At 50.0% G+C, this 108,323-nt stretch overlaps 5 protein-coding genes, 1 long non-coding RNA gene and 1 other non-coding gene across 24 annotated transcripts in view; 4 read left to right on the top strand and 3 right to left on the bottom strand.

Annotated features, from left to right (window-relative positions):
- The first annotated feature begins 4,553 nt into the window (after positions 1-4,553).
- On the top strand, positions 4,554-43,319 carry Cep85 (centrosomal protein 85). 6 transcript variants are annotated; one of them, XM_006975643.4, is made up of 14 exons: positions 4,554-4,923; positions 15,660-15,730; positions 18,372-18,524; positions 23,738-24,432; positions 26,010-26,143; positions 26,569-26,686; positions 28,843-29,028; positions 33,498-33,650; positions 34,130-34,284; positions 35,650-35,743; positions 36,615-36,665; positions 38,891-38,998; positions 40,503-40,728; positions 41,728-43,319. In XM_006975643.4, exons 2-14 carry the CDS (start codon positions 15,676-15,678, stop codon positions 41,886-41,888), a joined length of 2,289 nt encoding a protein of 762 aa, XP_006975705.1. In that variant the 5' UTR covers positions 4,554-4,923; positions 15,660-15,675; the 3' UTR covers positions 41,889-43,319. The 6 variants fall into 6 exon arrangements, with proteins under 6 accessions (XP_006975705.1, XP_042127983.1, XP_076421483.1 ...); XM_042272049.2 differs by having other exon boundaries at positions 4,760-4,890; XM_042272048.2 differs by lacking the exon at positions 4,554-4,923 and adding an exon at positions 5,139-5,501.
- On the top strand, positions 17,833-17,949 carry LOC121827753 (small nucleolar RNA SNORA32). Its single transcript, XR_006070054.1, has one exon. It is a non-coding gene; the product is annotated as a small nucleolar RNA SNORA32 (small nucleolar RNA).
- On the bottom strand, positions 35,158-40,507 carry LOC143272012 (uncharacterized). The gene is made up of 2 exons (XR_013049382.1): positions 39,645-40,507; positions 35,158-37,007 (listed from the first exon to the last, which is right to left on the bottom strand). It is a non-coding gene; the product is annotated as an uncharacterized LOC143272012 (long non-coding RNA).
- A 1,084-nt stretch (positions 43,320-44,403) lies between the features above and the next one.
- Positions 44,404-45,795, top strand: Sh3bgrl3 (SH3 domain binding glutamate rich protein like 3). Its single transcript, XM_006975642.4, has 3 exons — positions 44,404-44,566; positions 45,117-45,284; positions 45,392-45,795. Exons 1-3 carry the CDS (start codon positions 44,519-44,521, stop codon positions 45,455-45,457), a joined length of 282 nt encoding a protein of 93 aa, XP_006975704.1. The 5' UTR covers positions 44,404-44,518; the 3' UTR covers positions 45,458-45,795.
- Positions 45,796-46,441: 646 nt separating this feature from the next.
- On the bottom strand, positions 46,442-69,338 carry Ubxn11 (UBX domain protein 11). 8 transcript variants are annotated; one of them, XM_076565370.1, is made up of 16 exons: positions 69,201-69,338; positions 66,117-66,190; positions 65,023-65,126; positions 64,416-64,444; positions 63,874-64,125; positions 60,783-60,883; positions 60,336-60,390; positions 59,883-59,962; positions 56,822-56,948; positions 49,676-49,890; positions 49,365-49,442; positions 48,317-48,437; positions 48,102-48,205; positions 46,990-47,063; positions 46,759-46,899; positions 46,442-46,675 (listed from the first exon to the last, which is right to left on the bottom strand). In XM_076565370.1, exons 3-16 carry the CDS (start codon positions 65,091-65,093, stop codon positions 46,462-46,464), a joined length of 1,662 nt encoding a protein of 553 aa, XP_076421485.1. In that variant the 5' UTR covers positions 65,094-65,126; positions 66,117-66,190; positions 69,201-69,338; the 3' UTR covers positions 46,442-46,461. The 8 variants fall into 8 exon arrangements, with proteins under 8 accessions (XP_076421485.1, XP_076421488.1, XP_042127985.1 ...); XM_076565373.1 differs by having other exon boundaries at positions 63,874-64,039; positions 64,416-64,530; positions 69,201-69,335; XM_042272051.2 differs by having other exon boundaries at positions 63,874-63,972; positions 64,416-64,530; positions 69,201-69,335.
- Positions 69,339-73,325: 3,987 nt separating this feature from the next.
- On the top strand, positions 73,326-82,184 carry Cd52 (CD52 molecule). 2 transcript variants are annotated; one of them, XM_076565366.1, is made up of 3 exons: positions 73,326-73,353; positions 80,592-80,728; positions 81,801-82,184. In XM_076565366.1, the coding sequence occupies exons 1-3, from the start codon at positions 73,341-73,343 to the stop codon at positions 81,975-81,977; spliced, it is 327 nt and encodes a 108-aa protein (XP_076421481.1). In that variant the 5' UTR covers positions 73,326-73,340; the 3' UTR covers positions 81,978-82,184. The 2 variants fall into 2 exon arrangements, with proteins under 2 accessions (XP_076421481.1, XP_076421482.1); XM_076565367.1 differs by lacking the exon at positions 73,326-73,353 and adding an exon at positions 75,306-75,327.
- A 1,196-nt stretch (positions 82,185-83,380) lies between these two features.
- Crybg2 (crystallin beta-gamma domain containing 2) overlaps positions 83,381-108,323 on the bottom strand; it is a 29,587-nt gene continuing 4,644 nt past the window's right edge. For 3 of the 5 annotated variants that reach the window (XM_015994521.3, XM_076565364.1, XM_076565365.1), the window contains 20 exons: positions 108,074-108,323; positions 99,337-101,848; positions 98,888-98,935; positions 98,693-98,805; positions 98,429-98,558; positions 95,414-95,553; positions 94,235-94,361; positions 93,901-93,936; positions 93,469-93,605; positions 93,201-93,327; positions 92,786-92,925; positions 92,572-92,698; positions 92,154-92,186; positions 91,907-92,019; positions 87,656-87,785; positions 86,246-86,385; positions 85,808-85,931; positions 84,438-84,596; positions 83,666-83,825; positions 83,381-83,570 (listed from right to left, as the gene is read on the bottom strand). The exon at positions 108,074-108,323 is cut by the window's right edge and continues 484 nt beyond it. In XM_015994521.3, coding sequence (XP_015850007.2) covers positions 83,482-83,570; positions 83,666-83,825; positions 84,438-84,596; positions 85,808-85,931; positions 86,246-86,385; positions 87,656-87,785; positions 91,907-92,019; positions 92,154-92,186; positions 92,572-92,698; positions 92,786-92,925; positions 93,201-93,327; positions 93,469-93,605; positions 93,901-93,936; positions 94,235-94,361; positions 95,414-95,553; positions 98,429-98,558; positions 98,693-98,805; positions 98,888-98,935; positions 99,337-101,848; positions 108,074-108,323 — 4,835 coding nt within the window. In that variant the 3' untranslated portion in view covers positions 83,381-83,481. Of the gene's footprint in view, positions 83,571-83,665; positions 83,826-84,437; positions 84,597-85,807; positions 85,932-86,245; positions 86,386-87,655; positions 87,953-91,906; positions 92,020-92,153; positions 92,187-92,571; positions 92,699-92,785; positions 92,926-93,200; positions 93,328-93,468; positions 93,606-93,900; positions 93,937-94,234; positions 94,362-95,413; positions 95,554-98,428; positions 98,559-98,692; positions 98,806-98,887; positions 98,936-99,336; positions 101,849-105,615; positions 106,770-108,073 lie in introns of those variants that run through there. The other 2 variants (XR_013049380.1, XM_006975639.4) reach the window with 2 other exon arrangements.

The following is a 108,323-nucleotide window of genomic DNA, read 5'->3' as shown; positions in this document are numbered from 1 at the left end:
TCCAAAAAACAACTGTTAATCTCAAAATACTTTACATTGATATGCATTTGGTTTATTGATACAAATTTAAGGTCAATTTTGTTATATTGTATGTATATTTCTACTCCTATTTAAGGTGTTATGTTTATGCAACTCATTTAAAATTGTAATATATCATTAAGAAATACAGATTAATAGTTTGTCATCTATGATAATAAAACTTTAGTCATGTTAGTTTTCTAGATATACAAAGATATATTGTAATTAGGTAGGTAATTTCCAAACATTTCAAAGACCTACAGAATATGGTATTTAAAATATTTTAAGAACTTAGACTTTTCTGGACAATGAGACATGCCTGCTTTTGACAGCACCAATTACTTCAAAGAAGATGATGGGCATTGAAGAAACTCATTATAGAGTTTGCTTACAATATGGAAAAGGCTAACCCTTTGGGCAAGAAATTGCTCTTGCCTGGACTGCTTGTGGTGATATTGTGTTCCCCCAAATATTGTGCACCCTAATAAACTTATCTGGGGTCAGAGAGCAGAACAGCCACTAGATACAGAGGCCAGAAAATGGTGGCACACATGCCTTTAATCCTAGTATTCCGAAGGCAGAGATCCATCCAGATTGCTGTGAGTTCAAAACCACACTGGTAACAGCCAGGCATGGTGACTCACACCTTTAATCCCAGGAAGTAGTGGCAGAATGCAGAAAGGTATATAAGATGTGAAAACCAGGAACTAGAGCTGGTTAAGCTTTTAGGCTTTTGAGCAGCGCAGTTCAGCTGAGAGGCATCCAGTCTGAGGAAACAGGATCAGCTGAGGAATTGGCAAGGTGAGGTAGCTGTGGCTTGTTCTGCTTCTCTGATCTTTCAACATTCACCCCAATACCTGGCTCCAGATTTGTTTTTATTAATAAGACTTTCTAAGATTTGTGCTACAATATGTTTTATAAACTGGACACGCAGGACCCATGGGAAAATGACCACTGAACTTTGCCAAAACAGGGTGAGATGGTCCTTCAGCCTCTTGCTTCAAAGAAGAAACTGCCAGACATTCTTCAGGACACAGAGAAAAGCGACTGATGAACTTTGTCAATAGGCAAGACAATCCTTCAAATTTCCTGCTTCACTGAAAAGTATGCCAGAGACTCTAGGCCTGTAGGGTGAAGATAGATGCCCCAATGTTACAGAGGAACTTTGGGTGACTGTCCAGGCAGCCAGATGTCTCTATCATTTCTAGAAATTTGGAAGTTGCTTACAATTCACTTCCTATTTACTTAGGTAATATTATATCCTTCTGGGGTCTTTGATGGAGTTGAAGACTAGATAGTTATAATTATAGTTTTCCTTGGTTATAATAAAAGGTAAATTAGATATGAAACTTTAGTCTCACAAATATAGGATAGATGATAGAATATTTTCTTTAATTTTGCTAAATACAAATAAACTAGATATTGTAACTATAATTCTTGCTTGATAACTTTTTTTTTTTTTTTTTTTTTTTTTTTTTTTTTTTTTGGTTTTTCGAGACAGGGTTTCTCTGTGTAGCTTTGCGCCTTTCCTGGAGCTCACTTGGTAGACCAGGCTGGCCTCGAACTCACAGAGATCCGCCTGGCTCTGCCTCCCAAGTGCTGGGATTAAAGGCGTGCGCCACCACCGCCCAGCCACTTTTTTTAATTATTATTTATTTATTTTTATTTTATGTACATTGATGTTTTGCCCGCATGTGGGTGTCAGGTCCCCTGGAACTGGAGTTACAGACAGTTGTGATCTGTCATATGGGTGCTGGGGATTGAACCCAGGTCCTCTGGAAGAGCAGTCAGTGCTCTAAACCAATGAGCCATCTCTCCAGCCCAATAACTCTTTTATTATATGTAATTTTCTATATTAAAATGAAAACTTTCCTTTTGATTAGACAGAAAAGGGGAAGCGATGTGGGATTGCCTTTCTGTATGCTCTGAATATGTGTTGCTTCTGTTAGTTAATAAATAAAGCTTGTTTGGCCAATGGTGAGGCAGAAAAAGGTTAGGTGGTACATTCAAACTGAAGATGGAAATGAAGAAGGGTAGAGTTAGGGCAGACACCAGCCCACTGCCCAAGGAGCAACATGCCAGCAGCCTGGTAATGCCACGGCCATGGGACAATACACAGATTAATAGAAGTGGGTTAATTTAAGATGAAAGAGCTGGCTATCAAGAAGCCTGAGCCATAGACCACACAGTTTGTAATTAATATTATGCCTCTGAATGATTATTTTATAAAAATGGCTGCTGTCCAGGTGAGACTGGGTCAGGTTAAGAAACTTCAATCTCCAGCGAGACAATCCCAGCAGAGAGTTGAACTTAATGGAGGGCTGACACCTTGAATATTAGTTGCCACCAGCGGTTAATCTGACGTATCTATAGGTTACCAGCAACCAAAACATAGCAAAGGCTTTGCTGAAACATTTCTCTCAAAGCCAGACACAAAGGCTTTACTATACATTTCACTTAAAGCCAGACATAAAAGCTTTACTTACATATCACTACAGGTGCCCACAGAGGCCAAAAGAGGGAGCTGGATCCCCTGGAACTGGAGTTATAATCAATAGTGAGCCATAGTGTGGGTGCTAGGAACCAAATCCCAATCCTCTGGAAGAACAGCAAGTGCTCTTTACCACTGAGCCCTCTCTCCAGCCCCAAACCTAGTCTTTTTACTTTTAATCATGCTAGTTGGCATACTTCCATTAATATATTTTATTAAATATGCAGCAAGTCTTTTAAAACTAATGAAGCAACCACAGCATTTGGAAGGTAGGACAGGACAACCAGGAGTTCAAGGTTTCCCTGAATTGAAAAGTGAGCATGAAGTTAGCTTGGTTTACATGAAACCCTGTGTCAACAAACAAACGAATAATAATAAATTAACTGAAGATTTATGCATGCTTAAAATGATGAAAATTCTTTGAAATGAGAGCCTAAAGACTGTTGAAATATAAGGACTAATTTTCACATGAACGTTATCACATGATGGAGTTATTTTTAAACTATAGAGGGAAACTGAGGCGTATTTGTTCACACCTGAAATCTTAGCACTTGGGAAATGGATGCAGAAGGATTAGTTCAAAGTTGACCTTGGCTGTAAAGCCAGCTCCAGGCTAACCTGGACTTTATGAAACACAGTCAAAAACAAAACAAGGGGAAGTCAGGAACAATTGAGTTCTGCCAGACGACTGTTCAGACCCCAGCACCCTTATCAGATGGCTCACACATGCCTGTGAGTCCAGCTTCAAGGGAGCCAGGGCCTTCTGACCTCTGAGGGTACAGGTGCATGCATGCAGCATACTCCCCCCACCCCCAATAATAAAAATAAACCTTAAAGTTAAAAAAAAAAAAAAGCACAAGAACCCATTCAGGAGGCCAAAGTCAGAAGCATCAGGAGTCTGAGGTCAGCCTGTGCCAAATAGCAAGACTGTAGCGGGAATTCTAATTGGTCAATAATAAAAACCCAGAGTCAGATATCGGGGTAAATACTGGAAGATCAGAGAAGTCAAGGAGCAGCCAAAGTCACCTCTGACCTCCACAAGTCCTCAGACCAAAAAAGGGGCCGAGCTCCTGTTTCTGCCCAACTTATATTCCTCTCTCTGCCTGGCCATGTCACTTTCTGTCTCCTGTCTATACAGACCTCCAGACCTCTATGGTTAACTAATGGCTAGCTCTACCCTCTGATCTTCAGGCAAACTTTACTTGTTAGAGCACAAACAAAATATCACCACACAAGACCTTGTTGAAGAGAAGGGCTGTACAAATACATTTTCTTTTTTTGAGACAGGGTCTTACTGTGTAGCCCAGGCTACCATCAAACTCCTGATCCTCCTGCATCAGCCTTCTGAATGGTGATTACAGGCACACTGCATCACCCCAGCTCATAAATGTAGGCTGTTGTAGATTTAAATGTCCACCGTTTCAAGTTTTTTCTTTTCAGGACCAGCTCTTCTCCTTGGTCCACCTCTTGTCCTTCTGTTTCCACAAAAGAAACAGAAGCCATCAACTGGGAAAACTCAACTTTCTGCTCATTAGTTCATGAAGTTTTATTTTTAGACATTCAGACTTAACATTCATAGAAATAAAGCCCCCTGTTCCTAATTTCAGAGAAATTTCTCTAAATTCATCTGTCACTCCCAGGGTCCACATCCATCAATTTGTTATTCTTATATGTTTTTAAATTTTATTTTTATTATTTATGTGTGTGTGTCTATGTGTGAATGCAGCAGCATGTGTGTGTCGGCCAGTGGAGGCCAGAAGAGAGAGTTGTGAGCTGGGAACCGAACTTGCGACCCCTGAAAGAGCGGCAATCACTCTTGGCCGCTGAGCCGGCTAATAGTTAATAGTCATTAACTATTAACAGGCAGTGACCCAGGTAGGTCACTGGCACCTTCTGACCTCCTCGTTCCGGAGGGAGTGGGGTGAGGGAGGCTGAGAGGGCTTCCCTAAGGCCTGGCCTCTAGCCTCCGCCCCTGCCAAAGCCCTGCAGCCCCGCTAAGCCTCGCTGACACAGCGCCACCTTGAGGCAGGGCCGGGTAAGGAGCGAGGAGTCAGGGCTAAGTAGCCGCTGGGTCATGCGCAGAGCGGTCCACCGGTCCAGCGCCGCCTACGCAGGGATCCACCCGCCCACAACCGCGGGCACCGTGCAGGGGGCGGGACACCAGAGCGGCCCGAGTCCCTATTGGTCGAAGGGAGGCAGAGGGAGGCGGGACAGCCGCGCGCCTCGACTTTCTATTGGTCAGGGGCCGGCAGGCGGGGGCGGCGCTGGGCAGCGCGCGCTCGGGAGGCGTGCGGTCTGACGGGCGTGTAACAGCCGTTGGGCGACCCGAGGAGCGGATTCGCTGCTCGTGCAGACGTGGTGGCCGCCGGCAGTACCTCAGGGTGAGGGGTCTCGCCGCCCGCTCTCGGGCCCGCGTAAGTTCTCCTTGGGGGGGCTCCCGCCGGCGCGGCAGTCCCCGTCCCCCACGCCGTAGCCCCGGGGAAACCGTGAAAACTCGAGACCTACCTTCGTGAGGCGGTGCGGGATGGGGGGGGGGGGTGTCCCGGGAGAGCGAGGCGCATGCGCAGGTGGGCCGAGCCGTAATTCCGGCCCTGGCTCTTCTCGCACCGGCCGGGTTTCCTGGATAACGATCCCCCCGGTCCCCACGCCCCATGGCGTCCCAGTCGCCTCCCCTCGGCGCCCCGCGGTCCCCGGGACATTAACTCCGCAGCAGTTGCCCTACTGTGCGCCGGGCGCCCCCCCGCCCTCGTAGAGCCCGGGGCCCGCGGGCAAGAGCCGGGCCAGGATGTAGACGGGAGGCAAGGGGTCCCTCGGCGAGTGCAGACCTTTCCCGCGGGGCCGGGGACGGAAGGCGCTGGGGTGGCGGCGTCCGGGAGCGGGACGCCGAGGGGCACGGGGCGCCGGGGCTCTGCTCCCGGCCTCCGTCCGGCACCAAGAAGCGGGAGAGGCTAGCGGCCCCCCACCCCACCCCCCGGAATTAGCTGAGGCCGAGGTCAGTGGTGGGGAAGTGGAGGAACCTGGTCTGAGGCTGGGGAGGAGTCGAAAATTAAGTGTCTTGGAGTTTGTCTCCCAGAGCATTCAAGCAGTTGACTTGAGTGAACCAGGAAGGTCGGACCGTGGCTGTTTGGGGTTCTTCGTTGTTGCTGTTGAAATACCGAGCGTTAAATAAGCCCTTTGCCCTCTGCCCTCTGCCCTCTGTCCTCTCTTTCTGGTTTTTGGTCCTGCTGTGTAGTCCAGGCTGGCCTGGAATTTCTGTATATCCCAGGCTGGGCTTTTGTTGTTGTTGTTGTTTTGGATTTTTCAGACAGGGTCTCACTATGTAGTCCTGGCTGACCTGAAACTCAACTATGTAGACCAGGTTGGCCTTGAACTCACAGAGATCCTCCTGCCTTTGCTTCTTGAGTGCTGGGATTAAAGGTGTGTACCACCATATCTTCCTGAGTGCTGGGATTAAAGGTGTGTACCACCATATCAGGCCCAGACTGTCTTGAGTTCATGTTACCTTTTGCCTTAGTCTCCATAGTGTTGAGATTGCAGGCTTGAACACAGCCAGTAGTTTTTCCCTGCACAGAGCCAAGGAAATAGTAGGTGCTCAGTAAATTTGGGTTGATGAATACAGTATCCAGCTAGGACTTTTTAAACTGCCGCTCTTGACCCCCCCCCCCTTTTTTTTTTTTTTTTGGCCTGGAAAAATTTTACGAGACTTTGAGTATATACACATTTGCCTGGAAAGTTTTTATGAGATTTTGATTGCATAAAAGTCAAACACTTGCTTATAAGTAATAAAGAAACTTACTTTAAAACATTTTGGAGCTTGGTATGGTAGCTCATGTTTGTAATCCGGGCACTCAGGAGGCTGAGGCAGAAGAATTCCCTAGGTGTTCAATGCTAGCCTGGTCCACATATTGAGTTCTATGTAGGGCTACATAACAAGACTTTAACTCAAAACACAATTCTTTGGTCTGTGTATAATTTTTACCATTTATTTAAGATAAAGGTAATATGCATATTAGTGAGGTAGATGTGCTTATAATTCAGTATTGCCAGGGACGGTGTTCCACGCCTGTATTCTCAGCACTTGGAAGATAGGCTTTTGAGGGTGGCCCTTGGCTACAGAACAAGTGCTAGGCCAGCTTGGATTACATGAGACTCTGTCTCAGACACCAAGAGAAACCATGGCCGAGTGTTTGATACTGCAGGATACAGATCGTCTTCAACATTCTTCAGAGTGGATGTTTGATTTATCACCATCAGTATTGAGAATACTGCTCCCATAAATACAGAGTACAAAATGGCAGGTGTGTTTAGGGCCATTTAATATTTTTGTGTGTGTGTGTGTGTGTGTGTGTGTGTGTGTGTGTGTGTGTGTGAGAGGGAGAGAGAGAGAGAGAGAGAGAGAGAGAGAGAGAACTTTGAGGAGTTGGTTCTCTCCTCCTTACACCATAGGACCCAAGGACTCAGGTCATCGGGCTGTGACAAGTCATTTTACCCACTGAGCCATCTCCCAGTCATCAGACAGCGGTTTTCACGTCAAACATTTGAACATCATGGATTACATGCACACACTATCGAAAGCTTCACGTGCCAAGGGTGACGTCTTCCTCTTGTCGCCTCCTCTGTAGTGCTGGGATTACAAGCACATATTACCCTGCTCAGTTTTTTGTGCACTTCAGACCCAACTCAGAACTTTGTGTACACTAGAGAAGTGCTCTACCAAGTGTGAGGGACATCCCTAGACTTTCTGGTTTTCTTTCTGTTTTGTTTTTGTTTTGGTTTTTTCTTTTTGAGATCTCACCTGGCCCTGGCTACAGGAACTTCCTGTGTAGACCAGGGTGTCCTCAAATTCATAGAGATCCTTTTGCCTCTGCCTCACAAGTACTCAAAGATGTATGCTGCCATGTTTAGATGTAACCAATCGTCTTATTAAAATAAGAAACACAGAGCCAATGTAAAAGAGAAAGCCGAGAGGTCAGAGCTCAGAGATAAAATCTTACCTCCTGCAGTGCTCCTAGCTTCCCCGAGAGCTACTTCCTGTTTGTCTGTGTTTAAATAGTCTTTCTGTTCTGCCTTCTCATTGGTTGTAAACCCAGCCACATGACTGCCTCATCACTGCCTGTAAGTACCGCCCTCCAGGTCTTAAAGGCGTATGTCTCCAATACTGGCTGTATCCCTGAACACACAGAAATCTACCTAGCTCTTCTAACCACCACGCTCTTGCTATGGCTCTAATAGCTCTGACCCCAGGGCAACTTTATTTATTAACATAAAATTAAAATCACATTTCAGTACAAATAAAATATCACCATAGCCATGCCTGCCTCCTTCTGTTTTTTTTTTGTTTTTGTTGTTATTTTGTTTTGTTTGTTTGGTTTGGTTTTTTTTGAGACAGGGTTTCTCTGTGTAGTTTTTGATGCCTGTCCTGGATCTTGCTTTGTAGACCAGGCTGGCCTCTAACTCATAGTCCTTATCTCCACTTCTCAGGTGTTAGGATTACAGGCATACATCACCCAAAACTATCTCCATTTCTCAGGTGCTGGGATCACAGGCATACATCACCCAAAACACAAACTATTTTGATAATAACAACAAAAAAGATAGTAGGAAAATATTAAAACTATTTTCTTTGTCAAACTATGCTTTCATAAGAGCAGAAAACTTTGAATGCACAGTAAAAGCAGTATAGTTGAGCTGGGCAGTGGTTGTGTAATCCTTTAATCCTTGCACTTGGGAGGCAGAGGTAGCCAGATCTCTGAGTTCGAGGTCAGTAAGAGCTATTACACAGAGAAATACTGTCACGAAAAACAAGACCAAAAAAAAAAGTGTAGTTAATGACCTACAATGGCCTCAAAGCTGAGCCAAGGTGGTTGAGGCGGTTGGTATTGTATAGCTTGGGAGCACCCATAGTGTAAAGTGTTCATTCATATCATATGTTCAGAACCACGGCTGGAGTGAAGTCAAGCAATACAGGACAGGTGAGCATTGCTAGAAACATTTTGGATTTGTTCATGTGTTTGATTTTGAATTGACAATTAGTTGGCTGTTGTATATTCAGAAACCTGTTTAGATTTTTCACAATGTCCACTTTGTATTGTATCACCTATCAACCCATAGTTGAAGAAGTTGTGTGCTGAAGCTGGCCAGTGGCAGCACCTCCCCACCCCCCCACAGCGTTTCTCTGTAGTTTTGGTGCCTGTCCTGGATCTCGCTCTGTAGACCAGGCTGGCCTCAAACTATTGCCTGGAGGTACACACCTTTAATCTCAGCACTCTGGGAGGCAGAGGCAGGCAGATCTCCAAGTTCAAAGCCAGCCTGGTCTACAAAGTGAATTCTAGGAAAGCCAAGGCTACATAGAGCAACCCTGTCTTGAAAAACAAAACAAACAAAAATGTATGTTGGGTCTTGAGGATGACTCAGTGGATAATAAAGGTGTTTGCTGCCAAGCCTAAGGACTTGAGTGTACATATGCACACTCAAACACACACACACACAGGCAGAAGGTTGATGGCAGTAATCATCAATTTCCACCTTGTTCATTGAGACAGGATTATAAACGCAGAGCTTTCCAGTGTAGTTGGTCTTGCCAGCCCGCTCACTCTGGGGCTCCTCTTGTCTGCCCTCTGAAGCTGGAATTATAGACAGGTTCCCACTCCCATTTGGCTTTACGGGGGCTCCTCTGTCTGCGCTTTGTCCTCCTGCTAATGTGTGAGCATGTTAACTACTCAGTCATCTCCCCAGCCTCTCAATCTAAACCTGTATTTTTATTTTCTGTAAAAGGAATACGATAATAGTAACTATCTTAGAATTGGATAGGAGCATTAAATGTGACACATGGTACTAAGTATTTATTTAGCACAGGGCTTAATAGACAGGAAGTGCTGTATACATGTTCAATTTGTTAGGTGAATGAGCATTTTTGTAGTGTGAGTGCTCAGTTATGTTGGGTGCCTTTACCTTCTTCCTACCTTCATTCAGTTGTATCTCTTTAGCTGCATAGTTGGTTATTTGTGTTGTTTCTTGTATACTTGTTTATTTTACTTTTAGAGAGTCTCTATCCTTCAGTGGGTACTAAAATCTTTTTTTTTTTTTTAATTAAAGATTTATTTATTATGTATACAGTGTTCTATCTGCACATATGCTTATAGGCCAAAAGAGGGCACCAGATCTCATTATAGATGGTTGTGAGCCACCATGTGGTTGCGGGAATTGAACTCAGGACCTCTGGAGTAGCAGTCAGTGCTCTTAACTGCTGAGCCATCTCTCCAGCCCTAAAAATATTTTTTTTTTTTTTTTTTTTTTTTTTTTTTGGTTTTTCGAGACAGGGTTTCTCTGTGTAGCTTTGCGCCTTTCCTGGAGCTCACTTGGTAGCCCAGGCTGCCTAAAAATATTTTTTAAGAAATGTCTTTGAAGTTTATTCTATTTTATGTGGTATGTGTGTTTATCTGTGTGAGTGTGGGCACACTTGCGGCATGGCATGTGTGTAGAAGTCAAAGGACAGCCTCAGGAGTCAGTCCTTGTTTTTCAGCTTGTTTGGGACAAGGTCTTTGTTTTTGCTGCTATATGCACCAAGCTAACTGGCCCATGAACCTTTAGGAATTGTTTTGTCTGTGCTTCCTATCTCAGTTATAGGAGCACAGATTACGGATGAGCTGTTGTACCTGGCTTTCCATGGGTTCTGGAGATTTCTACTCAGGGACTCACCAGTGGCTTGTAGGCTTTAACCACTCAGCTGTCTCCCCAGTGCAAAACACTTTTTCTTGTTTGGGTTTTTTAGATTGATTTGTATGTGTGTGCGCACATGTTAAATTCCTACCGAGATCAGAAGAGGGTCTTGGATTTTTGAAGCTGGAGTTACAGGCAGTTGGGAGCTGTCTGACATGGGTACTGAGAACTGAACTTCTGAGCAGTAAGCACTCTGAACTGCTGATCTATCTCTAGCCATGATTTGATGTTTTAATACAGGGTGACACTGTGTAGTCGAGGCTGAAGATCCCGTTTAGCTTCCGGAGTGCTGGATTTACAGAGTGCACCACTATGTTCAGGCTAAAAAAAATTTTTTCTAGTTGCTCATTGGATTCTGAGCTTATTAGGAAAAAGTCAAGAATAACTTATTTTATATGATTTATTTTGTATTCTTTATGGGGATACTTAAAAAAACAAACAAACAAACAAACTGAAATGCAACATGGCATGGTAACCCAAGCCTCTAATCCCAGACTTGGGATCTAGAGGTAGGCAGGCTTCAACTACATAATAAGTTCAAGGCCAGCTAGGGCTAACATGAGACTGTTCCTCAACACAAAACAACTTAGGGGTTGGGGGTGTGAAGCCAGGCATTGTTGTACATACCTGTAATAAGCCTCTTGTCTCTGCCTCTAACCCTCTGGAGCAGCAGTACTCAACCTATGGGTTTCACCCCTTTGTGGGGGTTGAATGTCCCTTTCACAGGGGTCACATACCAGATATCCTGCATATATGATATTTACAAGTCATAAGAGCAACAAAATTACAGTTCTGAAGTAGCAACAAAATAATTTCCTGGTTGGGGTCACCACAACATGAGACCTGTATTAAAGGGTCAAAGCATTAAGAAGGTTGAGAACTACACTCTGGAAGGCAGAGACAGGAGGATCACTGCAAGTTCAAGACCAGCCTGGTTTATGTAACAAGACCCCAAAGAAAAAACAAAAACAAAAGCCTGAAATACAATTGGCGTTTGTTTTGTGTAGCCATTGTAGTTTTTGAGAGGACTATGATTGCATACAGTAACAAATTCAGTGGTTTTTAGTATGTTCCAAGGATATTCAACTGTAGCATCTAACCCCTAAAATAGTTTGATCACCCTGAAAAGAAAGATTATGTGTTTTAGTAGTTATTCTCTATTCCCTGCCTGTTCAGCTCTTATTTCTATAGGGTTAGCTATTCTAGACATTTCATATGAATGAGACCATGTAACATGTAGCTATTGGTGTTTGGTTTCACTTAGCATGTTGTGATGGGTATTTGCATGTGTGTATGTCTGTGCACCGTATCTATTCAGTGCCTGGAGAGCCTAGAAGAGAATCTTGAATCCCCTGGAACTGGAGTTAAAGCTGGTTGTTTTGAGGCACTGTGTGGGTGCTGGGATCCAACCCGGGTCCCCTCAAAGAGCAACCAGTGAGTGCTCTTACCCACTGACCATCTCTCTAGCCTGTTTGTTTTGGAGACAGAGTCTCCTGTGTAGCTCAGGCTAACCTGGAACTTAGAGTCTTTCTGTTTCTGCTTCCTGGGTGTTAAGCTGACACTTTGATAAAGTGTGTTTGGAGTTTGGTTCCATTATGTTATTGCACACGGTGAGGTGATGACCATTTGGGTTGTTGCTAAGAAAAAACTGTAGAGGTCAGTAAAGTACATTAGTACCATATAATCACCTTTTTTGTCCTTTCAAAATTGAATTTCACCTCTAAGATTGTATCTTGTATATTTCCCAAATTATTTTGGGCACTCTTAAATTCAGAGTTTCTGGGCTGGAGAGATGGCTCAATGGTTAAGAGCACTGACTGTTCTTCCAGAGGTCCTAAGTTCAATTCCCAGCAACCACATGGTGGCTCACAACCATCTGTAATAAGATCTAATGCATTCTTCTGGCCTGCAGGCATACATGCTGTATACATAATAAATAAATAAATCTTTAAAAAAAAAGTTCAGAGTTTCTGAATTCCTGTTGTGCCCTCCCCCAAGATTTTTGTTTGTTTTCCCAATGACATGTTAAACAAAGGCATTAAAAACAACAGATAATTGTGTACTTAGGGCTGGTATGTTTGTAGTCTTGAGTCTAAACAGTACACCTCATGAAACCATCTTACAAAATTTTATTTACAAAAGGAAATTCTTTTACACAGAGAAATCCTGTCTTGAAAAAAAAAAAAGAAAAAGAAAAAGAAAAAAAATTATTTAGAAAACTAATTATGCTGGGCGGTGGTGGCCCACACCTTTGATCCCAGCACTCAGAGGCAGAGCCAGGAGGATATCTGTGAGTTCGAGGCCAGCCTGGTCTACAGAGAGAGTTCTAGGACAGGCTTCAAAACTACACAGAGAAGTTTTTTACAAAAGGAAATTCTTTTACACAGAGAAACCCTGTCTTAAAAAAGAAAGAAAAGAAGAAAGAAAAAAAAGAAAGAAAACTAATTATATTAGTTAACTTTTCTTTTGTTACTGAAATCTTAAATGTTGCTTAATCATAACTCTTGTTATAAATTACATACTTTGAGCATTGAGACTTAGCCACAGTGTTATAGTATAGCTGTTGTAAAGACACCTTAATGCAGCCCTGTTGAGAAGACCATACCCATAGCCTGCACGTATACAGTCTTTCCTGTGTACATCTGTCTAAATACTTAATAAGTTCACCAGCTTAGCTTCACTTTGAATGGTCTTGAAACTCTTTCCTGCAGCCTAGCCAAAGGTCTGGCTTGACTTGAGTGAAGGGCCTAACATTGACAGTTGGCTTCATCCTCCTCTCTCTCTTTCCTTCCCTCTTTCCTTCTTTATTTCGTTTGTTTTTCTGGCGGTCTCATGTAGCCAGAATAGTCTCTTGTTTCCCTGAGACAGGGTTTCTCTGTTTGACTCTAGCTGCCGCTGGGCGACAGTGACACACGCCTTTAATGCCAGTCCTGTAAACTAGGTTGGCCTTGAACTCACAGAGATCTGCCTGCTTCTGCCTCCCAAATGCTGGGATTAAAGCCATACTTGACCGACTGTCACCCAGAATAGTCATAACCTGTGTCTCCAAAATACAGGTGTCACAGGAATGTTCTACCTGGTACAGTTCAATTATTTATGTTTTTTGTTGTTGTTTTGCTTTGAATTTTTGTTGCATGTGGGGGAGCCAGAGGCAGGAAAATCACTGCAGGTTGAAGGCCAGCTTAGGCTATACAGATAGACCTTTTTTTTTTTTTTTTTTTTTTTAAGATTTATTTATTTATTATGTATACAGTGTTCTGTCTGCACATATCCCTGCAAGCCAGAAGAGGGCACCAGATCTCATTACAGATGGTTGTGAGCCACCATGTGGTTGCTGGGAATTGAACTCAGGACCTTTGGAAGAGCAAGCAAGTGCTCTTAACCTCTGAGCCATCTCTCCAGCCCCTTTTTTTTGTTTTTTTTGAGACAAGTTTTCTCTGTGTAGCCCTGGCTGTCCTGGAACCAATTCTATAGACCAGGCTGGCCTCGAACCCACAGAGATCCACCTGCCTCTGCCTCCTGAGTGCTGGGATTAAAGGCATGTGCCTCCACCTCCTAGCTAATATATATATAATTGTGGGGGAGGGGGTATGTGCGTGTGAGATGTGAATACAGGTGCCCATATCCCTGAAGCTGGAATTACAGGGGATTGTGATCTGCCTAACATGGGTGCTTAGACTTGAACCCAGGTCCTCTAGTGTAGTAGTGCACTGTCTTAACCACTGAGCCACCTTTCCAGCCCCTTTTGTTTGTTTTCTGAAATGTGATCTTGCTATGTATTTCCCAGGTTGGTCTTGAACTTCCTATAGTATCAGTTTTCGTATCTCAGACTCTTGAGTATCTGGGACTACATATGTGTGCCACCATGCCCCCATGATTGGCTTTTTTTTTTTTTTTTTTTTTTAATTTTTGTTTTTTTGAGACAAGGTCTCTCTGTATAGCCCTGGCTGTCCTAGAACTCCCTGTATAGACTGGGCTGGCCTTGAACCCAGCGATCTGCCTGCTTTGCTTCCTGAGTGCTGAGATTGAAGGCCTTTGCTGCTAACCCAAGCTCATGATTTGCTTTTTAAAATACTTACTCTTTTAAAAAATGAGTTTTTGTCATTCTCTTATATGTCTGGATGGTTTTGTATATGCGGGCCGCATGTGTGCTTAGTGCCATTAGAGACCAGAAGAGGGTGTTGGATTCCTAAAGTTATAGGTAATTGTGAGCCACCAAAGGGATGCTGGGAATCAAGCCTGTGTCCTCTGAAAGAATAGCCAGTATTCTTAACTGCTAAGCAGTCTCTCCAGTGCTAATATATTCTTCAAAGTGAAATAAGGGAGAATACCTGAATATATTGTATGCTATTGTAATATATGTATTTTTTTTCTTGCTTGTTATATACTAGTAAAATAGCCTTAGAACCTTCAAAATGATATTTGTGTTTTCATATGCTAATAAATTGACTTGTTGACTGACAGCCCTTGGGTAGTTTTTTTATTCTTTTGGGTGTTAACCAGGGTTATTCTGCCTGCCTGGCGGAATTCTTTTGACATGGCAATAGAGCAGCAGTCTTGGTGGGCAAACCTTTACAGAAATAATACTCTCAGTGCACCAGACTCCTAGAAGTACAGCTCTATTTTTCTTAGCTGGCCTTGAATTTATGGTAATTCTCCTGCCTCTTCCTCTTGAGTGCTGGAATTACAAACTGTTACCGTCTGCCTGATCTACACTAGTAAATGTAGCCAGGTGGCGGTGGTGCACGCCTTTAATCCCAGCACTCGGGAGGCAGAGCCAGGCGGATTTCTGTGAGTTCGAGGCCAACCTGGTCTACAGAGCAAGATCCAGGACAGGCACCAAAACTACACAGAGAAACCGTGTCTCAAAAAAAAAAAAAAAAAACCAAAAAATAAAAATAAATAAAATAAACTAGTAAATGTAAAGATTCCTTGGGTTCTGTAAACCAGTCTAGCAAATAAATCAAACTCTAGGAGGAAATCATGGGACCCTTGATTTATAGCTAGTTGATAAGCATGGGTGAAACAAGCTGGGAATTAGGGTGACATTGAAAGTGGGGCAGTTGGAATACCCCCCCACACACACACACACACACAGTCTGATGTCAGAAGCATGTTGTTAGGAAGAAACTGAATTTGGTTTTTTGGTTGTTGTTTTTTTTTCCGAGGCAGGGTTTCTCTGTGTAGCTTTGTGCCTTTCCTGGAACTGGCTTTATAGACCAGGCTGGCCTCGAACTCACAGAGATCCGCCTTCCTCTGCATCCCAGGTGCTGGGATTAAAGGTGTACGCCACCACCGCCTGAATTTGTTTATTTTTATATCAAGATTATGATTTTTTTGTTTTGTTTTAGTTTCATCCAGTGGGAACTGAGTTACAGATAATTTTTAAAGATACTAGAAAGTTCTGACTAGTTACTCTTTCATTCTGCAGTTGTCTCAGGTAACTGATGGCCATGCAAGAAAAATATCCAAATGACAGGTCTTCTCATGCTACTTCACCAGGTAAGAAGCCTTCTGTATTAAATTTTGGCTTCTGGGGTGTGTGTGTGTGTGTGTGTGTGTGTGTGTGTGTGTGTGTGTGTATGTGTATGTGTATGTGTGTGTTGCAAATGTGTTCGGATATGCTCCCTTGTGCCTGCGACAGTCAGCTGGGTAGCTGGGTAGAGGCATGCAGATTGAAAAGACAATGAAGAAACAGTTGAGAGGTCTGCCGGTCAATGCCGGACAGTCCCGAGTTTATTTCACAGTCACCTTATACAGTCTTGAAGGACAGAGGTAGAACAGTGCACAGCACAGGCATTCAACCACTATCTGTCCTGCCTTGCGTCAAGGAACAGGCAGTTCCATTTTCTATCTCAGTGTACCTCCGGCTGGCATCAGCAGCCTGTGTCTAGCTAGAGAGTGTGTTTCTTCCTGTGGGCTAATCAGGACTTTCTCACAGCCCTGGAGCAAGCAAGCTTGACTATTGAATCAGAATAGACTTCAGATTCAAACTGGGAAACTGAGTCAGTTGTGGGCTCTCACAGTGCTAGTCTGCAAAGATTGGAATTCTTGGATACCAGCTATGGGAATTTATTTCTAGATCATAGTAGTGCATCCCATACATACACAGCTCTTGGGAGACAGATCAAAGCTTCAAGGCCATCCTGGGCTGTGTGTGCATCCAGAACCTACCTCATAAGAGAAATAATATATATATTTTTTTCTTTTGGTGTTGCTAAGCTTTGAACCCTGAGCTTTGTAGATGCAAAACAAGAACTCTACCACTGAGCTACATCCACGACTCTTCTAAAGAAAGAAAACAATGATAAACAAATGAAAAACAAGCCAGTAGCACACATACTTGAGGCCAAGGCAGAGGATCAAGAATTTGAAGGCATAGGTGATAATTGTCTCAAAACCAAAATAATTTGGATTCAAGTCTTTCTAGGACTTGCTTTGTGTTTTGTTTGTTTCTTACTGGTTTTGTAGACAAGCGCTTGCTATGTAGTCCAGGCTGGCCTCAAAGTTGGGAACATCTTCTTGCCTTGGCTAAAATACTGGCTTTGCTAATATGTTAATAAATTTTTTAAAGATTAAAAAAAAAATAAGTGTTTATGTGTGGGTGTATGCATATGAGTATAGGTGTTAGGCCAGGTCAGAAGAGGGTAATGAATTTCCCCTAGAGCAGAAGTCACAGGTGCTGGGAACTGAACTTGGATACTCAGAGCAGTATGTGCTCTTAATCACTGAGCTATTTCCATGACTGTTAATTTTTAAAAATCCTAATCTAACCTACTAGTACATAAAACAAGCTTTGAAGGCAAATTCTATTAGTCTTGCTTTCTCTTACCTGCTCAGGAACTGAAGTGGTTTAATATTTTACATTTAAAATTTTTTTAATGATTTTGTGTGTATGCATGTTCTGCCTGCATGTATATCTGTGCACCAAGTTCATACCTGGTGTTCTTAGAGGCCAGAACAGGGCTTCAGATCCCATGGAACTAGAGTTAAAGATGGTTGTGAGCCATCATGTGGGTGCTGAGTATCAAACTTGGATCCCTGGAAGAGCAGCCAGTGCTTTTAATTGCTGAACCATCTCTCCAGTCCCTTTGTATTACTGTCAAGGTAACTTTTTTTTTTTTTTTTTTTTTTTTTGAGACTGGGTCTCACTATGTAACCCTGGCTAGATTGGAACTTGATCTGTATCCCTGGCTAACCTTGAACTCAAAGAGACCTGTCTCTGTGTAGGATTAAAGGCATGCACCACTACACCTGACCCACTTTAAACTTTTTAGATTGACTTTCTAAATTTATCTGGATTGACCTGTTGAGGATACCCTGGTTCAGACTAGCAGTAGATTTTAACAAGTATCTGTTTCTTTGTGTAGCCTTGGGACATGTAGGATAATTCACACATCATTGTGATTGAATGCTGGTATTGTTTGTAGAAGCCAATGATATTAAACCATTCTATGATGTGTACGCCTTTAATCCCAGCACTTGGGAGGCAGAGGATCTCTGTGAGTTTGAGGTCAGCCTGGTCTACAGAGAGTTCCAGGACAGCCAGGGCTACAGAGAGAAACTGTCTCGAAAACAAAGCAAGACAAAAAAGTTCTTTGAAGTAGTTGTTACCAGGCTTTTAGAATGCAATTTCTCATTTGCTGTGGGCATAATCTAAGAAAACCCCCTAGGGTTTTCCATAGACTACGTTGTTAGTAGACAACCTGTCAAGAACATTTTATTGCTGATAAGGTTTTTAAGAACCACATTGGAAAAAAAAAAAGAACCACATTGCAAATTATCACTGTAGTACATGTTTAGAGCAAAGATCTATTATAAATTTTTCTATGTTGCTAGTGATAAGGTGTTGTAATGTAGGTAGGTCTAACCAAGGTAGAACGTAAGCTCCAGGTGCTTCATTGATTACTTCCATATTCTTGTCATCCAGGACTAATAACACAACTGGATTCATCACCAATTATTTGAAAAAGGGTTATCTTGAGAAATCATGAACTTCAGCAATGTGGATGGACAGTGAAGGAATTACATCTGAAATCCCCTAAATGAAAATTTGCTGACTTTACTGCCCCCCCCCAACAAAGTACTTCATTGAGTTTCATCAGGTGGTTCACACCAAAGTAAAAACTGTCTCTTATTACAGGTTCCAATGTGGTTCCAAAAGGCAGTTCTCTGGGGACTGAATGGCAGACACCAGTTATCTCCGAGGCCTTTCGGAGCCGCTTCAGCCGCTGCTCCAGCATAGCTGACAGTGGGGACACAGCCATTGGAACTTCCTGCTCAGACATCGCAGAGGGTAAGGTTGGATTCGACTGTCAACATAGGCTGCCATTTTCAGTTTGAATTCCATGTGTATTGTCATTTACAGAATGATCATAAGGTCAGGCTGTTCAGTTATGGAATCTGAATAATCATGAATAATTACTTTTTATTTCCTAATATCACCAAGTTTGTTTCTTACTATGGCATGAATACACAGACCTGGTTTTCGTTTGTTTCTGTGGTACTAGAGGTTGACTCTTGGGTCCTCCGCACACATGCTAGGCAGGTGTTCTGCCAGTCAGACAGAGTCCTTGTCTGTTGTTCCTTCTTTAATCTCGGCCCCTTTGTGCTCTTCTACTAGCCATGCCAGTTTTACTGCTGTGACTGACTGTTCAGTAGTCCTATGAGGCTTTCTCCATCCCTTTCCTTTACTGAGTTCCTTGCTTGTAACATTTTTGTATCTTTAATATCTGTGCTGCTTGTTTTTGCACTTAAATACCAACTACCGATCAATATTTTACAAGCCATTTAGATGGAGCTTAGAGGGCAGAAGGTCTAATGGCAAGAACTTGGGCTGCAGACTTTTTAATCCCAGCACTCAGAAGGCAGAGGCAGGCAGATCTGAGTTCAAGGCCAGCTTGATCTGGTTTACTGAGTTCAGGATAACCAAAGCTACATAGTGAGACCCTATCTCGTAAAAGCAAACAAACAAAATTACCATTTAGGGGACTGGAATGATGGCTCATCAGTTAAGAGCACTTGTTGCTCTTTTTTGTTTGTTTGTTTTTTATGGTTTTTTGAGACAGGGTTTTTCTGTGTAGTTTTGGTGCCTGTCCTGGATCTCGCTCTGTAGACCAGGCTGGCCTTGAACTCACAGAGATCTGAGATCTGCCTGGCTCTGCCTCCCGAGTGCTGGGATTAAAGGCATGCCCCACCACTGCCTGGCACTTGTTGCTCTTCTAAAGGACCCAAGTTTATTTTCCAGCACCCACATCAGGTAACTCATAACAGTCTGTAACTGAAGTTACTGGGAATCATGTGGTACACATGCACACGTGCAGACATAACACTCATGAATAAAATAAACCTTTTTAAGTGTGTATATTATTTTTCGGTTTAGGGGACAGCGTTTAATGTAGAGCAGGTTGTCTTTGAACTTGCTGTGTAGTCAAGAATAACCTATTTTCCTGCGTCTGTCTCTCAGAGTACTTGTATTACAGGTGTGTGCCACCATGGCCAGCAAGTAATAAAAATGATAATGAAGTAGGAATGGTAGCACACTAGTTCAAGGCCAGCTTGGGCTACATGGCAAGACCCTGTTTCAAAAAATAAAAAAAGTACTCTGTGTGTGTGTGTGTGTGTGTGTGTGTGTGTGTGTGTGTGTGTGTGTGTGTGTTAAATATAAAGGTTTTTTTTCCTTCCTTGAGACAGTCTCATGTATTCCAGCTTAGCCTCAAACTCCTGACATAGCTGAGAATGACCTTGAACTTCTGATTCTCCTGCAGATGTGCCACTATGCCTGATTTTCATGGTACTAGGGATTAAACCCAGGGCTTCATGCATACTTGACAAGTGTTCTACCAACTGAGATATATCCTCCTGAAGATAACTTTTAAGTTAATAATTATACTTTTAGGTTTATAGCCAAGAGAAATGAAAACGTGTACATGAATGTGCATAGCAGCCTTATTTGTAATAAGCAAAAAGTAGAAACACATTCACTGCTGATGAATGGATAACTAAAAAGGTGTTGTATGTCCACATAAAATCTTAGAATAAAGCAAATGGCTGGGCGGTGGTGGCCCACACCTTTAATCCCAGCACTTGGGAGGCAGAGCCAGGTGGATCTCTGTGAGTTCGAGGCCAGCCTGATCTACAGAGTGAGATCCAGGAAAGGCACAAAGCTACACAGAGAAACCCTGTCTCAAAAAAACCAAAAATAAAATAAAATAAAACAAATGAAGTATTCATGTTGTTTGAATTAGATGAACCTTCAAAATATTAAGCAAAGTTAATAATAAAAAACAGCAAAACAGAAAAGCTTCATAATATATATGGTATTTAACATTTCTTCTTTTTGTGTGTGTGTATTATACCTGTGATCACATGCCATGGTACAGTGTGGCAGTCAAAGGTCTGCTTGTGGCAGTCAGTTCTCTCTACCATATGAGTCCCAGGGAACTTAAATTGTTAGGCTTGGCAGTAAAGGCTTGGGGGTAAGTGCCTTTAACTACTGAGCCATCTCACTGGCTCTGGTTGATCAGTTTGTTTGTTGAGACAGTCTCATGTATTTCAGGCTAGCCTCCACCTTGCTATGTAGCTAAGAATGAAGTTGGACTTCTGCCTCCACCTCCTAATTGCTGAGATTACCTCCACTTTCTGAAAATTGGCATATACTAGTTTAAGTAGTGTCGAACCCAGCCAGGACTCTGCATGCTAGACAAGCACACGCAGTCCACCAACTGAACCTAGAGCTCTCTCACTGACTCAGACTGGTTGGCCAACGAGACTCAAGAATCCCCCATCTCTTGTCTCCCTAGCACTGGGATGAAAGGCTTTTGTTATCTTGCTCAGCTTTTTTTTTTTTTTTTTTTTTTTTTAACATGGGTGCTGGTAATTGAACTCAGGATTCCATATTCTCCACAGCAAGTACTTTACCAACTCACCAATCTCTCCCAGCCTACTTTTCTGCCATTTTTGTTTATATACTGTTACTGTATGTGTTGTTGGAAATCAAACTGAGGACTTTGGTACATGTTAGGCAAATGTTCTATCACTGGACTGTATCCCCAGTCCTATGCCATGAGGTTTTAATTTTTTTAGATTTTTGAGACAGTGTCTCATATAATAGCCCAGGCTGACCTTGAAGTCACAATATAGCCAAAGATAGTAAGACAACTGATGGAATTACAGGCACTCCTTACTATATCCAGTCCTTGATTTTTTAGTTAGGCTTTTTAGATTTCAGAATTTTGGGTTATGGATGCCCAATCTGTCAAATCTGTGCAAATATCCCGAAGTCACATTTATATCCCTTTTCCATTCCAATATTTATACCATTTTTGGTCCCAGTTGCTTCAGAACAGAATTATTCAACCTGTAGTTGCTGGCCTGATTCAAACTAGCATCCTTGATAACCAGTGTGGAATGTGGTCAGAACTGATTGATTTTACCAATTGCTGACTCTTTCCATTCCATGAAAGGAGGGTTGCTGGGAAGAATGGACTGCTTTCTTTTTTGAGGGGACATGATGTGACTAAGAGATTTAGAATTATACCTTTGAACTATCAAAGGCTTCATGATTTGGGGAACCGTGGCTGTCTATATATAAACTAAATCTGGAATACCTTTGAAAATCATAGAATATAGTGCACATTTGAAAATATTGCTGTTCTCTTTCAAAATGTTCTAAAAGGCAAATCAGACTTGAGGTGGACTTAATATTTGAAAGCATGGGTCTGAGTTGGTTGTCTCAGCAGCCCTTCCCGTCTCTGTCCTCCTCCATTACCATTGCCGTGGGAACAGGACGGGTTGGGGGGCCCTTAGGAGAGCTGTAGGATGGTGCTCTCATCATCCAGCTTGATAGATACCAAGGTTGTCAGACCAATTGCCTAGTGGTCTTAGACTTACAGCATGTTACCAGAGCTTCTTCGGGTTTTCGGAGGAATTCTGTGTGCTTGTTTGGGTTGGAAATGGTTTGACTCCTTAGCCTAGCCTGCCTAGAGCTTTATACGTAGCTCAAGCTGGCCTTGAGTTTGTAGTCCTCCTTCCTCAGCCTCCCAGGTGTGCTGGGATTATAGGGGTGTACACCCATTCTAGGCTTAGTTTGGGGGAGTTTTGTTTTTAGTATAATCTTTTATATGCTGCCAGGATAACCTGAATATAGGAAGTTGGATACTTCACATAAATTACAAGGGATAACTTGGATTGGATGTGTTTGGTTTTTGTTACTTGATTTTGGAGACGTTTTATTTGAGACAGGGTCTTATTATAAACTCAGCCTGGCCGGGTGGTGGTGGTGGTGGTGGTGTACACCTTTAATCCCAGCACTTGGGAGGCAGAGGCAGGCAGATCTCCTGAGTTTGAGGCCAGCCTGGTCTACAGAGAGTTCCAGGACAGCCAGGACTGTTAGACAGAGAAACCCTGTCTCAAAAAACAAAACCAGAAAGAAAGAAAGAAAGAAAGAAAGAAAGAAAGAAGGGAGGGAGGGAGGGAGGGAGGGAGGGAGGGAGGGAGGGAGGGAGGGAGGGAGGGAGAGAGAGAGAGAGAGAGAGAGAGAGAGAGAGAGAGAGAGAGAGAGAGAGAGAGAGAGAGAAAGAAAGAAAGAAAGAAAGAAAGAAAGAAAGAAAGAAAGAAAGAAGAAAGACCCTTAGGTTGGCTTTCAGCTAGCTATGTAGCCGAGGTAGGCCTCAAATAAATATAAATCTAGTCTGAAAAAAAGTTTTAAAAATGTAAAAATCACATTCTAGTACAGACAAGTGGGTAAGTGGAAAACAAAATAGAAAATAGAAGATTTCTGTATTTACCCACTTGAGCGTGCTCAGTGTGCTAGGATGAAACCTGAGAGTTACTAAGAATAACCTCGAATGTCCAGGCAGTCGGCTCTGGGGTGTGGGAGAGAACAGTCCTGACTCAGATGCTGCGCTCCTGCCCTGGATCCCCAGCAGCACGTCTCTCTCCTGCCTTCAGGTAGTTTGGACTCATTGCTCACTTTCACTGAGGAGCCTTTGGAGGTCAGAGGGCTTCAGCACTCCCTGGAAGGATTTTATATTTATTAGATTAGATTGTAATTCAGATTTGTCCAGCTTCCAGAAGAGTGGGCCTAATCCATTTCCCTTAAAGTAAGGGATTGTTTTAAGTGGTGTTTTCAGCTTTGCTTGATGACCACCAAGAGTTTATTGAAATACAATGGACATAATACAAGTTAAAAATGAAGCCATCCTTGTCTTTTATTGTTGGCATATCTTCAAAATCATAGCATTTGAGATACTGGAACACATTTCTCAAGTTATTGTGTCTTCTTGCTTGATTTTCTTTCTTCCTTTTCTAGGGCGCAAGGGTGGTACTCTAGCCATGGCTGGCCCAGAACTGTTAGGGTAGCCCATACTAGTCCTTGTGATTCAACCTCCCAAGTTGACTCCAATTGCAACTCCTGCCTGCTTCTTCTGCTTCGGCATCTGGCCTAGCAGCCAAACAAGGAAACTTGGTGCTTTAATTTTGACTCATGAAACACTCTTCTCTTCACAGATTTCTGCAGCTCAAGTGGCAGCTCTTCTTTCCAGCCAATCAAAAGCCACATAACCATTCCAACAGCCCATGTAATGCCTTCTACTTTGGGGGCTTCTCCTGCCAAACCAAATTCTACACCTTCTGGGCCTTCTTCCTCTAAACTCCCCTTGTCAGGTTTGGCTGAAGGTGTGGGGATGACAAGAAACGGAGACTTTGGTGCAGTGAAGCGTTCTCCAGGCCTGTCAAGAGATTTCATGTATCTCCCTAGTGCTGCTGGAGAAAATGGGATTCAGCAGTCCTGGTTTCCAGCAGTTGGCCATGAAAGAGAGGGAGAGATGAGGAAGTTTGATATTCCTAGCATGGAGTCTACCCTTAACCAGCCTGCCATGGTAGAGACATTATATTCAGATCCACATTACCGAGTCCACTTCCCTAACCCAAGATCTGATGCAAATAAGGATGTATACAAAGTATTGCCAGAATCCAAGAAGGCCCCAGGCAGTGGTGCAGTGTTTGAACGGAATGGACCACATGCCAGCAACAGTGGAGTGCTTCCTTTGGGACTCCAGCCTGCTCCTGGGCTTTCCAAGTCACTGTCATCTCAGGTGTGGCAACCAAGTCCTGACCCTTGGCATCCTGGAGAACAGTCTTGTGAGCTCAGTACTTGTCGACAGCAGTTGGAATTGATTCGTTTACAGATGGAACAAATGCAGGTAGAGAACCATTTCTTGAATTTTGCATCTTGTGTTCCTCCTCATAACCTTTGTCTTAATAAGTTTTAGGTTTTGTTTATTTGTTTCGGTTTTTTGAGACAGGGCTTCTCTGTGTAGCCCTGGCTGTATTACTACATTTATATGTGAATATTTGAGTGTGGGTTTGTGCATGTGAGTGAAGTGACCAAGAAGACCAGAAGAGGGCGTGGATCCCCTGGAGCTGGAGTTAAAGGCAGTTTGGGAGCCACCTGACATGGGTGCTAGGAACTAAACTCAGGTCCTCTGGAAGAGCAATATATGTTCTCAGTTGCCAAGCCATCTCTCCAGCCTACTTTATCCTTAACAAGTTTTAACTCTATAGAAAACATTTGTGAGAACAGATGATGTTTGTAGACAGGAAATGAAAATGTGAGTTCGTGGCCTTTAAATCTGTTGGTGGTCTGATAAAAGACCACGTATGTTCTCCAAAGCAGAGAATTATGAGGGAAAGCTTTAAAAGTTAGGACACTAACACCAATCACATACTCATATGCTGGTTCCTTTCACGTACGGAATTGTACTTAATTCTATAGTACCTGATCAGCTAATGGTAGAAACTTAACAGGCTTCTAGACTGAATCTCTCAGGGTCACAAAAAAGGTAAGTGGCAGACCTAAGGTTTGAAGATCATGGTTTTGGCTTTTGAGACAGGGTTTCTCTAGGTAGTTCTAGTTGTACTAGAGCTTGCTATGTAGACCAGGCTGGTCTTGAACTCACAAAGATCCACCTGCCCCTGCCTCCTCAGTGCTGGGATTAAAGGCCACCATGCCCAGCCCTAAAGATCGTTTTTTGAGGGGCCAGTGAGATTGGTCAGCAGGTGAAGGCACTGCTGTACAAGCCTGGAACATGAATTCCATCCCCAGACCCCAGGACATAGGACATCCACACATGTTCTTGCTTTTTCTCGTTCTCTCTCTCTCACTCACACACACACACACACACACACACACACACACACACACACACACACACACACACACACACACGCTCACTCAAAATCAACATTTGAAGCTGGATGTTGTGTCGAATGCCTGTTTCAGGAGGCAGAGGCAGGAATTGGAGCCAGTTTGATCTACATAGTGAGTTCCAGACTAACTAGGACTGTGTGTGTCTAGCTAGACCCTGCCTCAAAAAAAACAAAACAAAACAAAAAAACAGCAGTGTCGGGATAGAGAATGTCTTGGAACTCTTGGTTGGTTGTTTTTTTGTTAAGCCCCACCACACCCCAACCTCCCTTTATGCTGCTAAAGAGTGAGAAGGAAGGAAATGGTGTATTCTCCTTCCCTGGTCTGTGAGCTCCTGATTTAATAACTGACCTTAGAAACTAGAGACTTCCTGAGCAGAGTGTTTAGTTGGCAGACATCCCCTGTGGCAAGTTCTTTCCAGTCATGCATCAGAGCTAAAATTATTTTAAAAACATTGACTTTATCAGGCAGAGCCAGACTAGACCTTGACTTCCAATCCTAACTGGGTACTGCTGAGGTGTTCCCAGGTACCTGTGGTCAGGCTCAAGCCCGGCTGGCCTGTTTGTCTTCCAGCTTCAGAATGGAGCCGTCTGTCACCATCCTGCTGCTTTTGCTCCTTTACTGCCCACCTTAGAGCCAGCACAGTGGATTAGCATCTTGAACAGTAATGAACATCTTCTGAAAGAAAAGGAGCTCCTCATTGACAAGTAAGAGGGCGAGGTGCTGCTGCAGGACCAGGCTTTGCTGTTGGGACTCCCAGGGAGGCGCCTAATGAGGCCTTCCAAGGGCAGGTTATGCCTGCCCCCCTCCTTCACTTTACCTAACCCTTGTTTAGACCCATGCTTTGCCTCAAGGTAGAGCCTGGCTGATGGGCAGCTAGTCTTGCCAATTATTAATGTGGTAGGCCAGTCTCTCTGTTGGGCCTCTATGGAGGACTGACTTACAGGGGATAGCTGGTTTACTGCAAATCTATGTCCATCATACATTTGTGGTATAGTGGGGTAGCACACATAGCTGCCTTCCAAAATGGGATATCTAGAATCAAGGTCTAGTATTGTTACCCCCCTATCTAAGGAAAGGGGCTTATTCTGTAAAGTAGTTTAATCTCAGATCTGACTGTTGGCTTTTGCAGGCAGAGGAAACATATCTCTCAGTTGGAGCAGAAAGTACGAGAGAGTGAACTACAAGTCCACAGCGCCCTTTTGGGTCGTCCTGCCCCTTTTGGAGATGTCTGCTTATTGAGGCTCCAGGTAAATATAGCTCCCAGGGTAGCACTCTTCTTACTATAATTTAGTATTTTCCCTGTGCTTAGATATCCAGGAAATGAGAAGGAATCAAGATAACAAAGGTGCCCTGCTCTTAAAGAGTAAACATCTTAAATTTTCCTGGACTCTGGTGAGGTTAGAAAAGGCTTCAGGGGAACACCAGGTGAGAGTCCAGATATCTTGGTATCCAAGATACTTGGGGAGGAAAGGAAGGCCAAGTGCTTTAATAAGGTCCTAGCATTGAATAATATTCTTAGAAGTCTGTGTTTTATTATGTTTGTTTATGTGTATGGCTGAGGTTTAAAAAAAAAAAGATTTATTTATGGGTATGAATGTGTTGCCCGCATGTATTATGACAGCATTCATGCCTGATGCCTGAGGAAGTCAGAAGAGGGTGTGCAAAGCAACAAGTCATCTAAAATGATGTGCCATTTCTCCAGCTCCTGTTGTGACTACATGTATGTCTATGTACCACTTACATGCCTAGTGTCTGTGGCGGCCAGAAGAGGGCAGATAAAGTCCCTGAATTTAGAGTTAACAAATGGTTATAAGCTGTTACGTGGGTTCTAGAATCAAAGCTAGGTCCTTTGGAAGAGCATCCAGTGCTGAGCCATCTCGACAGCCTTATTTTTAGAAGTCTTTTTGTTTAGTTGGATTGTTTATTGTAGCACGAATCTTAAAAGTTCTTATTAATGAAAACAAACCCGGAGCCAGGTATTGGGGCGAACGCTGGGAGATCAGAGAGACAGAACATGCCACAGCTTCCTTACCTCGCCAACTCCTCAGCCGATCCTGTTTCCTCAGACTGGAAGCTTCTGTGTCCTCATCCAAAATGGGTCTCAGCTGAACTGCTGCTCAAAAGCCTAAAAGCTTAACCAGCTCTAGTTCCTGGTTTTCACGCCTTATATACCTTTCTGCTTTCTGCCATCACTTCCTGGGATTAAAGGCGTGAGTCACCATGCCTAGCTGTTTCCAGTGTGGCCTTGAACTCACAGAGATCCAGGTGGATCTCTGCCTCTGGAATGCTAGGATTAAAGGTGTGTGTGCCACTATTTTCTGGCTTCTATATCTAGTGGCTGTTCTGTTCTCTGACCCCAGATAAGTTTATTAGGGTGCACAATATTTTGGGGAACACAATATCACCACAGTTTATTTGTTATTTTTTTCAGGACAGGGGTTCTCTGTTGTAGCCCTGACTGTCCTGGAACTCACTCTCTGTAGACCAGGCTGGCCTCAAACTGCACATCCTACTACCAGACATTCTTAGAAGTCTCAGTCTGCCAGCCCTGGCCAAATAAAGAGTGGCAGAGGCCATGGGAGATTTAGAGCTGTTCTTATTTTTATTCTTTCATATCTAGGAACAGCTTAAAGAGAACCATATTCTCACTGAGGTCAGTGTCCAGTAGGGTTGAGAAAGAATCTGCTTTGTCAACTGAACTTATGCAGTTTGTGCTTTTGAGTGATGAATATTAGATTATAGTATGAAGGCCTGTTTGATCTAATAGCAGTAGAATATTCTCTAATTTACTGATGAAAACAGGTATGAGTAGAGAGAGCTAGGCCTCAAACCAGTCTTGTGGTTTGTTTGTGGTCCTTCCTCTGTGGCATACATCCTTGGATATTACTGTAGTTTTTTGTTTTGATTTAATTTTATTTCTATTTTATGTCTTTGAATATTTTGTCTGTCTGTGTACCATGTGTGTACCTGGTGCCCATGGAGGTCAGAAGGGGCTTCAGATCTCCTGGAACCGGAATTACAGGTGGATGTTAGCTGCTGTTTGGGTGCTGGGAACTGAACCTATGTCCTCTGCAAGAGCAGCCAGTGCTCTTACTCATTGAGCCAAATCTCCATCCCCCAGATATTGATGTTAAAACAGTGGTTCTGAAACTTGAGTGTGCATCAGAGTCACTTGGAGGGCTGACAGCACAGATTACTAGATTCTGTCCCTAGTATTTCTGATTCAGTGGACCAATGAGTAAGATTCCAAAACTTAACAGATTCCAGTAACACGTGATACTGACTCTCTTGGTCCTGGAGAGGCATGCCGGAAGAAACACTGGAGGATGATACTTGACCTAGAGCATAATGGGAAATGTGTAATTACAAGGAACCAGTTACATCTTAAGAATGTTTTTGGCAGGAGTTGCAGCGAGAGAACACTTTCTTACGGGCACAGTTTGCACAGAAGACAGAAGCCTTGAGCAAAGAAAAGATGGAGCTTGAGAAGAAACTCTCTGCTTCAGAAGTTGAAATTCAGCTCATCAGGGAATCTCTCAAAGTGACACTACAGAAGCACTCAGAGGAGGGCAAGAAACAGGAAGAAAGGGTGAGCTGAGAACCTGATGGCTCTAGCCCAGGAGAGAGTTTGGTAGTCGGTCTTCTTTGCCAAATAGTCTCTAGTCTGTTCCCCAAATCAGAGAACTCCCCATTGGCTTCTCACACAGCACCAGTCTAGAGGTGGAACTCTACTTTCCTGCTTCGTTTCTCCAAGACTACTCAAGTCAGGGAGAGGTGAACAGTCCCTCGCTAGCCCAAGGTCTTTTGTGCTGCCAACTTTCTGGAGGGAAACCAGCCAGGGCATTTGTATCAGATTGCACATTGCAGGAGGTGTAAGTGCCTGTGGTAACCTTAACTCCATTCAGTCTGCTTTCTCTTCATCCTCATGGAAAGAAGAGAAAGATTTCATGCTTGCAGCTAGATTGTGAGTTGGTTGGTGTTCTTAGAATTCCTTAGTAGAAAATTGGTCACCATTGGGGAAGATCTTTTAAAATGTTGGGGTTCTATTGGTACTCCAATTCACAGCTTTCTCTAAAATGTTCTTGGGGGACTAATTTAGCTCTAGGCTGCTTGTATCAAAACAAGTTAACAACAGTGCTTTTTTAAAGTCTCATTTGTTTATTGTGGAGCAAGTACACAGACGACAACCTATGGGAATTGATTCTCTTCTTTTATCATGTGGGTCCTGGGAATTGAACCCAGGTCTTCAGACTTGGTGGCAAGTGCCTTTACCCACTGAGTCATTTCACCAGCTTTTTTTTGGAATGGAGATCTCACTGTGTTGTCCAGACTGGCCTTGATTTCATAGAAAATCACCTGCTTCTGCCACACTAGGCTTTCTTCTGCCTTTGCATTCAGTCCAAGACCCCAGTCCATGTGTGACACCACCCACATAGGGTTTGTCTTTCCAGCTCGGTGAATCTAATGTAGTTAAATCCCTCACAGATGGCAAAGGCTTCTCTCCTCAGTGGTTCTGTATCCTCTCAAGTTGACAGCACTAACCACATGACTTGTTAAATTGTGGTGGACGACAGTGAGCTAGATCAGTGGGTGAAAGGCCTGATGCCCTGAGTTCAGTCCTTAGTTCCCACAAGGGAAGGAGAGAGCCAACTCCTGAGAGGTATTCTCTGACCTCTACATGTGTGCCCCATGTGCCCGCATACACATAGCATACACATACACAATAATTAATAAAATAATGTTAAAGGGGAGGAATGTCAGGCATGATGATGCATGACTGTAGCTTGAGTTTTCCTGCTTTGCCCACAGTCAGGACAAATCTTTGTCACCCGCCAGTCCCACAGCCGCTCAGACCCAACCAAGTAAACACAGAGACTTATATTGCTTACAAACTGTATGGCCGTGGCAGGCTTCTTGCTAACTGTTCTTTTATCTTAAATTAACCATTTCCATAAATCTATACCTTGCCACGTGGCTGGTGGCTTACCGGCGTCTTCACATGCTGCTGGTCATGGCGGCGGCTGCAGTGACTCTCCGACTCAACCTTCTCCTTCCCACAATTCTCCTCTCTCCTTGTCCCACCTACTTCCTGCCTGGCCACTGGCCAATCAGTGTTTTATTTATTGACCAATCAGAGCAATTTGACATACAGACCGTCCCACAGCACATGACTTTAATCCCAACACTCAGGAGGCAGAGGCAGACATATTTCTGTGAATTTGTGACCAGCCTGGTCTCTACAGCAAGTTCTAGGCTAACTAAGGCTACATAGTGAGACCCTGTCACCAAAAAATGAGAAAGGTTTGGCCTTTGAATTCTCAGTACTGACAGCCAACAGGGTTTAGAGTCTTGATGTTGTACATAGATTTTTACTTATACTTGTTCTCAGCCCTATACTGTACCCTGTCTCTTGCCAAGGATTGATGTTCATGGGTCTTCAAGCCTCTCATTTGACCTCTCATGTGTATAGTTCAAGTTTCTTGCTGGGAAAGCCTGCTTGGGGATGGTTAACTTGCATTGAAATTAACAATGAATTCCCTGAATTTTCAGGTCTGTAACTGAGACTGGCTTCCAGAGGTGCCTGGTGCTTTAAGAACAGAAGCTCATGGGAGTGGTCTATAACTCCCATGAAGGTTAAATCCTCTGCCATGAGTGATTTATCTCTCTCTGCATACTTTAATCTTTTGAAAACATGTTAAAATATCATATACATTTTATTTTAAAGATTTCATTTATGTGTGTGAATATATGCCACATACGTGCAGGTTCCTGCAGATGCCCTAAGAAAGCCTTGGCTTTTCTGGAACTGGAGTTACAGGAGGTTATGAGCTGCCTGACATGGGTGCTCTTAACTGCCCAGCCATTTCAGCAGCCCCTGGTTTCTTGGGTTTTTGTGTGGGGGGGGGGTGTTTGTTTGTTTTGGGAGGGGTTGCTTTGTTTTTTGTTTTGTTGTTTTATGTGTGCTTTGTTTTTTGTTTTGTTGTTTTATGTGTGTGTGTGTGTGTGTGTGTGTGTCTGTGTGTGTAGAGGGTGTTGGGTAACCCTGGAGCTAGAGTTAGAGGTGGTTGTGAGCTACCTGATGTGGGTGCTGGGAACCAAACTCAGGTCCTCTAGAAGAGCAAGAGCAATCCTCTCACCCATTGAGCTGACTTCGAAGCCTCTATTTGGTATCCCATTTTTTTTTTTTTTTTTTTTTTTTTTTTGAGATAGTCAAGACTTGGAGTAATCTAGCCTTCACCATGTAGTTCAGGCTGGCCTCAGGCTCAAGGCAGTCCTTCCACTTGAGAACGACACACTAGGACTATATGTAGATTACCACACCCACAATACTTTTGTCTCCTTTCTTGCTGTCTTCCTGTGGAGCCCTGGCTGGTCTCAACTCAAGAAGGTCCACCAGCCTCCTACTCCTGAGTGGTAGAGTTAGAAGAATGTGCCACCACACCCAGCTTATCTGCCTTTTTTTTTTTTTTTTTTTTTTTTAAGGTTAATACTTTATGTTTACATGTGGTCACTTTACCTTTTTGGCTTTTACTCTAGAACTGGTTTATCATAATTTTTCAGTGAACATCCCAGGTGATTTTGGTACAAGCTAAACTGTGAGAACTACAGGTTTAGAGCTGGATAGTTACAGCTTACACCTGGGATAAAGCTTTTATTTTCTTTTTTTTTTTAAGATTTTATGTATATGAGTGCTTTATCTGCATGTACAACTTTATGCCAGAAGAGGGCACCAGATCTCATTACAGATGGTTGTGAGCCACCATGTGGTTGCTGGGAGTTGAACTCAGGACCTCCGGAAGAGCAGTCAGTGCTCTTAACCTCTGAGCCATCTCTCCAGCCCCATGCTTTTTATTTTCAAAGATTGTACTTGATATTGTCATGTCTTTGAATGGAAGAATAGGGTGTCTCTGCTCTGACATAATTCTCTGTCTCACTTTTCCTCTTTTCTTTTGTTCCCCCTCATTCCCTTATTTGTAAGCCAAAGAAAACATCTTCCAGCAACACTTTAGGGAGTTCCTTCTGGGGAAAAGCATTATGCTATGCTTTAGGAATATGATAATTTAGCAGAATGGCTATAATCCATAGAAATAGCCATTCCTTTCAAAGATTTACCTTATCAGACATGATTATGTTACATCAGTGCTACAGTTTGGTTTGGTTTGGTTTGGATGTATGCCTGTGTTTTTGCCTACATGTATGCAGGTGCACCACATTCATGTAGTGCCCTTGGGGGTCAGAGGAAGTTGTCAAATTCCCTGGAACTGGAGGTAGAGATGGTTGTGAGCCACTGTGTGAGTGCTGGGAACAGAGCCTGGGTCCTCTGAAGAGCAGCCAGTGCTCTGACTGCTGAGTCACCCCAGTTCAGAAACTGCTTTCACTTGTGTTGTTTTGTTTTTCAGTTACAAAGTAAATAAAATTTTCTTTTGGGGGGCATTTTTTGTTTGTTTGTTTGAGGCAAGATTTCTCTATGTAATAGTCTTGACTGTCCTGATACTCACATTGCAGACCAGGCTAGCCTCCAACTCACAGAGATCCACCTGCATCTGCCTCCTGAGTGCTGGGATTAAAGGTCTGTACCACAATCGCCTAGCGTAAGGGATTTTAATTCTTCTGCTGTCTGTCCAGGTCACTTGGGTTCAAGATTTCTATAAACAGCCCCTTCTCAAAGAAAGATGCTCAGTCCAGTTGTGCCATCAGCCCTTTATTCTTTTTGGTTTTTCGAGACAGGGTTTCTCTGTGTGGCTTTGGAGCCTGTCTTGGAACTCACTCTGTTGACCAGGCTGGCCTTGAACTCATAGAGATCCTCCTGGCGCTGCCTCCTGAGGGCTTGATTAAAGGTGTGCGCCACCACTGACCGGCTCTTAGGTGCTCTTTGTCCCTGCCCTTGACTGGAAAGTTCAGGAATGTTACCTCTGTAGTTTATGTTCCAGTCCAAATGGCTGTTACTTAGCTTCCTGTCTTCACTGTGGGAAAGAACACATGTACCTCTAAGGGCAGACACTGAAAAATGTTCATTCTTATGAAATAGAAGCAGATTTTTGACATTTCTTTCACTAGGTCAAAGGCCGTGATAAACATATCAATAATTTGAAAAAGAAATGTCAGAAGGAATCAGAGCAGAACCGGGAGAAGCAGCAGCGTATTGAGACCTTGGAACGCTATCTGGCTGACCTGCCCACCCTTGAAGATCATCAGAAGCAGACCGAGCAGGTAGCAGCAATCTCTAGCTGTACCGGGAGCAAGCAGGGATTGGCCAGGGAGGGGGCCGATCTCATTATCTGACTTATTGAAAGGACTATCTCAAAGGAGTCTAGCTAGATTCATAACTGGATGATTTTTATAGGTACATTCTCTTGGTGTAGTTCTTGCTGTCCTGGAACTTACTATGTAGACCAGGCTGGCCTCGAAATCACAGATAACGCCTACCTCTGCTTACTGAGTGCTGGAATTAAAGGTGTGTGTAACACACTAGCCTTGTTTTGTTTCTTGGAGACAAGGTCTCATTGTAAATCCCTGGCTGGTCTAGAACTCACTATGTAGAGCAGACTGGCCTGAACTCACTCACAAAGGTCTGCCTGCCTCTTGCAGGGACTAAAGGCATGTGCTACCTACCATACCCAGCTTAAGGACTGCAGGTGTTTGAGATAGCCACTGTTTTCCTTAGCTAAGCATGGGGTCCTGTCTCTTAGCTTAAGGATGCAGAGTTGAAGAACACAGAACTGCAAGAGAGAGTGGCTGAGCTGGAGACTTTGCTGGAGGATACCCAGGCAACCTGCAGAGAGAAGGAGGTTCAGCTGGAAAGCCTGAGACAGAGAGAAGCAGAATTCTCCTCTGCTAGACATAGGTAATGCCCTTTAGGCTTGAGGGAAGGAGAGGGTTTCGTTCTGGTACAGTGTTAACTACCCTGCTTGCTTACTTATTTTAAGTGAATGTGCAAACCCCCCTCTCTTAGTTTTGTTTTCTTTGGATTGTGACTAATAGGAAAGTTGCTTATGGGCAGAAAACTTGTCTTTGTGGTGTAGTGGGGTTTATCGTAGTGTCATTGGGAAAACACTTCTGGGTTTTTATTGCTGTGAAGAGACACCATGACCATGGCAACTCTTATAAAGGAAAACATTTAATTAGAGTGGTTTGCTCTTTTGGAGGTTCAGTCTGTTATCATCATGGTGGGGAGTCTGGCAACATGCAGGCAGACATGGCACTAGAGCTGAGAGTCCTCTATCTTGCAGGCAACAGGAAGTCCTCTGCAGGGACAGTATGCTTTCATAATGACTGAAGCATGTCTCCAAGCCAAGTTTGATTTCTTATGCAGCCCAAGACATCCTGACTAGGGATGGTACTGTCTGCAGTCAGTCTCATCTAGAAAACTGAAGAGTCAAGGCTTTGAGGGTTCCTTAAATGAGTTCCCCTAAGATTCGTACATCAGGATGACTTGTACCAAGGTGACAATTAAAGATAACTTAGGACAGGGACAAAGCTGGCTCTGCTGTAAACACCATGTACCAAGAAAAGAAAGATGAGTTTTGTTTTGTGTCTTGCTCTGTATCCCAGTTTGACTGAATGCTGGCTGTGAAATCCAGCAAATCCTCTTGTCTCTTTTCCAGAACATACTGGAATTTCAGGCATATACCATCATGCTCAGCTAAAAGAGTTCTTGTATATTTTTCAAATTTTATTTATTTATTTGGTTTTTTTGAGACAGGGTTTCTTTGTAAAAAAAAAAACAAAAAAAAAAACAGTCCTAGCTGTCCTGGAACTCACTCTGTAAACTAGCCTCAAACTCACAGAGATCCCCCTGCCTCTGCCTCCCAAGTGCTGGGATTAAAGGTATGCACCACCACTGCCCAGCTCAAATTTTATTTTTTAATATCAAAACAGAATACAAGAGTCTTTGGCAAATAAAGATTGAGAAGGGGAGGCGGGGGTGGGGGTGGGAGGAGGGAAGAAGGGGATCTTTGATTGGTGTGTAAAATGAATGAAAAAGAAAAAAAAAAGAGTTGATGGTATATTGTATAGATTCTGGCCCCAGGCAGAGGAAACTAAATACATTGAGTATCGTCTGTCAGGGACACCCTGTATCACATCATCCTCAGCTATGGGTAGGAAGGTGGAACTGTTTTGCTCCAAAGACATAGTAAATAACAGAACCAAGAATTAAAGCCACAATGGTTCTGATTTCATAGTTCTAGAAGAAGACATTGTCTTTCAGCTTGCAAGATAAACAGTCTGTGGAGGATGCCAGTGGAGAAGGTCTCACAGTGGAAATGGAATCCCAGCAGAAGGAATGTGATTCCCTCCGAAAGGTGATTAAGGGTATCTGGGCTCTGGCCTGGATAGGCTGGGAGGAAAGAAGAGATTGTGTACTAGGAAGGAATCGGGAATTCTGTCTTAAGCCATATAGGATCTGCTCCCAAAAGCTTTTCTCTCTTCTGAGAAGTCAGCCCTGTATAGTAAGTTTGCATTTTAGGTATTCAGTCTTATGACAAGCAAGTTGCTTATCAGGAATACATGCAGAAGTTAGGAGCAACATGCCATCAGATGAACCAGAATGATGCACTGAAGCCCAGGTATACTGCAGCCCTGACTCAGGGCCGGGAGAGACTGCTAATGTTCATCAAAACATTATAACCAGTGAGGTGGACAGTTTCTCAACGCAGCAGATAATAGAGATCCGGTAACCTGCTGGTGAAACAGGTTACAGGTCAGCAGAAATGGTTCAGGGATTATGTGAGCTATTGAGGCACAGAAAGCTGGGGTGGTGGTTCTCTCCTTGGGTAGATCACTGACCAAATCTCTAAACCCAGACCCATGGTAGCCCTGGACAGGGAGACTCAGAAAGCTAAATTTGTCCTTTTCCCGAAGAACCTCCACATGTGTGCTGGGAGTGTATAAAGTTAATTCCACTGACCTGCAGTCATTAGGTGAGGGCCCCCCACCCCAGAAGTGCTCATGGGGGCTGTCGAGTTCCTCTGTAAGACTGTTATGACTAGAGTACTGAGTCCCAGGGCTGTGAAAGTAGAGGACGAAGATCAGGAGTCCAAGTTAGATTTCTGTAGGTCATCCTAACCGATCCTCACCCTGGTCTTACAATGCTGGCATTGGATCAAAGGTCCTCATGTACATCAGCCTTGTGCTTGTAGCCTGTCTTGCTTTCTTGATAACTTTGCCTTTCAGATGGTGGAGAGGCAACAGCTGAAGATAGAGCAGCTACACTCTCAAGTCCAGGTGAGCAGGAGGCTTTGTCCATGGTGGATAGGACTTAACTGATGGAAGCTTGGGATTCAGCTTAACGTTGCAGCAGCTCCTTCTCTGCCATGGGGTATGCTTGTTGTTTGGTATACAAGAAGAACCAAACAGTGCCTTTGGACCTCCTGTCTTGTTTAGAAGACAGATGATAGACATTTCAGCACAGTTCTCTGAGAGCCAGGTTCATACCACCTTAGGGGGTGAACTCAGGAGAGTCTGTGTGAGCAGGGGAGGTCAAGGACAAGTTTCTGGAGATCCTGAGCATGAATGATGAGACATTAGCCAGGCAAAGAGCAGCTGAGTAGGATGGAACTAGAAGTCCTGTAGGAGGAACATCAAGGTTTAAATGTGGAACCGCATGGTTTAAACATGAACCAGTAAAGCAGTTTGATACTATTGAAGTGCGGCCATGTACTGCTTACCAGTGGGGATACATTTTGAGAAATGTGCACTTAGATGATTTCATCTTTGTGAGCATTAGAGTATACTATTAAGACACTTCATCACTAGACTGTCTTACAGCACCTCACTGTCTTATACGCAGTCCATCATTAATCAAAACATCTTAGGCAATGTATGACTATCTTGAATTTAGGTAGTGAGTGGAGAGGTGAGCAGAAGAGGTTATGGGAAGATCTTGTCTGTCCTATGGTGTTAGCTTTTATTTTTCCTACATGTATGTCTGTGCACCGTGGATGTGCCTGGTGCCCACAGAGGTCAGAAGAGGTGTCAGATCCCCTGAATGAATCCCCTGGGAATGCTTGTGAACTACCTTGTGTGTGCTAGGCATCAAACCTAGGCCCTCTGTAAGAACCGCAAGTGTTTTTAACTGCTGAGCCATCTCTCCAGCTCCTTGCTGTTAACTTTAATCTTTAGTGAGTGATGGGAATCTTTGTTTGGTTTTTTTGGGGTTTTTTGTTTGTTTGTTTGTTTTCAAGACAGGGTTTCTCTGTGTAGTTTTGGTGCCTGTCCTGGATCTTGCCCTGTAGACCAGGCTCTGGCCTCAAACTCACAGAGATCCGCCTGGCTCTGCCTCCCGAGTGCTGGAATTAAAGGTGTTCGCCACCACTGGCGGGGTAATGGGACTCTCATTAGAACATTTAGTTGTGGTGTGGTGTGGTGACGTTGGCAGTTCAGGCTCACCTGGAGGACTGACATCCTAGAAAGAGGCAGCTGGGGACTGTTGCAGAAAGTGTATTGAAGTCATAGGGACTGGGGCATAAGGCATGGTAACAGAAGAGATGCAAGGAGACAGACGGAAGACCGGTTAGGAGTCAGCAACTGGCAGAAGCAGGGGTTTGAGGAATAGGAAAGAACCAGCCATGACTCCTGGTTCCTATTTTGGGCCAGAGTAGGAGTGTTCATTAATTGCATTCTCTGACAAATCTTGAGTGAAATAGATTGACTCAAGTTTTTTGAACTCTAAAAGGTTTTACACTGGTGGCTGGGGATATGAATTAGTAGAAAAAGCGGAGTTCAGACCCCAGCACCCATGTAAGTGTTAGGAGTCAGAAGTCAGATGCAGGATAAGGTAGAGAGGAATCAAGAAAAGACACAGGAACCTCTGACCTCCGCACAGAGTACACGTACGCATGTCTACTTACACATGCGACACACACATAACATATGCAAAAAATAAAAGGGTTTTCACACCAAACTTGACGTGCACTGAGGGGAAGCTGAAGGCTGCCCGCCTGCCTTTCCAGCTCTCCTGTAGTTGCCTCTTCTGGTCTTGTTGTCGGGACGCGCTCGTACTTGGTGAGCGTGTAAACTGCCAGGGTTTTAGTTGTTAATGCCTCATTAAATGAAAGGGTTTAAATCAGTGCTTCTCAACCCGGGTCACAGCCCCTTTGGGATCAAATGACCCTTGAACAGGGGTCACCTAAGACTATCTGAAAACAGATATTTACATTATGATTCACAACAGTAGCAAGATTACAGTTAAGAAGTAGCAACAAAAATAAATTTATGGTTGGGGGTCACCACAGCATGGGGACCTGTATTCAAGGGTCACAGCATCGGGCAGGTTGAGAACCCCTGGTTTACATGGAAAATAGCAGGCTGAGCTCTTCTCACCTAACCCTCAAAGCAGCTGTGTTCAGGGTGGCACTTGAGTGTGTAGCACAGGGGAGAGGTGATGCCATCCACGTCACACTGGTTACCCTGGGTATGTTCTGCACAACATCTCACTGTGTGGTCTCTAGAGCCTAAAGCAAGAACTGGCTCAAGAAGAAGGAATAAGCCAGGCCTTGAGAGAGGAGTCACAGCGGAGGGAGATAGCCCTGCAGCAAATCCGTACTGCCGTGAAGGAGGTAAGCATTGGCCAGGTCCAAAGAGCCTCCACAAATCTGATCTCTCCATTTCCCACCCCTTTCCTTCCCCTACACGAATGTGGAAGAGGCTGTGAGTTTTTTAGCAAAGGAATGGGTAGTAACATTGTATTATCCTGTACGTTAAAGGCTTTAGGCCTGTTTTAGAGTGGCCATAGTCACCCAGGAATGCCTTTTAGATGTGGGATCTCCTCCTTTTCTCCCTCCCCACTCAGTCTTTCTGCAGCCAAGGGTTTTTTGGGATTGGAGGCGGGGGAAATCGAGAAGACTGAGGGAGCAGGGTGTGGCTTTACATATGTGTAATCCCAGCACTTGGGAGGTTGAGGCCGAGTTCAAGGCAAGACTGTCTCACACACAGACAGCCCCAAAATGAATGAAGATTTGGTGGTACTCATGTAGTGAATAGAGTTGTTAGTAGGGCCCACTGAGTTCACTGGCCAAGTGTCTAGGAAGACATCTCCCAGTACTACGATTGTTATATGGCTCAGTGTGGCAGAGACCAGAGGTAGGGGATGGGGAGGGGAGCTCTCAGTAGGAGAGAAGGCAAAGACAGCCTTACATAAATAGCTGCTCTGTATAAGGAAGCCTAACTGTACTACAGTGAGAGCTTGAAATGTAGAATGCTTACCTCCCTGGAGCAGGGCAAGAGGATGACTGACTACAAGTTCAAAGCCAGTCTGGTTTACACAGAGAGTTCCAGGTCAGCCAGGGCTGCCCTGTATCAAGCAAACAAGCAAAGTTGGGTTAGAAAATGTAGTTCAGTTGGTAGGGTACTTGCCTTGCATGCATGAAGGCCTGAGCTATAAAGTGGGGGTAGTGGTACATACTTTTAACTCCTGCACTTGGAAGGTGGAGACAGGAGGATCAGAAGTTCAAGGTCATCGTCAGCTATGTAGGAAGTTAGAGGCTAGACGTGGCTATGTGATACCCTGTCTCAAAAATAAAAGGGGCAGGGAGAAGGGACAGACAAAATGCCTTTCAGCTCTGGATCTTCAGGTCTCTGACCTTTCCCAGTCTTCCTCTTTCCCTTGCCCCTGTTTCTCTGACAGCCTGTTATCAGGCTGGCTGGGAGCCACTTTGGTCAGGGTGGCAGGGCGAGATTGAAACCAATGTCTCCTCAGATTTCACTGTTCACGTTAAGCCATCTCTAATAGCCTGGCTAACAGAGTTGGCTGAAGGGCTGGCTTCAGATAGAGTTCTCTGTTCCTGGACCGAAACCTGGAGGCTGGTGACTCAGATCCTGCTGAGGAATAGTTTCCTTTCCAGTGCTGGGTCCCTAAGGGCCTGGGCTCAGCCTACACACAGGAGGAGCTAGTATCTGTAGAGGGAAAGGTGGGTGGGGGAGGGGAAGGTGCACCAAGCCTGTGTGGGTAACAGTGGGGAGGGACGGTGTGACTAAATTTCCCCTTCACACCCATGCCCATTCAGATACACAGATCTTTGCCTCCCTTTGGGTCTTCGTCAGTTTACCCATCTGTTTGCTTAGCTCTCAGTGCAAAACCAGGACCTGATTGAGAAGAATCTGACGCTGCAAGAGCGCTTGCGCCAGGCCCAGCCGGGGTCTGCATCTGCACCAGACACGGCCCAGCTGGCAGATGAGCTGCACCAGGAACTGGCCATTTGCCTTCAAGATCTGCAAGCTGTCTGCAGCATTGTGACCCAGAGGGCCCAGGGCCACAACCCTAACCTCTCTCTACTCCTAGGCATTCACTGTGAGTCATCGAAAGGGCTTTCATTCTCTCACCCATCCAAGTTTGCTGTCCTTACGGTAATTGTGAACCAGGTGCATAGGCCTGGCCATTGCCTTGTGGGAGTTGTCAAAGTGTTATTAAGTGTTTCATAAACAGGCCTCCTTAGAGGACGCTTGTGTAGAGGACAAACAGAAAGTGGGCCTTAGGCAACAAATTATCAGCTTACTATTCCCAGTTTGTTCTTTTTGGTTTTTTGAGACAGTTTCTTTGTGTAGCCCTGGCTGTCCTGGATCTCACTCTGTAGACCAGGCTGGCCTCAGAGATCCACCTGCTTCTTCCTCCCAAGTGCTGGGATTAAAGGTGTGCACCACCACCACCACCACCACCACCTCCACCACCACCACCACCACCACCACAACTGGCCACCAGCTTGTTCTTTAAAAGTGTCATATCTGAAAAAGGGGGGCGGGGGACAGGCAAAAGATGCCTTTCAGCTCTGGATTTTCAGGTCTCTTACCTCTCCCAGCCCCACACCCAGTGACCGCTAAGTCTTACTGTCTCCCTTGGCCCTCTGTTCCTCTCACAGCTTGTTTGTTATCAGGCTGACTGGTGGCCACTTATGTCAGGGTGGCAGGGCAAGATTGAAACCAGTGTGTCCTAAGTTTGGAGCTGTAGCTTGTAGTTGAGTCCTTAGTATAAGCAAAACCCTGGCTCAGTCCTCAGTACTGGAGGGGAAAGCTGTGTCCTGTGATCATGGTGCTTTAAGAAGTGCTTATTTGCGCCGGGCGGTGGTGGCGCACACCTTTAATCCCAGCACTCGGGAGGCAGAGCCAGGTGGATCTCTGTGAGTTCGAGGCCAGCCTGGGCTACCAAGTGAGTTCCAGGAAAGGCGCAAAGCTACACAGAGAAACCCTGTCTCGAAAAGCCAAAAAAAAAAAAAAAAAGAAGAAGTGCTTATTTGTCCTCATGAAGTTTCAGTCAGCTCATTTGCTCACACTCTCAAAATTCTCTTCTCATCAGCCACCCAGCTCCCAGGGACTCAGCTGGATTTGCAGAAGCCAGATGTGATCAGGAGAAAACTAGAAGAGGTTCAACAGCTGCGTCGTGACATTGAGGACTTAAGGACCAGCCTGTCAGACAGATATGCCCAGGACATGGGAGAGAACTGTGCCACACAGTGAGGAGCGCCAGGGAGGACCTGGCTGATAGTAGCCTCACCAGAAGGTTCCTGCCCTGACAATCCTGCCTTCTGCTGCTGCACTGGGGGGAGAGCCTGTGTCTGGGGCCAGGCTTGATGAGATCGTGCCTGTTTTGCTGTATACTGGCTTTGCCTTACTGGGTTATGTTTTACCTGTTATCTTACTCTGAAAGGCTGAGTTACTAATTAACCTTTTTGTAGATTCAACTGATAAAGTCCTCACAAACTGTTCCCAGCCCTAACCTGACATCAGAAGCAAACAGGCTGCTCACCTCCCCTCTCCATCCTCCAGGATGACCCATGTTCATTCCTACTCCATACTTGGTCCTGCTGACGCTCTATTAAGAGAGGCCTGAGAGGTTAAGTAGGAGTAGCAGTCTTGGAAGAGTTCTCAGGTCCCGGGTTTCAGCCTTCCTGGGAACCCAGCTGGCTTTCTGGGTTTTCTCAGGTACCTGCTTCCTCAGGGCTGTTGTTCCCTACACAGGCCTCAGGGTTATCTACCCCTCAGCAAAGTCCCCCACTAGGGTTGCTGGCTGGGGCACTACAGCAGGGCTCCTCATCCTGCCTGCTGTGCGATTTTTACAGGAAACTCTGGCTACCCTGTGTCCCTGGTGCCCTGGCATGTGGTCAGCATAGCCTTTCTCCTTTGCTCAGGCCTTCCAGGTAGCCCCTGTTTGGGGTGCCTAAGTGCAGACCCCTCTGTTGTGATGGCCCTATGGTTTGCAGGTTGCACACGCTGCTCACCCCTTCCCAAGGCTGGGGCTGTAGCTAGCCCTCAGATTTGTGCCTCTGTTTGGGGTTGGGGGGATTTCCTTTCCCTCTGTGACCTCCTTGAGAGTTAGAGCACCTAGTGTGGGTCAGCTCTAAGAGTGTTCAATGTTTCCTAGTGTTTGGTTTCTCTGGGGCCTTTGGACCCTCAGCTTTTTGGTTTTTCTTGCCTCCTGATTTAGGGATGGTCTCAGTTTTATCTGGTTGTAGGGCTAGCCCTTCAACTTGCTCTAGTTTGGAGCTGGGGGCCCTATATGAATGAGGAGCAGAGTGGTTTGGGGGGTGCAGAGGCAGCCACGATGGGACTTGTGCTAAGTCTCTGGGCTGTTAAAAGCATCCTGGACCTCCAGGGCGGGCCTGAGTGGCCTTCTTTTCAAGTGTTCTCATAAGTTTGTGTTTTATTTATGGATGGCTTACCTTCTCAAAGTAGCCACACCCAGCCGGCTATCTCCTCAGCCTCTGGGCTCCTGCCTCCTAAAACCAGAGCTGCCTGGTTGGTGTCCACCCTATGTCATTGGGAGCCCAGCCTCCATGCTCACGGGTATTTTTTCTTCGTAAAGTTTATAAAGTTATTTATATGAATCTTTGTTATGTCGACTGGTTTGTATTGCCTATTTTGATTACAGAATAAAACATTTTAACAGATGCTTCAGTTTTCTGTTGTCTCCCAGCATCCTTTGCCCAGCCAGTCCCCCCTTTGGCTTGTGGAGCCAAAGACGAGCTCAGAAGGACTTTTTCAGATCCAGCTTGGTAGCTGAATCTCTTCCCACTTCTGCTCTGTCTGCCCACACTGGTGCCCAGAGCTCCCCCACCAGCCAGCCATCACTACAAAGCTGCAGCAGACCTCAGAGAAGTCGGCAGGCAGCTTCTGGGTTTCTGTGGCCTCTGAGGAAGTGACTTCCCCATAACCAGATACGCAGTATGCCTCAGGGCAGGATTGGCCTCCTGGGCCGTCGCTGTGTAGCCCTGGCTCTTCTCCGGGGTTTGTGGGGGGCGGGATAGTGAACCTAACTGCTAGCTCCAAAATTGGGGTGGTCTGGACTCCTTCCCACCTCATCAGCTGAATTCCTAATATTCAAAGCTATGGGATGTCATCTGCACCATGAAGGTAGAGTTGAGCCGGGACCGCCCCAAACCAGCTATGGATCTCCACCGAGGCCAGCTTGAGCCAGGCTCTCATGGGACACCAGCTTTTGCCTCTGCACACTAGTGAGCTGTCCTGCAGCTTCTTACCTCCTCCTCCATCTGGCTTCTGAAGGGTGTGGCCCCAGTGTGCAGCCACCACCCTTTCTTGTCAGAGCCTGTTTGGAGAGGTGCTTTAGGGGAAGTAAGTGTCCTGGCTGCACTGCCCCTCCCCAGCGCCGCCACCACCCCTTCCCCGCCTTCAAAAGTTCCATGCTGAGATGTATGTACTATGAAGGGACCTGGAGACCAGGGTGGCGACTGCGCTGGGCACTGCGTGTACAAAACCCGGGCAAACTGGGAAAAGCTTTCAGCTGAACCCTTCTGCCCACCTTCCCGGCCTTTTTTTTTTTTTTTTTTTTTTTTTTTTTCTGGTCCCCTCCCAGCCACACGACATGAGCCCCAAGCCAGAACAGCTGCCGAGGGCTGGGGTCCTCCGGGCTCCAGGCCACAGCAGGGCAGGGAGGGAGCCTCCAGCGCAGGGCGGTGTCATGCAGGCCCCGCCTCGCCCGCCTGCGCAGCTCATTGGCCCCGAACGCACTGACTCGCGGGCGGAGCAGGAAGGAAACCGCTCCCAAGCGCGGCGGCGGCAGCGTCGTTTCTGGCCGTGCAGCTGCCGCTCCCACCATCCCTCGGTTGCCTTGCGTGTCCCTTTCCTGCAGCATGAGTGCTCTGCGCGTCTACAGCACGTCGGTCACCGGCTCTCGTGAAGTAAGTGTGTGCCTGGGCCGGCGCCCGGGGAAGGCGGGCCGCCTCCCTGTGCTCCGACCGGCGCCCGGGAGCCGCCCCCACGATGGAGGCAGTGAGGTGCGGGGTATGGCCTCCAGGTCTAGTCCGGGGGACGCGGCCCAGCCTGAGCCCCTCCACCAGGGATCCCTCGGCATCCCCAGCATGAGCTGCCCACACCCATCCCCCACTGTGGGGCCACCCATTCTCTTGCACACCCCCATACACACCTCCTTAATCCCGCTCCCTCGCCACTGAGAGGCTGTGGAGGAGGGTGGTTTTCATGTAGGGCCTCATCCTGGCCGAGTCCAGCTCCCCTGACTTACCCAGAAGTTGACCGTCTTCTCTTTCTGAGACTCCTTCCTGTAGGTGATCCCTCTCATCCTTGGACCCTTCCCATCCCTTAGTGGTCAGAATCTCCCCCGCCCCCGACCCCCAGGATGGGCAGGACAAAAGCTCCTGCTAACACCGGACCAGAGTTCCTTCCATAAATCCTCCAGCCAGCCTGCCAACCCTGTCAATCCTCTGCCCCTAGATCAAGTCCCAGCAGAGTGAGGTGACCCGCATCCTAGATGGGAAGCGAATCCAATACCAGCTAGTGGACATCTCCCAGGACAACGCCCTTCGAGATGAGATGCGAGCCTTGGCAGGCAACCCCAAGGCCACCCCACCCCAGATTGTCAACGGGGACCAGTACTGCGGGGTATGGGGTTTGGGGTCTGGGAGGTGTTGGAAGACGGCAGCCAGGGTCAGACCCGGGCAGAGCGTAGGGCCCCTGCATCTGCACTCAGGTGACTACCCCTCCCTCAGGACTATGAACTCTTCGTGGAGGCCGTGGAACAGAACACACTGCAGGAGTTCCTGAAGCTGGCCTGAGTAAGGATGGCCGCCATGCCTACCCAACTCCTCACCAGGCCCTGAAGGACCTTGTGCCCAGCCTTGGAGTCCCCCCTGCAGACCCAAGCCCTTTCTGTATCCTCCTCCTCCTCCTCCCTTCCGAGACAACATTCCTTACTCACCAATCGGTCTCGAGAGATTGTCTTAAGCAGTGCCCCCAATGCTGGCTGCCCCTAGCCAGGCCATGGGGCCACCTCCCTGCCTGGCACTGCCTGGTGGGGATTTCTCTTAGTTCCATCAGCCAGAGCCCTGCCAAAGGCCCCGCAATTCCCTCTCCTGGGAGCATCCCAGAGACAATTAAATGCCATTCCACTGGTGCCGTCTGTCTGGTTATGGTGTCCCAGGTCCCTGCTTGGCAGCAGCGGTGGTCCTGGTTGTGACAGCTGTGTTGTTTGCATCTGTGTGTGCACGTGGGAGCACGTGTTTGTGTCTCGTAGCACATGAGCATGGTTGACATGCACTTTCTCGACATGGTAGCTGAGTCACCCTCAATTTCCCATGCGGTTTCTGGTGTTGATCTGCCAGCCTGACAGTGGGTGGCTGCCCCCAGAACTGCCTCTGTGTTGGAGACAGATTCGGTGTGGGTGCCCTGGGAGGCGTACAGCTGCAGTTGTATCAGATTGAGAGCATGGGGAGGTGGGGGGTGGCAGTGGTTTTGTGCACAGAATGGAAAAAGTGTGGATTTGCGTGCATCCGGCTGTCTTCAGAGGCCTGACCTCCACTGAGGCTCCCTTGCCCCAGGTGAGACGGAGAATTATCAGTCAACCCAGCTAGGGCTGGCCACTACCTCCACAGGATCTACTTAGCCCGACTTGGGAGAAAGAGGAACCTAGAGGACAAAGAGCCCGTGGCTACGCCCGCCGCCGAGGCTCCAGTTACAGGCCTGAGTGTCTGTACCGCCCCCTCCCTAGCCCAGCCTTCCTTCCAGTCAGTCCTGTCTAGAGAGCCTGGTGGAGCTCATGGTGTCGGGGGCGGCACTTTATTCAGGGAAGTGGGCCTGAACCAGGGTGGGAGCCGGAGCCGGAGCCAGAGCCAGAGCCAGCACCAAAGCTGGGGTTCACCAGCAGGGCTCTTGGAGGCCGTAACAGCAGTGTTGCATTGGGAACCAGGCCTGCGGCCTGCAGTGTGAGGGCATCATCCTGGTAGACCGTGGGTGGAAAGGTGCTGAAGATCTCAAAGGTGGCCTCGTCCATGTCCCTGGGTGTCCATCAGAGTGCATCAAGCGAGGCCGTGGGGCCAGGGACTCCTCCCTGCAGCCCCCAGCCCTGCCCCGTACCCACCTGGCCTGTGCTAAGAGGGTGCGCACGTCGCCAACAGTGTCCTCGGGCCGCATCATCAACAGGAAGGCCTGCTCCCCATTCTCAGACTTGATGCGCAGCATGGAGAGCGGAGGCACCGGCATGTCGGGGGACTCCTGGCTCCTGCAGGTCCAGAGGCCCTCAGTGCGCCCCAGCCCCCAGGTCCTTTCCTCTCTGCCCTGCTCCCACCTCTCCGCCCCGCCCCGCCCTCACCTCTGCCGCTCAGAAGCCAAGGCAGGTGTCTCCACTATGATCTCCTGGATCCGGGCAGGCATTGGGCAGCAGTTCTGGAAGGCAGCCGGGGGAAGTAGACAGAGCCCTGGGTCCCACCTACATCATCTCCTCCACCCTTAGAGAGGACTGGCTCATTCCTGAGCAGGGGTGGATGAGACCCGTGAGGCAAAGAGCTGGGGTGTTCTGTGTAAGGGGAAGGGGCTGTGGGAGACGACGCCATCATTCTCCCAGTCCAATGTGGGAGACAAGCCCACCAGATGATGGCCAGGCTTGGGGACCTAAGCTAGCCTGGGCTCAGGGAAGACACCTGAGCTGAGTCTGAAGGATGAGCAGCAGTCATCTGAAATGGAAACAGGCCAGGGACACTCCCTACACAAAGATCCTGACCAACCGGAATCTGCAAGGAGGGGACATGGTGGGACCCTGCCAGCAGTTTGCAGCTCTTGAACCAAGGAACCAAGTCAGACAGAAGGAAGGACAGGGTAGGGATGGGGCGGGCACTGACACAAAACGGACGTTCAGGGCTGGATAAGGACCTTGGCTTTCTCCAAGAATCCCCAGACAGTTCCAACAGAGAAGAACCCTGGGGGCACGTGGCTAGCAGGTGGGAAGGCCAGCACGGAAAGAGTGAGACTCTGCAGCCTAGTGGTGGGCTGCAGGGAGGAGCTCGAGGGGAGGACCACACGGACAGGACAACCCGGGAAAGAAGACGAGTCTGAGACACAGGCTTGGCACCCCTTTCTCGGTGGACACTTGGGGAGGAAGAACGAGTGAAGACAAGATAATGAACTCGAAGCATCTGAAAGGCCTGTGGGACAATTCCGAAGCATCTACACCAAGCTCAAGGCCATGCCCTGGACTAGGGCTCATACCCCCAACCCCTCAGCTGTAGCCAACCCAGCTGCCCTGTGGGGTATAGCACAGAGTCCTCACCAGCTCCAGAAACATGACACAGTTCTGAGGGTGTCCTTGCCAGCCTGGCCTTTACTTGGGGTCTATAGGCCTGAGCCTCCTGGCAAGGCACTGTAGGCTGAGCCAGGGTTGGTGATCAAGTCCCCTGGAGAAAGCTGGGTAATTGGGGCAGGCCTCACCTGCAAGGTGTCCCTGATGGGGCCCCGGATGTCAATCACCTCGCCTTGTCGGATTACACACTTGGGAAGCCTGTTCAGAAATTTCTCAGCAGTCATCCTGGAGCCTGTAGGGAGAGCATTGGGAACCTTGGCCCGGGAGGGACGGGAAATGCTGGTAGAGGCCACCTGGAGCTTGCTCTGCACAGCTCCCCAGCCACCCTTGGGGCCCGGCTTACCTGAAGAATCCTCCAACCTGTCCGAGTTCTTGCGCATTTTCTGCCGGCCCACCACTCGGCCCTCGCCTGGGAACGAGCCCAGCCCATCCTCTGGGAAGACCTGATTGCGCAGGTCGCTTACCTGGCAGGAAAGAAGGGCCACAGAAGCAGGGACCCCCAACTCTTCAGCCCTGAAGCCTGACCCCCACCCGTTTGCCCGGAGGCCTCCAGCACAATGGTCTAATACAAGAGAACCACAGTGCATGGTGCTACCACCTCGGGCCCTGTCATGCAAACACCTCTCTTACTCATCCTAGCTGAGGCCTTAGTATTGATGCCCCCCCCAACACACACACACTGGAAGCTGGTCACACAGGGATGGAGGTCGGGAGAGGGAAGAGCCCGGCTCTTGTCTGGTCTGCAGGGCAGACTCCTTCACCGCTGGTCCTCAGTTGCCCTGTCAAGGCCGTAGGTTCCAAGGCCATCTTCCTACGGAAATCTCAAAACCCACGAGTCAGGACTCACACTGTCTCTTGGATCATGGTGTGCCTCACCGTGGAGCTAACCCACCTCCGGAGCCTGCTGCCTCCTGGTCCCCGTGATGACCACCTTCGTCTCTCACTCGGCCCTGGCAGCACGGGCTCACCTCCTGTTCCTGCAGCCCAGCCAGCACCGCCTCCTTCCAGTGCTTGCAACTCCTGCCTGCCTTCCACCCCACCCGCGTGGGTTCAGAAGCCTCCGGGGGAAACTAGGCCCCCTGTGCATTACAGATTCCTCAGGAACCCCAGGGCGTCGAGATGCCCTGAGTGCGGGGGAGGTGTCAGAGCAGTGGTCCCGCCAACGCTGTACCTTCATGATGCCGGCAGAGGGCACTGTCTGCTACTCGGCTTGAGAGAGCTACGGCCCCTCTTGCCATGACAGCCTCCTCACCCTGCTCCCTCGCCCTCCGGCCGGGCATCCTGACCGTCCGAGGGGATGACTCAGGATGACCGGCCCCTGAGCCAGCTACCCCCGTTCTCTCCGAAGCCGCACAGGGAAGGAAGGGGTGGGGCTGGGAGCCACTGGTTACCTTAAAGGGGACTCCATCAGGGTACAGCCGCTGGAGCTCTGAGGGGAAGAAGCCATCCAGGATGTCCCGGAGGCAGCGCTGCGGGAGAGAGAACAGGCCCTGTAGCCAGGCTGTGCCATGCTACGCCAAACCAGCTCCCTGTTGGCTGGCAAGCCCTAAGCATCGCATCATACTCTGGAGATACTGGGAGCGCCAAGATTGGAGGGGTCGGGCCTGTGTACTCTGTGGAGGGCAAGCTAGTGCAGCGGGCTGGCTCCACCATCATCTCCAAGCAGGGGTGAGCAGGCATGGGCCCCAGAGCCCCATCCTACCTGTGTGGAGGGATCGTAGAAGGGCCGGAAGGGCCCGTCAAACATCATAATGCCATTCCGGTAGAGCTTTAGCGGGATGGGCTCTAGGGTACGGAGCTGCGCCCCACCAGGCACTGGCTTCACTTGGGTCTCTCCCTCCACGACCAGCTCGCTCAGATCCTGTAGACTGGCCAGCAGTCTGTCAAAGTCCACCTCGGGGGGCGCCAAAGAATCTCCTGGCAGAAAACACACATGATGCCTATGAGCCTCTGCGGCTCCTGTGTGCCCCGGCAGCTCTGGCTTCTGGGGGCGCCTCCCGTGCTGAGCAGAAGCCTCAGTTCCTAAAGGGGCCACCTGAAAGAAAAGGGTATCTGCACCAGGTAACAACGGCAGCCATCTCTTCTTGGATACTCACTTTGAACTTCGTATTTGAGCCCTGGTCCAGGTAGCCTTGAACTATGTAGTGAGGATGACCTTTGAACTCCTTCTGATCCTCCTGCCTCCACATCCCAAGTGCCAGGATTACATGAGTGTCATCACACCTAGCAGGGCACTTACTATCCATCATCCCACTTCCTCCACTTGGGGATCCAACGCTGTAAGGGTTACACTCCTTCCCATTCTCAGAGGGAACTGAGGCCAGAGAGTTTAGTAGCTTTTTAGAAGTGCACAGCATTAAAAGCAAAAGCAAAGTTTGATACTAGACCTGTGCCTGGCACTGGGTTGGCAAACCTCCCAGCTCTGGATCAAAGCTTTCAGAGTTCAAATCCCAGCCCCTGCACTTCTTCCTGTGTGGCCATATCACAATGCCCGGGGCCAGAATGGGATGCCAATAGTGTTGGCCTCCCAGGGTGGCTATAAGGTGCCAAGGAAGTGAGGACTGACCTGGAACATCCTGAACTGTCCACGGTCGATTGCTAGTCACCAGCTCTACCTTGTACAAATGGTCCTCAGACCAACCCAAGGCTGGGAGGCAGGGGCTGTTTAATCTCCACTATACGCATGAGGAAACAATATCAGAAAAACCAAAAGTGACTCATCCCAGGCCACCTGGCAAGTTAGAGGACTTAGGACCCAACTGCATCATCAGGAGAGGGAGGGCAGGGGCAGGGCTGGGTGGCTGTTTGGATGTTGGGACAGCTGCTGGACAGGTCTAACTGTTTCAGGGTCGCACACTCTTGAGAATCTGCCAAGGCTCTGACTCCTCTGGAAACTGATGCACATGACTCTACCCAGTTCTAGAGGGTGCAGATGAAATGACCAGGACAGCCACGAAAATGCCAGAAAAGGGTGGTGGGCAAGAGGAACACTGGCTGGGGCCCCGGCCCCCAGTTAGCTGCCCCTAGAGTGTAAACCTCCAGCACCCAGCTGACTGAGGGCTTTTTGAAATCTGTTTCCACCAGGACAGCAGGGCTGGCTGCGGCAGGATGTGGGTCAGGGTGCTGGGGATTCAACTGCTCTCCCCCCAAGTGGAAGTCCAGGTGCATGGGGCTGTGTTTCCGGTTGTCTCTGCATCTGATGAGCTGTGGGTCCTCTGTCAGCCTTCCCTTCTCCCTGGCAATGGCTACTCTGAAGGGCTATGGCTGCCCATCTCCGGGCTTGCCCAGTCTTTCCTGTTCTGTACACAGCAGCCCAGTTTACAAGATGCTGGGAACTGAACCCACAGCCTCATGAGTGTGAAACAAGCATTCTATACCCCCTGCCCCACAATGGTATGACATTGTTTCCTTTACAAATAGTTTAAGAACAAGTTGAGAAACCTAAAAATATATATATATATATATATCCCATAAGGCCAGCCCAGTACCTCTTCCTACAGTTTAGGGGAGTGGGGAGACAATGCCCACACAATGGAGCCAATGCTGCTGTCCAAAACAAGCTACCTTAGTGCCAAGGACAGACATGGGATGGGCAGTGAGGCGAGGGGACAGACTGGAGTCCCTGGGATAATGCTAAGAAATATTGATGGTGGCAAACGGGCAAAGTTTGCTTCAGAAGGCTGGCCTGGAAGGCGGGGCTGTAGATCAGCGGCTGCAGAGCATCTGTAGAGCCAAGAAAAGAGCCTGGGGCAAGGCGATGGTGGCGCACGCCTTTAATCCCAGCACTCGGGAGGCAGAGCCAGGCGGATCTCTGTGAGTTCGAGGCCAGCCTGGGCTACAGAGCGAGTTCCCTGTCTCAGGAAAAAGGGGGTGGGGAATAGGGAGGGAGACACAGAGGAAGGGAAGGAGGTAGGGAACTGGTCTACTTTCTGCCTAGAAAGGTAAAAGAACCCTGTCCCGGGGCAGGAAGAAGGCAGAGGAGGTAAGGCAGGGTGGGCTGGGCCGCCACTGAGCGCAATGGACAGGGGGAGGGGGCTCCCAGGGAGAGGACTCACGGCTCCAGGAAAGACCGCGCAGAGGGTAAGGCAGGAGGAGGGTGGTGTGGCCAGCACAGGGCAGTGTCCGTCAGTGAGCACTGGCCTGACAGTTCAACAGAAGCCTTCGTCTGGAGAGGTGCTGGGCGCTCCCACACAAGGCAGCGCAGGTCTGGCTTAAGCCAAGGGAGGGACATGTCCCTTTGTGGGATGGGCAGGAAAGAACCCTAACCTGGCCACAAGAGCAAGTCAGTGGACCTGACCATTAGTGACTCTTAGAGGAGAGTGTTACCCTTCCCATTTTTCAGATGAGGAGATTGGGCCGTGTGGGGTGTCATGCTCCAGGTCACGTAAGCCTTGCAGGGTGACTGCATTCACCCTACGTGACTCATTCAGCTTTCAGTGGCCATGTAGGCGGCATCTGCTTAGCGTTAGCTCTTGGGACACAGCTCCCTGAGCTCTTTCTAGGACGGGCCATGGTGCTGGGGATCATCTTTGAGGCTTCATGTAACTTTGGGAGTTTGGTTGGGTCTCATGTAGCCCACACTATATAAAACTGAGGATGACCTTGAACTCCTGACCCTCCTGCTTCTTCCTCCCAAGTACTAGCCCAACCTCTCTCCCCTTGCCACTTCCTGGCCCTGGAGGGCCACCCTGGCAGGACTGCTGCTTGTGAGCCCTGCAGGCTGGGGCAGGCCAGCTTCTCTGATCCTCGGCTTCCTCTTGTGCACAATGAGGACGGTAACTGTCCATGTCTTAGGAGGGTGGCTGCTGTGGTCCCTCCCAACTTACTCTGGGCTCCACCTCCTCCGAGAGCCTTGTTAGGAACCCCCAGCCCTCCTGCCCGGTTCCCACAGCCTCGGAGCCCGTTCCAGTCCCTGGCCCGTCACACTCTTGTCATTTTGTTTGTGGTTATTTACCTTCCGACTGCTCTGGGCACTCTGAACATGGCTTACAGCGCTGAACCCTAACCTGGCCCAGGCAAATGCCCTAGAAGCGTGTGCTGACCCACGTGTCCACCTGTCTGTCTGCCTGCCAGTGTGTCAGGAGCAGTGCCTGTTGGGCTGAGAGCGTCAACACCCCCCCAGAGTCCCCGTGTGTCCTGCAGAGCCCACAGCAGGACCCCTGCGGGAATGAGTGGTGGCCCCCAAGGCCTGCTGGAAGGACAAGCTGTTGCTTTGGTCTGGAGACGTCCACCTCTCAGGCACGTGGCCCCAGTTCCCGACACCCTCACCACACCCACAGCCTCCTACATCAGGGAGGCCATAGTTAGCACAGTCTGGCCACCTACTTGCATGCTCTCTTCTCCTCAGAAGAGCCAAAGCAGAGAGATGCTCTGAGACTCTGCGTGGTTCCAGAGCACACCCGCAACCAGGACACGTTTGTCTTGATGCCCGCAGCCCTCCCCCCCCCACCCCTGCCAATGAGCTGAGGGCTGCCCCGTCCCAGTGGACCGGCAGTACCAGATACACCAGGCAACAGCCTTCTTGCACGGGCCCACGTCCTCTGGCCTGTACGCCAGCTGTGCTGCGTGCTTCCAGCTGCTGTCACCAGTGAAGAGACAGTGGGCTCGGGCCCTGCTGTCTGCCCCCAGAACACCTAGCCTGAGCCTTTAAACCCCTCATTCCAGCACAGGCCTTCCCGTGGGATGCCGGCTCATCTACGGTGGCCGCCCAGGTGTCTGGGGGGGGGCGTGCTGGAGGGGTAGGGTTTGAGACAGAAGCAGTGTAGGGAGAAGCATGTCTCCAAGGGCAAATCAAACAGGCTGCCAGTGGCCTCTTGACCCAGGGATGTGAGAAGCACCAACCCAGACTCAGGGGCTTGGGGCCTGGGCGGAAGGCTAGGGGTGGATTTAGGGGCCCAGCAAGGGACAGACTGGCCGTGTGCATGAAGGGTGGGAGTCTGAAGAGGAGGAGGGTGGAGAGCACCACCCCACTGCTGTGCTCGACCCTGTTGTGTGTTGTGACCAGAGCAGGACTGTCCCCGAAGCGCTTGGCATTTCGACCCATGTGATGTTTGTATCCTGAGGAGAGGCTGGGAGTCCAAATACCCATCGTGCCCTTTCCAGGCTTCCCCTTCCTGGAGAAACTGGCGACCTTCCTAAGGTAAAAGTTCTAGATCTAGAACATTCTAATCACCCCCTTTGGTCCCAAACTGATGCTCCGGCTCTCCTGCCGACTGGCAGTCTATAAAAGTAACACCCAACAAAATAGGTGACCAGAAATGAGGCAGCAAGAAGCCAGCGCTGGCAGCAGAGGACCCCAGGGACAGAGCTGGGCTAGTCTGAGACATGAGGGAGCTCCAATGAGGAAAAGCTTCTAGAAACGAAAGCATTCCCTCCCCTGGCAGGCAGAACTAGAGGCCCCTCCCACACTGAGAGGCCAAAACAAGAGAAAAGCACAGGGGGCTCCGCGGCCTAGGGGCTCCAGGAGGGAAGATGGCGGCGGTCTGCACAGGTCGCCTTAGCTGGGGAGCTGCACCAACAAAACAGAACACGGGACGATGCTTGTCAGGGGGAGGTTGTTGGTACGCGGAACAAGTAGAAGGCATGTTCCGAGACCAGCCATCTGCTCCGACCCCCTCCTAGAGGAAGCAGAGACACCTTGGGGCCAGGATGCGCTCCAGGATGGGAGGGCCACAGGAAGCAGAACCCCACCTACCATGTGCACCAGGGGCTAGGCTAGGAAGCCTCAGTCTTCGCATCCTCAGCACCCACAGCCACCTGCTGTGGCCTCGGGTGCTAGAGAACTGTGATCGGGGCACCACGCCCGGGGCTGCTTTGGTTTGACCCATAGACCCCTAGCAAGGCCTCACACGACTGACCTCCCATAGCCTGGGGCCACAGTGTTCCCAACATCTTCTCACAGCCATGTTCCAGGGCCATCTCTGACTCCTCCCCTCCACCAGTCCAAAAGGCCATAGGACCCATCTCCCAAATCTCTCTTCTGTCTCTTCTTGTCCTCCACACCAGCACCACCTCCCAGTGGGCTCAGCCTCCTCCATTCAGTGGTCTTCAGACACTCTACCTCAGTCTGCCCATCTATAAAATAAAATACCCTTTGGCCCATGCCAAGGCTGTTTGTTCAAAATGCTTTGAAAGTTGTACAAGAGCTGGGCATGGTGGTGGCGCATGCCTTTAATCCCAGCACTTGGAGGCAGAAGCAAGAGTATCTCTGTGAGTTTGAGGTCAGTCTGGTCTACATAGCAAGTTCCAAGACTGAGTTCCAGAACAGCCTGAGCTACCCAGTGAAGTCCTGTCTCAAAAATAAGTAAATAAATAATAAGAAAGCAGCAGAAGATATAAAAATGGACTGTAATAACCTTTAAACAATGGAGTGTTGTGTCTTGAGATTTAAGGGGAGTAGGGTGAAGCCCAGGCCCAAATAGAGAGTACGACCATGCTTGTAACATGTTTGGATCCCTGGAGCTGGAGTCACAGGTGGTTATGAGCTGCCCTCTGTGGGTTACTGGGAACTGAACTCAGGTCCTCTGAGAGAGCAGCAAGCATCTTAACCCTTAGCCATCTCTCCAGGCCCACGTTTGTCTCTTGTAGGCCATGCTGTCCTCAGAACTGCTACACAGCTGAGGACGTCTATAACTCTGATCCTCCTGTCTCCACCCCCGGCTGCTGAGACTGAAAGTGTGCGTCACCACGCCTGGCTTACCAGGTGCTGGGAAAGAAACCCAGGGCTTTATGCACTGTGTGCAAACACCCTACCAACTGAGCCACGCCCTCAGCCCTAGAATCTGGGGTTTTATCCAGAAAGACACTTCTGACATCAACACTGTTATGTCTTCTAGACAGTCCCTTTGGGAGTGATGCTCTGGGTCCCAGGGTACTTGTTTCTGTCAAAGCTTGGGAAAGAGCGTGACATGCCTGGGCTCCAGATCTGACTCATGTGCTCTTTGTAAGTCCCTGAGGGTGAGAGGTGTGCCCCACTTGGTCGATGAACTTGAGGCTCAGGGAGGGAAGTGGCTGGCCCATGCCATAAGCCACCCCTGAACAGGTGGTGGAGTAGAAATGGCGGTCTGAGCTAGAGTCTGCAGCCTAGGGAGGAAACTTCTCCACTCTGAAGAAAATGGGCCCCGTTTCAGAAACATCTCTACCACCACCAAAATCCCCATGAAAATCTGTACCTAGCAATGCAGATTCCCAGGTCCCGACTCACACATGAACCTGCAGCAGGACCCTGCGAGGAGGCCGAGCCCTGGAAACTGGACAGGAGCTTCTAGAAAGAGGGCCTGCTCTTCCTCTTCTCTGACCCCCATGCCACCCCACCTCCCAACCAAACACAGTCTCTACATAGTCCAGGCTGGCCTTGAACTCTCAATCTTCCTGACCCAACCTTCCAAGTGCTGGGTTTACAGCTATGTGCCACTATGCCAGGTGAGGTTTTGTTCTGTTTGTTAAACAATGGCTTTGGGTGATAGTACTGCACGCCTTTAATCCCAGCACTCAGGAGGCAGAGGCAGGTGGATCTCTGAGTTCAAAGCCATCCTGGTCTACAGAGCGAGTTTCAGGACAGCCAGGGCTACACAGAGAAAGCCCGTCTCAAAAAGCCACAACAAAGCACCAAATATCTAGTAAATCTGGGGTTCCGCAGCCCTTGGCAAATGAGCAGGTAGACTGAGGTGAGACCAGGGAGGGAGATCTTGGCTTTTCTTTCCCTGGGTCAGGGACAAGGTGGGGTAACTCAGCACCCCCCACCCCCACCCCAATGCTGGGAGGCCAGGGCTTGAGACAAAGGGCCTCTGGAAGAGTGGCGGGCCATGGGGTGCTGCTGGGAGGGGCCAGAGCGGATGGTCAACTCTACCTGGCTTCCAGAACTTCTTGGCCTTCATCCAGTCCCACTCATCATTTTCAGAGTCTATCTTTTCCTCTGAGTCCTCTTGGTCCATGGGCTCACCCACCCACTGCAAGCCATAGTCACTGAGGAACCGCTGTGGGGCAGAAGAGCGAGATGTGGTGTGGCACCACCTGCCCAGTTTCCATGAAGGGCATTACCAGTCCAAACCCAGCCTGTCTTCAGCCCAGAGTGGCCTGGACAAAGGATGTGCTGGAGGCCCTGGCCACTTCCAGGCAGTGACCCTGGAAGGCCTTGACCCCCTAGAGCAGCAGGCTCCTTCTCTATGAGAGGACATGACAGCAGCTGATTCACTGTGCTGAGTAAGACCATCATGCCAAGTACTTACTTAACACAGTACATGACTCAAGAACTCCATAACCCTGGCCACCACAGCTCTGGGGACTGTGGGCCTGGCCTAAGTATGAGGAGGCGGCAGGGACATCTGCCCTGCAGGAGTGATCCTCCCTCTTCTTCCTGACGCCGACCGTGTGTGTGCACGGGTTCATGTCTGTGATTCCAGGTGTGTCAGGTACACAAGCACATGCACACTTGTGTGTGGAGGCCAGAGGACAAGCCGGTGGTCTTCTTCCTCAAGCACTGTCCATCTTGGTGTTTTTCAGTCAGTGGACTGGGCCTTGCCTGAATCCAAGGCTGGCTAATGAGCCCCAGAGATCCACCTGACTGTTTGCCCAGCTCTTGGATGACTAATCCATGAACCCATTCCTGGCTTCTTTCTCTCTTTTTTTAATGGGTTCCAGGGACAGAACAAAGGTGTCCATGCTTGTGAAGCAAACACGTCACCGACTGAACCCTCTCCCCAGCCCAGGAGGAGTCACCTATATTTTATTTGTTTGTTTGTTTGGGGGGGGGGGCAGGTGCTGTTTTCAGACAGGGTCTCTGTGTAGCCCTGGCTGTCCTGGAACTCACTCTGCAGACCAGGCTGGTCTCAGAGATCTGTCTGCCTCTGTCTCCCGCGGGCTGGCACTGAAGGCATGTGCCCGGCTAGAGCGGTTTACACTTGTGTCTCTCTCTTCTCTCCCCTCTCGGCCAGCTCCTCTGCCCCACAGCTCACAGGCCTGTGTGTGGTGCGGCCACCGCTGCTCCTTTCAACACAGCTGGTTTTCCTCACTGCATGTAGGGCTGCTTCTCGACCATTTCTACCCCACACACCCGCAAGTTCCAGTGCCCAGCCCCGACCACACCCTCTCTTTTAGGGCTCTTGTCCACTCCTACATAAGGAGGACAGAACCCAAATCCACACCCAGTGTGGCTCTCACTCTGAGCCTGAGTCCCACTCACAACTATGCCGATGTCCAAGGAGCACCAAAATCCACTCATGCCATGGCCCTGCGCCCCACCCTGCCCCAGAGCTCTCCCCACCCCAGCAAGCAGCGCCCCCTACCTACCAACCTCCACACCCCGCTCCTCTGTGGCTGCCGCAGCAAAGGCTCCGTGCCACCTCCCCAGCAGCCCAACCGCCCTCGGCACCCGTCTCCTGCTCGCCTCCTCCGAGGCCAGGCTGCCACGGCGTCTCCTCCCCGGGTGTCCCACACAGAGGGTGTCGTCAGCTTCCCTGAAACCTTCGGCCCAGTTCCTACTCCCTGCTGGTGCCATTCTGTCGTCCCACACAGCTCATTTCCCTCCTCCACAGACATGGCCGCTGCTCTACCATTCCACTCCACACACCTGGGAGGGTCCCAGCCCCCACCCCGCCCACACTCTCCTTTCTGGCCCGTGTCCCCCCCACACACACCCATTCCCTCCAGACAGAGCCCACGGTGAGGCCCCTTTGGCCTGACGGCTCTCATTCTCCCTCTCCTACGACCTCCACCACAGCCAGACACGTGACGGGCAGAGCCTTCTAGCTCTTTGCCCAGACCTCCCAAGTCCTACCCCGCTTTCCAGATCTGCTTGAGTGGGTCCTCCCCAACTTGTCTCTCGTCACCCGATTCATTATCCCCTGCACGCTCACCCTTCTGTCTAGTCACATCTCTGCTTCTGTAGACTGTCAGCCTCGTGCATGTGGGGACCTTGCCTTTCTGTACAGACGACACACGCCTAATGGCTGACAGTGTCAAGCAGGAAGGCTGCTGTCGGTCGGCTCAAGTAATGAATCAATAAACATGGGAGGGTGCTTGGGCCAGGGGTACACTGGGCTGTGAACCTGTGGCCTTGCCCCACGGGCTGCCACATTCCCAGAAGGTACAGCAGTCACCCACAGGCCCAGATGTGAACAGGCCTGCACGGGGCAGGATGCTGCCTCTGCTATTATGGGCTGGGGCTTTGGAAGGCCTTCTGCTTGGAGACAGAGACACTCCCGAGAGGACTCGGGAGTGGGTCTGCAGAGGATGGAGGTACGGCACTGAGCAGGCAAGGGTACTGGACCCTTCGGGGCGCCCAGTGCCTGCCAACTCAAGCCTTGCAGCTTGACCGCAATTCTGAGTGAAGCAAAGTGACGGGGTGACCAAATCAACGGTAAGGAAGTGACGCCACTGTCAGGGACCACCTAGCACTGGTGCGGGGTGAGCCGTGCACCCCTCAGCGTGTCCGATCCCACAGAGGAAAGCAAAGGATGAAGAGCCTGTCCTGGTCACAGGGCAGAGAGGGTTTCAAGGAAATGAGTGAAAATTTCTCTCAGGAGAAGGCGGGAGGGAGATGATGGTCCATGCACAGAGCAGCGTGGGCCAGGGTCCTAGGGTGGGTTCATCAAAGAACAGAGGAAGGTGAAGAGGTCGGAGCAGAGCGGTTCTGTGAGGAGAGACGGGCCAGCCACAAAGGCGCAGTGCTGAACAGAACCAAGTGGAGAATTAGGGGTGCACTGAGTAAGAGCGGGGGCCTGCTCAGAGTTCGATTCAGCCAAAAGGAATAGTGCGCCATGGTGCAGACACCGGCCCTGGCTCTGGGTCAGCCCAAGCAGGGAACAGGCAGGGCCATGGAGGATGGCGAGGTCTCTACTGCAAATCCTTGCAGGCAGCTGAGGGCAGGGAAAGCGGCCTGGCCACCCACTCCACCGACCTTGACCTCTCACCTCCATCTCGCCAACCTGCCGCTGCAGCTGAATGCACTGCGTCTCCAGCTCCTCTTGCCTCTGCAGGGTTGCGTTGCCTCCTGGGGAAGAAGTGGGTGAGCGACTCCGCTGCCACCTTGGGGCTCAGCCCTAAGGTCTTCTGGGGACCCTGAGAACTGCCCCTGGGCCGATCTCTCTGACCTCTCTCCTAACCCTGGGTGGGGGCGGGGGTTGCCTGAACTGACTTTTAAGAGCCAACCATCCCTTCTTCGGTAGGAGTGAGGCTCCTCCACGCTCTGGACAGTGCAGTCTGGGTGTAAGGCACCGGGTAAAGGGTTCTTGTCTCTCTGGTCTCAGCCGTGCGAACCCCACCGCGAGTCTGCCTGATGCTCTTGGAGCCTTGATTCCCAAAGCAACTGTCCAAGCTCCCAGAATCCCCGGGCCCGAGCAGGTACCTGACCAAGGTCTTCTTACCCTGGTTCTGCTGGAGGGTCTGCACCAACTCCTCTAGGGCCAGGATCTTCTGGTCCTGAAGCAGTGAGACTCAGGGTGAGTCCTGGTGGGCCCCAGAGCCCCACAGGGTAGTAATGAGGTAAGCGTTAGCCCTTCCCATGGGACAGGCCACACCTCTTGCCTGTGTGTGAGCATCAACCTGTCCCTGTCAACCTCGGGTACAGCCCCTGCTCCTGGGCCTCAGCTAACCCCCACTCTCTGAGTCACACTAGTGAAGAAAGGCACAGCCCATGTCTTGGGCCCAGTGTCCAGCTCGCCACCTCTGCTCAGCAGACTGCTAACTACCCAGTCTACATTCTATTAGACTCTCTGCCCTCTGGATCATTCCCAGGTCATCGCTTGCCATCAAAACAGACCATTCAATCTGAGCAACAGTCCTTCCTGCCTGTTTCCTGCCTCAGGTCCTACCTTGGACAGTATCTCATCAGTCTGGGCCTTCAATTGTTGCTCTAGCTCCCGAAGCTTCCTGGCCATGGAGGTCATCATCTCCGAGTCATGGAATACGGGGACTGCCAAGTAGACAAAGTTTCTAGTGCCCAGGCCTGGGGCTGAGGCTGACCTGGGAAGGGCCGGAAAGGGAGAGGGCCGCACGAACAGACACAGCAGTACCGACGGCAGCTAATACGTCTGTGATAGGGGCGCTTGAAGCTCTTCACAGAGCAGCTCGTGAGGTCCTCACAGTGGGCCATGAAGTCAGTGGGCTACTTTGTAAAGCTGGGCGGGGGGCGGCAACTTGTTCCAAGTGTGCATCAGTGGTGCAACACACAGGCCACATCACTTAAGTCGTGTGCGAGTGTGTGTGTGTGTGTGTGTGTGTGTACACATGGTTACATACTCCCATGCACACACATGCAGAGGCAAAGGAGGATGTGGGTGTCTTCCTTTATTGATCTCTACCTCTTTTTTTTTTTTTGGTGCGGGAAGGGGGGGTGTTGAACCTAAGGCCATATGCATGCTAGGCAAATAGGCAAATGCTTAACCTAAAGATTGCTGTTTGGGGCAGGCTGGCTGGCCAAAAAACTCCCACAGTCCACCTGTCTCTGACCTTTGTAACCTGGTGGGGTTTCAGGCATACATGGCCATGACAGGCTTTTATATGGATGCTGGGGACTTGAACTCAGGGCCTCTTGCATTCACAGCAAGTACTTTTACACACTCAGCCATCTCCTTGCCATCAAGCTGGGTGACCTGAATTGGATCCCTAGGATCCACAGGATAGAAGGAAAAGAATGAGGTGTTCTTTGACACATACATACTCAGCCTTGTGTGTGAACACAGGAACACACACACACACACACACACACACACACACACACACTAAATTAATTAATTAATTAATAAGCACCCAAACACCCAGAAGAGAGAGGGAGGGGATCTATGTGAGTCGAAGGCCAGCCTGGTCTACAAAGTTCTAGGACAGCCTGGTCTACAGAGTAAGTTCTAGGACAGCAGGGGCACACAGTGAAATTCTTTTTCAAAACAGAAAATAAAAAAAAAAGTTAATGTCGCTGTTTTAAGGATCTAAACAGGCATAAATATTACTGCAGGGTTGTTGAAGCCTCTCAGGTCCCAGGTCAGGAGAAAACCTAAGAGATGTTTGGAACTACTGAGGAGTCTGGAGTGTAAAAGAGATGGATGTTAGGAGGATTAACAGTCATGCTCAGAGGTGCAGCAAGAACACTGTGAGTATGTGTTTCCTTATTACTAGGAGATGCAGGAGTACTAAAGGAGCTGGGCAGGAAGGTCAGGACCTCTGCAATTCACCTCTAACTTGCTCATCCAAGAGATGCCCTTGTATGTCTCTTTAGGGACAGGCAGAGGGAAGGTGGCCATGGCGAGATCTCAGTTGCTATGAAAGGGGAGACACTGTATTCCTACTTGAGCTTTCCTGTACACTGGAACATGTTCAAAATAAAGCTTGGGAGCCAGGCTGGTGATTCATCCCAACACAGGAGGAGCAGGAGTTCAAGGTCACCCATGGCCACAGAGTGAGTTTGAGGCCGACCTAATCTACATGAGGCTGTGCCAAACCTCACCCTCTCAAAAACAAAACCCAACACCACAAGCCCCCTTCATCCCACAGACACTAACTCCCCTAACTACATGGAAAGAAGGAACCGCAGCCGGTCATGAGACCACACCGGATGCCAGGATGGTTCAGGAGAAAGATGGGAAACCTGAACTCTGTCTTACCGTTATTTCTAGTCCCTGAATTACCTGGAGTTGCCTCCTTAGGGCTTCTTAGCCCGAGGGATAAAACATCCCCTAGTGCAGGTGCCACTGAGTGAGGGCTCTCTGGACCTTGGAGCCAGGAGCATCTTAAGGCACTCAAGTGGAAACTCTGGAGTTGTCCGCATGCAGAGCACGGCTGCCTTACTGAGCCGTGTGGGTGAAGGGAGGGTCTGGGCAAATGCAATGTCCACAGTGGGAAGTGGGGATGAAAGGGGGCACCGAGAGCAGGCAAGGAGAAAGACCCTAGGAGCAACGGCGCGCGGACGGAGGCGCCATCAACAATCTGGCCAGCACAGTCTGCTCTGAAAAGGAGGCCGTGGGGGCAGGGGAGGCGGCTGCTGGGCAGGAGAGGAAGGTCCTGTTGGAGACCTTGGTGGGGACACGCACCAGCCGGATGTGGCAGGGAGGAGCGGAGAAAGGATGTACAGTTCCTCTGAGGGAGGAAGGCGGCAGCCGCATGGGCCACTACTGTCGCCAGCTCGGGTAGGGGACTCTGTCTGTGATTAAGTCACTAGGGACTCAGCTCGGCAAGCCCTGGCTTTTCCTTCTCCTTTGACCCTGCCAATGTCAAACGGAGGGAGTCTGGCCTAAGGGCACCTCCTGCTGCCCTTCAGAGTGCTGGCCACTGCTCTGAGTACCCTGTATGATAGCTGGGACCCCCCCACCAAGCAGCGTCTCCCCAGATCCTTATAACATGCCCAGCCCACTGCTCTTCTTCCCCAGGGGACAAGGAAGCAAGATGCTAAAGCTGCTTAAGCTGTCACGGCTGGTGGAAAGTTCTAGCCTCAATGACAACCTCCTGCCCCTGTTTGGCCGCTCTCCCCCACCCCACCCCACTGCAGGCAACTCCACGCAGGTCTCTGCAGACACAAAGTCAGGCGGTCCGCCTGCTGTGGAACTCTCAGCCCATCTGGACCGTGCTGAGGAGGAAGCGGATGGCCAGAGGCTGAGCTCCCCTTCAGGACCTTCGCTGTCTCTGCACCTGAACTGCAGACCCGCAGACATCATGCTTGCTGGAGACTGGAGAGCTGCTGGGCACAGCCTGGCCTGGGGCTTGGCCAGCTCCCCAGCCTGTGGCTTCAGGTTAAATCCTGTCCTGGGTGGGTCTGAGGACACAGGCATCGTGGCAACTAGCCGGAAGCAGGAGCAGGGTCTCACCCAGCAGGCAGGGTAGGAGCCACGGCTCACAGGGCTTTACCCCATCTCTAGAGCCGCTCCTGCTGCTAAGAGCAAGGGGGACCCACAGCCCTTAGCCCTCTGCGCTCACCTTGCCTACCCACAGGGGCACCAATGCCGCCATAGCAGGAAGGGACAGAGATCTTTTCTTCCGAGTCCTGTCCATCATTCAGCATGTCCACCTCATCTTCTGCAGACAGGAACGCCCAGGTCACTGCTCTGGGGCCACAACCCAGAAAGCACTCTGGCCCTGGGCCCTGGCCAAGACGAAACAGCTTATATACTGGCCCCCGAGAGTGTACGGTCAGGTCAGTGATGAGGCCAGGGCGCCAGGGAGGGAAGGCTATAAGATAAAGGCTGAGGTCCACATCTCTGGTCTTCCCATAGTTTCGAGGTACCCATACCCATCTCACATTAGGCAGAAGAGTTCTAGGATAGTGTGGGCATCTCTGCTGAGGTGCAGGGCAAGGGAGTGGCCCAGACCTCTGAGCAAAGGGTAGAGAGCTGAAGAGTCAGGGGCAGGCCAGACGGCCAGTCCCACAGGACCTCAGCATGCTCTTTGCCCAGCTGCCCAGTTGGAAAGAGAGACAGACTGGTGGGAGGACAGGGGCGCGGGGCAAAGAACACACTCACCATCTCCGTAGACTCTTATCCCTCGCCTCCTGGGGACCCAGGCAGGAAGAAGGAACAAATACAAATTAAGCCTCTTGGAATGCCACCAAGGGAAGGTTCCAGGCCCCATGCAAGGCTAAAAGAGATCGAGGTTAAGCCTCTGTGTCCTGCAGATACCCCCCCACCGCCAAGCTATCCTTAGCCAGGGTGAGCCGAGGGACACACTGTACAGTGCTGAACTGCTCCCGACAGAGACAGAAAGGAAGAAAGAGAAGAAAATGAAGAAAAAGAAAATGTTTTTCAAGAGGATTAGGCCCTGGCATTAACAGCCCAGCACAGAGGCTGGCCCAGGCTGGCAGAACACTCACGTCTGCAGAGCTAGTGAGTGAATGAACAGTGAATGACAAGCACCCTCACAGGGCCATGCCTTACGGAAAGCACCATCCAATCTTTGGCCAGCACAAAGCAGAGTTCCCGGAAGGCATAAAGAGAAGGAAGGTGGACACAAAGCCGCTAACGGCTCCCTGTATTCCCCTAGACACTAGGAGTCACTCTCCTCTGGTGAGGGACAGGTCAAGGAGGAGACAGGGCAGGCGCACAAGGACCTAGAGGCCAGCTGGCTCCTTACCCAGGATTCACAGGCTCCGACTCTAGGGGCACCTTCCGTGTCTTGCTAAGAGAGGCCAGAGGTGAGCTCATAGCTCTAGTCTTGAGGCTAGCTGTCAGGGACTCCTGAGAGGAAAGAAGGAAGTCAGTTCTTGGGGACAGAGGAGACCCAGGCTTCAGGTGAGGAGGGAGCAGCAGCTTTTCCTGAAGAGGAGCAGTGTCCGGAGAGAAGCAGCCCCACTCCTCCAGTGTGGGCTGAGGTTCCTGACATCTGTTGGCTCCTCTGAGCAGCTGATTCTCTGTTCTGAACATGGAAACCCTTGCCCGGTGGGGTGCAGGGCCTGCAACTTCCCCAAGCTTAGAGTGTGGGCATAGACAAGAGGCTGGCACTCTTACGGATCCATCACTGAGATGGTTGGCAGAAAGCCCTGGTCTGTCTTGTCCACCTGCCAGAACCCAGGTGCCAGCCGCATCATCTCAGAGGCAGAGTGGGCAACCCACAGGCGGGATTCATTGAAGACACGGTCATGTACCACGGAGGTCAAGCCCTGGGCCCTTGCCCATGCTCTCTGCTCACAGTGTTAAGTGGTACCTTATTTCCTCCTCTGTAAAATGTGCATGCTATCGGCACCTACCAGGCAGGTGACCGGGGGTGGGGGTAGGGGGTGGGCACGGACTCAAAGTCCCAAAGCATTCTGCCCAGTGCCAAGCTCAAAGGCAGGCACCTGCCAGCTGAGCTGTGGCTGTGTGGGGCCATTGTTATTCACACACACAGGGCTAACACTCGAAAATGTTGATTCCGTTCTTTCTCTCTCTCACCTTCTTTCTGGAGTCTGGGACTCATGCCCCACCCTTTCTTCAGAAGCAGCCTCTCTCGAGGCCTGGGCCCAGAGTTCCCTCACCCACCATCCAGTCTCCTCACCATATCCCTGCATTGCTCTGTGGGTCTGGGCTCCCTCATGATGTGTGTAGCTAAATAGGACCGCCCTTAGTGGCTTCTTTCATTGATGCCCACAAGCAAAAAAAAGACATGCCACACCCCTGAACAAAGCCCCCCAAGGGCTCCTTACACCCTTGAATTTGAAAAACTCAAAAGCTGGGCTTGGTGGTACATACCTTTAATCCCAGCTCTTGGAGAGGCAGATCTCTGTGTGTTCCAGGCCAGCCAGGGTTACATAGTGAGATGCTATCTAAAAAAAAAAAAAAAAGGGAAGGTCGAGGAGGAGGAAAATAAAATTCCCATGGTGATCTGGCCCTGTCTGCCTCCTCAGCTTATCCCCCAACCATCCCTGCACCGAAGACAGCTGGGCCATGCCTTGAGCACAGAGCTCGTCACTAGCCTCCTCTCCTGGGAGCCAAACTCTTCTACTTTTGGTGGTGAGCCCAGCCTTGAAGGCCAAGCCCCCTCTCCAGCCCTGCCTCCTCTGCTGGAATGGCCTCCTCCTCCGAACCAGACCCTTCCTCTGGCCAAGTTAACCCCTCTGTTTCCCTTCTATTCCTTCTTTGGCTATAATTTAGCTTTTCATTTGGAAATTCAGGTGGTCAGACATGGCAGCAGAAGCCTTCACTCAGAGTCTCTTGCCAACCCTACCCCCGTTGTTTTAAAATAGGTTCTAGAGATCAAAGTCAGGTCCCTGAGCCTGCAAAGCAAGCGCTTCACCAACTAACCTGTCTCCCCAGCCCCTTGGTGTTATTTTGAGACAACATTCCACTGTATAATCCAGGCTGGCTAGAAGTCACAGGGATCCTCCTGCCTCTGCCTCCTGGGTGCTGAGATTACAGACATGAGTCACCAAAAGACCCTGTAAAGTGGAGTTTAGTGGTGCACATCTGTGATCCAGGATTGGGAAGGCTGAGTTCAAGGTTAGCATGGGCTACAGAGCAAGTACAGGACAGTCAGGGGCACATGACAAGACCAGCTAAAAAGCAAATGAAGGGCCGGGTGGCGGTGGTGGCACACACTTTTAATCCCAGCACTTGGGAGGCAGAGACAGGTGGATCTCTGTAAGATCAGGGCCAGCCTGGGCTATGGTCTCCAGAGAGTTCCAGGACAGCTAGGGCTATTATTACACAGAAAAACACTGTCTCAAAAAAACCTGTACACTTTAATAGCTTACCCTCACTTATCTTCCAGTCCCCCCACTTCTCCCAGCCAACCCTAGATGGCTACTAATAGATCTGCCCATTCTGGACAGTTCCTATAAATGGAGCACTAAAATGCCTAGACTTTATACAGTGGAGGGTGATAGACAGACTAGGTGAATTGTTATCTGTACATTTTTATAGAAAAAACAGACTCCCCCAATCAAACCCAACAATGTGCCACAAAACCAGCTCCTCCATCCTCCCCCTCATTTATAGGACCTCATCTCCAATCCCATTGTTTCTCTCTCCCTTTTATTCTCTCTTCGTCTGGTCAGCTACGAAACCCTTCACATTAGACTGTGCGATGTCTCTCACAGTGGGTTCTTTTCTCCCACGCCTCTCAGGACCCTCTGGATGCGATGCTATTACACTGCCCCGTTTTTAGTTTTACTCTCATTCAATCTGGTGGTGTCCTTTGAGCCCTGGGCCCCGAGGATAGAGTAACGCCTTCAGCAGTCTGGGAGTAGTTTGTCCTGGGCAGGGCTGTGCCTTTTCCCCTGGGCCAAAGACATTTTGTTCTTGCTGTTTCAGGACTTGGAGTTGAAATACTAACAAGTGCTCTACCACTGAGCAATAACCTCAGCCCTTTTTTTCAATTTATTTATTATTCTTTTATATACATTGGTGTTTTGCCTGCATGTATGTCTGTGTGAGGGTGTCAGATCTTGGAGTTACAGTCAGTTGTTAGCTGGCATGTGGGTGTTGGGAATTGAACTCAGGACCTCTGGAAGAGCAGCCAGTGCTCTTAACCGCTGAGCCATCTCTCCAGCCCTTAAACTTATTTTTAATGATTTATTAATTTGTATTTTATCTGCATTGGTGTTTTACCTGCATGTATATCTGTGTGAGGGTGTCAGATCCCCTGGAAATGGAGTTACAGACAGTTGTAAGCTGCCATGTGGGTGCTGGGAATTGAACTGGAAGGGCAGCCAGAGCTCTTAACCTCTGAGTTTTTAATTGATTCACTTTTTCAGGACGGGAGAGTGAACCCAGAGTCTTACACATGCTATAACAAGTGCTGTATGCTGAGCTATAGCTAGGTCTTTGTTGTTGTTATTTTTTTTTTAATGAAATTAAGTCTTGGGCTTGAAAATGGCTCAGAGGTTAGGAGCAATCGCTGCTCTTGAAGAGAACCTAGGTTTGGTTCCCAGGAACCACATGGCAGCTCACACCCCTGCTGTAACTCCAGTTCCAGGGAATCTGATGCCTTTCCTCTGTCCTCTGACAGCAGGCATGCACGTGTTGCACATACACACATGCAGACACTCATATATACATACAAAATTATATATAAAGAATAAGAAAAGTCTTTGCCCAGGATGGCCTTGAACTGCCTCTAAAGTCCAGGCTGACTTTGAACATGTCCTGTTCCAGCCTCCTGAGTAGACAGGCCTGCAGACCACCAGGCCCAGCCTTCTATTTGGTTTAGTTATTTGTTTTTTTGTTTTTGTTTTTGTTTTGTTTTAGAGACAGCCTCATTCTGTAGACCAGGCTGGCCTCCAAACTCAGAGATCCTCTCCTGCCTCTGCTGGGATTAAAGGCGTGCGCAGCCACACCTGGCCTTGCTTTATTTTTTAAAATTTAAGGCAAGGTCTCGCTGAATCACCCTAATTGGCCAGGGACTCCTTATGTCACCCAGATTGGGTTTCATACTCGCAGTCCTCCTGCCTCAGCCCGCCACAACGGATGAAGGCTGTAAAGGTATGGTTGTCGCCTCCGGTGAGGGTTACAAACGTGTCCTGTGCCTCTCCATCGTGAGGACTGAACTCAGTGCTGCCCTAGGCGATCATCCCTTCGACACACGTGGGCTCTGGGACTGCCGGGCGGCTGCGCGCCGACCTCCTAACCCCTTGCAGGACGCGCTTGCAGAAGGAAGCTACCGCGCCCAAGCCCCGCCCCGGGAACCCGCCGTCTGCTCCGCCTCCACGCGCGGACACAGAAGCGGGGTCCCCACCGCCCTCCTGCGGCGAGCCACGCAGGCCTCGGGTCCTCGGAGTCGGGGCGAGGGCTCCGGGAAGACTTGGCGGGGCAGAAAGGCCTGGAGCCGAGACTCACCACGGGCCCGGCGAGCCTTCCCGCGGCGCCGCCATCTTGTTGTCTCGCGGTTTCCCAGGCGACCAGGACCCGAGCACTCCTCATTGGCTAACTCCGAGAGGCTGGCTGACGAATCAGCGGGCGACGAAGGCGGGTGCAGCCGACTGTGCCCGAAAACTACCGAACTACGGTGCAGAGGAGCTGCTCAGGAGACTTCAGGTCCCAGAATGCACCGCTCTGCGGGGTCAGAGGTCGGAGAGCTTTCTTAAGGCCTAGGTTTGCGTTCAGGTCTCTGGATCTGAAGGTGTGACGCCGGTCACTGTCCATGTGGGGCTAAATGAACCTTGGGAGAATAACGTTTCCTTCGCGTCTCCATCTGATCATGCATTGGACTGATGCAGGTTGCTTAATAAATATTTAAATCTCAGTTTCTCCTCTAATTTATGGACTAGAGGATGCCCTAAAGGAAAGTTCTTAATTCTAGTTCCTGTGTGGAAGAATTGGGAAACATACCCCACTCCCAGTTTGTAAATAATTTCCACCCCCCTGAGCCTCACAGACAGCTCAGCGGATAAAGGAGCTTGCCGCCAAGCCTGAGGATCTGAGTTCGATCACTGGGCACACGCGGCAGGAGGCAGCGACTCTGGGGTAGTCTTCTGACGTCCACACAGACACAACCCACGCACACACACAAAATAAGTCACTAAAGCGGGGCGGTGGTGGCGCCCATCTCTAATCCCAGCACAGAAGCAGGCGGAGCTCTGTGAGGTCAAGGCCAACCTGGTCTACAGAGTGAGACAGCCAGGGCTACATACACAGCCAAACCCCGTCTCAAAAAAAAAAAAAGTGCTAAATAAATATTAAATAAGAAATAAAATTAGACTGTTAATATTCTGATCCGCCCCTTGGCACCGTGCTGCATCCTGACATAAAAACCTCATTTTAAAGAAAAACGCTCCCTTTCCTCTCGCTCTTCGCTCTCCTTCTTTCCTGCCATGAGGTGCGCACACCTCCGCCTTTCCTCTCTTCTCTTCCTCTGTCTCCTTTCTGTCCCTTTCTCTCTCTATTATAATAAACTCTTTCCCCGCAGATGCAGACCTCGGCTGTGAATGACGACGACGCCTCTGCCACGCCTGCATGGCGTGTGTCTTGCCTGTCGCCCACCTCTGCATCTGCCCAGGATGCCAGCATGTTTCCCTGCACCGCGCAGCGTACCCTCAGGGTCCCAGTGCAATATCCTAACGCTCCTGACGCAAAAGGAACTAGAGACAGTTTAGTTAGGAACGCACACTGTCAGAAATATTTCTTGCCAGGCAGTGGTGGCACAGGTCTTTAATCCAAGCACTCTGGAGGCAGAGGCAGCTGGATCTCTGAGTTCAAGGTCAGCCTCGGCTACAGAGTGAGTTCCAGGACTGCCATGTGGATCGAGAACCTGCTGGGGGTCTAATGCCAGATCTCCTGCATACCAGATATTTACATTGTGAGTCATAACAATAGAACAATTACAGTCATGGAGTAGCAACACAGTAATTTGATGGTTGGAGGTCACCACAACATGAGGAACTGTATTAAAGGGTCGCAGCGTTAGGAAGGCTGAGAACCCCTGCTAAGCTCTCCTCAGTCACTTTCCCAACCCTCGTCACTCAGTGATCCACTCTAGAGACCCTGGAAATCTCTGAGGTCCTCAGCTCCAAATAAGCCTCGAGTGCTGGGAGACCTTGGAGACCCAGCTGCTTAACTGCCCCACTCCCCAGAACACCCTCTTAACTTAGGGATGGAGCGCCACTGCTCGCTCTGCTGGCTGCCTCTTTATCCCGTCCACCGTCTGAGTTCCTACTCTTTGTTCTTTTTCTTTCTTTCTTTCTTTGTTTCTTTCTTTCTGTTTCTTTCTTTGTTTCTTTGTTTGTTTCTCTCTCTCTCTGTTTGTTTTTCGGTTTTTTGTTTTGTTTTGTTTAGAGACAGGGTTTCTCTGTGTAGACCAGGCTGGCCTCAAACTCCTGAGTTCTGGGATCAAAGGCATGCGCCACCACTACCACCACTGGCTGAGTTTCTATTCTTGAGTGGACAGAATCTACTTGACTTTTAGGTCATTTCCTGAAAGATGCTTATCAAGTCTGGCTCCTTTGTGGTTAAGTTTATTGGACCCTAGCAGCTCAGGGAGGAAGTGAACAAAGAGAGGGAGTCTAAGTCTAAGTTTATGGAGTCCCCTAGAATAAAACGCAGCAGCTGGGGCAGCGGTGGCACATGCCTTTAATCCTGGCACTTGGGAGGCAGAGGCAGGTGGATCTCTGTGAGTTCGAGGCCAGCCTGAGCTACAGAGTGAGTTCCAGGACAGGCTCCAAAGCTACACAGAGAAACCCTGTCTTAAAAAGCCTAAATAAATAAATAAATAAATAAATAGAACCTAGCGCTAAATCTCCTACCCCTTGTTTGCCACCCCTACAGCCACCACCTCCGATGAAGCCTTTATGTTCTAAGTCCTGTCCTCGACTCTCCTCGACTTCCAACCAGCATGCTCCTTCCCAAGCGTGGGCCACCTTCCATTGCTCCTCTAGACTCCCTCTCTTTCAAGAGCCTGCTCAGACGCCCCTCCTCCAGGAAACCATCTCAGATGCCCCTCCTCCAGGAACCTGCTCAGACGCCCCTCCTCCAGGAAACCATCTCAGATGCCCCTCCTCCAGGAACCTGCTCAGATGCCCCTCCTCCAGAAAACCATCTCAGATGCCCCTCCCCCAGGAAACCATCTCAGATGCCCCTCCTCCAGGAACCTGCTCAGATGCCCCTCCTCCAGGAACCTGCTCAGATGCCCCTCCCCCAGGAAACCATCTCAGATGCCCCTCCTCCAGGAACCTGCTCAGATGCCCCTCCTCCAGAAAACCATCTCAGATGCCCCTCCTCCAGGAAACCATCTCAGATGCCCCTCCTCCAGGAACCTGCTCAGATGCCCCTCCCCCAGGAACCTGCTCAGATGCCCCTCCCCCAGGAAACCATCTCAGATGCCCCTCCTCCAGGAAACCATCTCAGATGCCCCTCCTCCAGGAAACCATCTCTGATGCCCCTCCTCCAGGAAACCACCTCAGATGCCCCTCCTCCGGGAAACCATCTCAGATGCCCCTCCTCCAGGAAACCATCTCAGATGCCCCTCCTCCAGGAACCTGCTCAGGTTCTTCTCCCTGCCCTTAAGCAAACCTATATTCTGCTTTAAAGCCTGATACCACGATGACCTTCCCATTCAGTTTTGTGAACTACAGTGACCCCTCCCATAGGCAGTGGCCTATGAAAACCTGAGGGAAGAGTCCCTTTCTCATTCATCTTGCCCCAGCTAGTGAGTACTGTAATGCCCTCCAGTGAGCAACCCCCCCCCCCAACAAAACCACCAAGGAGCCAACTTCCTATGTAAGAACAAAAGGTTTCATTTATTCCGGCCTAGGCAGGGACCTCCCCAACACCACTTAATAGTAGGTGAAGAGAGGGAAGGCCCCGAGCACTCACTTTAAGGGGTTTATATAGGAAAGGTTCACACGCAGAATGTTACATATCTCAGGGGCTAGGGATGAGGGAAACATAAGGTTACTAATTGCTAACAGGATCCAGGGTACCTATAGAGACATACACTTTTATTCCCTATGTCCTGCTTTTGTTGACACATTCAGATTTATTGTTGCAATCCTACACTCTCTGGAGATCAACTTTTGGTCAATCGAGCCCATTACTCCTCATATCTTGTTTTGCCAAGTCCAGGATACACAGATTTATTGTCCCAGCCTCATCTTCCCCATAGGTTCAACTTTTGGTCAATTCAAAAAACCACTGGAAGAAGGGGGAAGGAACATCTTTCAAGATGGCTACTAATTTCTCCCTTTAGTACCAATAGATTGGAAGAGTAAGTAAGCAAAATGGTGGATGGATGGATGGATGGGTGGATGATTTACCTTGATAGAAATTTGAAGATAGCCTGGGCTACATTGTGAGTTCCAGGCTAGTCTAACTACCAGAGTGAGATCCTGTCTCAAAAACAGCAGCAACAAAGATTTACCTTGACTGTTCCATGGCGCTATTAAGTTATACTTCTCTCCATGAAAGTTAAAATCTTAGGGCAGATCACGTGATCACATTGTAACATGTGCTACAACACCCTCCCCTGCTTTATCCCAGTTCATCATGGACAAGCAAGGTACATAGTGAGTACTTGTTCTGTGTGGGCCTGTGCTAGGCCCTGGGGACAGTTATTAAAGAACACTGTGCAGCTGTGCTCGGTGGCATACTATTACATGCCTGTAATCCTGGACTCACGGGGCAGAGGGAAGAGGATCGCAAGTTTAGGGGCAGCCTGGGCTACGGTGAGGCCTTGTCTCAAAGAAGGGTTGGGGAGGAGGAGAGAGGCAGGGGAGAGGTATTCTCCCCTCCCCCATCTCCTCTCTCCTGCCCTTCCACCCCAACCCTTGAGAGAGAATGCTGGGCAGTTGGGATGGGATGGTAATCTAAGGTGATGTGTGTCACAGGTCTCCACCAAGTCTGAGCACTAGCAGCTCCTCCCAGGGTCCAGGCCTGACCACTCATCTGGATGCACTTTCTCCCTTTCTCTCTTCTTGCATCTTGATTTCTTCAATGTTTACGGAGCCCGGAAATTGCCAGTCTTTTTTGTCTTCCCCCCTGTGAGTGTGAGCTCATGAGTAGAGACCGCTGCTTTTTGTTTGCTGCTGTAGTCCCACAGCTTGAACGGAAACCAGGAACTGGCAACAGCAGGTAGTTGAGAGACATAGTGCATATGTCCAATGGCCTGCCTTCCACATTACTTGTTTCCAGTCTGAGGTTAACCCTGTCCACTGTGGTTTTCTTGCTAACACTCTATTTCTCAGTTCTGAAATTTGCATTTGGTTCTTTTCTCTACTTCAGCTATTTTTTGGTTTGGGTTTGGGTTTTTTGAGACAGGGTTTCTCTGTGTAGCTTTGGTGCCTTTCCTGGAACTCACTCTGTGGATCAGGCTGGCCTTGAACTCACAGAGATCCACCTGCCCCTGCCTCCTCAGTGCCGGGATTAAAGGCGTGCACTGCCACGGCCCCGCTCAGCTATCTTGTCTCGTATGTCTTTGAATAGTCCAGGTGCAGTTGCTGAAAATTCATATTGATAATCCTATTATCTAGACCCTTCCATGAGACCCTCCTCTTCCATGTTTGTCCTTTTCTGTTTTGTTGTCATGCTGTCCTCAATCCCTGTGACGGCTGGGCTGTTGTTTCCTGTTTCACTATTGTGCTGGCTAATCTTATGTCAACTTGACACAAGCTAGAGTCCCCTGCAAGGAGGGAACCTCAATTGAGAGAATGCTTCCATAAGATCGGGCTGTAGCTGGGCGGTAATGGCGCATGCCTTTAATTCTGGCACTCACTTCACTGACTTCAATTTCTGGAACCTGTATGGTGGAGGGAGAGGGCCAACCTCTGCTCTCCATATGTGGCCTTCAGGAGGTACCTAGGTTTAGAAGAGGTTGGGAGGTTGGGCCCCAGGATGGGATGAGTGTCCTTTTAAGAACAGGAAGAGGGCTGTTGGGATGGCCAAGGGGTCTAAGGCACCAGACTCAACAACAGGAAGAGACCAGAGCCCTGGTCTCTGTAGTAAGGGAGGAGGCAGAGAGAAAAAAGAACCACAAAAAACTATTCTTTTCCTCTTTTGAAAGCACAGAGTTTATGACATCCTGTTAGATGAACCTGAGCTACAACGGGAACCAGGGAAACAGTTATGTCATTAAAACTAGGTTCAGTCAGGCATGGTGGCACAGGTCTTTAATCCAGCACTCAGGAGGCAGAGGCAGGCGGATCTCTGAGTTTGAGGCCAGCCTGGTCTACAGAGTGAGTTCCAGGACAGCCAGGGCTACACAGAGAAACCCTGTCTCAACAAACAAACAAAAATACAAAAAAAAAAAAAAAAAAAAAAAAAACAAGAAGATCCAGCAGTAAGATATTTTCTTGATTAGTGATTGATAGGGGAGAACCCAGCCCATTGTGAGTTCTTCCATCCCAAGGAAGCAGACTGAGCAAGCCATGAAGAGCAAGCCAGTAAGTAGCAGCCCTCCACGGCCTCCGCATCAGCTCCTGCCTCCAGGTTCCTGCCCTGTTTGAATTCCTGTCCTGACTTCCTTTGAGGATGAACAGTGAGTGCTGTAAAAGTGTAAGCCAAACAAACCCTTTCCTCCCCAACTTGCTTTTTGGTCATGGTGTTTAATCAAAGCAATAGAAACCCCAGCTAAGACAATACCTTCACCCTGCCACCCAGAGGCCAAGTGGGGAGCTTGCCTGCTTGTTTGGGTCTCCTTTCTCTTTCTTTCTTTCCTTTTTTTGTTTTTGTTTTTGTTTTTGGAGACAGGGCTTCTCTCTGTGTAGGCCTGGCTGTCCTGGAACTCACTCTGTAGACTAGACTGGCCTCAAACTCAGAGTTATCTGCCTCCCAAATGCGGGGACTGAAGGCGTGGGCCACTGCTTAGGTCTGTTCAGTTTCTTAGGCATCTTTTCTGGAAGAGACAAATACTTTCAGGAGCGAAACATCCCAAATGCAGCCTCCCTGCTCTCAGCCCATGCATTCTTTTCTACACTGGTAACTCCTCAGTATAGAGCCAGGGCTTGTCCATAGTAACCAGACCAATCAGTGCCAAGGCTTGGCAGTGGGGTGAAAGTGGACACCTTAACTTTCACTCATTCTTTCAGTGGTCCCTGACACCTGTTAGTCCCATGTCCTACCCTCTGATGGGTTGGAGAGGTGACAAGTCCTAGCCCAGATCACAAAAGGCAGTACAATCGTCTGTTGTCTATTGATCTGTGTCTTGTTTTGTTAGAAACAGGATCTCATGTAGTTCAGTCTGGTCTCAAACTCACTATGTAGCCGAGGATGACCTCGAACCTCTCTTTCTCCGTAGGGCTGAGATTACAGAGGTGTACCACCACATCTGGTTTTATGTGTTGCAGGGCATGGAAACCAAGCCCTTGGATCTTTGAGGGGAGTATCTTCCGAGCACAGTAGTCTTCAGGGTAGCTGAAGCAGCTCTTGAGGGTGAAAGGACACCTCCATCTTGGAGGGAGTTTCACAGAGGAAGCGGAAAGTTTCTCTGGGCAGGGGCTTTGGGTGTGAATACTGGGGAAGGGCAGAGGAAATGCCTGGTGTCATTTCCTGAGGCCGAGGCAGCCAGGGCAAGAACAAGCAGGGGTGGGTGAGGGCTAACTAGGAAGTGGTATGTATGCACAGGGTAGTGGAAGATGTTACCAAATGAGGCATGAAGCTGAGAAGAAGGCTGGGCTAGGGGGCGCTTGGTCATTATACTGAGGAATTTGGTCTCCATCCCTGAGGAGAGGCATGGACTCTCCTGCTTTGTCAGGGCTCAGGAGTCCACCTAGATAAGGTGTCTGATGGAGCAGGGTCAAGCCTGCAATTCTAGCACTAACTTTGCCTTACCCTCAGTTTTCCCATCTGTCAAATGGGGCTTTCTTAGAGCCCTCTCAGCTTGGCAACTGGTCTTCTGTCTATTCAAATACTGTCAAGACAGAATGTAGCTGCTCAGAGGCCAAGAGAGGCAAATGTTTGAAACCCTACTTCTCTTCTTGGTTATGGACAGACAGCAGACATCTCTCCATGTCCAAGCCCTCATGACCCTTAAAGATGTTCCCAGAACCCTGATGTCCCGTCCCGCCCCACCCCACCCCACATTACACCCCCACCAGTGGTAACATCCCCTCAGACCTCACATCTCAGGATCTGAAAAGGATACTGTGGGGCTTTGCAAGATAGTATTTCTGGGAGTGTAGGTCAGTAGTAGAGCACATGTTTAGTAAGAACACATATTTATTGTGCAGCCATGGGTTCAATACCCAGGGCTGGAAATATAACTAAATAAAAATGAGTTTTTATTAATTGAAAATAACTAAATAAAAATAAGCCAGTCAGTGGTGGCACACGCCTTTGATCCCAGCACTTGGAGGCAGAGGCAGATGGATCTCTGTGAGTTCAAGGCCAGCCTGGTCTACAGAGCGAGTTCCAGGGCAGCTAGAGTTGTTAACACAGAGAAACCCTGTCTTGAAAAACCAAAAGAAAAAATAAATAAATAAGTTTAAGGGGTTAATGAGATGACTGGATGGGTAAAGGTGCCTGCCGCCAAGGTTGGCGACCTGAGTTCAAGCCTCAGGACCCACACTGTACAAAGGATCAAACCAACCCCTGAAAGCTGTCCTCCAGCCTCCACACACACAGGCGCATGTGTGTGCCCCCCAGTGATACTTTTTAAAAAGTTTACATCCAGCCTGGAGAGACGGCTCAGTGGTTAAGAGTGCTTGCTGCTCTTCCAGAGGACCTGGGTTCGGACCCCAGCACCCATTTCTGGTGGCTCACAATTGTTTGTAGCTCCAATTCCAAAGGATTGGACACCCTTTTCTGGACAACCTGGGTGGGCATGGCCAGCTCTGGGGCTCAGCTGTTCTAGCTTCTTTTCAAAAGTGAGGAGAAAATTGTCCAGTCGGTGGCCAGTTTTCAGCAGGACACTCTTGGGCTTCAGCACGGGCCTCTGATTTCCTGCTGCTGCGTGCCTGCTGCTTCCTTGGCTCCCAAGCATCCCAAGAGTCACCTCTCCCTGGGAGAGCAGCTGAGAACCTTCAGGACTGAGGGCAAGAGAGCAAAGAAGGAGATCTACGGGAGGGGGCACTGTCACACCCCTCCTTCACTTCCTGCCTTTCTCCCGTAAGCTGGATTCTCACTTTTTTATTCTTCTCAGCTTTATCACAGGAGATCAAGGTCCCTAAAGCCACCCAGGTTTTACCTAGGATTGTGACAAAGGCCCTGACCCATATAAGAAAAGACCAGGGGAATCCCCTTTACCCTGTGGCATGCAAATACAACACCAAATAGACTAAGCCAGAGAGAATGGGTGAGGCAGGAGCTGGGCTGTGAGCCAGGGAGTCGGGATTGGGAGTCAAGAGTTAATCAGGGCCGGGCGTTGGTGGCGCACGCCTTTAATCCCAGCACTCGGGAGGCGGAGGCAGGCGGATCTCTGTGAGTTCGAGGCCAGCCTGGGCTACCAAGTGAGCTCCAGGAAAAGGCGCAAAGCTACACAGAGAAACCCTGTCTTGAAAAACCAAAAAAAAAAAAAAAAAAAAAAAAAAAAAAAGTTAATCAGGGACTGGGCACTACCTGCCTAGTTTGTGTGAGGGCCCCAGCATCACATTAAAGGGCAAACAAAATGACAAAAAGTGCACTCGAGAACAGCCCTGGAAGTTCCATACATGGCTTAGGCATCAGACAGACCTGAACTCAAGTTCAAATGATACATTGGTTGTGAACTTGGACAAGTCATTTTTTTTTCATCAGCCAAATGGGAATAATTATTTCCCAGTATCACTGAGACCACAGTTGTTGTTGTTGTTTTAAATAAGTTAGGGCACTACCCAAACAGTCTGGGGAACTCTCCCACAGTACTGCCTCGTCCTAGTTCCTGGGTGCTAGCCTGTGTGCCTGCTTGTCCTCACGGCTGTGCCCACTCATCCATCCCAGAGTGCCATGAATAACTCAGCTCCTTTTCTTCACCCAAATCCCAAAACACCAGGGCCTAAGAGACTTCAGGAAAGGGCTGGAGAGATGGCTTAACAGTTAAGAGCACTGGCTGCTCTTGCAAAGGACCTGGGTTCAATTCCCATCACCTACATACAGCCAGCTATAACTCCAGTTCTCGGGCATCTGATGTCTTCTTCTGGCCTTCCCAGGCACCACGCATGTACATGGTGCACATAACATATGTACATGCAAATGAAACACACACTTTTTCTTTTTGTTTTTTGTTTTTTGTTTTTTTTTTTTTTTTTTTTTTTTTTTTTTTTGAGACAGGGTTTCTAGCCCTGGCTGTCCTGGAACTAGATCTGTAGACCAGACTGGACTCAAACTCAGAGATCCACCTGCCTCTGCTTCCCAAGTGTTGGGATTAAAGACGTACACCAACACTGCCCAGCCCCCACACACACATTTTTAAAATTTATTTTTTCAAATATTTATTGAAAAATAATCAACTTGAAATGAAGAGCCTGAGGCCCAGAGGGAATAAGGCCTGACTTAAAATTAACCCATCCTCCACACCCTGTCCTGAATCTAAGTGATCCTGAGCTGTCACAGAACTGATGGCAGTATCCACCCCACTCTCTTAGTTCCTTTGTCTGTTTCTAGACAGGCCCAGGTAGTGCAGGCTGGCCTCAAAGTCACTGTCTATCTGTGGCTGCCTTTGATCCCTCTTCCTGCTTCTACCTCCCCGAGTCCTGATATTACAGGAACTCAATCTTTCTACCATTTATATAACAGTTTCTAGTGTTGGGTATTATTACTACACAGGGGTTTTTGTTGATTTGAGACTGGATTTTACTATGTAGTTCAGGCTGTCTTGGAAATCACTATGTAGACTAGGCTAGCCTTGAACTCATAGAGATCCACCTGCCTTTGCCCCTCAAGGTCTGTGATTAAAGGCGTGCTTCCACATGCCTGGCTAGTACTCTTTAATATAAATAGTGTGGCACTCTCCTTTCATCCCAGCACTCAGGAAGCAGAGGCAGACTTGTCTCTTTTTGTTTCTTAGTGATTTATTTTTATTTTATGTACATTGATGTTTTGCCTGTATGTGTGTCTGTGTGAGACTGTTGGATCTTCTGGAACTGGAGTTACAGATGTTAGCTGCCATGTAGGTGCTGGGAATTGAACCCAGGTTCTCTAGAAGAGCAGCCAGGGCTCTTAACCATTTCTCCAGCCCCTTGTCGGCTCTTTTTAAAATAAGTTACTAGCCAGCAGGGCGATACAGGTCTGTAATTTCGGCACTCAGGAGGCTGAGACAGGAGGATCCTGAATTTAAACCCACCCAGAGTGATAGAGACCATGTCTCAAAATATATAAATAAAATTAAGGATTATCACTGGAGTGGTGGTGGTCCATGCCTTTAATCCCAGCACTTGGGAGGCAGAGGTAGGAGATCTCTGTGAGTTCGAGGACAGCCTGGTCTACAGAGCGAGTTCCAGGACAGCTAGGGCTACACAAAGAAACCCTGCCTCAAAAAAAAAAAATAAAAAATAAATAAATAAAAATAAAAGTAAGGATTATCACTGCATTTGATCCTCCAGCATCTCCTCCCCCCCACCTTGTTAAAGACTGAGGTCAAGTTGTCAAACGATGAAAGCGGACTTCCGTGGCCGGGACGTGGTTCCAAGCCCAGGCAATGCTGGGCACTGCCCTCTGGTCACCCTCATCTCCTGCCTGGGCTTTTGAGAAGTCAAAATTCATCTACCAAGTCTTGAAAGCTTGAGGCTCATTCCATCCACCCACACTTGAAAGAAGGTAGCTCCCTTCCCCGCCCCCAGGCCCTCCTTCTCTCCTCCCCTCACCCTCCCTATCTCCTCTGCCTCCTAGTTCAAAAGCATCCAGACTCAAAGAGGCCTGCAGACAGCCCTGAGCTCACCTCTCAAAGCTGCTACCAGAGCCCAGGAAGATCCAGAATGAACGGCTTCCTCCTCGTCTTCACCATCAGTCTCCTGGTGGCAGTTCAGGTAAGGACATTCCTTAGACCCCTGCCTCCAACACTGATGGCCTGGGCTAGGGTCAGGGAGGGAATGCAAGATCCCGGGGGAGCTAGTCTACCACCGGGACAGAGGTAGATGGTCACCAAGAGACCACCTGGGACACCAGGAGGGCCTGTATACCTGGCCTTCCACTCTTCTTAGCGACCACAGACTGCCCTCGGGGAAGCCCATGGTCCCATGTGGGGAAACCTCACAGGGTGTCAGCTACATGGAGGCACTCAAAGGTTCTGTGCAATTCTGGGTCACAGAGCATGGAGAGGAAGCCCTGTTGAGGGGAGCTGCAGGAACAGTCCTTCTAGCAGGGGTGAGGAGGTGGCTGAGAGACTACCACAGGAGGCAGGGGGTCCCTGGCCCTGCTAAGGAGAAGCCTTCGTGTGTGGGAATACAGAGACAGAAATCTCTCAGTCAGTCTCTAAAGCACTCTGGGAGGCAGCCTTCAAGGCACCTGTGTGCCCAGAGGGACCTGATTAATACAGGAAATGGAGCCATCAAGTTCTTGATCAAGAACATCTCGATCAAGCATCAAGGGCAGTTTGATTGGCACCAAAACTAGTTTGATTCCCATCAAGAGCAGCTTCAGTTGCTGCCCGATCAAGCATCAAGGACAACTTGTCACATCTGGTCTTTCTGCCAGTGCCCTTTTCATCTAGCCCTGTCTCATGTGACACTCCAGGCTATGGTGGACTCTTCTTGACCGGAGACAAACTGGAGTACCACAGACCCAGAAGCACCCCCATGTCTCTGGCAGGGGACACCCTTCCTCGGGCTCAGGTCAAGGATGGGTTTCTGCTTCTCTCTGTGCTGGAGGACCTGGTGGCCTGAAACATGACAGGACATTTCTGATTTCTGTGGGGATGGGAGGAGAATGACAGGGGCAGAGATGGCTTCATCACTGCCTAGGGTGAGGCAGGAAGCCAGACATGCCAACAGGGCCTAGGACGGAAGCTTTCTGGAGGCCTAGAGCTGGGGAAAGGCACTAAGGGGGATGAGTTCTTTCCATGAGGTTCAAAGCCTCCTGAGCCCCACAATTCTCTTGCAGATACAAACAGGAGTCTTGGGGCAGAATGATACGAAGCCTGTGACCCCTGCCGCCGGCATCACTATCAAACTCCCAGCGAAACCCACAAAGGGTGGGGCCCCATCTCACATCAACGTGGGTGCCTGCAGTTTCTTCCTTTTCGCCAACACTTTCATGTGTCTCTTCTACCTCGGCTGAGGGGATGATGTCGCTTCTACAGCCCTGTGCTCCTCCAAGAGCTACCACCGTCAGTGGCAAGAGATCCCCAACCCAGTCCTTGGAAAGGGTTGACACCAGAGATCCCAGGAAGTTGAAATTGATGGCCAATGGCCAAAATGGGGAGGTACTAATGGAAGGGGCCAAGTAACACCCAGCTGGGGCTCAATAAAGTTTTACTTATGCTTAGGTGGGGCCCCACATGTGGTCACTGGTCACTCCTGATCCCAGGAGTCATGTGTGCAGCGGCATTAGGTCATTGGTCATTGGCAGGGAAGGCGCTACCAAGGCACTCGCCCAGGTTCCTCCCTTAGAGTCACCTTGCAGGGACAAGGACAGGAAACTGTCACCCTCACTACCACCTTTAGTTGTATTTGTTTCACTTGTGCCTGAGTATTTGGGAGGGATGAACCCAGTTCCCCCACACACTTCTCAGGCCCTCGACACCTCAGGTTCAGACAGTCTCCCACCCCATGACCTAGGTGTCTTCATAATGACAGATGCGGGGACAACATAGATCATTTGGCTCTGTCTCTCTCAACGTTCCCAGCTGGAGTATTGTAGACCCAGAAGCACCCCCGTATCTGGGAAAGTTCACGGAAGAGCATCTCATGAGTCACCTGTCCACAAATCACAGGGACAGAGGATGAGGAGGCAGGAGTCACCCCCCACACCCACAGCCAGAGGAGGCAGGAAGGACAAACGGCTCCTCTAACCGCTCTCCCCTGCTGGGCTTGGGGCTGGTGTTTGGGGCTGAAAAGCGAGAAGGAAGCCCAGACTGGTCTCCAGGGCTCCTGCTTCTGGGTCTTCCCAGGAACCTGTGCCAATCGAAGGCTAGAAAGTGACTGCAGCGTCTGATAACCTGACCTGCCACCTAGCTAGGGACCCAGCCCCTTCTCCTGGCTTTTCTGACTAAGGCCAAACCTTCAGGCTTTGAGATTTGAGTAGGAAGAAGCAGGGAGGAGCCCAAGGACAAGGCTTCTTGGGGTGTCGACTCCCCCCCATCTCTCTCACACACTGCACATTGAAGTTTTCACCCTTGGACATATCTGTAATCCTAGAATGCTTTGCTCTGCCTCCTCTGTCTGGCCTGGCCAACTCTGCCTTCCACCTCTGCGCCCTGAGCACCCATCAGAATCCCACACTGAGATGGGCAGACGGGGCTCGGATGATGGCTGTGCCCCACCCGCCCCCACAGCCCGGGAGGCCGGACTGGGTGACACACCAGTTAGTCTGGTTCTGGAGCTCCCTCTGGTGACGAGGTCAGGCTGTACAAGGAGGGAAACCAGCCTGAGGAGGGGCCAGAAAGGCAACGGGGGTGGGGGGTGGGGTGGGGGGGGCCATCTTCCTCCTTGGCAAGGTGCAGAGAGAGATGACGCGGCGGCGGCATGATAGAAAACAGCTTATGTTACAGCAACAATCTATAAAAAATGTCTCATCCCAGCAAAAGTCTCCAGCAGGAAACTGCAGTGAAGGAAACTGATGTTCAAAGTACGTGAACAGTCCAGATCTGGGAAGGCCTGTCCTTGGTAGGTTCCCAAAGCACCACATGGTCCCGGTCATAACCTCGGCCACCTGAGGGGGAGATTGAGAGGTGGTTAGGGTACTGGAGACAGCAATGTTCCCCAGTCCCCTTGGGTGCCCCCTCCCACACACATAGCCTACGTTACCCTTCACATCCAGGATCTGGCCTTCAAACATCTGGCTGCAGATATGACCCAATTCACTGATGCTCCAAGTTTGGCGTGGTAGGCGGCTCTCGGCCCATAGCACTACTTTGGAGCCTGGACTAGGAGGTCCAATCACCTGTAGGCTCATAGTGGGGGCCATCTGAGGCCCCAGAAGATCATTAGATACTGCATTCCCCACAGGAAATCTCCCATGCTCAAGCAATCCTTCATACACTGGATTTTTGTTGTTTGTTTTGTTATTGGGACAGGGTCTCACTCTGCAGCCCTGGCTGGCCTGGAGTTTACTATATAGACCAGGCTGGCCTTGAACTCATAGATATCCAACTGCTTCTGCCTCCTGAATTCTGGGATTAAAGGTGTGCACTGCCATGCCCAGCTCATAAGCTGGTTTTGAATGCTGGCTATTTCAACTGTGGCCCTAGGCAAGTCTCTTTATCCCTTTTTAGATTTATTTTATGAGTTTTTTTTTTTTTTATGAATGTATATCTTTGCACTACACCTGGTGCCCACAGAGATCAGAAGAAACGGAGTTAGGGATGGCTATGAAGCATCATTTTTGTGCTGGGAACTGAAGCCAGGTCCTCACAAAAACAAGTGCTTTGCACTGTGTGCCATTTCTCCAGGTTGCATGAGAAAAAGAAAAGAGCCCTATTCTCTGCTTCCTCCACGCATCTGGGATCGAATCGGCCTTCCACTTCCCAAAGTAGGTTGGTAGACCTGGAGCTGAGCAGACCCAGTTCCGGAATCATACCTGGTTCTTCAGCAGTCCATCTTCATAGTACCAGACGCAGCTGCCCCCGGCTCGGGGCTCAGAGACCACCACACGGCCTGCTTTCATGTCTTCCACGTGGTCAGGCACTGCCAGGAATCCCCCTAGCGCTGCATTCCAGAGGCGGAAATAGGCTCGGCGCTGATGGTGAAGAGAGGCTGAGAGACTGCAGCCAGGGTTGGATGCCCACCACCCCCAACCCTGGACCCCCTAGGAGACCCACACCCCCAAACCCTCCTTGCCTCCAAACTTATCTCCACCCTGCTTCTAAGTCATACTTTTTTTTTACACACCCATACTGAGGGCACATGTGTAACACATGTGCATAGTTCTGTGACCACAGACACCTACACATGTACCTAGGGACCCTTGCGGATATACTTGCAGTCCACAAGGAGGCACAGTTTACAGAAGGCACAAGCAATTCCACAGGTCCATGCAGTCATCACATTCATACATCATAACTGACACACAGATCCTATCAGGTCTGCCCAGTGCCAAGTACCTATGCTTGCTCCAGGTACAACTGATTGTAAGAATACACACACACACACACACACACACACACACACACACACACACACACACACACACACACACACGGAAACCAAGATCCCTGGAGGGACAGTGCTTGCCCAAGACTATAAATCAACTCCTTGTCTACTTCCCTGGGCCTTTATTTCCCCCCAAGTCAGAGATATTTGCTAGGATTTCTTCCAGAATTGCTGTCATAAGTGTCTGTGAACAAACAGACTAAACACATGCCCTCGTACATGGATGTATATGCTCAGAAGGCTCTCAGGCAGAGGCATGAGCAGGCACACACACACACACACACACACACACACACACACCCATGCCCATGCCCATACACACAAAAACATACAAATCCCCTCCAGACTACTTAGAAGCATGACCTCAAATGACATACTCTTAGATGGGCACATGTATGTGTACATACACATACACAGACACACAGGCCACAGCCATATCCTAGAAATACATGTGTGCAGAAATGAAGTCAACTTCTTGTCAAGCAGGTACAGACACACACCCTCACAGGCAAGCTTCATACTTCCCAAAACCAAATGTGCCGACTACTGGTAAGTGGTACATGAGATGATTTTCAGTTCTGGGTCAATCAGCCTATTGTATATATATCATATGGTCCTTGAGGACAAGGACAAAATTGTTTCATTTTCAAGTTGATTTAGAGGAATCTACTGAGATGACGATGTACGAAGAAGCTAAGGACAAACCATGACAGAAGGACACAAATGTCAAGCTTTGAAACACACAGAGGTACATGGGGACAGGCACCCCCAGAGGCACTCACGCTGACTGCTACCTACCTGCTTGATGGGGTAGAGGGAGCCCACCCTCTGGGTGCCGCTGTAGGTCAGCCAGTTGGTGATCTCGCAGCTGCCCACTAGCCACTGTCGTCCCCGGAAGTCACTGTGCTCACACACTACCCAGCTGCACCCAGCCGATGCCAGAGACACAGAGGAACACAGACAGACAGACAGACAGACAGACAAGGCACAGGTGTTAGAAGCACTGCTTCCTCTTCCCTCACACTAGGAAGAGGGCCCGCAGTGGGAGGAAGAGGCTAATAAGTAGATTTGGGGTTTTGGGGACCCAGCACCCAACCAAGCCCTGAGAGCCAGAGGCCCTCAGTCCACACTGCTCTCCCTCCTTCCTGGCCTGGAGTGGGGTCCCCAGCCCACCGTCCACCCAACCTAGCTAGGAGCCCTGCCACCCCCACCCACACGCCTGCCACCCCCACTCACACGCCACCCTTGACGCGCACAGACAGCACATGGTTATTGAAGCCCTCAGCCTGAAGGCTTCGAACCTCCGAAGTCAGCTCGATCTCCTTGCCCTCGAAGCACTCCAGGCCGAAGAGGGACAGGGAAGGCTCTGAAAAGTGCTGGGGCCAAGAGAAGGAGAAATGAGGCCATGAAACCCACCAGCTCAGGCTCTGTCCTACAATCCCAACCCCTGCACCCCAGATCTGCAGCTCTCCTAGCTCCTGAGGATATTACTATCAGCAAGGTCCCCAGATTTTCAGTCCCAGCACGTGAGAGACCGGCACCCGCTCAACCCCAAATCCTCCCTTCGAAACATTTCTTGCATGTATTATTTTATTGTATTTTTGAGCAGGGATCTCACTAAATGGTTCAGACTACTCTGGAACTCAGTGTGTTAGCATAGGCCTTAGCTCCCTGAGTCCTGGGGTTCCGGGTGTGCATCACCGTGCCGGCACTCCTAAGAACTAACGGCCGGGCTGGAAAACTGGGAGCTCACTTGACATCATCTCTTGTTGAGATCATCTCAATGACGATAACTAATGATCACATCAATTAGTAACCAGCCTCCTTTAATTGTGGCTCACTGCAGGCCAGATCCTTGGTAGAACACTTTTTCTAATCTCATTCCAGCCCCTCAACAACCCTAAGAGGCAGGTGCTACCATGATCTCTGTTTAGCAGAGATGGCACTGAGGCTGGAGAAGGTAAGACCGATGACTTGAAGGCCCAGACCTGGGCTCCAGACCCAGGTCTAACTTAACTGTCCTCAGAGCCCAGTCTATGTGGTGGGAGGGGCTCAAGCTGTACAGCCAGGCAGCCTGCTCTGGCTGCTCCCAGCTGTGGAACCTGGAGCAAAGCAGACCGGCTCTGGGACTTAGTTTCCACATCAAAAATAATGACAACGAGCCTTACAAAGCTTTGAAAAGGGTCACCAGCAACTGTCAGCACCACCAGGCCCTCCCCTGACCTCCACAGACACTCCCACCATCACAGTGTGCATGTGGCTTCCGTCAGCCTCCTCCCAGGAACAGCGTATTACCTCTATTATGGGTCACTGAGGCAGCCTCCTCCTGCCTTGCCCCTCCTGCCTCTCCGCTGCAGAGCCAGCTTCCCAACTGACCCTGGCAACCATCTCTGAATGGGCCATCAGCTGGGCAAAAGCTGGCCCTGCCTCTCAGCCACTCTGAGTGTTAGCCTCTCTCATCCCAGCACTGCCTCTGATCCGGACACACCACTGTCACCTTTAGGTCTTGTATCGAATTAAGTTTCATGTTTCTGGACTATTTCAGAGAATGTTCAGTAAACAGCTGGTCAGTTGAGCTGGCTTAGGAGCCTCAGAATCAAGGTCACCCTGAGAGTCTGGAAGTCATTGCAGGGATAAGGAACTCACCAAGGGAACCTTCCGGAGAGAGCCCAGGACCGTGGAGGCCAGGCAGCCCATGGCCGTGAGAGTGGGGTATTCTCCCTCCGACACAATGTGCTGGTCGGCCTCAAAGTTCTTCTCCTCAAACAGGACCCAGCTGCAAGGGAACAGAGAGGGAGGTGATACCAGAACCTAGTTTACCTTATACCTGCCGGGTACCCTGAGGGTCCAAGTGCATGTGGACTTGACGGTGTTCCTCCAATCCAGGAGTGGTCCCCGGTGGACAGGCACCACAGCAGCAGGGACTGAGGTTGAGAGAAAGGACTGCAAAGGGAAAAGAGGGGAAGAAAGAAAGAATAAAGAGAAGGAGGCAGGCGCTCGGGAGGCAGAGGCAGGCCGATCCCTGTGAGCTAGAAGCTGGTCTACATAGCAAATTCTGGGCCAGCCAGGGCTACAGGGTGACCCCGCCTTAACAAAAACAAACAAGGACCCAACAGGGCTCATGCTGCCCTTTGGAGGGGAATCTGGCGGTATCCCACAAGGCTTTGCAGGCAATCAACCTGCCAATGTGCCATCTAGGAGTCTCTTCCGATGCCGCCTTTCAAACAAGAAGTAACACATGCAAAAAAGTCTATCCATTCAGCACTGCTGTAGCAAAGCAGGGGCGGGGTGGGAGGGCCCAAGGGCCCATCAGTCGGGACTGGCTAACATTGGAACTGTGGCTACTCGGGAGGCTGAGTGAGGAGGATCATACAGGTTCGAGAACAACCTGGGCTACTACATGAGTTCAAGACTAGTCTAGGCAACTGAGTAAGACCCTGTCTCAAAACAAAAAGTAAGGCTCAGTGAGATGGCTCAGTGGGTAAGCTGGACACCTGACTTCAATTTCTGGAACCTGTATGGTGGAGGGAAAGGGCCAACCTCTGTTCTCCATATGTGGCCTTCGGGAGGTACCTAGGTTTAGAAGAGGTTGGGAGGTTGGGCCCCAGGATGGGATGAGTGTCCTTTTAAGAACAGGAAGAGGGCTGTTGGGATGGCCAAGGGGTCTAAGGCACCAGACTCAACAACAGGAAGAGACCAGAGCCCTGGTCTCTGTAGTAAGGGAGGAGGCAGAGAGAAAAAAGAACCACAAAAAACGATTATTTTCCTCTTTTGAAGGCACAGAGTTTATGACATCCTGTTAGATGAACCTAGCTACAACGGGAACCAGGGAAACAGTTATGTCATTAAAACTAGGTTCAGCCAGGCATGGTGGCGCAGGTCTTTAATCTAGCACTCAGAAGGTAAAGGCAGGCGGATCTCTGAGTTTGAGGCCAGCCTGGTCTACAAAGTGAGTTCACAGGACAGCCAGGGCTACACAGAGAAACCCTGTCTCAAAAAACCAAACCAAACCAACAAAAATCAGTTACTAAGTTCCTTCCAACTGTGGTGTCTGCGTGTGTTCTCCAAAGTGAGGCCAGGCTGCGAGACACCTCTCCCGCCATGTCTTCAGCTAGACAGATTCATGCAGTCTGAAAGCCTTGAGTCCTGAAGCCCAAAATTTGTCTTCTGACCTCAGGGCCGTGGCCATCAGCCCCAAACCAGCTGGCACCCTCTGTTTCCAGGCTTTCTTCCTCCTGCATTCCTGCGCATCCTGAATTATAGCTCGTCAGATAAAACTATTCAGCTTATTTGCATTAATTAATTAATTTATTTATTGGGACAGGGTCTTACTATGTAGCTCTGGCTGTCCTGTAACTAACTCACTTTGTAGATCAGGCTGGCCTCCAACTCAGTGGCTGTGCCTCCTTGAGAGCTGGAATTAAAGGTGTGCACTACCATGCCTGCTTATTTGCATAAAATTATAATCTTAAAAAGACTATAGAAACAACAACAGAGAATTAGGACTCGGGTATGTAGCTCGCTGGTAGGATGCTTGTGTAGTATATGTGAGGCCCTGGGACCAACCTTTACCCTGGCAAACAAATACAGAAAGTGTTCCTAAAGATTAAAAACATGTTAAATTAATCTAACTATATACTAGGCTTGTGACATCATCACAGACAAAAGTGACTATTTCAGGGGCCAGAGAGATGGCTCAGAGGCTGAAAGCACTAGCTGCTTTTGCAGAGGACCTGGGATTGGTTGTCAGCACCCACCTGGTGGCTCACAAATGCCAGCTCCAGGGCATCTGACGCCCTCTTTTGGTCTCCACAGACATTGCATGCACATGATACACATACCTTAACATACAGGCAGGGAAAATATTCAAACACACAAAATAAAAATAAATCTTCTTTAAAAAGATTATTTCAGCCGGGCGGCGGTGGCGCACGCCTTTAATCCCAGCACTCGGGAGGCAGAGGCAGGCGGATCTCTGTGAGTTCGAGGCCAGCCTGGACTACCAAGTGAGTCTCAGGAAAGGCGCAAAGCTACACAGAGAAACCCTGTCTCGAAAAACCAAAAAAAAAAAAAAAAAAAAAAAAAAAAAAAAAAAAAGATTATTTCACACTTCTTTCAGACTTTCTTTTCCCCACATGTTCCAGGCTGGCCCCAAACTCACAACACAGGCAAAGGTGACCCTGGGCTCTTGCTTCTGCTCTCCAGGTGCTGGGATTAAAGTCACGTGTCACCATGCTCAGCTTTGTCTGCTGGTGTTTGCTTTTTTGAAATCAGGTCTGGGAGCCCAGGCTGGCTTCACACGCATGATCCTGTCTCCTCCATCTCTACGTCCCGGGGATTAAAGGGGCTTCCTACTGTATGGGCTTCAAATGTCTTTACGAGGTAGTTTTCTGACTACTACGAACTATGCAGATGTATGAGAAGGTCCCAAAGACAAAAAGAACCACAGGGAACCCCCACAGCTCTCAGTGGCTCCATTCTGGGGAGCAATAAGAGCATAATAATTTTGAAATACTTAGCATGCAGATTATAATGCATTATTGGAGGTGTGGCCTTGGTGGAGGAAGTGTGTCACTGAGGAGACAGGCTTTGAGGTTTCAGAAGCTCAGTCTAGGCCTAGAGGCTCACTGTCTTTTCCTGCTGCCTGCCAATCCAGATGTAGAACTCTTGGCTACCTCTCCAGAATCATGTCTGCCTATGTGCTACCATGCTTCCTGCCATGATGATAATGGACTAAACCTCTGAACTGTAAGACAGTTCCCAAGTAAATGTTTTCCTTTATAAGACTTGCTATGGTCATGGTGTCTCTTCACGGCAATAAAAACCCTAACTAAGACAGCCACCATGTATACGCCTGGTGATCTCAGAGGTCAGAAGAGGGGATTGGATCCCCTGGAACTGGAGTCACAGATGGTCATAAGCCACCAAGGAGGTGCTAGGAATGGAACCCAGGATCTCTCCAGTAGCAACAAGTGCTCTTAACCTTGTGAGCCATCTCGCCAGCCCCTGTTTTTAATTATCTGTATATGGGTGTGTGGGTGGTGGTGGTGATGGTGATGGGGTTATGTGCATGTGAGTGTAGGTGCCTGAGGAGGCCAGAGGCCTCCTGGAACTAGATTTACAGGTGGTTATGAGCCGCCTGACGAGAGTGGTGGGAATCAAACCTGGGTCCTCTGCAAAAACAGCAAGTGCTCTTAACCAATGAGTCACCTCTCCAGCCCTGAAAGTTTCAGAAAGTTTGGAAGGGGTCAGGTTTTGTTTTTGTTTTTTTTTTTAAAGTGTTTATGTGAATGTGTGTGTGGTGTGTGTGTGTGTGTGTGTGTGTGTGTGTGTGTGTGTGTAAAATGTTTGGACATGCACATGCCACTGTACTCATGTGAAGGTCAGAGGGCTTTCAGAATCTGATTCTCTCCTTCCACTGCGGGCTCCTGGGATTGAACTCAGGCAATCACACCTGCACTGCAATTGCCCTACTCACTGAGCTACCCCACCAGCCTCGGATTCCTTTAACGTGCAGTTGTAAATGGAACAAAAATGTTTGTTGTTGTTTAAGACAGGGTCTTGTGCAGCCCAGGCTGGCCTCGAACCCCTTATGTACCTGAGCTAAGGTTAGCTTTAAACTGATCTTCCTGCCTCTACCTCCCAAATGCTGAGATTACCGGCATGTGCCCTTTGCTCACTTGGGGTTCTTTATACTATCTAGTATCTCCAGAGTTACATTCCGTATTAAAATGTTATTCTATTTGTTTTAATGTTGAATGACTCAGGACATAACAGTTAATCAGCTGATGTTAAGGAAGAAAATCATCTGAAAGGTGTGTCCTCGCCCTCCCCCTGCGCGCCTCCCCGTCCCTGGCCTCTCCCAGCTTCCGTGCTCCAACCCCACCTCCTGCTCACCTGCCACCATGGACCCGGCACGACTGCGGATGGAAGGAAGCGGGCAGAGAGGCCTGGTCATCCTCAAAGGAAATATGGTCGCCCAAAAAGTTGGGGCCTGAGAAAAGCTGGATCTGGAGACAGAGAGATGAAGAGGTGAGAGCGAAGGGTGAGGAGTGGGGTAGGGGGAACGGCCAAGGGAAGAAAGAGAGCTTTGCCGCGAAGGCTGTCAAGATCCCACCAGATCCCCGCGCAGCCCCCTCCTTACCTTCGAGACAAAGTGAAGATCGCTCTCCCCAACCTGAAGGGAGAGATTAACGCTGTGACTGGAGGAGGAGGCCAGCCTCGAGCCTACGCCCCTCCCTGAGCTTCAAAACCGTTGCGGCTATACAGCGGTCCTGCAGCTACAAGCTCCACCCCTCCTAGATGCCCCGCCCCCAAGAGCTCACGCCCTCCTCACCCGTGTGAGTGACACGGCTAGCCGAGGCCAGGCCAACAGGTGACTACATCGGCCTAAGCCCTCGCGTCTCGGCCCTCAACGCCACGCCCACTCTCCTATCCCCTCCCCTCCTGGCCGCGCCCGTCCTCCGTCCAGCCTTGCCAAGCAGCCCGGGCTTGCCAGCCTGGCCCCGCCCCCCGTCTCGGCCCCGCCCCCGAGGCGACACACCCTTCGTCCCGGCACACACCTGCACAACGGGCTGGAGGGAGCCAAGGGCGCAGCTGCCGGAGCCCCAGTCGTCGCAGTTGCGGTACACACCCTTCTCCAGGATGTACTGCTCGCCAGAGAAGCCCACCTGCTCATAGGCCACCCACCTGCAGGGAGGGCGGGGCTTGGGTCGGCGAGGGCGGGGTCGGCACTGCTCCTGGCCCCGCCCTGCGCCTGGGGCGGGGATTACTCACACGCCGCTGAGCACGTGGATGGCTTGCGTGCTGGGTCCGTGCTGAGCTAGCTCCACGTCTGGCAAAGCGGAACTCACCTCCACGCAGTGCCCCTGGAAGTCCATGTCCTCAAACAGCACCACGGCCGGGTCTCCGAAGTCCTGGGCCCCCAGAGACAGTCAGGTTTCCCCCGTACTGTGATGGCCAACCCGTGAGAGTGCCCAGACCTCAAGGCAGCAGCCCACCCTGGGGATTAGGTGTGAGGGGCAGGTGTGTTCCGGGGAAGAGCCTTCAGAGGGAGAGAGACTAACTCTGGGGGTGGATGGGGGAACCCTGCCAGGAAGAACGGGCAGAGAGGTGCAAATTCTTCCCTTAGATTGTGCTAGGGAAGTTGGGGTGTTGCCAGATAGCAAGATGGCCAATTGCTCCTGCTCACCGTCCGGATGACCCGCAGGGAGGTCAGGAACTCATCGTAGCCTCCCCATTGTGACCAGTCAGCATATTCGCCCTCTTCCAGCAGGTACTGGTGGCCCCGGAATCCCTCTTTCTCGTACCCTACCCAGCTGGGGGAAAGGGAAAGGTGAGCAAGACACCCATGAATAAGATAGTCCACTGTACACCAGACAGCCTAAGTCACTCTCCACCCTCAAGGAAAAGCCTGTAGGGCCAGGGCAGATAGAAAAAAAAATCTCTTAAGTCCTCACCAGCCCCCAAGAATTCGCAGGGACCCCACCGAGGTCAGCTGGGGACTCTGGCTGTCCTCTGGCTGCTGAAGGTTGTAGATGTCTCCGCTTACTTCCCAGCTCTGCCCCTGGAAACCTGGGGCCTCATATACCACAGCCTGGATGAAAGGGGTGTCAGAGTGACAGATGTCGTCTGGACCCAGACACAGAGAGACCAGCCTTCTAGGAACGTCTCTACACAACACCAGCCTGAAGCCCCCACCCTCTCTTTGAGCACCGTGGCTGGTCTGCCTCTGACCTGACTCACCAAGGCCAGCGTCTAGTGAGCCTATCAGGCCTCCCCCACCTCCAGGCCCAGCTTCTGCCCCACAGTGCCCTTATCTCTTGTCCAGGCTACAGTGACTACCCCTCAGACATACCAAATACCCTCTCACCTTGAATCTGTCCCCTTACCTTGGGCTCGCCTGGCTTCTCCACGCTTGGGCAGCCCTGCAAAGGAGACAAGACTGAAATGCTAGCCCAGAAGTGCTTAAACACAGACGAGGCTGGAAACCTAGGATTTTCTGGATCCTTAGACTCCTAAAATCTGCAAGCCCATCTCCTCCCCTGTCCCACACCTTGGGCTCATCCTCCTTCTCCTCTAGTCCAGTTCCTAATAGGAGCTCCGGGGCACTGAGTCTCCAAGGAACTGACCTATGGTTATTCCCCCATCTCCTGCCCACAGATGCAGGGCTGCCCCATATGGGACTATGGACAGAGAGGCTTGTGGGTGTCCCCCACTCCTTACCAATCTCATGGACTTTAGTGAACCCACAGTGGGGCCTGATGTGCCCCAGGCCTCCAAGGTAGGGTACTCTCCAGGCTCTAGGATATAGGGAGTGTCTTCAAAGAACGGTTTGGGGTATAGCAGCCACCTGGGGGGGGGGGGACAGAGAAGCCACTGAACTCCTTGGGACACAGACTTGGAATGGAAGGGCAGGTTTAGAGGGGAGGACGGCCTTTTGAGGGAGGAGGCTTGCACAAGAATACTAGAGAAGACATCCCAGTCCTCTCTCCATTCTAGAACAGCCTGTCCTTGGTCTCCCTTCCTGTGGCTGGCCTTCTCCACGTACACACAAGGCAGTTAGAGTTCTTCCTTACACACCCCTAGTAGTTCAAACCCCAAGCTACACACGGGCCCACGATCTCCCTTCCTTGGTGGCTCCTGACTTTCCCCTCACTGGTTATACTGGCCAGGCTGGATTTTTTGTAATCTGATTCTGGGGATGGGACCCTGGACCTCATACTTGCTGAAAGTACCACTCTACCACTGAATAACTCCTAGTCCCAGGCCAAGCCTGTTTTTTTTTTTTTTTTTGGAGACACAGTCCAAGGTGGCCTTGAAATCCCAGCAATCCTCCTGCCTCCACTTCCCAAGTGCTGGGATTACAAGCATGGACCTAAACTTTTGAAGCTGTAGCTTTGACTACTGACTTCTCACATACCACTCTGAGAGTGCCAGATCAGGTCAACAGAACGTACAAATTCCTATTCTCCTGTAGTTTAGCTTCTCAGCTAGCTAGTCCCAACTGAGGCACCACCTCCTCCAGGAAGGCTTCTTTGAGCACACCCAGCTCTCCACCTCCACCTCTTCAGCTGGTTTGAAAGGCATGTTCCTGCAACCCTGTGCCTCCCTCCCCATTCCAGAACATTCTAGGTGCTATTGCTGGCTGTTAACCTGCCTGTCCCCACCAGAAGAGTAAGCTTTTTGTTTCTCTGTTTGAAACAGAGTCTCACTATGTAGGCTTGGCCGGCCTAAAACTCATAGAGATCTGCCTGTCACTGTCTTCCAAGTGCTGGGATTTAAGGCCTGTGCCCCTGAACCCCGGCCTCAGACTGAATGCTTTTGTGGAGGACTGTCTATCTTGTCTGCCCTGTGTCCCCAGCATGTGGCACAGTGAATGTCAAGGGATTCCAGAAGACTCACAATCCTGCAGTGACGGTGGCAGATGCCACCTGTAGGGGTCTCTCTAGTCCTTGAGAGTCTTTCAAGTCTCCCGTCAGCATCACTTGCTTGCCCTTGAGGCCCTCCTCAGAGAACAGGCTGATCCCCGGGGTGCAGTAGTCCTGCGGGGGGAGACGGGACGTTCAAGCCAAAACTGCTTCTCTGAGCCTCCGGCTTCCCTGGTCCTCCAGCCTGGCGGGGCTCCCGGGGCTTTTGGAAAAGCCCAGCTGGTTGTGTTCTCAGAAACCAGAAGAGTGTCCTCTACCAGGCCAGCAAAACTAACCCCAGACCAAAGTTCTCAATGATACCTTGTTGGACTTCTGGAAGCCAAAACTAAAGTTCCCAGAATCTGCACAGTGTCAAGGTCATCCCCGCTCTGAGTGGCCAACTTCCCACTTGCTGGAGGGGGCAAGATGGGTAGCCACTTCCTGACTCCGCCTTGATGAACAGTCCTGACCTCTGTCCAGACTGGCTTTTTGTTACTGTTCCTGTGGGTGCTGTGTCTAGAATCCACGCCCTTGCAGGTGCTAGGCAAGGTCTCTACCACACCCCATGCTCTAGGGTGACTTTTTTTTTTTTTTATGCAATGTTTCATGTAGTCCAGGCTAGCCTTGAACTCAAAATGTAGCTGATGTTGACCTTAACCTCTTTATTTTTAAATGAGATTTATTTGTTTGTGGGGGGGAAGAGGGCACAAGCACACCACAGCATGTGTGTGGAGGTCAGAGGACAACTTGCAGGAATTGGTTCTCTCCTTCCACCAGGTGGGTCCAGGAGGTCAAACTCAGGTTGTCAGGCCTGGTGACAAGTCACTGAGTCATCTCATCAGCCCCAACCTTCGACTTATTCCCCTGCCTTGACCTCCTGGGTGCTGAGATTACAGGCATGTGGCACTCTGCCTGGTTGTACGTGGTGGCAGGGAATCCAAACCAGGACTCACAGTTGCTTGGCAAGCACCCTACCAAATGAGCTACATTCCCGGCCCGCTCCTCCCACTCCATAGCCAGCCTAGCCTTGGCCGTCTCATCCTGAGGTGGCAGGTTTCTTTGCATTCTGGGTCTTTCTTCCTCACTGGGACCATTTTCATTTGCTCACTCATTCATCAGATGATAAATCATCTGCATTGTGCTAAGGCTATAGTCTACCTAAATGGGACCGTTTAGTCCCTCAAAGGAGGTTCTCCATATAGAAACAGACAGGAAGGTGAAGCCCAGCGAAGTCAAGCCAACATGCCCAGGATCACGCAGCCTATAAGCCAGACAGCCGAGAACAGAAAAGGGTGGTTTTGTTTAGTGTTGCAACCCAGCACCTCCCACGTGCCTGGCACACAGTAGGTGCCAACTCAGTGCTGGATGAATCATCTGGTTCCAGTACTGTGTCACCTTGGAGCTCCTGTTTGTCTCCTGTGTCTCTTGCCCTCCTACACAGGGCTGAATTTACCGTGAGTGTGCCCACCACCATGTGCGTGTCTCGAGAGCCTCTGACCACTGCCGCCCCTGTCTCCCAGCTCTCAACCTAGTACTAGGTCCTGAGCTTTAGGATCTCATCACCCTTACCAGAGAGAGAAGAACAGCTCTGGGGTCTAGCTGGGTGCAGCGGCGCACACCTGGAACCCCAGCACTTTGGAGGTGAAGGCAGGAGGACCAGGACTTCAAGATCAGCCTCTGCTACATGGTGAGTTTGAGGCTAGCCTAGGCTAACATCAGACATTGTCTTAAAAAAAAAAGTCCCCAGCCGTGTTGGCTCATGCCTGTAGGCCTGTAAGCACAGCAGTGGGAGACTGAGGCAGAAGGTCTGTTGCAAGGCCATGGCCAGCCGAGGCTACATAGTAAATTCTAGCTAAGTCTGGGCTCAGTATGAGATCCTGTCTCAAACAAAACAAAACAAAACCCACTCTCTCACACACACACCACCAAGGGTCTGATGGGCCTTGTTTCTAGCATTGCTCTGCCTCTCTCCAGGGGTCAATATCATTTTGTCAAATTCAGTATCAGTAGTTTATAAGGTTGTGCTATGAAAACAATACTGTCCTTTCCGCCTTACAAACACCAAGTTATGTTGGCTTTTCAAACCATACACCTATGTCTCAAAAATGACAAGTGTGGTGGCATACAGCCGTCACCCCCTGCACTTGGGAGGTTGAGGCAGGAGTAAATGACCCTTTCACAGGGATCACATATCAGCTATCCTGCAAATCAGTTATTTACATTACGATTCATAACAGCAGCAAAACCACAGTTATGAAGTAGCAGCAAACGTAATTTTGTGGTTGGGGGTCACCACAGCATGAAGAACTGTGTTAAAGGGTCACAGCAGCGTTAGGAGGCTGAGGACGACTGTGGTAGAGATTCCTAAGTCCCCAGTCTAGTCTATTGCTCTCCCGGGCTCTCCGAGTCTGACTATGAATCTTGGTGGGAAACCCCTATCCAGTTGCCTGGTACAGAGCCTGGCACATAGTGAGGATAAGAGAGATGTCTGTGGGGCTGGCAGGATGGCTCAGCATGTAAAGGTGCCTCTTTCCAAGCCTGCTGGTCGGGGTTCAAACTCCAGGACCCACATGGAGGAAGGAGAGAACTGACCTTCTCAAGCTGTCTGTCCTTTGATTCTGCATTCGTTCATGCTGAGGCATGTGGGTGCGTGCACGCACACTCTCTCACACACAAACACATAAATAAGTTAATAAAACTTTTAATTAAAAACACGAGAGAGGGAAATGTCTGTAAACAAGTGAATAAATAAGCTCCATGGCACGCTGCCCAAAGTGGTGGGTGACTCTGGCCCATTTCTGCTCCTCTGACCTAATTCTGATTTAGCGTTAGCTCACACTTCCCCAGCTTGCTTACCCAGGGGCACAGCCCCCACCTACCCATCTGCCTACACACCCCCAAATGTCTTTTTCTCTCAGTGCCTCCAAGGCCAGGAACTTGGAGATACTGACCCCCTTCTGACCTCTGCCCCATCACCCCCAGGTGCCTACTTCAGGACCTGACCACTCACCCGCACAGCCCTCCTCAGGGAGCCGATGCCTGAGGTACTCCACGTGGATACCAGGGCTCTGAGTTCCACATCTCCTTCAGGTAGAACAAGCTTCTGGCCTTGGAACTCCGGCTGTTCGTATAGGATCCAGCTGTGGGCCCAGAGAGCCAAGGGTCACAGGGTAGGGGGTTGTACCCAGTCTTTGGTGGGGCTCCTACAGGCCTCACCACCTTCCTCACCCCCAGGTTCACAGCCAGGGCCCCCCCTCCCTGGGCACCCACTTACCAGCATCGTACCACCCTTACGGAGGCCACAGGGGCCCAGCCTGAGGCATCTGCGGTGTCCCCCCAGACCTCCCTGCTTCTGCCCTGGCAGCCGGGCTCTGAGAAGAGAGTCACCTGGGAAAACACAGCGCGAGTCCTCAGGCCCTGTCCCCGGGCACTGCCCCCTGCCAGCCTCCATTTGCCCCCAATCTCCTACCTTCCCAGGCCTGGTGTTCAGCTTGCCTTGGGTCTTCAGTGCTGGGCTCTGGAACAGAGAGGGCGTTCAAAATCCTCCGGGGTCACCACTTCCCCTACACTGCTCTTCTGAGACTCCCAGGTCCTGCTCCTGGCCTCCACCCCCGGGACACAGCCCACAGAGATTACCACCGTCGCTCCCAGCTCCCAGGGCCTCATCACCCTGTCCTAGGAGCTGGGAGACGTTCTTCCCCCAGCTTCCAGGCAGTGAGGACCAGCAAGCCTTTGGAATCTATACACCCCCGCTATCCTATCATGGACACCAAGGCCCCAGTGATGTGCATTTGCTGGGTTCGACTAAGCTCAGACCCAAGCCTTCTGCCTCCTGGGACCCGGCCTCCCAACACCACTCTCTTCAACCACTCAAGGGGGAGCCGGGTACCTCCCAGGCCCCTCCAAGGTCTCACTCACCCACCCTTCCGGGGGCTGGGTAGATGCTGGAATCTCTGGTGGTGGCCTTCCACTGCAGAGCAGGGGCAACTTTCCAGGCACCTTCCTGACGCCTGGTGCTCCATGGGGTGGCAGAGCGGATAGTTTTGACCCTAGTGGTTCCCGCGCTGGGGTGTCCTTGTTGGCTGATACCAGATTGCCGAAGAGAAGGCTGCCTCCCAGTCGCGAAGTCGGCCGGTTGCTGGGCTGAGGTTCGGAGCCTTGACCTGCTATGTGCTTCTTCATCATCTCCAGAGGAGAGCAGGAGACCTTGACAGGCTTGGGGGGGTGGGGATCTGGAGAGGGGCTGGGCCCTGCTTTCTGCTGCCTGCGCTGAAGCTTCTCATCATCGCTCAGATAGGGGTTCTCCAGCTCCTCCTCCTCCTCCTCCTCCTCCTCCTCCTCCATTGCAGGTCCCTCCTGGGGACTGGGTCTTGGAATGGATGGCCCCAGCTGATCCTCCTCAATGGCGGGCAGAGTGGCATACATGGCCAGGTAGGACGAGCGAGGAGCTCGGGGCAATCGGTGAGTTCGGAGGATCTCAGGGGGCTCCATGCTCCGCAGTGTGTCCAGGAAAATCTCCAGGTCAGCGGTCAGGGCTGCTTCTTCCTCCTCCCTGGATGCTTCTGAGGTCGCATTCCCCTCAGCGGAATCGGGGATGAGCTGGGACTCCATGCTGGCCTCTGTTCCAACTGGCTTTGGGGCAGGAGAGCCTTCTAGACTGAGGGACACATTGACCTCTGAAGAGGACGGAGCAAGGGGCACGGCAGGGCTCTGGAAACTTTCGTTTGGGGTAGGTGATGAGAAAGAGTCCCCTTGAGAATCCTGGACAATCTCATCTTGTTTGGGGGTCAGGGGACTAGGGGCAGCGGGGCCTTCAGTCTCTTTCCGAGGAACGGGATGGGAAGGGCTATCCTGAGGATCCTGGTCATCCTCCTTCTTGACTAAGGGACCTTCTTCGAGACTCTGGACAACCGTGGCTGGCCCGGAGGATGAGGTAGCAGAAGCACCAAAGGCCTGCACAAGCTCTTTTGGGGTATGGGAGTGGACAGGAACACTAGGGCCCGGAAGTACCTCTTTCTGAGTAAGAACAGAAACAGGCACATTTTCAGGGTCCTGAACAGACTTCCTTTTTGGTGAAGCCGGGGCAGAAAGGCCTTGTGGGCTAGGGACAGCTTTCCTCCTCACAGAGGACGGGCTGGGAGGCTGTTCCAGTACTGTAACCCTGCCCTTCACCCCGGGCAGAACAGGGGCCATGGGGAGACCGGCAACCTTCTCCTCCACAGAGGGCAGGACACGAGGTGTGGGTTGGTCTTTGAGGTGTGTGGGTACCAAGGGCTGCTCTGGAGGATGGACCAGGGAGGAGGAGGCACGGGCCTGGGGCTTGGGAGAAGAGGGTGCTGGTATATGGTTCTGAGAAGTCTGGTTGGGGAGCAGGACAGGACTGGAGGCTCCCTGCAGTCTCGAAAATTCCCCAGCCCTGGCATCCGAGACACCGCCTTGGTCTTGGACCGGGTGGGCGACAGGGACGTTCTGGTTCTGAGTGGGGTGATCGGCGACCGGGGCCAAGGTTATGTTGTTCTTCAGCTCAGCCGCGCTCGTCTCAAGCAGCTGTCCCAGGGGCGTCCCCACCGCGCCACCCAGGGCTGAGCTCCGCGAAGTAAGCCCCGTGAGCCTTGGGATTCGGCTGGCAGGAGGGCTGCGCTCGGCTGGTACGAGGTTGCTCAGCAGCTCCAGGGCCTGGCTGCGGCTGGGTGAGCTCTCGGCTTTCGGGCTCACCACCACTGCCCGCACTGTTCGGGTCACATTGCGGCCCCTTGTCAGGGCCTCCCCGGACACCGACGGCCCCACACTCACAGAGCTGCTCACTCGGCGGTCCACTTGCCCTCCCACCACAGTAGTGGTGGTGGTCCTCACTGTGCGCGTCACCCGCCATTCCTCACGGTTCCTGGGACCCCCGCTGGTGACACCCACACCGGGATGGGGACTCGGCTCCCGTGGCCCCGGCAAGGGCACCAATAACTCAGTCCTAGCCATGGATCCCATGCCTGGTGGTTCAGTTCTGGGAGCCTGGGCACCTCCATCACCCCAATCCACAGCCTCCTGCAGCCTCACCATTGGCCTTTTCTCCTTGGGGGGTGGAATATATTTCTTGGAAAAAATGGGCCCGTGGCTCTGAAAGTTCACGGATCCGGGCTCCTCCCCAGGACCCTGGCAATGTATAGTCTCCTCTTCCTTCTTAGCAAAGCCATTGATTTCTCTCCGGAAGCTGTGTTCAAACACGTCCTCCCGTGGGGCTTCCGTCCGGGCACCCGACACCAGGGATACTTTGTGAAAACGGTGTCTGGTCTCTTCCTGGACAGGAGGCCGTTGGTGCCAGGTCAGTGTGGCACTTACCACTCGGGCCTCAGCTCCAGCCGGGGTCCCAGCCGTCTCTTCCATGTTGGGCCCCAGCAAAACTTGAGATGTCCTCGTCACACTGTGGCCTGGCTCCCTGTGCACGATAAAAAGGGAGAAAGATGAGCACCACGGAGTAGAAGGCAGGATCCCCAAAAGCGCAGAGCAACTACCAAGCCCGGACCTGGCTGAGTAGCCTCAGGCAAGTCACATGACTTTGGGGCTTTGTTTCCTTATCTGTAAAATGGATGTGAGACTCTCCGCTCAGAGCCTCTTAGCTGCTCACTCAACCACTTCCAAGTGATGGCCTCTGTCCAGGTCCCCAAAAGGCGAAGCTCGGGCGGAGCCCAGAAGGTGAGAGAAGAGAGGATGAAAGTCCTGGCCCACTGGCTTATAGAGGAAGGCTGGGAAACAGGAAACAGAACCCTTCCCAAACTTTGTTCTGTCTCTGTTCCTTCAAGCTTTCTTCAACTTCAGGCCTGGAGGACTAAATTCGTACTTCACAGGGCTTGCCAGGATCAAGTAGAAGAGACAGAACATAAACTAGCTTTGTAAACTAACGCTGGTTCTGAACTTCCCAGGGTCCCTTTGAAGGTCTGTGACTATACACTGGCAGGTGTGCATGTGAGTCACATGAGAAGTGGTCAGATGGACGACAAGCCATCGCCACTTCCATGGGTCTCAGAAGACCCTGCATGTACCCCGGGCCTTACAATGCACTTGGCCTCAGATTTCTCTCCCCTGAAGCCATTCCATCCTCCTGGGTAGATGGAGAAATTGAGGCACAGAGAGGTGCTGGGATTAAAGGCATGTGCCATTACACCCTGCCATTTGTGTGTGTGTGTGTGTGTGTGTGTGTGTGTGTGTGTGTGTGTGTGTGTGTGCCTGAGTATGTGCCTGTTGTACACCACATGCATGCAGGAGCCCACGGAAGTCAGAAGAGGGCTTTGGATCTCCTGGAATTAGAGTTACAGATGGTTGTGAAGCACCACATGGGAACCGAACCCCGGGTCTCTTCAAGGGCAGCAAGTGTTCTTAATGGATAAGCCAACCCTCCAGACTCCTGGATCTTATTTCTGTTTGTTTTGTAGTGCTGGGGATCAAACCCAGGACTTCAGCATGCTAGGCAAACACTATGGCTGAGTCGTGTTCTCGGCCCTCTTGCTACGCCCCACCCTCATCTCCCCGAGTCTCTGTTACCCCCTTTACTAACAGAGGCAGTGAATAACAGCTGCCAAGCTGAACTCTGAGTTCTGGACTTCCTGTTTTGGTAGCTACAGCAGCAGCCACACATTGAGGGACCCTCTGGGGCACCTGGCTGAATGCTTGCTATCTGTTGTCCTACTGAGCCTGAATCTGGGACACTGGACGTCATGAAGAATAAAGTGTGGGCTGGAGAAACAGCTCAGTAGTTAAGAGTGAATGCCACGCTTGCGGAAGACTCAAATCCAGTTCACGGTACCCATGTGGATGCTCACAACCACCCGTAACTCCAGCTCTGGGAGATCCAGTGCCTCTGGCCTCCAGGGCACCTGCAGATACCCACACACAGATACATACATACACATAATTAAAATAATAAATCTTTAAAAAGAATAAATCATAGAGGCTGGAGAGATGGCTCAGGAGTTAAGAGCATGGGCTGCTCTTCCAGAGGACCTGAGTTTAATTCCCAGCACCCACATGGCAGCTCATAACTGTCTGTAACTCCAGTTCCAGGGGATCCAGCATCCTCACACAGATATACATGCAGGCAAAACACCAATGCACATGAAATAAAAATATTTTTTAAAAAGAATAAATCATTACTAAATTGGAAACAAACATTTCTATTTTGCCAATGAGACTTAAAAGGTTCAAATGACTGAACAAGAGTCACACCTTAGCAATGGAGACTTGTACCCCAATCCTAAGAACTTAGCCACACTCCAAACTCCCCATATGTATATATAGGTTTACATATTTATCTGGTAAACCAAATATCTGGTTTGGTGGTTACTCTAAAATTTTTAATATTTATTTGTTTGTTTTTATTCTTTTTTTTAACACTTTATTTTTATTTTATGTGCATTGGTGTTTTGTCCACATCCATATCTGCATGAGGGTGTGGGATCCCCTGGAATCATAGTTATAGGCAGTTATGAGCTGCCATGTGGGTGCTGGGAATTGAACTCAGGACCTCTGGAAGAACAGTCAGTGCTCTTAACCGCTGAGCCATCTCTCCAGCCCCCTGTTTTTATTCTTTTAGGGTGAGTCTCACTATGTAGCCCTGGTTGTCCTGGAACTTACTATGTAGACCAGTCTGTCCTCTGTGGAACTCATAGAGATCCATCCACCTCTGCCTCCCAAGTGCTTGGATTAAAGGCGTGCACCACCGCATCTGGCCTTTTTAATATTTTGAGATAGTTTCTTGCTATGTAACTCTGGTGGGCCTGGTAGGAGTTATGAAGCCTGTGGTGACCTCCAACTCATACTTATCCTTCTTCTCAGTTTCCCAAGCAAGTGCTGGAATTATATGCTTGTACTATCATGGCTGACTGGGGTTCACTTTGAGGTTTGTTTGTTTGTTTGAGACAGGGCCTCATGTAGACCAGTCTGGCTTTGAACTCCTTATGTTGGTCGCCAAAGAGCATCTTGAACTTAATTTTTTCCTAAGTTGCATTCAGTAAATGAGTGTGCTTGTGTGAGTGCGTGCGCGCGCGCGTTCTCTCTCGTGTTGTGTGTAGGTATCCCACGATGAACAGGAGGAAGTCAGAAGACAGCCTGTGGGAGTCGGGTCTCTCCTTGGACTACGTGGACTGAGGAGACTGGTCAGGTTGTCAGGCTTGACATCAGGACCACCTTTGTCCACTTAACAATCTCCCGAGCCATGACCTTGACCTTGTGGTTCTCTTGCCTCGACCTCCTCTGAGTGGTGGGATTATAGGCATGCACCACTACTCTGGTTTTCACAGAGCTGGAATGCGACCCAGGGTTTCGTACCTGCTAGGCAAAAACTCTACCAACTGAGGCACATCCCGGCCCTGGGATTCACCTTTAAAAAAGCCCTCATCAGACCTTAAGGGGCAATCCACCCTTAACCACTTATCTCCAGGCACGACATGGCAAGGCCGTTTTTTAGGCTTGAAGAGTCGAAAGAGGTCTGTCTGCTCACCTAACCTGGGCCACCCCATCTTCCCGCCTGTACCTCATCTCCATGAGCCAGCCCCAGGAAGGCTATACTCTGAGTGAGAAATAGGTCCAGTGCCCTAATTCTCTTCCCCCATCTCTACCTCCCTCCTTCCTGAGGAACTGGAAGAAACCAGAACTTTGACCTGCCCTGTGGCCCCAGCAGTGACTCAGGTTTTATGAGGGGCCAAGATGAAAGCCTCAGAGGCCCAGAGATGCCTGACTCAATTCCAGGACCACTGGTGGCTACCACAGCGTCTAGGATAGAGCCCATGGGGCCCCTAACAGCCTGTGAATGGTGATGGGGAGGCTTGGATGGCCCCCAAGATTTCTCTAGCCAGACTGTGTTGAAAACTGGTGCATCCAGACACCCAAGGCCCGAACTCAGCTCCTCACAAAAGCCCAACCGGACCCCACACACACAATCCTCACTGAAGAGTTGTCCTCTCTGCCGAGATTCCCCCACAGAGCTTAGTCCCTAACTCAGCGGCCAAAGTCTCTCCTCACAGAGTGCCCCTCTCCATTTCTGAGGGCAGCCACTACCTTCGTCGTCCCCCCCCCCCCCCCCCCCGCCCCCCGGCCATCCCTTGTCGCTGATGGCAAATGGCAAAGCTTGAGTTATAACTCATCCATTTACTTATTCATTCATTTGGGGCTAATTATTTGAGGCAAAGGCCAAGTACTGGGCAGACTCACCCAAAGCTAGCTTTCTTAGGACGGTGATATCCCAGTAGTCCACAGCTAAACGATCAGCTGTTTGGAAAGTCCCATGGGCTCGGTAAAGTCACAGGAACAGCTCAAGAGAAGTCAGCTGCAGTCAGCTCAGAGTCTATTGATGACCTCCCAGCAATCAGCCCCATGCCCTTCTCAGCCCAGCCCAACCCTGAGACAACACCCCCTGATGGCCATTCATTCCTTAAGCATGTGGTCACAGCTTCTGCCTGCATACTTCTAGGGACAGGGAGGTCACCTCCTGATCGTTCACCTGTCCCATCCCTGGACAGTCATGACGGCTAGAATGTTTTTCACGTGTGTTGGAATGTGCTCCCCATTTTTGTCTTTGTCTGGAGACACACCCCAGTAACCCAGCTACCTCCCGCACAAACAGAAGAGCCCGTTCCCAGAGCCCTCTCTTCTCAAGGGCCTGAGTCCACAAGTGGATTTGCTAGCAAGGTGACCTATGACCTCTAAACAAGGTGTGTGGGGATGGGAAGGGAGAGGCTGAGGAGGGAGTGGGGTGGGGGGAGTGTGGGAAAAAATCTCATCTAACCCAACAAGTCCTGGGATTCTCTCTGCTTACCTGTGAGTCACCCCCAAACTAGGCCAAACCAGTCCACAGGCCCACATGCTGCCAAACACATGCTGCATCAGACAGGTATGCACAGAGCAGAAGACCCACCGCATCACATAGCACAAAAGTACACAGACACCCACCCAGACGAACACAGCCAGGAACACGCACCACCACACACAAGGGCACACACCAAAAGACCCAAGCACACAGAGACACCCTCAGGCACAACAGGCATGCAAGCCGCATGCTCCACCAGGAAACACACAGGCACCATAACACACATGTGCACATATTCCCAGCACGTGCCCATTCAGTTCACAGCCACAAACAAGCGTTCTCTCCACTGCCCTTGGTCAGGGATGTGCACTTGGTACACGCACAGCTTACACATTCCTACATGCTGCCTGGCCGCTCTCTGCCCCTTCCCCCAGAGTAGTTGAGAACTCTCCAGCGGAAAGTGGGTACAGAAGGATAATGTCTTTGGGGATCACCCTCCTTCGTCTCTAAGTCGGTCCTAGATTCCAGCTCCAGTCTTTATTCACCTAGACCCCAACCAACCAGAGTCCTGTGTTCCCCAGCCCACCCTACCATTTGTTCCCTGCCTCTCTCTAAGCCTAGCTCCCTTCTCACCCGCCCCCCATCCTTTTACAGGCTGTCTTCCCATGCTGGGGTACCATGGCAGCTCTCAGGGCCAGTCTGAACCACCCATGTCCTCCTCCCTAGGCACAGAACCAGGCATACAAACTCCTACCCAGGGGGACCTGCGTCTCCATGCCTTCGCCGCTGTTAGGGGTACCATCAGATCCACACTACGTTCCACACAGCAACCACAGGCCACGCCGAGCTCTGCGTAGCCACAGAGGCCACTTTGCCGGGGGGGGGGGGGGGGGGATGGGGGGGGACGGACGGACGGACGGACAGGGAAGTCTGTTAGGGCATGGACAAACCTGGGTTTGACTGTCCAGTTGGCTTTAGGCAAGTGACTTTTCCTGGCTGAGCCCCAGTTCCCTGGTCTAATTAGCTGGGGGTGATGGAAAGGTCAGCCTCTATTTCGTGGATTAAACAAAATTATGCTTAAAAAGACGAACCATTGATGACAGCTCCTGCTGCCACCATCGGTAGGAGCTTCCCAGAGACCTTTGGTGGCCTGGGACTCTTCCCTAGTGAGGTCCCATGTCCTTCCTCCTCGGTGAGTTTTGAGGAACTCACCGATCCCCGCTCTGAGCCTACTAGGCTGATTAGGAGACTCACTTCAACACAAATAAAAACCTAAGCTTGGGAGTCTTGGCGCCTCTTCCTGTGGCTGCAGCAGAGCCAGGTGGGATAATTACCACTGCCAATGGCGTGTAATTAATAAGCATCCCTGCTATTTTAGCAGCCCAGCTCAATGGAGTTCAAAGCATGTTCCCTTAGCCACCTCCTTCTTCCTCATCTCTGACTACCATACGCATTCAACAAAGCAAGACCCAGAGAGGTTAAGTAACCTATGCCTGAGCGCCCAGCACCTTGGCTGGGAGCCCATTCCCAGGCCGGGTCTGTGATCTCTTGCAAAGAACCCAGGAGTGATAACAGTTGATGAAAGGAAGATCACCCTGACTAGCCCATCCTCCCGGTGATGAGATTTCCCCTCCTAATGGAGAGCAGGGGAGGAAAGCAGTGTTGCGTTTTAGGGGGCAGCCTGGGAGAGAGAAGGATAGAATCAGGGAGTGGACACAGAGTTGGCTCACACTCAGGGCACCAAATGAATGGGAACCTCACGCCTGAGAAGCCCGGGAACAAGACAGAGAGACCCAAGCGGGAGCTGCCACACCAGACGACCCCTCCCACCATCAAGTCCCTCGGGCTCCAACCTTTACTCACCTGCTGTGTGGGGATCCAGCGTCCCAGCCCACTCTGAGCTCCGGCTGGGCCCCGCTTCCCTGATGCTGTGGGACACTCTGCTGTGGCTCCTCAAGCGGGTTGATTGGACACCCGGTGATAGGGCGGAGTTCCTGGGGAGGCTCCTGCCAGCCCCTGGATTCCTCAGGGCCACAGGGGTGGGGAGCTGGTCTGGCCGGTTCCTTCCCTTCCTTCCCAGGTGTCTGCCCGCACCCCTGCAGGGTGACAGTGA

The sequence above is a fragment of the Peromyscus maniculatus genome, chromosome 2 (genome assembly GCF_049852395.1).
Source record: "Peromyscus maniculatus bairdii isolate BWxNUB_F1_BW_parent chromosome 2, HU_Pman_BW_mat_3.1, whole genome shotgun sequence".
NCBI lineage: Eukaryota > Metazoa > Chordata > Mammalia > Rodentia > Cricetidae > Peromyscus > Peromyscus maniculatus.
Note: the sequence above shows the minus strand (reverse complement) of the source record. Positions and strands in the feature narration are given on the sequence as shown.

What these genes read in the sequence shown, in the direction of transcription:
- Cd52 (XM_076565366.1), top strand. An exon ending in GTCTCCTGGTGGCAGTTCAG is followed by an intron (nt 80,729 to 81,800) that starts GTAAGGACATTC and finishes ATTCTCTTGCAG; the next exon opens with ATACAAACAGGAGTCTTGGG.
- Cep85 (XM_006975643.4), top strand. Translation starts at nt 15,676, where the DNA reads ATGGCCATGCAAGAAAAATATCCAAATGACAGGTCTTCTCATGCTACT. An exon ending in AATGTGATTCCCTCCGAAAG is followed by an intron (nt 35,744 to 36,614) that starts GTGATTAAGGGT and finishes TTTGCCTTTCAG; the next exon opens with ATGGTGGAGAGGCAACAGCT. An exon ending in TCTACTCCTAGGCATTCACT is followed by an intron (nt 40,729 to 41,727) that starts GTGAGTCATCGA and finishes TCTTCTCATCAG; the next exon opens with CCACCCAGCTCCCAGGGACT.
- Sh3bgrl3 (XM_006975642.4), top strand. Translation starts at nt 44,519, where the DNA reads ATGAGTGCTCTGCGCGTCTACAGCACGTCGGTCACCGGCTCTCGTGAA. An exon ending in CGGTCACCGGCTCTCGTGAA is followed by an intron (nt 44,567 to 45,116) that starts GTAAGTGTGTGC and finishes CTCTGCCCCTAG; the next exon opens with ATCAAGTCCCAGCAGAGTGA. An exon ending in ACGGGGACCAGTACTGCGGG is followed by an intron (nt 45,285 to 45,391) that starts GTATGGGGTTTG and finishes CCCCTCCCTCAG; the next exon opens with GACTATGAACTCTTCGTGGA.
- Ubxn11 (XM_076565370.1), bottom strand. Translation starts at nt 65,093, where the DNA reads ATGAGCTCACCTCTGGCCTCTCTTAGCAAGACACGGAAGGTGCCCCTA. An exon ending in TCTACGATCCCTCCACACAG is followed by an intron (nt 49,443 to 49,675) that starts GTAGGATGGGGC and finishes TCTCTCCCGCAG; the next exon opens with CGCTGCCTCCGGGACATCCT. An exon ending in CAGGTTGGAGGATTCTTCAG is followed by an intron (nt 48,206 to 48,316) that starts GTAAGCCGGGCC and finishes CTCTCCCTACAG; the next exon opens with GCTCCAGGATGACTGCTGAG.